The 143274-nt window shown below is 41.0% G+C and overlaps 6 protein-coding genes and 1 pseudogene across 16 annotated transcripts in view; 3 read left to right on the top strand and 4 right to left on the bottom strand.

Moving 5' to 3' along the window:
* The window catches only part of bsnb (bassoon (presynaptic cytomatrix protein) b), an 81346-nt gene extending 65809 nt beyond the window's left edge, over positions 1-15537 (top strand). Inside the window, exons 5-13 of one of the 3 annotated variants that reach the window (XM_035904526.2) lie at positions 1-4002; positions 5998-8080; positions 8450-9288; positions 9600-9711; positions 9799-9945; positions 10106-10161; positions 10408-10519; positions 11112-11313; positions 12216-15537. The exon at positions 1-4002 is cut by the window's left edge and continues 2292 nt beyond it. In XM_035904526.2, coding sequence (XP_035760419.2) covers positions 1-4002; positions 5998-8080; positions 8450-9288; positions 9600-9711; positions 9799-9945; positions 10106-10146 — 7224 coding nt within the window. In that variant the 3' untranslated portion in view covers positions 10147-10161; positions 10408-10519; positions 11112-11313; positions 12216-15537. Of the gene's footprint in view, positions 4003-5994; positions 8081-8449; positions 9289-9599; positions 9712-9798; positions 9946-10105; positions 10162-10407; positions 10520-11111; positions 11314-12215 lie in introns of all 3 variants that reach the window. The other 2 variants (XM_006783328.2, XM_087840793.1) reach the window with 2 other exon arrangements.
* A 9124-nt stretch (positions 15538-24661) lies between these two features.
* Positions 24662-78636, top strand: erc2 (ELKS/RAB6-interacting/CAST family member 2). Of its 6 annotated transcripts, none has more exons than XM_035904528.2 (21): positions 24662-24878; positions 29594-30401; positions 48629-48652; positions 54607-55041; positions 55378-55452; positions 57636-57791; positions 58595-58762; positions 59219-59386; positions 60204-60341; positions 62363-62503; positions 62747-62887; positions 64390-64425; positions 66658-66860; positions 70650-70661; positions 71033-71156; positions 71252-71412; positions 72407-72554; positions 73299-73925; positions 74392-74459; positions 74579-74751; positions 74868-78636. In XM_035904528.2, the coding sequence occupies exons 2-19, from the start codon at positions 29730-29732 to the stop codon at positions 74416-74418; spliced, it is 3456 nt and encodes a 1151-aa protein (XP_035760421.2). In that variant the 5' UTR covers positions 24662-24878; positions 29594-29729; the 3' UTR covers positions 74419-74459; positions 74579-74751; positions 74868-78636. The 6 variants fall into 6 exon arrangements, with proteins under 6 accessions (XP_035760421.2, XP_087696918.1, XP_035760423.2 ...); XM_087840792.1 differs by lacking the exon at positions 70650-70661 and adding an exon at positions 68565-68687; XM_035904530.2 differs by lacking the exon at positions 48629-48652.
* An 89-nt stretch (positions 78637-78725) lies between these two features.
* On the bottom strand, positions 78726-83082 carry creld1a (CRELD disulfide isomerase 1a). Of its 2 annotated transcripts, none has more exons than XM_035904535.2 (6): positions 82773-83082; positions 81641-81856; positions 81458-81541; positions 81201-81296; positions 80513-80653; positions 78726-80404 (listed from the first exon to the last, which is right to left on the bottom strand). In XM_035904535.2, exons 2-6 carry the CDS (start codon positions 81852-81854, stop codon positions 80184-80186), a joined length of 756 nt encoding a protein of 251 aa, XP_035760428.1. In that variant the 5' UTR covers positions 81855-81856; positions 82773-83082; the 3' UTR covers positions 78726-80183. The 2 variants fall into 2 exon arrangements, with proteins under 2 accessions (XP_035760428.1, XP_035760429.1); XM_035904536.2 differs by having other exon boundaries at positions 81641-81812.
* Positions 83083-83498: 416 nt separating this feature from the next.
* LOC102791565 (uncharacterized) lies at positions 83499-92905 on the bottom strand. Its single transcript, XM_006783489.3, has 15 exons — positions 90253-92905; positions 89652-89811; positions 89135-89369; positions 88411-88514; positions 88229-88334; positions 88100-88141; positions 87870-87988; positions 87272-87328; positions 87106-87166; positions 86791-87014; positions 85307-85360; positions 85169-85223; positions 84987-85088; positions 84790-84828; positions 83499-84697 (listed from the first exon to the last, which is right to left on the bottom strand). Exons 2-15 carry the CDS (start codon positions 89757-89759, stop codon positions 84126-84128), a joined length of 1878 nt encoding a protein of 625 aa, XP_006783552.3. The 5' UTR covers positions 89760-89811; positions 90253-92905; the 3' UTR covers positions 83499-84125.
* A 73-nt stretch (positions 92906-92978) lies between these two features.
* Positions 92979-119990, bottom strand: LOC102791845 (inter-alpha-trypsin inhibitor heavy chain H3-like). Its single transcript, XM_087840787.1, has 24 exons — positions 119877-119990; positions 119098-119258; positions 118866-118970; positions 118107-118269; positions 117900-118010; positions 116837-116965; positions 116598-116714; positions 114352-114520; positions 114145-114255; positions 113782-113963; positions 113493-113672; positions 113276-113397; positions 111812-112053; positions 103999-104055; positions 102435-102467; positions 101329-101355; positions 97586-97633; positions 97249-97305; positions 96902-96949; positions 95467-95574; positions 95159-95327; positions 94007-94155; positions 93850-93934; positions 92979-93753 (listed from the first exon to the last, which is right to left on the bottom strand). The coding sequence occupies exons 1-24, from the start codon at positions 119946-119948 to the stop codon at positions 93639-93641; spliced, it is 2760 nt and encodes a 919-aa protein (XP_087696913.1). The 5' UTR covers positions 119949-119990; the 3' UTR covers positions 92979-93638.
* A 2806-nt stretch (positions 119991-122796) lies between these two features.
* Positions 122797-141808, bottom strand: LOC102794098 (inter-alpha-trypsin inhibitor heavy chain H3-like). 3 transcript variants are annotated; one of them, XM_006783336.3, is made up of 20 exons: positions 141665-141808; positions 140255-140415; positions 140019-140123; positions 139601-139763; positions 139383-139493; positions 137428-137556; positions 137203-137319; positions 136921-137089; positions 135453-135563; positions 135117-135298; positions 134833-135012; positions 134620-134741; positions 129847-130142; positions 129170-129205; positions 124748-124807; positions 124568-124675; positions 124322-124490; positions 123623-123771; positions 123357-123441; positions 122797-123240 (listed from the first exon to the last, which is right to left on the bottom strand). In XM_006783336.3, exons 1-20 carry the CDS (start codon positions 141734-141736, stop codon positions 123126-123128), a joined length of 2640 nt encoding a protein of 879 aa, XP_006783399.2. In that variant the 5' UTR covers positions 141737-141808; the 3' UTR covers positions 122797-123125. The 3 variants fall into 3 exon arrangements, with proteins under 3 accessions (XP_006783399.2, XP_087696915.1, XP_087696916.1); XM_087840789.1 differs by lacking the exon at positions 129170-129205; XM_087840790.1 differs by lacking the exons at positions 124748-124807; positions 129170-129205.
* On the top strand, positions 133143-134136 carry LOC148102765 (uncharacterized; annotated as a pseudogene).
* Positions 141809-143274: the final 1466 nt, after the last annotated feature.

Below are 143274 nucleotides of genomic sequence, written 5' to 3'. Positions count from 1 at the left end.
GTTGTAGGTCAGGGTGAAACACTTCCTGGCACTAATATTGTGGATTTGAGGGCCCCAATGAGGCCAGCTCCAATTATAATGACAGACCAGGGAATGGACCTAACATCCCTTGCCTCTGACACGAGACGATACTCTTTAGGAGCAGAGCAGCCGGCTGGTAGACACACAGCAGTGCAACCTCTTATCATGAACCTAAATGCACAAGAGCAACCACACGTATCTGTATCAACGCCAACCACAGTGAGTGTCACAGTCGCAGGTTCAACATTCATATCCCAACCAAAGCAGCCTGTCGTGTATGGAGATCCATTACAAAACCGTGTGGATCTTGGGCAAGGTGTTGGATCAGCTGTCTGTTTAACCCAAAGTAAGCCACCAATCACAGACCCATCTATTCCCAAAATCGATGCCTGTCTGGAGAATCTGGGTATACAACAGCAACAACTGCAGTTACAGCAGCAGAAACTGCTTCAGCAGCAACAGCTTCTGGAACAACAGCTCCAGCAGCACCAGCAGCAATCCTCTTTTGCTCGTTATAATTTGGCTAATCAAGTCCAGCCACTGCTGATAAAAAAAGACCTTGTAGTGAACCAGACAAGCAGTGCCCAGCCTGGAGTGACTGCTAGTGCCATACCTAGAGTCTCCCCACTGGCTCCACCATCAGTTTCTGGGGCTCCTGCTTCTAATATTCCCCACGAATTGTACGGTGGAGTTGCCTTAGAACTAAAAAATAAGCCAACAGTAATGAACCTATCCACAGGTAAGCCCCATGTGATGATGGTGCACCTTGATGAGAGTAATCCATCACAAAGTGGCACAGTGACTCAACTGATAAAGCGAGAGGAACCTCCTCCCCCTCCTCAGGTCTTGGATCTTACTGGACAGATCAAACCAGAAAACCAGGTGGCTTGTTGTGATGTTGTTTACAAATTGCCCTTTGGTGGTTCCTGTTCAGGGTCACTCACTCAGAAGTCTACCACAGTATCCTCAGATAAAAACACGACCACTGAAGGCTCTCAAGCAGCCCATCCTCCCCATTCACCTCACTACAGCATTAGCCAACAACAACAACACCAGCCTCAAGTTACACAAGGAATGACAGACGAACATAAAGCATACCAAACACCCATAGTCCCCTCAGGAAGAATACAGCCATCCATGTCGGATACTAATCTGCCTTCCATGACTGATGCTAGCCACTACCAGAGTAATCTCCAGGGTGGTATGGCAGTAGATCTTAGCAGTATAAATCAGGTTTATGAAGGTGGATACCTTGGCATGGGAGCACAGTATGGTTCCTACACAGACTTGCGTCACCAAGGAGATCTCGGAGGCCCTTCGTTACCCCTTCGCCGATATGGCTCCATGTCAAATATCAGTTCAGACTACGCCTACAGTTCACGTGACCTAACAGTATCACAGGACTCCAATTTGGCTCAGTATAGTGCGACCACTGCCAGGGAGATCAGTCGCATGTGTGCAGCTCTTAACACAGTGGATCAGTATGGGAACCGGTATGGAACTAATGCAGAATTACCATATGGGGCAGGAAGGGGTGGACCTTTAGCAAGGTTAAATCTCCAGCAAAGCTTAGCATCAATAAGAGCAAATTTACTCTATGGTCCAGATGGAAGACCAACAGCAAATGGCCAAACCCTAACAAATCTAATAAATGCTAGACAAGCTAGTATACGCGCCTTGTACCCTGCTGCTTTGAGGGGAAGTGATGGAATGATATATTCTACCATAAATGCTCCCATTGCCTCTACCTTGCCAATTACTACACAGCCTGCCTCTGTCCTGCGCCCCATGCCGAGAGGAATTTACAGACCGTACCCTACAGGTGTAACTGCTGTACCATTGGCTAGTCTTACAAGGTTGCCTCAGTTGACTCCCAGGATGCCTCTGTCCACGCAGGGAGCATATTCATACCCTCCTCCAAACCAATATCAAACGTCTGCCACACCATCAGGAAGTATGCCCGTGGTAAGCAGCTCCCACCAAGAAACTCCAATGTACCTCGGAAAGCCTTTAACAACAGTTGCTCCACAAACAGTTACAACAATTGCACCATCACAAACTGCAGTACAAAGTGTTGTTGCCACTGGGATGTACACAACAGCTGATCATCAAATAGACATCGCTAAGCTCTCAGCACAGAGTATTACAGCTCTCTCTCAAGCTCAAAGCCAGCCTCCAACTGTCCAGCCAGTGCAGGCACAGCAGTTGCCTGCTCAAACTGAGCCTTTATCCCTCACTCAAACCCAAACTCAAGCACAACCTGTCAGTCAGCCTCAACAGTTAGTTTTGCCACAAAGTCACTCGCAAGCACCACCACATGGTTCTGCACAAGCACCAAGCTCCAAACTTTCTCCACCCACAGATGCTCAGAAAGGTAAGGAAGATGAGAGACTGAGTCAGCAACAAGAGCACATGCTGCAGTTAGAACGAGAACGGGTTGAACTAGAGAAATTACGACAGTTACGTCTGCAAGAGGAGCTTGAAAGAGATCGTATGGAGCTTCAGCGTCACAGAGAAAAAGAACAGCTCCTGGTTCAGCGTGAGATCCAAGAGTTGCAGACGATCAAACAGCAAGTCCTACAGCAGCAGCAAGCTGAGCGCGAAACGCAGCTCATTATGCAAAGGGAACAACTAGCTCAACAGAGAATGCAGCTTGAGCAAATTCAGTCATTGCAGCAGCAGCTCCAGCAGCAGTTGGAGGAGCAGAAAAGGCAAAAGACAGCAGCAGTGGAGGCAGCAGCGGCAGCTGCGGCGGCTGAAGCTGCTGCTGCATCTGCTGCAGCTGCAGCAGCAGCAACATCTGCCCAAGGTGCTATACAAGGGGTTGTTGTTGGAGGAGGTCCCCCTCAAGGGTTTATTATTTGTGACCAAAGTGGTAGAGTTATTCAGCAAGATGGACAGAGTGTTCAGTTTTGGCAAGATGGACAGCTGGTCCAAGCCGTGGTGGCAGCTCGACCTATTCATAGTTCAGCCTCTGAAATGTCTTTAAAAAGCAGTGACAAACAGGTTGACTCTAAGATTATGAAAAAGCAGAATTCCATGCCTCGGCTGAGGGATGGCTCAGAGGAGGACTCTGTGAAAAGGATTACAGACAGCTGTGTGCAAACAGATGATGAAGATGGAGAGGAAAGATTCATGAACAGGCGCAGGAGAACTCGGCGAATTGCAGACTGCAGTGTACAGACTGATGAGGAGGATCAGGCAGAATGGGACCAGCAGCCCGTAAGGCGCAGGCGATCACGTGCATCCAAGCACTCTGAATCTAGCGGTGAGGCTAAATCTGAAGGATCATCCAAAGTGGTTTCTGCAAGCATAGCTATTCAGACCACAAATGATTCATCATGCCAAACAGAACCTGACCAACTAGGCAGGGTTTCGCCTGCAATCCACATTACAGTGGCAGAAACCTCAAAGGTTGATCTGTTACATTACATTGCGGCTCCTGAAAGAACGCACAAAGGAGAGAGTCTGGCCTGCCAGACAGAACCAGAGTCTCATTCCCAGGGAGTGGTCGCCCCTCAGCTAAGTGTGCCCACAACTATCAGCCCCTACTCAACAAGTCTGCATATAGTAGGAGCAAACACATCTGACCCAATCTCCCCTAGACTCCAAGGAGTTGTTAAGTTTGAGAGGAGGAAACCAGACCCCTTGGAAATCGGCTATCAGCAGCAACAGAATGAGTCTCATTCTCGCCAGCCCCCCAAATCTCCCCAAGTGCTATACTCCCCTGTATCTCCGCTGTCTCCTCATCGCATGCTAGAGACAACATTTGCCTCACAGGAGAAGCTTAACAAGGCCCACGTAACGCCCCAGCAAAAGGCCTTCACCGCCGAGTCACCCCAACGCCACCAGACTCTACCAAGACCCATAAAAAGTGTGCAGCGTTCGATGTCGGATCCAAAGCCTCTCAGTCCTACATCAGAGGACCCTGTCAAGACCAGGTTCTCCCCATATCACCAACAAGCTGTGTCCAACAGTCAGGTACAAAATCATAACCTTTTGTTTAAACAGAGTTTATCATGCATGTAACATATCAGTGTTTATACACAACAAAGAACTAGTAGAATTCTAAAATTTTAAATGCCTATTTGAAGAGTATAATCACAAGACAAATCTGACTTTAGAAACTAGTTAAACTAATGTGTGGTTATTAGTGTTACACATTCAAAACTAATTTATTCTACAATTACTAGAGCCTATTAGCACAGATACAATCAAATAAAAGGAGCACCTTTTGGGGGCTGTTTGAAGTCACATAGTGCTTTTCTACACTATAAAACTAAAACTTCATTACGTGAATTAAAAAATACACACACAGACACACACATAGCAAGCGCAAACATATGCTGTCAAAGCTGCTTCAATGCACCTTGGAGTTCATTTTCCAAGGTTGAGATTTTATGGTAAGGATGAACACAATTCTTCCAGAATATTTTCCCTTCATTTGGTGTTTAAAAAAGGGAGGTGGAGAGCGATGTACAACAAACTGGTCGAAAATCAACTCTGATTTGAAGACTTTTAAAGCCATAGAATATCATCCACATCATTTTCATACTGGTCAAACCTGTCACATCAGGACAGAAATGCTCCATCAAAGGATAAAGGTGATTATAACAGTTCTTATATTAATTTGCATAACAGAGCCAGTATATCCCCTGACTGCAAGGTCAAAGGTTCAGGCTTTTCCCTTAATATGTATCCAGGATGTCGCAGGATGCTTTGTGTGGACATGGACATGGATAATCACACAGGGTCTGGCATTGACAGAGTACCAGAATGATCTCATAAGAGCAGATGGCAATATCAGAAAAGCTTTTCTGCTACGTCTCCTCCCCTATCTTCTCCATTTACACATTTTTAGTCCGTTTGTCTCTTTCTCTCTCTCTATTTGCCACGTTTTCTATTTTTGGTAAACCCTAAAGTTTTGCCACAGGGAGACACAATGTGAAGTAATCCCACCGCTGCCTTGCTCGCTCCCTAATTGTTAGCAGCTGGTCAAAGTAAATTAATATCGCTCTGCACTTAGACCAAGTCTTTTTCATATTCATACCTCTAATATTTAGTGTTAACATTTAATACTCGATTCTCTTGTGGATACTAAAAAAAACCCCTCCATCATGGATCAACGAAGCACAAATGTTTTGTAAGTAAAAGACTAGCATAGATATCTTTTTAAACTGTGTTTTATTTATGTTTGACTGTTCTTACTTGCATGAGGCGCATAAATAATTATGTCTTGTAAAAGAAGTCCAGCCACAGCAACTATCAAAGCAGTAAAGGGAAAATTAGCATTTTTTGAAAATACATTTGGAGTGAAATCAGGAGACATTTGCTTCATTTTATTCTTCATTTTTTTCTTCTGTTAGCTTGAAAATTATGTCTAACCATCATCTGCTTATTTTTACATATACTAAACTGCTAAAACACAGAATTTGTTCAACATTATATTTCATCAAAAATTTTGTCATTGACCTTTATGGGCCCTAAATTTAGAAAAATTGCTGTTATTTTAAGATAATAGCTTTGTAGACTAATGCTTAGTTCATTACAGTAACAGTGGTTTTAATATTACTGTTTTAATAAACAACATGGTTACATTTGAACATTTTTATGTAGTGTGATATAGTGTGGTGCTCTGTGTTGACTTATAGTTCTAAACATTTTATTTAAAATTGTTAACCTGGCATAACATAAAAAATTTCAATTACAATTTCTGGCTTCAGTGGAACTTTTTAATAAAATTAAACCATATTAATTAAAATACTGATGAATTTCAGGCTCTCATAGTACATAGCTCAATTAACGTCAGGGAGTCTGACAAAACACAGGGCTTAATAGTTCTTTGCTTCGGTGTAGAGATGAAGATGTGTGCAGCTTCTCTATGAGTACTAAGTGTACAGTAATGAGTTTAATTTACATAAACACATTCTGTTTATAGCTCCGTGTTTGCTGATGTGTATCTGCCCCTCCTAGCAGATGGCCTCCCTGCAGCAGCAGCAGAACTCTCTGATGAGGAAAATAAAGAGGACTCTCCCCAGCCCCCCTCCAGAGGAGACTCCACTTCCCATTGTTACTCCAGCACAAATGTACAGCTCTCCTGGCATGCACCAGAGGGTCCTTCCAAGACCCGCCCAGGGTGTCACCAAGGCTGGCCTTCTGAGCGAACTAAAAGCTGTGGAACAAGAGTCATCGAAGCTTCGTAAGCAGCAGGCTGAACTGGAGGAAGAAGAAAAAGAGATTGATGCCAAGCTACGCTATTTGGAGCTAGGCATTACGCAACGAAAGGAGACTATGGTGAAGGAGAGAGAGAGGAGAGAATTGGCCTACCTGCGATGTATGGGTGATGCCCGAGACTACATGTCAGACAGCGAGCTCAATAACCTTAGGATGGCAGCTGCAACTGGAACCTTTGACGCTAATGGTTTGCTGACAAGGCCCAGCACTGCCCCACTGAGTCAGTTTACGAATGATCTCACTGCAACTTCCCAGTATCCCTCAACTTCATCTTATATGTCTTATCCATACCCTCAAACATCTACACAGCAACCAGGCTCCACTTACCAACAGATAGGTTTCCAGCCTCCTCAGTACCCTTCATCCTCTGCACCCCAGCCTGGAACATTCCAGCCACATCCCCCACCAGGCCCTGGATATCAGAACCAGGGAACTTATTCCTCACGCATGTATGGCCAGTCCTCTTATCAGACAGACATTGGCATGCAACAGCATGGTCACCAGGGCTTCCATTCACCTGCTCAACCTATGCCAGGACAGAGCCTTCCTTATCCCACTCACAGTTCCTACCAGCCTGGCCTCTCCTATCAGCCCCAGGCTGAGATTCTCACAGTCCATCAAAGACCAAGGCAAACATCTTTGGCTGACCTTGAACAAAAGCTTCCCACCAATTATGAGGTCATCAGCAACCCTGCAGTATCCGTGGCTACATCAGCTCCAGATAGCAGCTATGGTTCAGCTTATGGCAATGCATATGGACAATACCGCCCACCTGAGCCAGGCCTGACTCATTCTGTGGAGAGCCCCACATCTGCTTACACTACAGATGGTCTCTACACTTCTAACTTAGAGCAGAGTATTCCTAGGAATTATGTCATGATCGATGACATCAGCGAGCTGACAAAAGACAGTGGGCAACCCACAGATGCTCTGGGTCATCCAGTCGGAGGGCGGTATCGCAGTGAGAATGGCCCCGCTCGAGGAAGTGCATATGGCAGGCCAGATGATGAACCCGTAGACGCTTATGGCAAACCTATAAGTTCCACAGGTTACCAGACCACAGTGGACAGTCGCACTGGCACCACAGTGAGTGGAGGCTCTTCCTATTACTATGATGATTATAAACACTCATCACGCAGCAGCTCTAGCAGCCACAAATTAACTTCCAAGAATCTTGCCCCTGCCGTAGTCTCCTCTAAACGTAGTAAACACAGAAAGCAGGGAATGGAGCAGAAAATTTCAAAATTCTCCCCTATTGAAGAAGCACGGGATGTGGAGTCTGACCTTGCCTCTTACACAATGACAACATCAACGGGGGGTTCCTGTACAGTGGTGTCCAGATCCAAGAAGCTTCAGGATGATGCCACCTACGGGATGAAGAAAAGTGCATACGACCAGCAGAAATATTATGGCACCAGTCGTGATGGTCTTGAGGAAGAGGACCGCATGTATAGCTCTGGTAGGTCCAGGTCTACAGGATATGGTATGGACAAGATTTCTTCCAGAGATGCCACAGGGCACCGGAGTAAATCGTATGAAAGAGATGCTATGGAGCGATCTCAAAGAAGCAGCCGCAGTGGAAGGCCTCCTATGCGCCAGAATTCAGAAGAGGAGAGCCCGCTCAGTCCGGTTGGAAAGCATGTCGGCATGGGAAGAAGCTCTGGCATATCAGAAGCCCATGACGTGAGAAACCAGTACGGCTCCAGCCATTCACTTCCAGATGTACAGGACCATCATAAGAAGGACCTGCCCAGGAGTCATGTCTATAAACCAGATGACCCTTATCTTGTAGATGACATGCATTGTGCTGTTTCTGACAGTGAAGGTAACTGGTGCTGAATTATTTGTGCTGTAGTTTGTTCCTCTACCATGTGCTGAAAAGACTGCATGCCAAGTTTGGAGAACATCACCATTTTTATTTATTTATTTTTTTTATTTTATTTTTTTCCTTTGACAAACAATGCCAAAAATGTTTTATATTCATGTTTTGCATGCATAGTTTTTATGTATGAGGTGGGCCGTGAATGCTGCTTCTTTTTTTTCCTTTTGTTTTTTTTTTAAACATCTGCATGGCTCTGGAATATGGAGCATGGCTTTACAGATATTATGCATGTCATCAGTCTGCATGCTACTCCACCCGCCAATGTAATACCACTGACATTGACTGATCATGTCTGTATTGATTTTTGAAAAGCCTATCATTTGGGTCAAGAGGAGACTGACTGGTTTGAGAAACCACGGGAGGCTCGTTCTGATCGCTCAAGACATCATGGAAGTGGGAGTCACTCGTCCACAGGCAGACGTAGTAAACATACTTACCATGATTACGACGAGCCTCCAGAGGAATACGGTCCACAGGATGAGTACAACCAACGCCACTCATCCTCCACACCACGGGACCACCGTCACCACAGCAGCACCCCTGGCAGACACAGCTCTTCCCGCCACTCCACAGAAGACTCCAGGTCCTCTCGGTCTTCCAGGACACACCCCAAAGACCCATCTGGCCGTTCTGATGGCCGGAACTCCTCATCTTTACAAAGAAGGAGCGGTGCAGACTCACGTTCTGCCCAGGGAAGCCCTCGGAACTCAGGAGACTTCTCTCGTGACTCCGGTCATCACCATGGCACTGCAGGAAGGAGTCAGAGGGGACAAGGAGATCGCTCAACGTCCCGGAGACAGGATCCCACTGCAACAGGGCCTAAACCACAGCAACAGCAGACCTCTCAGGGCCATTCTGGACAGCAGCGGTCAGGTGGGCAGGACCAGTCGGGGAGGCATCCAGGCTCTGAGCCACTTGATGGTACCCAACATGCTCAGCAGCAGCACCATCAGCAGAATGCACAGCAGCAGCAGCAGCAACAACAGCAGCAGCAGCAGCAACCGCTGCAGCAAGGCCAGATACAAAGCAGTCAGCCTATACCAACAAGTGCAGGGGCTGGACCAGCACAGCAGCAGCCAAAAGCTGGCCAAGCTCCAGCACAGGGACGGCAGCCTGGAGTAGGGTCGGCAGCAGGGCAACCACCTGCAGCGGTAAGTAGAGCTACACCTGGCCTTGCTTTCCCCATATACAACAACAGACATGTTTTTATGGCGACATATTTTAAGTAGTTGTGTTTTCTAAATAATCCACAGAAGCCTTTCATGATGATATAAATAAGCAGTGAATTGCACTGGTGTGTCCTAATCAGCTTTCAAAAAAGGGTTTCAAATGCCACTAGGGATAAAGCTGTTGTTTGATGCTGTTGCTAAAATGCAAGTGTGAGAACAATATGACTCACTCAGAAATCCACTCAGTAGTTTCAGTTTCCCCGTACTCAGTATTTGTCTTGATTTTTGTTCAGGCAAAAATGGATACCACACCTGCAGCAGCTGCCACAGGAATGAAACCTACAGCAGGAATCCCAATAGCACCTCAGCCTACCAAAATAGCCACGCCACCTCTAACAGGCATTGGTATGTCATAGTATCACTGTCAAGATGTCATAACCACCGCCACAGGCAAAAATATGGCACACAGTACATGATGATTTTGATTTGCAGGCTCCAAGGCTGCCCCCGTTGGGATCGGTAGCAAACCGGGAGGTATAGGCAGCGCTGCAGCAGGCCAGGCACCTGCTGAAGGGGAGAATGTTCTCACCAAAATACTGCAAGGAGGAGCTGCAGAGCAAGCAGGAAAACTGGGAGATGGTACTCTCATTAATACTTTGATTTATTGAAATAGAGTTTCCCTTTAGGTTTAGTTTTGCCATGATATGGTAAAACAGAGAAATTTATTACAGCTAAAACTAAGCTCTTGGATTTTCTTGTTTTTTCATATTTGCCTTCTTCTCTTTTGTCATTCTTCCAGCTTTGTCCGGCCTTGGGAAGAAGTTCACTTCATTCTGGTGAACTGTAGAGAGGAGGGTAATGAAACTGTAGTTCTTAATAAGAGACTTGTTGAAATGATAAAAATATATACATTTTTGTTGTTTTTCAAGCTGTTATGTTAGAAGCACAGATTGCGTTAGAGAAATGATGACGGGCTGACATCTGTCAACAGAAATGATGGAACACTTCCAAATTTTGAATAGTTACTGCTTAGAAAAGGGAAATATGTGTGGTTATTATTTAACATGTTCATTTTGTTTCTACTGTGCTGCTTTTTTCCAGGGTTTGCAGAGTGGAAATAAGTTGGATTGGTAGCTTTGTACTGGAAAAACCTATGAAACTGCTTTAATACATTTCACTTTTTAGAGGACAGGGAGGAATGCTGAATGCATCAGTGAGTATCTCTACTTTTAGGACAAGTTTGAAAGGGATTTAAAGGGTTTAACGCAATGTATTTATTAATTGTCTGCTTGAAAAAGGCTGAATAAGAAAATACTTACACATACACTGGCCTCTGTCTGAATTTTGTTATGTTTAATGTGAGCGTCAACATTTTAACAGTGTATATTTGAAAGGGAATCGTAACAGGTTGACTTTGATTTTTATTTATTTATTTTTTTAGGACAAAGCACCACTAAGCAGTCGAAAACCACGACATAATAGTAACTTATTGAAAGATTTGATAATTTTGTATGTAGTAAATGCAGCAGATGTTATGCTATTGATCATTGGTGGTCTTTTTATGCATTTAGGTTTGTGTTTTGTTTTTTTTGGGGTACACCAACACTCCAAGCTGTGAAAACATAAAATGCTGTCGCACTTTGATTAATGGATTAAGTGTTCTATCAGGGTATATTTACATAGATTAGCATAGTCCATGTCTGCATAATGAGAAGACTCAAGTGAAGTGATGACTCATTAAATGTCTTGATTGTATATTTGAACTGATTCGCGGTACCTCTCCTTTACCCCGAATTGCTAAACAGAGGTGGAATCAAAGGATGCCTTGTCAGCACTCAATTCCCCAGACATGGGCGCATGACTGAAGTGGATTAAATAAGGGCGATCGCTTCGTCAGCACAGTGTTACAAGACCTGAGCAGAGGGCTGAAAGTAAGTGGAGGCTTATACAGAACTATGGTCCCAGAATGATGATTGCGAAGACATCTGAGGCCTCATTAGACCAACGGCAAGTCACTTTCACATGCTGCACATCTGTGTTCTTGTGTGTGAATGTATGCCTGCGTTGCTGGTTTAATTAACTTTTCTTTGCATGTGCATTTTTTTTTTACAGTTTTGTTACTGTCCACTTGAAGTTTGTGTAGCAGAGATGAGAGGCAGAAACCAAGAGCAAGTGAGGTCTGCACTAGAATAGTTTACCTCCTAACTAAACACACCTCCGATAATCTGGGCCAAGCACACTGGGCTATAATTAGCCAGCGAAAGCTAACTGTGGCGTGGCTTTAGTTGCACACACGCAAAGACACACAGAGACAAGAGCACATGTAGGGACACAGATTCATGACTCATTGTAATTCATTACATGGTAGAATGAACAAATTCTGCTCAATGGAGCAGAATTGCAAAAGTGCAAATAAAGCAGATTTCAAAGCTCGCTTTTTTTCTCTTTTGCCTGTGTTAAAACTCACGCAGGGACAAAGTTCAAGTTTATTTGAGTGAAGATCTATCATTTAGCTTTGATTCCGTCTGCAGTCGAGTTTGGATTGATGTCAGCAACCGTGTTGGTCATCTCTGTTGGTTGCCACTCTGAGGAGTCAGAGGGGAAATGTAGAGATAAACCAGACCCAGTGGCTCAGTGAATTACTGCCAGGACCAGCAGGGCTGTGATAGGCTGGAGTGTCATGTGAAGGAGGATGTGGTGGGCAGGCTGCGTCGTGACATGAACAGAAGAAAGAAAGCTTTAATCTCTGTCATTATGTGATTGCTTTTTACAAAAATATGTTCTTTTTTTTAACGTAATTTTTGGTATTTTTCTTTTAACTGTATTGTTTTAATTTAACTAGCATCTGTTGTGCATTAAGATTTCATTTATTTCTGCCAACATTAACATTTCCATTGTCTCTATTTCAGGTGGATAATGGTCAATAATAATGAGGATGAGGCAAACTGGAAAGAGCAAGTCATGCCTCCCACTCTTTTTAAAAAAAAGTCCTCCTGGGATCTGTGTGACAGTAAAAGCCCCACTAACTGAGGCAGGTGGATATCATAGGGGAAAGTCAGCATGCTCATCCTTGCGTGTCCCTCCTTTGAAGCAGCTCAATACGAAAGCCTCACAGCGCCCTCTACAGGGGTTTTAACGTGACACCACTCATGTCTTTCAAGGATACTTGATTCTACTTTGATGCATTCAGAGTATTTTCATGCAAAACATGGTGGAAAATCAAGAAAAAGAAGTCAGATTTCATAGGTTTTACCTTGTACCAAAGAGACCAATCTTAGCCCTAAAAGGCACCACATACCTGGAGCAGAACCTGCATATCACGACGATGACGACCAACCTGATGACGCCACTAAAACTCTTCAAGGCTTGGTTTCTCTGATCTCTACAGTACATTCCAGTATAGGGAAAATGACCCTGTCTTTGAATGTGTTTTTATTTGTCTTTTATTTTGTTGTTGTTTCAGTGTCTACAGAATGCATTGTGTAAACGTGGACATGAGAATGCACGCACAAATGAAAAACTGCAAAAAAGAAAAAAAAAAAGCCCATATCAATACTTTTTCACCACCTCGAAGATGCCGCTAGTCATTAGCTGTAGGTTTTTAGGGAAGGGAAATTACTACCGGTGTGCCCACATGTGTGAGATTCACACGGATGAGAGGACCAAATGAAAGAATGGCCACGGCTCTTTATTAGCCATCACAAAGCCATCGTTGTAGTCAGCCCCAGAGCATTCTGGGACTTTATCCTTTTCATTGATTTGGCTCATCTTTTAGTTTCTTTTCACTCTTTTTTTTGCCTGATATATTCACTGAATGGACGAGCCTTATTCGGTACGTTTTTACTTGTATACCTCATATGTTTGAAAACGTTCATATTGTCATGCATTTGTTTTTACACTGTATACTACTGTATGTATATAAGACAAAACAAGAGATATAATTATGTAAATTTGTCGTTTTGTGTATTTAATGAATCACTTTTCTGTGACTTTTTTTGTTATGTGGTTTACTTTGGTAAAACTTTTTATTTATATTATCTATTTTTCACTTTGTATTTATTTGAATCTCTGTTTTCTCGCATCAAACTAATTTGCTTATTCATTTTTAAAAGCAATAGCATGCAGAAAATGCTATATAGCACATAAATGTAGTTTATAGTAGTGAAGGGTATTATCAGACACTTCTGTCAATAACTAGCCGTAATACAATTTGTCAGAGGGTTTACAATCACAGTACCGTGTACAAACATGCATGGTATATGCAGACGCATAAGAGCATGCAGACAGGTACGAACACACTCTCACTTTCTCTTTCTGTCTTTCTCTCACTCTCTCTTTCTTTCTCTACCAATTTCCTGCAAACACACGCACACACACACACACATACTGCACACGTTACACACTTTGCATCCCTGTTACACTTCAGAGCCAAGGCTAATTGAGTTCTCTCCAAATAGACCTGTTAACCTCCTGCTGATTGATGAGGTTACCAATTCACCAACGAGATGATCTCACTAACAAGCTGGGGCCACTGCCTCTATTTGTGCAAAGACACACACGTACACACATGCGGACACACACACAAACACACACCTACACACACAGACAGATACAGGAGAGGACGAAAGCAATTATCAATTCAAATGTTCTATGCAATGACTCATTTTGAACCTGGAAGTGATTCAGCCTAAAACAGTTTATTATCATCACTGTACTCACAAGAAAACAAGAGAATTATGAACTACGAAAGCAGAAAAAAAAAGTACTGAAAACGTTTTTACTTAGCAACTTGTCTGTATGAATTTGAATATTGAACTAGAGTTCTTCTTGTTTGTTTTTTTGTTTTTGTTTTTGTTTTTTGTGGCATGTTTTGACCCCTCACTCCCCGCATGGGGGACTTGTTGCCAAAGGGTAAACTGTGTTAGACTGTCGGTTTTATGAATGTCCACCATCATGTTGCTTTGAAGCATGGGTTTGCTTGGCTTTGTCTGGCTGTTCGTAAGCCCTCATTCAGTTTTTGTGCGTTTTGGCTGACCTGGGCTCCTCAGTGTTTGGCTTGCAGTGACTGTCTGTGCTGCTATAAAAACCTGTGATACAGATGGTCAGCACTCCTCATTAATATGTGTCAATGTACATATTGGGTGTCAGTATAACCTGTAAGGATGAATGGAATGCTTCTATCAGATATTTCATTGTTGATTAACCCACTCAGCAGCCAAGCCATTGGAAAGGTGCATGATTAGAAACTATATTCTTGGAAGTTGTACCTGAATTTAAAAAAAGGGGAAAAAAAGGTAAGGCATGATTTCTCCGAGGTTTGCCTAACAAACCTTGACGTTCACAGGCCAACGTAGAGAATAACAATGAGTAAAATGTTCAGCCAGTCATTCACAAATCAGGGCATGTCATTTTGAAAGCACAAGCCTGACTGGCAGCACTCGATGCTTGATGAAACACAGGAATATCGAGGTTGCGTGACAGTGCCTCTATCTGAACAACGTTAATACTTGCATAAAAACACGGTGAGGAGCGACGGCGAGGCGCATGATACTAAACAGAACATTATTAACAGAAGGGCAGACGGGCACGTTCTCACATTCTTACTGTAAATATAAAGTCATTCTTCTGTACAGCTTTTGAGTTTCGAGTACGGCTGTCATGTGCATCCCCATGCCGTATTTGCTGCCAACTTTTGTGTATAAAAAGAATATTTATTATCACAATAATGAGGATGATGACGATGAAACTAATGATGACGATGATCATTATTACTGCATAAGCATAGTGTATGTGGCTGACTTGTATTGACTGTTTACAACAGTGAAACAAACCTTGTATTCAGAAACATATCCAGTCTCTGTGGAGTTTCTATACATATTGTATTTGTTAAACGAGGAGAAAAAAAACCCTCCATGGCAATTGCAGAGCAGAATGCCTTTGTCAGACTATCAGGAGGTCTTTAGTTTGGTGGGTGTGATCCGCGAGGTGACGAAGGGAAGCAACGGGGAAAAAAGGAAACTAAAAATTTGGAAAAATGTCATTCACTGTTGTAAGTGCAATGGGCAAAATGTCAGTCGTGTATCCATTGTGAAACCTTGTGTTTTATTCAGTGTATTCCTGTAAGCAGAGTAAAATTTTGGTGCATCATGTCAAGTAATGTGATTAATGAAAATATTGACCCTGCAATTTCCAAATGGAGAAAAGAATAAAAAGAAAAGGAGTATATTGTGATTTCTGTCTGGGGTCTCTGTGTGAGTATGTGCATGTGAGACGCCGATATAGAGTCATAGTTGTAGGCGAGTTGTGCGGTAGGTTTGCTGCCAGCCAGGAGAGGAAAAGATCAAGAATAAGACCCTCGAAGGCAATGATACTGTTCAGATAAGACTAGGCTTTACATGCTGAGGCAGGGATGACTTATCCCGGTGTGGGTGGTAGAGGGGAAGGATCAGCGTGAAGTGGAGCGTTTGCCAATGCATAGGGAGAGATGGAGGTGTGAGTGTGAGTATTCGTGACTGAGCCTGCACATGTGAGCATGTCAGAACAAACCGATTACAGTTCCTATCGTCGCTAACGTGTGCCATTGTCACGTGTCGTCTGTGCGGTTTGAAGGATACAACATGATGAAGATCCTGATTTTTATTCATGATATTCTCATTGAGATTGAAGAATGTACTTTTTAACAACAAATATTCTTGGAAATACTGCTGGATTTAAAATTTGTTAAGAAAACTATGAAAAGGATGGTCTGTGTTTCATATGCGCCAGAATGTACCTGAAACCTGAGAAACCAGGTTGATCTGTGTGTCCTGGCATTTTATCATCCATGTAATAATAATTCACTGTTTATTTCAATTCTGCTTACACGTATAATGTGTCCTCACCTGCAACACTGTTTGACTTACTGGTCGTCCAAATAGGTTTTGGCGTTGCAGTGCATTCAAGTTGCTGAATTGTGCTTGAATTGATGGCAGTGCAGTACAATAGTGTACTACTCTACAATGTGCTGAATTGCCCATCACCTTACTATAAAACACCACCCACTGAACAGCTCGCCATACCACACAGTAAGAAATCAACACCCACATTTCCTAATCTTGACTGCCCTCAACTGGTGTGATAGAGAATTGGAGTCAATGTCATTTTAATTTTTAATGTAAGATGCACACAGTAAAAATAAATAAAATGTGCACTTGTGGATAAGCTCTTTATGATGTTGTTAAAATATTCATTTTAAGTACAGGGCTGTAGAAGGAGCAAGGAGGAACAGGAGAATGAACTCCAATGGACTGTTCGTGTGTACGTTTCTGACCAAACTGTAAGAAAGTTACAGCCTTGAGGCGACTGCTGTAGTGATTTGGTGCTATATAAATAAAATTGAATTGAATTGAATTGAAAGTTCCACATGATTACTGAAAAAAAATCGTGATACCCTTTAGCGAGACCTGTGCTCACAGCCCAGCATCACGCAGCTCGACTGGCATATGCCAGAGTACACCAGAACTGACAGGTCTGCCATTGGCGCCTTGTTCAGATGAGAGCAGGTTCACACTGAGCATGTGTGACAGGCGTTACAGAGTGCGGACATGACGTGGCAAATGTTATGCTGCCTGCAACATCATGTGTGAAGAGAACGGGACACCAGCGGTGCACCTGCCAGCTCTAATGCTCTTGGATGAATACCAATTGAGCTTTACCTTGCCTGGCTGTGAGCACAGGTCCCAGTAAAGGACAGCGAGCCCTCATGGCACCTTCTCTTTCTGACAGTTTGGCCAGAAGGAGAAAATTGATTCACATCAGCTTCTGCTGCCCGGCTGAACAGACTGATATCCCTGAAGTCTAACCAACTTTGTTGATAATCAAGTGTTCACTTTATTTTTTTGAGCAGTATACTTTATAACTTAGAGTTTGGAGAGACAGATAGAAATAATGTATTCGTGCATTCGACGTGTTTAATCATCACACTTCAGGGGTTTTTTTCTGAATAGAAAAGCAAGAGAATAGCTTAAAAAATAATCATATAACCAACTGGAATCCTCTAAATGCAAAACAGGATGAAACCTTAAACTCATCCTTCAGTGCTACGCCCTTGATGCTAATCCTGACTCAGAGGTAGTCAATTATAACTGTGCTGGACTGCATAGTCAAAGACTACACTGGGATGTGAAAGGATTAAACTGAATTTGCACCCAACTTTACAGCCAAAAAGGTCAATGATTTGTTTAATGAGGTCAGTTTCTGTGCTGACCTGCAAATGCAACAATGAAAGATCTTTTGGTCACAAAACACACACACCATCACATTTCCTCCAAAGTTTAAGATATGGGCAGCATGTTAAAGAAGAGGGTATATTCTGGGATATAAAAGACATATTCTTCTTTTATAAATGTGAAGTCCAGCTAGAAACAAAACGGAAGTCTCAGCAGTGAGGGATCTATTGGTCCTGTTAATCAGCGTTACCGAGGACCTTACTGAAGTCTTTGATACTTCGAAGGAAGCAAAGAGTTGACTTCACAGAAGATATGCTCTTTGATACAGATGATGGAGCCATAGGGCCAAAAAGGTTAAAACGAGACTAAAAGAATCACTGTTAGCTGATATCACCCATTAGTGAGAGCGCCGCAAAGCTTTAACTCCTAAATCTTTTTCCTAACAAAGATTTATTGCCAAGTCCAGCAGCCAACTCTACATCACGGGTGTCCAGCCCTTTTTTAACTTTAAGGAGTTCTAATGGGACACATTTAACATCATAACATCATAAATGACACTGCTGGGCTCTATAGTAACTTATGGACATATTTCTTCTCTCTTAGAGGTGGTCTTTGAGGCTTTTTGAGCCAGCTCTATCCAGTGTCTCAGTGCAGAACAGATGAACGACTGTATACATCAGGCTGATTAATTGCCTGTTATTGCTGAACCCAGTTATACTGTAGGTCACTTAACCTGGATGTCCTCATATTAAGGGCATACGTGATAAATGATTAAACTATAATTGGTACGCTCACATTCATTCATTTCCTGAAAGCCATGACGACAGACTTTGGCTCCAAGGATTAAGCAGTTATTAACATCAGCCATGACCTGAGAGAAGCAGTTTATGACTCATCCTCAAGTGATGGAGGTAGAAGCAGAGGGTGACCAGAAGTGAGGGCCACTCATTCTACAATTTAGTCACCGTTACGATCACTCAATGGGCTCAAAGATTACAGGAATCAAGGCTTTAAATCTAAAATGATTCACCGTACTACTCATTTCTGAGAAATCTCCTGTGAGTGCAGCACTCCGTTTCTAAATCTTTTAAACACATAACAAACCAGACGAGTGTACAATGAAAAGTGTACAGAAAAACTAAAAGCGACTTTTACAGTCTGAGGAGATGCTTAACAGGACTTTGATGTGTTTGAAACCATCAAAAAACTGATCCATAACCCTATCAGCCCTAAATATGCCAACATTAATCAGGCTATTGAAATTAAATAAACAGGGTTTCCTCCCTCACCCGTCACAGTCTCAACCTACCCGCTCACAGTCCTATGCATGGCATCATCATTACATAACCTTTAATTAATGAAACAACCGCTCTCTGTGCGCCTTTATTTTTTAAAGACTGATGACTTTGTTTCGCCATTGATTGGCTAAGTTTTATTAATTTTAATTTAAGAACTGTAATTGATGACTTAAAAGTAAACTCAAATGATTATTTTTACGATGCTGTATGCCTTGATGTAAGACAATATGACACTATCAAGAAAAACTAAATATGAGAAAAACATATTGCTTGAATAGCATATGTAAAAAAAAAAAAAGAATTCCAAGGATTCGATTTTGAAATTTTTTAAGAAATTGTTATTATGGTGACATTTTATACAATTATTTATATTCCTATCAGTGCAAATACTGATTTTAAAAACTTTTCAAAAAGGACATTTCTGATATTTTTTATGTCATAGTGCTACTCTGACTGACAGCCGTGTTTCACCGACCCATCAGCGTTCAGCAAAACTCCAGGTTTCTCCAGCAAAGTAAGGATAAAGAAGAGGGAACAAATTCCCACCAATATTCCCTGAAATACATCATATTTGAATGCATTGTTTTGTCTGAGCATCAGCACAAAGTTTCATTAAAGGGTTGTTTTTAGTTTTTATTTAGGATAGTTTATTTTAAAAAACGTAAGCAGTTAAGATAACTCACAATATCAACAGCAATGTTTTGAACAACTAATCAGTTGATTGTTCAGCTGAACACTGGCCCCTTTCTGGATGTGCTTCTGGGTAATAATGAAACTGCTCACACAAACTTTCTAATGTTCGTGAGCACTTGGCTCTCGGGGTCTGGGGTTTTTTGTAGCGTGAGATAAACCAATTTTAATAAAACCAAGATTTAAGTTTTGATTCAGTTGTCTCACTGTTTCCATTGTTTGGATACAGAGTTATCAGAACAAGCCACATAAAACCCCACTGCCTCTAAAAACACAATGCTAGATAAAATAAACAAAAAAAACCCCACAAAGCTTACACATCAATATACCATATGCATTAATGAATGTTGTTTTGTTTCCTCACAGTTGTATTACTGCTTCCTATTTTATTTTTAGCTCTCTTTTCATTTAAGAAACTTTTCCTGTCTGTGTGAATATCTGCTCTTCCCTTATTTGTTTCACCTTCATTTCATTACCCTTGCAGCATGTGCGTTTCCTGTGTGTGTGTCTCACACAGGCGGTTTTCTTTTTCAGTGGTTCACTATTGGCATTTTGTTTTATTTTATTCCTTTCTCATGTTTTTAAAATAAGATTTCTCTTTGTTACAGATTTACAATCCGTAACACATTTCAGAATAATTTTTAATACAGTTGCTGTAATTATTTCACAACTTAGTGGTTTCTTGTAAACTTTCCACATTGTGATGGAGTGATGGAGCTTTTGAGGTACTTTTAGATTTGTGGCACTTGGCATTAGTGTTTGTAATGCAGTGCTGGTTGTATTTTGGGCAGCGTGAGATACTTAAGATATGTAGGAGTGTGTACCAGTACCTGTGCATGCAAATTCTTTGGGATTGTGGCCTTAAACTCACCTAATTGAATTCAAAAGTTAAAAAGAGAGATTGCCTCTAATTGTAATGGGTCTGTGGATGTTACAAACTGCGTTCAGTGTTGTGAGGAGGGCCTGAATGCAGACTCTCGGGCAGGCAAAGGTGATGTTAAAGCAAATCATTTAATAGAGTGTTAACAAGAAAAAATAAGGGAAAGACTGGAAATGATGAGCTACAAAAAAACACACATACAGGGAATGGGAACTGCCAGGAGAACAGACACTCTAACAAAGACTAAGGGGACACATGGCACTGCATACACACAGACAGAGAGAAGGGCAATCAGCGAAGTGGAAACAGATGGAGAGAACGAGGCAACACCTGAACTAAATCACAGAAGATGGAAGAAGGGAAGTAAAACTAAAAGCAAAGCACAAGGAACAATGGACTATCAAAATAAAGCAGGAAGTGAGTCAACTTGGAAAACAGACAAAGGAATAAACTTAATACAGGAGACTTGACAAGAGAGGATGGCACACTGTAGGAGGAATTAAACTCTAAAGGATCGAGAACAGCACTAAATACACTAAAGTGGGGAAATACATGAAACAGTCTAAATTCTAAGTAAGCCAAGAATCACATCAGCTATTTTAAAAAAACAAAACTTTAAAGTCTAAAACACTTAAATACTGAGCAAACTGACAGTGGCACTGATGTCACACATGAGGCAAATAAACCTTACGGCTAGCTCTCACAACACAAAAGGGGTCCTGCTGGTTATGAGATATGATAATGTAAACATCAGAGGAAGATAGAAGAAAAGATTATTCAGTCAACATGCCTAAAGGGTGTTTTACTGCTTCCTCTTTTCCCCTCATTATTGTTTCTGGATACTGGCGTGTGCGCATGAAATAACGAGCTTCAGAAACAGAGAGACCATGTGAGCTGGCGTGTTTGTGTGTTCAGGACACAGAAATGCTGATGCTTCTCCTTTGGGCCCTGTCAAGCACACTTAGCGTCAGTGTTTACAATGTAAAATTGGAGAAAGTCCCTGTAATTCCAGGAGGCCTGAAGGCTGGTGAGAACAGGAGGAAGACAGGAGCCAGGGGGAAATTGTTCGGATTTGGAAAAGCCCTCAGGGCTGTGTGTTCAAACACATGTGAAGGACGCACTCACCTCATGGTAAAATCACAGTGCATGATGTCATGGGTTTAGATTGATTTCCGCTGCAGCGTAGGTTCCTCTGTCAGAGCAGCTCAACAGATTCGTGGTTACCCTCAGGCAAATTTGATTTATAATGCTGGCAGGCTGAATACTGTTTTATAAAAGAGCACACAATGTGTCAGTGCTTTTCCGGCTCTATGATTCTTCCAGTGGTTTGATTTTAAAAAAAAGATTATCTGTCCTAGTTCAGGACTGCTTTCATATTTTAAAGAGACAGTTTTTTGGGTGTGGGGGCATGCCTATTGTGTTTGTGGAGAGTTAGAGAAGATTAATATCACTCTCTTGTCTGTATGGTAAAATGTTACTGCATGAAGTTTTGTTGTTGCTGTAAGATTACCAGTGCATCAGATGAAACAGTTTCTGCCTCTGACTGAATACAGAGGCAGAAACCGCCTAAAGCTTAACCCTCTGGGGTCCAGGGTATAATTGGCCGTTTTTGACTAATTTTGATTTTACCTCTATATTTCACCTTTAAAATATGTTTTTCTTGCCTTGTTTGGTACCATTATTTTCAGCACAACCTCAAATATCAAAAATTTGAGTTATTTTTTTCATTTTAGTATACTATATTAGCACAGTTGAACTAAATTAAGACAAAAAATTCAAAATCAAAGTAGAAAAAAGTTATATTTCTTACTGTAAAACCCACAAACATGTTTATTGAATCATTTTCATAACTTGAAATGCAAATAGAAATTGTACATTTCTAAAAATTATGCACAAGTTTTGCAAACAACAGTTATGTGGTACTATTTACCTAAAAATGCAGCCAAGACCTCAGGCGTTTTTTATATAACCATTTAAATTTACAGAACAATCAGGTCTGCTGCGTCAAATAAGAAGGCACACAAATTATTTGTGCAGGTCCAAAAATGTAGTTTGTGTTCAGTATAAGACAGAGGAGAATACCAAACCCTGCAGGTCTGACAGCAGGAGGTGCATCAGTCCAGTTTTCCATGTGGGAACAGCGTTTACACTGGAATCTGCCTTTGACGGCTTTTTTTGGAAAAAATGTGAAATTCAGCAGTCTAACTGACACACAATACAAAACAATAACTACACAACACACTAACTACAGCCTCCAAACACACTAAACGTCACTAATGTCTCACATATGAAAACTCGCTCTCTCTCTTTCTTTTGCTCGCCAGCTTTCTGTCGCGGGTGTCACTCCTATTTCTGTGACCTCTTCCTAAACAACCAAGTGTCACATGTTGCCATATCATTTTTTTTGATTGGCTGACATAGTAAACTCTAACACCAATAGGGAAGGGGTGTTTTTTCTTTTTCTTTTTTCACTCGCAAGCGGAGAGTGTTTGCTAGCGCTGTCTGTAGAAAACGCCGTTTTTACTGTTCTTCCCGCTGTAAACACCACTGTTTTGTTCAGAAAAAAAGATCGTGTGTAGTTTTTATCATAACTCTGGTTTTACGTGGCCCATCGACACAATTCAAAAACTGGTATGTAGTTTGAAGTCCGCACTTTCGACCCAAGTAGAAATGGAGACTCTGACATGCTGCATCTTGTAGCTGTGTTGTCTTAAATTGGTCATTTGATTTTGACCCGCAGGTGCGTCCAGCGACCCCAGAGGGTTAAAGCTTTCACTACATTAAACAAGACCAATTTCAAGTTGATTAATGAGGCCTTGAGTTGCTGATCAATGCAGTAGATTTTTATGTCTTATGATACAGCAATGGTAGCAGTTTCCTGTTGTTTCTGAGCTTCGTGCAAGGCTAAGCTAATTGCTAAGCTTTACCATATTTTCAAGGGTGGTCTGCATGTTTTCTGGTTTGTTTCCTTTCATCTGACTGATTTACAACTTTTTATTATGGATTTTCTGATTAAGTCCCGTAGCTTATGTAAACCAAACCTAGACTGGCTTTAATCACTCTAACAGACATTAATATGAAATAAAATGCACTTGATCCACTTTATTGCAAGCAGATTGTTTCTTCTGTTTGATGAGAAAGAATGAACTAGATCAGATGTGCAAGAGTGGTCCTGATTCTGTGACCTATCTTTCTACAGGTCACAGAAACATACGGGCTTTGCTGTTGAGTCCTGTTATACATAAGTAACCCTAAAATACTTCAGTAAATGTACTGAGTTACTTTCTACTACTTGATTGTAATTTGTACTTTTATCTAATATTAAATACACAATTTTACTACTTAAAGCAGCAGACTAAGTGCAGGAGCTGACAACTAACCACCACACTTGTATTTGGGGTGTTGTAAAGCATGTAAAGGTGGACTGCCCATGGTGTGCCAAAAATTGATTGACTACCAATAAAAAAAAAGGATTTCTAGTGGGTATTTTTGTGTTTTTTAAAGCAAGATATATTTGTTTGCTTTGGTAAACAGACTGTGACCTGATGACCTGATTCAAGTATCTTTATGACTCTGTTATTGTACTTACATTATAACCAATCCAGCCTTTTTGGGCTGCTTAACATATCTTTATAAATGGACTGTTTCTTATATCGCACTTTTCTACTCCACTTGAGCGCTCCAAGCGCTTTACACAACATGCTTCATTTACCCACTCACAAGCACTATTTTTCTACACTTAAGTGCTGTCTATCTAACAGACACACACATTCATACTCCGATGAATGCATCGGAGAGAAATCTGGGATTCGATATCTTACGCAAGGACACTTAGGCACAGGTGTGTAATTTCCAGGGGGGTCAGGGGGGTTATGACCCCCCCCCCCCCCCCCCCCGAAAAAAACAAACAAACCCCAGACCAAACCAATATAACCCCCCCAATAAAATTATGAATTATTTTCCATGAATAGGCTGTTGATTTTCTTTACTCATTTCAGTTATTACCAGCAAAATAGTTGCATTTTAATCATCTTCGAATTTACCCAGATTTATTTATTTAGACAGAAATCTTGACCCCCAGCCCCAATGTTTAGCTAGTCTGCTCTGAAGGTACAAGGCAGGCATCAAAGTGCTTCCAGGCCCCTGTGCACGCAGGTTTGATGCGCTATTATTGCCACTGGGAGACGTGCAAACAGAATAAAATAAAACAAGATCCAAATATCTTCTACTAATGTGGGTGGCAATCGTCAGTGATTCCCATTCAGCACTAAGATGTGAGATTCAGCGCAGGCCGCTCTCTGCATCCTTCTCTCCCATCCCCTCCCGCCAGCTGCCACTTGCAGTAGTGGTGATGCTGCTCCCTGGCGTGTAGAGGAGGAGAGAGAGCGTGCCCGCTGCCCAATGACAGCGCAGGATGCTGAGAGAGGCTGCTCGGGTGAATGGAGGCGACAAGATGCCGTCTAGAGCGGCGAAGAAGAGGAATTAACATCGATAAAGGTAAAGCCCGTGCGTTTATTTTACCTCACATCAGATCTGTGATTTTCATTACAGAAGAATGAACGCCTGACATGCGCGAAGGTTTTTTTCCCCTGCCTTCTTGAGGGTTTCATGAACGACTTGCCGGGGGAAAAAGGCACAGGCTGTGTGCGTTTAAAAAAAAAGAAGAAGAAGAAAGAAATCCTCCTAATTCCGTGGTGGCTGATTGCATAGCTCACTTGATACGTACGAATTTGCATTTTTAAGCCGTGTTGACGCGATAGAGCAGCGAAGTCTTTCAAAATAAAGGTTTCAATCGCTTTCTCCACGGCGGGTTAGACTAATATTTCATTGGTGTATTCAGATGCACACCACGCTGGAGCTATCGAAAATGTAGGCCCAGTGAGCTGTCAATTGCTCGGTCGTGCCTTCCTGTATTACTGTGCTGCATTAAATGTAGCCCTTATCACCCAGTGTCAATAAGGCGACATAAGGAGAAACACCTCAGCTCCAAATAGTCGTTTATGACTTAATGAAGGCTACCGTGATATCGGGGTGTTTGACATTTCCCTCCCCCCGCCCGTGACATCTTCCATTAGGAGCCTGAAGCATAAGCTGGACCATCCTTAAATACTGGAATTTGGTGGATAAGTGGACATCTACATTTTCTCATCTAATCATCCAAGCGTTAAAGTCCGTGGGAGGCATTCGGGGGCGTCAAGGCTCTGTAGTAGAATACATGATGAGGAGGCTGCATGTGTTGCACTTACTCGCGTAAGGAACCGGTTGGCGTGCTTGGCCGCCTTCACATGAATTACTAACTATTATCGGCCCATATGACAGTCTATTTATAGAAAATGTCCTTCTTTGTCCGCCATTGGCATGCGCTCTGACCTCACATTACCACAGCCGCTCCATATAGTTTAGTAGGCTGGTCGTTTCATCGGTTTTATCAGGGTAAGAACAAAATACCCCCGTGCAGCCTTTCATAAAATGTCACGATTGCCTGATAGGAAACACTCCCCCTGACCCCAGAGGTAGCCAAAACATCCCCTGTGGTGAAATCTTTGTTTCGTACATCTGTACCCTCTCTGCTGTTTCCGCACCATTTCTCTCTGATCGTTTCTTTACTGTGTTATACTGTAATTTGCTCTTAGGTTTGTCACCTCAGCGGCATAATCTATGTTTCAAACCCTCCAAAAACACGCGTGTTTGATATTTACGATCGCAATAATAAGCCCACAACAGAAAGCCTGGATAATAAAGTCTGTAAACAAGTTTGGTGTCATAATGGAAGTAAGCTCTGATTTCCCTTCTGATTTGTCATGGAACCTTTTGTTATCCATATAAGGTAGATGATTGCAGTTGGGCTTGTCATCAGCTGGCATCTCTTGAGGTTCTTCTATATTATCACTGTTTCTGCAAAAATAGATACTCTCTTTTTTCCATTTTTTGACAGTTTTGTCATTCTGGCTTTCTCAGCAGTGTGCTTCGGATGCAGTTGATTCAAGTTTCCTTTAGAAAAGGGTTATAACAACAATAAACGAGCCCCCACAGTCTTTTATAACACAGTATATAAGGTAGAACATAGGACGTTATGGTATTTGTCACAGATACTCAAAGTACCAGTGTACCAACAGAAATCCAAACTATTGCTTGAGTCCAGCTTCTAAAATAAAACAAACAACAATGACTAAATGGACTAAATGGATGATTTAGTGTGAATTTTTTCACTATCTGCAATCTTACACTGCAAGTCCTATGACCAAACCACAATTTATAGAGTTCCATCCAACTATTCCACCAATGCAAGTGCAAGGAGTGAAATACATGACTGTGGCACAATGATGTGCTTGGGATGTGCCATATGGTGGACAGGGAATACTGTGCAATGTAAAAGCCTTATCACTAGCAGCTGATTTCTGTTAGGACAGAGAAAGACACACTTTTGGTCTGTTTACTTTAGCGGTGGCAGTCTATTGTGCTTTCAAAACCTGTGTTTGTATGTTGTTGTTGTTTTTTTAAAAAAACATTTCCCAGCATTGTTCTGCATGTGTGGTTTTCCTGTAATTTCAGAGTTTATATGCCTAACTCGGAGTGGAAGTTGGATAGCCTTAAAAGCTTCAGCGTTGGGCAAGAAGACACATTTTAGGTCAACTTACAGAGGGAGAAACATGCTGGAGTCACTGCCTGAATGGTTTGCTCATCATTTGTTACACAAGTCAAACTAAAACAATAATCCTAATTCTGTAGAGACCCACATTTATATATCCTAACAAACTCTGATTCACTGGATATTTTCTGACACATTAATGCCTCAACTCTGAGCAGTGTCATCTATTAGAAAAAAAAAGAATGATTATGAGGCTCATTAGCAGGACAGTGCTAATTTGTTAAAAGATGCTTCTCTGCAGTCTTTTGCTGGATATGTTGGGTTTTTTTCCCCATAAATTTACCAACCAGACTTCACAGAGCTGCTGTAGCAAGCTGACCGCTGAAGATAACAGCAGCAGGCTTTGTTGTTGCACATGTCAGCATATTTGAAATTTGCATTTAATTTGCTCGTGTCCCTTTGAGCATGTAAAGTTTAAAAAGAGTGGTTTTTTGCAGCTAAAGGATATGGATGAAATATCTGAAGGCATGCTCTGTCCGAGCCTTTAGACAGATTTCATTTGATTTGCTTTTGCCCTTTTTAAATATATACATATATCTGTCCAGCCCCGTTCTGTTTCCAGACACCTGTTACTTAATACAGCTAGCAGAGAAGACACTGTCTCGTTCCACTTCCTCAGCCTGGCTGCAGTGATCGATGCTGGGCAGGCGCTGATTTACAGATGAAGCTTCGGTGAAAGCAGCTGAGGGTCCCCGTCATCCAAAATCGCATTGAATTTCACACACTGCCCAACCTGTCGATATGCTCTACTGTGCCATTAATTGTCATTTTAACTGCCCTTTAAAGTAAAATAAAAGAATGTACATGATAATAAAAATGGAATTATTTGCAGAATATACCCTTAAGTAATTTCTGTGCTGCATATACAATTAAACATTTTTTTAAATTTTTTTTAACCAGACCTTTTTGAAACGTGTTCAACCGTTACGTCAGACGACTGAGGTGTTTTATCTTTGTTAGCCCTGGCATAGTCACCATGGCAACTGGATCTGCGTAACAAGTGTCACCAAAGGAGACACTTTGATGGAAGAGTCTGGTTCTTTTTAACTTACACTGAATGCCTATAAGCTCAGTTAACGTTTGTCTTATATAGGGTTATACAGGGTTATATAGGGTTATATAAGGTATTTGACCCCAAATATAAGCTACGGTGTAATAAGGACATGAGGTTTAAATAAATTATAAGCGCAATACATCTTGTGATATATTTAAACTAAAGATGGCACAAAATGACACATCCATTATTACACCCATTAAAAATTAACTCTCCCACATCATTTTCTCCCATTTAGCCAGTAATGTCTGCTTTATTTTACAGTCTTTTAATTTCTGAAAAAACAAAACAAAAAACAAACTAGGCCCCATACTATGGCATTACTGTTATAGTTAATACGAATCCCTTCACATGTTCAAAAAAATGAAACCCAGTCAAAAATATCCATTTATTTTCTTCATTGCAGTCTGGAGTCTATGCCAGATGACACTGGGCAAAGAGGCGGCGTACACACTGGGTGGACAGGTCACCAGTCTAACACAGGAAAACGCAGAGAGTCAGACAACCATCCACACTTTACTGTTTGCACATAACAACATGCAGTTAAGAGATAATGGCTGCAGCATTGTGCTGATCCCAAAGACACGTTCAATCCCAAACTCTTTACAGTCTTATTGTGAATTTTACTGTGTGAGTTAAATTATCCGTTTATGAGACAATAAAATACTGCAGGGCTTTACTCTGTTCTGTTTGCCATGGAATCCGTTAGCTGTCTTTTTCAATTTCTTTAGATATTGCATTGACTGCACTGTTGGATGCACTGTGATACTCTGTGTTCATGTGCTGTGATGCTCTTCATACTGTTACAAGCATGCTCAGTCATGCTTCTGTGTATGTGGGACATGTTATGGGCTAGCTGCTCATTAAAACCACTTTCCGAACAACACATTTTTCTCCTTGCACGAGGAGCTAATTAGGAATCAACACTGCTAATTGGGTCTGTACTTTATCATTATATCTTAATATAATAAAACAATACAACTAATAGCCCCTATTAGTTTTAATTAAAGCAATATCATTAGAATGTGAAAAAACTTAAAAAAATGACTTTAGATGTTTTAAAGATTTTTCTTTAGTATCTCAGTAAATTTTCCATGGATATCATTGTTCACTCTACTGCACAGTAAGCAAGCATCAGTGAATGGGCATGTGATATATTATTCCTGTGTTTGAATTAGTCCGTTATTTATTTGGGATCATTAATGGGATTTACTGTACATCACTGCTGGACAGTGTATGAATCCAGTGGGATGCTGGGAGATTCCTGTAAGTCACATAAATTGTGACAATTTGCTGCTAATAAAACTAATAAATGATAAAACTAGTTATTTTTCAATCCATAGTAATATTTTTCAGGCCAGGTCTGTTTTGGTATTCTTTTCTGAATGCAGTGTTTTTTTTTGTTTTGTTTTTTTGTAATAGTAAATGCTTTGTTTCGCTGTGCCTTTCATGTGACACGTACAAATAGTGGTTATTTATCTAACAGAAGCTTCTCTCCTGTTTCCTCAGATCTGACTTTGATCTACTCCACCTTTTCAGACATGAAATAAGTCACCCATGTGCAGTTCTAAGAGTCAGAGCAGTCTCATTATAACTCGCCCCTGTTAAGGACCCCTCTGGTGGCTACACCGCCGAATCACAGGACATGTACGGCAGTGCCAGAGCTGTAGGCCATGTAGAGAGCAGCCCCGTACGGTCCCCGCGCCTACCAAGGTCCCCCAGACTGGGCCATCGAAGGGCACACAGTGGGAGCGGGGGCGGTGCGGGGGGCAAGACGCTCTCCATGGAGAACATCCAGTCCCTCAACGCTGCCTATGCTACTTCGGGGCCCATGTACCTGAGTGACCACGAGGGCGTGGGCTCCACTGCCACCTACCCAAAAGGCACTATGACTCTGGGTCGCGCCACCAGTCGGGCCATGTATGGGGGCCGTGTCACAGCCATGGGCAGCAGTCCCAATATTGCTTCTGTGGGGCTGCCTCATGCTGACCTTCTGTCTTACAGTGACCTGGGCTCCCTCTCCATGCTGCACCCCCACCACCACCAGGGGGTGCCCTCTGCTCTGCTGAGGCAGGCAGTGCGGGGCAGTGGTGGGGAGCTGCTGGAGATGCAGGCCCAGCTCAGGGAGATGCAGAGGGAGAATGAGATGCTGCGACGGGAGCTTGACCTGAAGGACAGTAAGTTGGGATCTTCCACCAACAGCATCAAGAGTTTCTGGAGTCCTGAACTGAAGAAGGAGAGGATAATGAGGAAAGAAGAGGCGGCTCGTACGTCAATCCTCAAAGAGCAAATGAGAGTCACTCATGAGGAGAACCAGGTGAGACAAGCCCTCCTAGCTGTCATAATCCACTCATTACTGCAGTGAATTTCAGTTGCTGCTTTTGTCTCTTGCCTTTCTATTTTTTTTCACGTACTGTCCTTCTTGAGCTGTGACTGTGCTTTCACCACGCTCTCCTTCTGCAATAGACCACAGTCATCCTCAGTCCAAGATTTCAGAGAATTATTGCAGTCATGTTTTTCAATACTTGTGGGAACCTTTCTGGAAAGAGTTATTTGTGTGCATAAATATTTAACATGCCGACACTCTCCTCTCCTTGTACTCATCTGCAGAATCAATGTCACCTCAGCCACAGGAAATACAAAACCCTAATCAAGTTTTTTACAATATACTCGAAATTTGAGCTTATTAAGTTAGAAGTGCAGTGACGCTGCCAACAGGTGAACTGAACTTCCTGCACACAGTATAGAAGCAGCACTGCTTAATTTTAGTGTATTTTTTTTGATGGTTCAGCAGATTGGCCCTAGAGGGGGGAGATGTCAAAAGGTTTTCTGCTTGCCTCAGTGTGGGGGTGTAGTCATGGCCCAGTTAAATCACTGCCTGACAAGAGTAGGCACAAGGCCCAGACACAATTGTCAAGGACTCTTAAACACTCTCTATCTGTCTTACTCTCTAACTGTCATTCTCATTTTCCACTGTCTGTCCTTTACTCGCACTGGCTTTGATCATCTCTCGCTGTTTACCTCTGTTCATCTGGCCTTCACTGCATTCACTTTAAGAGAGCTTTCAACCCACTTTTGGAGTTAATGAAGCAAAAGGCTAACCTGCAGCTTTCTTCTTCTTTTCCACTGACCTGTGTGTGCAGCACACAAATATCTACAGAAAACAAGGTGGATAAAAAAAAAAAAACCCAGCTGCGCTCACGTTCATGTTGAGAAAATGCTCATCCTGATTTTAATCATTTTTATGTCAAACCTTGGTGGCAGAAAACAGTTAGCTGACTCATAGTGTGGAGAGAACATTTGAATATAAAGCCCTTGGTTCAGTTGGATATGTCATTGCTGACGATACAGTGCACTAGATTGTGGAGTAGGTCAGCGTATTGCTTGTCTGGCCAGACTGAACCGTACAGTATGTTTTTTCTTTTTGTGGCAGGCTGTGGCATGATGCAGCAAATTGAAGAATACCTCAGTGATGTAAAGGTTAAATATGACCAGCCGGCTGGCGTCTTTGTGCCAGTTTGAGATGTGATTTAAAATAACGAACAGCCAGTGGGGCATTCATTACTCAAAGCAGCAGACGGTGTCTCTCCACCCTTCAAGGTCATAGAAGGATAGTGTTAGCAGGACCGTCACATGACTGTCTGTCGACACATCGGTTTGGATTTATGTATAAGAACAGCCCTTTAAAAAACAAATCGGTTTGGACACACCTGATTTGACTGGAGTTAAAAGGGCCTGCACTTTTTATTCTTGTGGTTACAGCAGTGTCATGAGGCTAAACTGAAAGATGCGTCACAGGCTGGATACCTAAACCTGCTAGCAACCCTCGTAAAGGGTGTGGGGCAGGTGTACATTGATTCTTGTCTTTCTTTATGATTCCTAAAAAAACAAAGGGGCACTTGTTTTGGGTGTGAATGAGCACAGCAACTGACATTGTAAAAAATTGTGTGGTGTTATTCGATTTCATTGATTTGTTTTTTGAATCCACGCCTGAATAAAAATGATATCATCATTTGCAACACATTAATTTGGCAACAGTTGTGTAGATTATGCACAGCCTTTGTATTTGAATAGTAGGCAGACTGTCTGGTTAGATGGTGAAATTATCCACTTTACCTCATTATTACTGATGAGAGTCTGTGTCACGCATCGGGATGAAGTCAAAGATTTAACATCGAAACAAGTTTTGTATGCAAATGTGCCTGTTTAATAGCGGTGTCAGTGACAGGACCAAAGCAGTTCTTTACATTCAGTGTGATTAGGTACTGAGTCCTGTATGCATTTTTAGCCTGACTTCAGACATTGCAGTGGCTGATTGGTCCTGTAGAACATAAAGGCTATACAGTGTTGGCTTTAATAGGTTTTCACTTGCCACAAATATATTTAGCCTTGTCCAGTCCATAGTCATCCCCTGCACTGAGTGATATTTATGTTCCTCCTGGTAGGGCTCAATAATGAAGTATGTCAGCTAATAAAAGGCAGATGTGCCTTGTTACTATAATTGGTCTGTTCTAAGTTGATTTCTGGGCTGCAAGGCGTCCTTACATAAGTGCATACTTGCAATGGAATGCTTTGGTCACACCCACTAGGCTTATTCAGAGGCTGAGTGAGGAGCAAATTGCTTCATTAATAATGGAGTAATTTCAGGCCAATCATTACGTCTGTCTTGCAGAACTCTTTACAGTTGCATCAGGTGCCTTGGGCCTCTATTAGCTTGAGCAAATGCCATGCATTATTTATCGTGCGAAATCTAGAATAAGGGAGGATGTGCTTCTTTTTTTAAGACAAACTTTTTAAAGACATGCTCTCTGGCATTAGAGTTTGCCTTTTGTCTGTTTTGTAAAGCAGAGATTTCACTGTGAGTGAAATACCAAGCGTAGCCTGCAGAGCTTTTATCAAAACGTTCAATGGTCATGACTGGAGGTAATGATTACTGATTAGCCCGGGACTGTTTTGTGCATTTTTAATGTAGTGTGGCTGAGGCCGTTATAAAACTGTTCTTTTTTGACTCCATTTCACCAAATGTTTTGCTGCGCTCAAGCTGGAGAAGAGCTGCTGGAGGCAAATATGTGAGCTAGAGCATACCATATCTGACTGAGTCATGACCACTCCTGCTCAGCCACCCAGTCAGCCTGCATCAATGCTTTTCACAAAAATGGAGGCTGAGCTTCCCAGTCCCTCTGCTCTGTGTCTGTGCATGGGTGCAATGTTTGCTTATTTTATGCTGGAAGATGCCAATCTTTACATGGTGTTAGCACAAGTGTGAACTTGTGAATCTCACCAGAGTGTTGGAGTATATTTTAAATACCTCATGAAAAAGCTTGTATTCCGCATATCTGTGTGTGTAGTGGGTGTGAGTGGACGGATGTGTTTGCATTCTTAATTAGCGGTTACTTCCTTTTGTAGTTGTGCTGGCTTGTAAATGTGTGCACAGAAGTTTAATTGCCAGGGTGTGTTTGTGTGGGGGGATAGTTAATTGTTTGTATGTATGATTCATGGCTCAGGTGAACCCACTATAGAGTACATTAGTGCAGTTTGTTGATTTATCCCATTTCATTAAGTAGCAAACAAGCTTGCAGCTGCCATACACACATGATGAGCAAAAGTACTGATGACACGTTGATTCATGTCACAGTCAGCGTCATGTGAATAGTCACTTTGCTTAAAGTGCCCATGGATCCTTCCCGTGCCTGCCACTCTCCATCAGAGCACATAAGATGGCTGCTGCCTCATCCACACGACAGGAAGGTGTTGAAATGAGGAGGCCGTCTCCCTATTTTATTTTGACAAAATGAGATTAAAATGCAGTTTACATAGGACAAGGCTGCTAAGATTAGGATGAGAGTGAAATGTTACAGTCTCCTTTTCCTACAGAATCGCATCAGTTTAGATTCAGAGGAGAGATTTGAATGCAGAAAAATCATAACAAGTAAAGTAATAAAAATATGCACAAATGTAAGCCAGAAAATAAAAGGTAATCACACAATTAATGACAGTGCAGTTTTGCATTTCTCTAGGAACATACTTGAATCTTGTTATTTCAATACATTACACTGAAGCATGTCAAAATACAGTGGGGGGAAGAATGATCTGATCCCCTGCTGAGTTTGCTCACTTGCAAAGAAATGAACTCTAATCTTCTCTGATTTTTATGGTAGTTTAATTTTAATGGAGAGAGACAGAATATCAACCAGAAATTCAGAAAAAAATTACATCAAAGTTAAATCCTTGTTGGCAACCACAGTTGTAAGACAGCCAAAAGATGTTTCTTGTAGTTGCTCAGCAGGTCTTCACACATCTCTGGTGGGATTTTTTGGCCCACTCTTCTTTACAGACACTCTCTGAATCCTTGAGGTTTCTTGGCAGCTGCTTGGCAACTTAAAGCTTCAAAGTCTGGAGACTAGCTAGGCCACTCCATGACCTTAATGTATTTCTTCTTTAGCCATTTCTTTATTGCCTTGGTCATATGTTTTAGGTCAGGGGTCAGCAACCTTTCTGATGATGAGTGCCATCTAAAATTTCCTCAGAAGTCAATGTGCCATATGATTGCATTAGCAATAAATTTAATAACGCTCTATACTAACAGTTACACACTATATAGAACAACTTTATAGAATTATATTTGTTCGCAGATGTTGGCAGCTATCAGCAAATAGTTATCAGCTATTTTGAAACAAAAAAAATACACTTTTTATCCATAACAAGAACTCCATAACAGCAAATGAACTGTACAACAGAAAATGCAAATGCTATTTATGGTCTCTTCACAACAATGATAAGAAAAATAAACTGGGCCAATTGGCATGTTTGTTAATACAGAGATACGCATGTTAATGTGACCTCTGGTCTCTCACTCAGAGACACAGGTCTCCGAGTGTCCAGCATTCAGATGGCTACCTGAGGACACTCTTCATGTGAGAGAAAATCTGCTCACACAGATATGTAGAGCCAAATACTGTCAATAAGGCCTCTGCAATGTTCTGAAGACAGTTAAACTTGTCAAGCAGTGTGATGTCCAGCAGGTGAAAATGCAAGCTCCATGAACACGCACAGCTATGGATACCAGCTGCGTTTGTATTTCTGCAAACTTTGACCCCCACAGAGTGTGAGTTCTGTCACGAGTCTACCGATGTATCCGTGTATTTCCGCGGTGTTGATGCTGCGCTGAGCGAACAGCTCCTGAAGCGTTTGAAGTGTCGGAATGTTGAAATTTCAACATCGCTTGAAAGAACTTCCAGCTAGCAACGTCCCTTTCACCGGTAGGCTAAGTTATTTTTAGCTTATTAGTTGTATCTGGTAGTTGGGGTTGTTAGCTAAGATACTGTTATAACCTCAGGATAAAAATGCTCGGAAACTCAAGTGCCAGTTTTAGGACGTTTACTGACCACTTTTAGAAACAACCACAGCTAGTCGCACACATACAGGAAACTGTCTCACACATAACATTCCGGCAGGGAGAACCCTGAAAAACCTTTGAAGGTTCCGGGGTGCATCGCCCCCAAACATACATTAACAATAACACTGTCTATAACACTTCCCCCCCCTTAAGCAAAAACCCACAACATAGCAATTATGCATAAGTACAAAAAGAGAGGGAGAATTCAACACCACATTATTTTAACAATTCAGTCTATCAGGGGGCTTGTGCTGCCTCTTTGACCTTCTCAGTCCTGCTGCTGGGTTCTCCAGGCTAGGAGCCTGCTGAGCTCCTGTGGCCAGGTTCGGCTCAGGTGACTCCACCTGCCCTTCTGGTGATACTGAAGGACCAATCCCGATCTCAGGGGCTGCTAACACGACTTCCCCTTCGGGTGAACCACTCTGAGGCCCCACAATGTCCACAGCCCTGTCTTCACCATGTGTGTGCGAACCACTCTGAGCCCTCTTCTCAGCTCCATCCGTGCGGGCTCTCACATGATCCTTGTGCCTGCGAACTTGTCTGCCATCCAACAACTCCACCACAAAAGATACTGGCCCTGAACTGTGGTGAATGACGCCAGGCAGCCACCGTGAGCCACCCGTAAAGTTTTTGATATACACACAGTCTCCCTGCTTGAAAACACAGTCTCTGGCATGTAGATCATGTCTCACCTTCTGCCCACCTTGTGACTGGGTGACTCTGGCTCCCACATCTGGGCGAAGAAGGTCCAGATGAGATCTGGGCTTCCTCCCCATCAGCAACTCCGCTGGGGACAAGCCTGTGGTTGTATGAGGTGTGATGCGATACTGAAACAGGAAACGGCAGAGCCTCTTTTCTATGGAAAGACCTGGCATTTTTTTTAGACCGTCTTTCAGTGTCTCCACGGCGCGCTCCGCTAAGCCATTGGAGGCAGGGTGGTAGGGTGCTGTGCGGATATGTCGGATCCCATTTCTCTCCATAAATTCTTGGAAAACCCCACTTGTGAACGTGGGCCCATTGTCCGTGACCACTGCCTCAGGTAATCCATGTGTTGCAAAGATTCTCCGGAGTGTGTCTGTGACGACTGGGGCTGTGATGGTCGGCATTATGTGGGCATCCAGCCATTTTGAATGCGCATCCACCAACACCAGGAACATGTGGCCCAAAAAGGGGCCGGCAAAATCTAGATGAAGCCTGGACCATGGACGGCCAGGCCACTCCCATGGGTGGAGTGGGGCAGGTGGTGGCATTTTTTGGTTTGACTGACATTGAGAACAGGCTTTTACCTTGTCTTCCAAGGCACTGTCCATTCCCGGCCACCACACGAATGACCTTGCCAGACTTTTCATTCGAGAAATCCCTGGATGAGCCTCATGCAACACTTCAATGATTTGTGACCGACCTGGAGGTGGAACAATGACTCGGGAACCCCACAGGATGCAGCCATCTTGAACACTGAGCTCCTGCTGACGCTTGGCATACGGTTTGAGCTGATCCTGCTCCACTGTTGCTGGCCAGCCCTGCAACAGCCACTGTTTAACCTGAGATAACTCTGGATCCCGTTCAGTCCATGCTTTGATGTTTTTAGCACAGACCGGAGAGTTCGCCAACATGTCCAGCAAAAACACAGTTTCTGGGGGCAAGTTCGACTGGTCGGGGACCTCCGGGAGGGGGAGGCGGCTGAAAGCATCTGCATTCGCATTTTCAGGTCCCGCCTTATAAACAATGTGATACTGGTATGCCGACAGTGTTAATGCCCAGCGCTGAACCCGGGCTGAAGCCATGGGTGGGATGCCTTTTGTTTCACTAAAGAGACTCAGGAGGGGCTTATGGTCTGTAACAACAGTAAATGGGCGGCCATACAGGTACTGATGAAATCGCTTCACAGCAAAAACTATTGCTAAGCCTTCCTTCTCAAGCTGTGAATAGCCCTTTTCTGCTGCTGTGAGCGTGCGTGACGCATATCCGACCGGTTTCTCGTCCCCCTCTTCCATGCGATGGGAAAGAACAGCTCCTATGCCATACGGGGAGGCATCACAGGACAGGACCACCTCCTTCTCTGGATCAAAATGCACCAGGAGCGGTGCCGATTGTAACAGTTCTTTTACCTGTCTGAAGGCCTTCTCCTGTGCTTGGGACCACCTCCACTGACTGTCTTTGTGCAGTAGCCCATACAGGGGAGCAAGCATGCTGGAGAGGTCAGGCAAAAACTTCCCATAATAGTTCACTAAGCCCAAGAATGATCTTAGTTCAGCTACATTCTTTGGACTCGGGGCTTCTTTTACTGCCCTCACTTTCTCTTCCAGTGGGGACAGGCCCTGTGCAGAGATGCGATGACCCAGGTATGTAACGCTAGGGGCTTGGAAAACACACTTACTGCGCTTCAAACGCAACCCAGCTTCTGAGAGCTTCTTCAACACCTGCTCAAGGTTACGCAGATGCTCCTCTTCTGTTTTACCTGTAACTAAAATGTCATCCAAGTAAACAGCAACACCAGGAATGTTTTGCAGAAGATTGTCCATGGTGCGCTGAAAGATAGCCGGACTGGATGCAACGCCAAACACAAGGCGGTTGTACTTGAACAGTCCCTTGTGTGTGTTTATTGTCACATATTTTTTTGATTCCTCATCCAGCAGCAACTGCTGGTAAGCATGACTCATATCCAACTTTGTGAATGTCCGACCACCTGCCAGTGTGGCAAACAGGTCATCCACTCGAGGCAGAGGGTAGGCGTCGAGCTGAGAGGCTTGGTTTACTGTCAGTTTGTAATCACCGCATATACGCACCCCTCCGTCCTCTTTCAACACTGGTACAATCGGGGCTGCCCAGTCCGAGAACTCTATTGGCTCAATGACCCCTATCTGTTGTAGTCTCTCCAACTCTGCTTCCACCTTGGCCTTCATGGCGTATGGTACAGTGCGTGGTTTGAAAAAGCGTGGCCGGGCAAAAGGGTCCACACACAGCTTCACAGTGGTGCCCCGGAGAGTGCCCAATTCATTCTTGAACACATCTGCATACTTTCCCAGTAACTCTGCTATTACCGTTACATACCTGATTTCCCTCCAGTTCAGGCGGATTTTCTGCAGAAGGTCACGACCCAGCAGACTAGGCCCCTCCCCTTTCACCACCAGTAGTGTTGCTGCAGCTTCTTGACCCTGATATGCTGCATGCACCTCTATAGCACCAAGCAGGGGAATGCATTCACCCGTGTACTGTCTAAGGCTTATCTCAGTCGCTTGGAGAGCTGGTGCCCCGCCCGAGTGCCACAAGCTGTGGTAGGTGGCTTGGCTGATCACCGAAGCTGAAGCCCCTGTATCCACCTCCATTTGTAGCTCCTTCCCATTTACCTGGATAGTGGCATAGATGGGCTCCGCACCGCACTTATTAAAGCCAACCAGATTAAACATGTTGAAAACACACTCATCCGCCTCAGGCGCCATGCCCTGCAGGTGATGCGTGTTTAGCTTGTGTTTTGTCTTCCATTCCTTCTTTGATTTCTCCTTAGTGCCCCTGCATTTCTTGGCTAAGTGCCCCTTTTTCTTGCAGTTATGGCAGGTACTGTCTTTGAACACACAGTCCTTGGCAAAGTGTGCTCCCCCACACCGGTAACACTCCAAAAGCTCCCTCGGTTTGCCCCTCACACTCCGAGATACATGATGCACCTCGGTTGAGTGCATATTGTTGTTAGCGTTCCGAATGTCTTTAGTGTTATTAGCTGCCGTTTCTATTGCCTGAGCAATTTCCAAAGCTTTCTTAAAGTCCAGTGTGGGCTCCCCTAACAACCGACGCTGCATGCCATCATCATTTATACCACACACCAACCTGTCGCGGAGCATGTCATCCAGCACGCCTCCAAACTCACAGTGCTCCGATAGCTGTCTCAGCTCGGTCACATACGCAGCCACCGAAACTCCCGGCTTGCGTGAATGAGTGTGGAATTTGAACCGCTGAACAATCACGGAGGGTTTCGGGCAGTGATGATTTTGCACCAACGTCACCAGTTCTTTGAAACTGAAGTCCCCTGGTTTCCGAGGCGTCGTCAGGTTACGTATCAACTTGTAGGTCCTCGCTCCACACGCACTAAGAAGAACTGACCTTTTTTTTCCTTCGTCCGAAATGTCGTTTGCCAAGAAAAAGTGTTCCAGCCTCTCGACATATTCAATCCAGTCGCCGTCTCCCTCGGCGAACTCCGTGAGCGATCCGATCGTAGCCATAGATGCGAAGCGGTAGTCCGACTGCAAAATCCGTAGCAAAAATTCAAAACTGTCCGCGTTCGGCTTTTATCCTCGTCGCCAAAAAGGTGTTATAACCTCAGGATAAAAATGCTCGGAAACTCAAGTGCCAGTTTTAGGACGTTTACTGACCACTTTTAGAAACAACCACAGCTAGTCGCACACATACAGGAAACTGTCTCACACATAACATTCCGGCAGGGAGAACCCTGAAAAACCTTTGAAGGTTCCGGGGTGCAACGCCCCCAAACATACATTAACAATAACACTGTCTATAACAGATACCATCATTAAGAAATGGCACAACTAATGTGTCTATGCGAGCTAATTTGCAATGTGCACCGCTGGCCCGGCCATTTATTTTTTAATGCACCTTCTCAAATTAATTCACTGCGTGTCGTGCCCAGGGCTGGACTGGGACAAAAAAATCGGCCCGGGCATTATGACTAGAGACCGGCCCACCAGGTATTATAGGAAAAGCCATAAAGCCTTTGAATGCAAACAAACACTGTTGTGACAGTGATGTACAGTCTTGTTGGTATATGTATGATTTCTATGCATTTTACATCAGATAAAAACTTTGGTTGTAAGATTAAGATAATTATTTATTAAGAGCGAGACATTTTAAATGGGAATAAGAAAGAATGAATCGCTACCTTATCGTGGTGGAGGGGTTTGTGTGTCCCAGGGATCCCAGGGGCTATGTTGTCTGGGGGCTTTTGCCCCCTGTTGGGTCTCCCATGGCAAATTGGTCCTGGGTGAGGGACCAGACAAGGAGCGATTCAGAAGACCCTTATGAAGAAAACATAGAGGGAACAGTTTACCCTGCCCGGGATAGGGTTACCGGGGCCCCGCCCTGGATCCAGACCCGGGGAGGGTGCCCGAGGGCGAGTGTCTGGTGGCCGGGCCTTAGTCCATTGGGCCCGGCCGGGCACAGCCCGAAAAGGGGACATGGGCCCATCCTCCCGCGGGCCCACCACCCGGACGCGGGTGGTGGGCGGTCGGGTGCATTGTGTGCTGGACGGCGGCCTGGAGCGGAGGCCCTGGTGGACTGATCCCTGGCTGCCAAGTCTGGCAATCAGGACATGGAATGTCACCTCTCTGGTGGGGAAGGAGCCTGAGATTCCTTCATTTAGTCAGTGCTGTTGGAAGTATAATATATAAAACAGAGAATGAGGCCAAACTTTAAAACCTGAACAGTCTCTTAGTGACAAACACTTTTCAACACAAAGTTTTCTCTCTCAGAGAAATATTAATTTGCTATGTACATAAAAACATGTTAGAAATATATCTAATTTTTTGAATATGTAGAGGTTAAATCTCTGCAAATACTGAAACCCAACCGTTTATTTCTCCTCACATACTTTCTTTCTTATCCTCCCTCATTTCTGCTCCTTTCTCCTAAATTACCTCCCATCTTGGAACTGAACTGCAAAAGCCAGTCCAGTGAATCCATTTACATAATTGCACTGTGGGTTAAATCGACTGCATGGCCGTGGGTGAGGTGTTCCAGGCATGTCCCACCAGGAGGAGGCCCCGGGGCAGACCCAGGACACGCTGGAGAGATTATATCTCTCGGCTGGCCTGGGAACGCCTTGGTGTTCCCCCGGATAAGCTGGAGGAGGTGGCTGGGGAGAGGGAGGTCTGGGCCTCTTTGCTTAGGCTGCTGCCCCTGCGACCCGGCCTCGGATAAAGCGGATGAAGATGGATGGATGGAGAACCGCGCATGAGAAAAAAGAACTAATGTACATTTCTTTTAAATGTCAGGGTTTTTTTTACCTCCAATAATCTATGTTACATTAGAGGAAATAAATATTTGATCCCCTGCTGAATTTGTAAGTTTGACACTTACAAAGAAATTAACAGTATCTACTTTTTATGAAGGTTTTATTTTAATGGCATGAGGCAGAATATCAGGGCAGCACAGTGGTGCAGTGGTTAGCGGTGTTCCCACACGTGAATTGCATGAGATCTCTCCAGGTACTCTGGCTTCCTCCCACAGTCCAAAGACTGTTAGTGGGGTTAGGTTAAATGGTGATTCTAAAGTGACCTTCAATGTGAATGTGAAAAAAGTTGCCAGGGTTTTCCCCGCCTTACATAAAAGTTATAAATTCATTTGCATGTCATTGAATTAAATAATTATTTCATCCCCTGAAACCAAGCCTTTGGGAGAATTCTTGCTCCCACAGATTGGGAGCACAATCACAGATACTCCTGCTCTAAACCATCTTTGCATAAGACTAAAGAGTTGCCAAAGGATGTAAGAGACAAGATCGTGGACCTGCACAAAGCTGGAGTGGGCTACAAGACCATCAGCAAGAATTATTGTGAAAAGGGAGAAACTGCTGATATGATTATTCACAAATGGAAGAAATATAAAAGAACTGTCACTCGCCTTCTGTCTGGAGTTTCATGAAAGATCTTGAGCAGTTGGGACCACAGTAATCAAGAACACCATCCGTAACACTCCACAATGTAATAGATCGAACTCTTGCAGCACCTGCAAGGTCCCCCTGCTCAAGAAGGCACAAGTTCTGGGCTGTCTTAAGTTTGCCAGTGAACATCTAAATCAAGGGTCCCCAATCCAAGTCCACGAGGGCCGGTGTCCCTGCAGGTTTTAGATGTGTCCTTGATCCATCACAGTTGATTTAAATGGATAAATTACCTTCTCAACATGTCTTGAAGTTCTCCAGAGGCCTGGTAATGAGCTAATCATGTGATTCAGGTGTGTTGACCCAGGGTGAGATCTATAACCTGCAGGGACACCGGCCTTCGTGGACTGGGTTTGGGGACCCCTGATCTAAATGATTCAGAGAAGCCTTGGGGGGAAAGTGGTAAAATAAAACTAAAATCGAGCTCTACCTGTCATGTTTGGAGGAAGAAAAAATCTGAGTATGACCCCAAAAACATCCCCCCCACAGTCAAGCGTGGAGGTGGAAACATTGTGCTTTGGAGCTGTTCTGGGTTTCTTTTTACCATACAGGACAACGTCACTGCATTGAGGGGTCACTGGATGGGGCCATGTACTGTAAAACCTTGGATGAGAACCTCCATCCATCAGGTCATGGATGGGTCTTCCGGTATGGAAGTGCCCAGGAGGCATCCTTGTCAGATGCCCAAACCACCTCAGCTGGCTCCTTTCGATGTGGAGCAGCAGCGGCTCTACTCTGAGCCCCTCCCGGATCGCCGAACTTCTCACCCTATCTCTAAGGGAGAGACGCCTGACGGTTTGCCAGAATCTCTTCGAGGCAGTCCAAAAGTCTTTTTCCATGGCCTCTCCGAACTCCTCCCACACCCGAGTTTTTGCTTCAGCCACTGCCCGAGCCGCATTCCGCTTGGCCTGTCGATACCTGTCGGCTGCCTCCGAAATCCCACAGGCTAACCAAGCCCGATAGGACTCCTTCTTCAGCCTGGTGGCTCCCTTCACCTCTGGTGTCTACCATTTGGTTCGGGGATTACCACCACGGCAGGCACCAACCACCTTGCGGCCGCAGCTCAATGCAGCAGCTTCGGCAATGGCGACGCTGAACATGGTCCATTCGGACTCAATGTCCCCCGCCTCCCTCGGAATGCTGTTGAAGCTCTGCCGGAGGTGTGCGTTGAAGATCTCGCGGACTGGGGCCTCTGCTAGTCATTCCCAGCACACCCTCACTAAATTAAACACAGCCTTTACGTTTTCAGTAAAAGACAGACTAGCTGATTTTTCATGCAAAATGACCGTGAAATTTTCGACTTCAGTCCATCATTACTGATGGGAGTGTACATCATTATTTTGCATCCGTTTGAAGACGATTAAATAAAGAAGTATCAAATTAGCTTGCTGTTATTCATAGCACATAAGCCTGAGCCTAATGGATACACTAAAGCCCATGAACTCAACGTTACACTACCAACACAGAATTAGTAAAGAAACACACAAACTGTGTCACAGGTTCATTTCTTCTTTTGATGGCTGGTGCATTTAATCCCACAGTTTCTGCTGCCTGCCTCATAAAGTATTCATTTATATTGTTAATTAATTGCAACATTCTACAAAAAATAGACTTTGTGAACATTTAAGAAAACGTAAGCTCATTCCATAATTACAACAAGGACTGAAAATCATGATTAGCAGAGGCGTGCGCTGACAATTAATGAAAGGCAAGCAGTGTTGATGAATCAATCAGTGATTCAACTGGTCAATGCACAAATGGTCCGCACTTACGCACTTCAAGAGTGCAGAAATTATTTTGATGATTTTCTCCTGTGCTGAAAATCTATGTACTGCATCTTGAGAGACAACTGTCATTACCGGCTTCCTGCGCTCTTGAACTGTTGGTAGGTTTGAGAGATCTTCTCTATAGTTCAGTCAGTCCTGTCACCCCCACATTTACTGATACGCCACCATGGATGCATGTGGGGTTAGGGTTATCCATAAAGATAGCAGACTGTGTTGCCCAAAACACACAAAAAACAACAGTGCTCTCTCACCATTGCTGTCAAGATACACACGTATTTCTTACTTTCAGCAGAAAGAGAAAAGATGCGATATACCTGTGGGAGAGTTCTTTTTCACTTCCAGTGATGAATGAAGTAGCCTACAGTAGTTAGTGATGATAAGTGGACAGATATTATCTCAGCAACTAAAAATATGGGGTCATCACATTTGCCTGGCTATATATTTCTCTCTCTCTCTCTCTCTCTCTCTCTCTCTCTCTCTCCATATGTATATATGTGTGTATGTGTGTGTGTGTGTTTGTGTGTGTAAATGGCTGAAAACTCAGTTACAATAGACTTTAACTAAAAAAAATAGATAGCAGCACTCTCATTATGGCTTCTCTCATTTGATGATGATGGATTGGGGTAATCACCACCCCCGTATGTTATCTCAAAGAGAGCAGAAGTAAGTACATAAACCTTTACGTGTGCCCCCATGTGCACTCAAATACATCAGTTTTACAGGCGTTGGTTATGAATCTAATATTTAATACATTAACGGTTAAAGAAGCCAAAAGTTAACATGTGTTGTATTTTATTGCTCAGAGGGTTTAAAAACAAAACATTGGCTGTTTCCAGTGTATATTGGTTTGCTCTGACTTGTTATTAGGTTATAGCTAATAAATAACTTTTATAACCATGTGGATGGCAACTTTGCATTATATTATCCAATAAATACTAGCAAAAATGATGACAATAGTAGTACGAATAAACAGTGTGCTATCAATGAGTTTAGAAACATAAATAAAAAAATATAATCAATAAATTATTTGCTCTTCTTTTGCATATTACATCAACAGTGAACAGATCTGCATCAGAGCACAGTTTAACTGCTAAAATGAATAATTTTATCTTGTGTTTGAACTTCATATCATTCTTCACAGTGGCACTTTGACACTCAGTTAATTAAACAAAGCCTAAGTGTAGAAGATCACTCCTCAGTCTTTGGTTTTTATCAAACTTAATGATGCTGGAGTATTATAGTTGGCTGTTCTTGGCTATGAGGAGAACATCTAATATGTTTAGCCATCACGCCTACAGCTTTAAACATCCATATTGAAAGATATCAAAATGAAATTCCCCTACCAAGGTTTAATCTTTAGTAGTGCTGCATAGAAAAAAATCTTGCTGCACACTTGTGTGCTGCCTTGACTCACAGATTCGTGCCTTTACTCTGCTGCCTAACTTTCCTGTAGCTGCATGCAGATGCACAGTTGCCTCGTGTGGGTGTAATTGTGTATTGTCAGCTGTCACGACATACAATACAAAGATTAGGAATGTAGTGAGGAGTAGGCTGCTCCGAGTCAGCACTTTGAAGCTGTCTGTCAGATGCAAACACCCACATTCTTTAACACATACACAGACAGTATGCCACACATATCGCAGCTTTTTCCTTTGCCACCTGGTAAAACCACCTAAATGCCACCAGCTTTGAATAGAATTCTGAGGGTAGAGTAGCTTTAACAGTTTTTATTACTCATTGCAAGACACATTTTATCCTAGTAAACACCCATCCTTGTGGGCAACTGGTTAGAATAATAAGGCGGGGCAGAGTAGAAGTTTCTGTTGAAGTTTCCTCTGCTTCCAAGATTTATGGAGGCAAAGTATAAGTCTGAAAAGGTCATGCCTTATTGTTAAACCAACAAGTGATAGAGGTGGAGCAGGAATACTAGTTCTTTTAAACAGGGTACAGAGGGAGGTTGGCTGGCTCCTCTGACATCTGCTGTTGAGGAAAAAGGTGCTTGATTGTGGAACACATTTAAAATTTTCCCAACAGCTACAACTATTTGATGCCGCCTGTCAGCCCCTGCTAAAGAGAAGAACTCTTTAAAAAATGTTAAGGATGTTAGAAATCAGCCAGTATTTTCACAGAGATTCCTGAGCCTTTGTTGGATAATTTAGCTATGAAGAAAGAGCATCAAAGACATGTTGTAGGCAGGAGATTTTACACTCTGGGTTCAATCTGTTTAATGTCATGTTTGACTCTTTAAGATGTAGCACGTGCACATTCTTACAGAACAACAGTACTTTGAGATGTCAAAATGACAAAATATAGTTTTAAAGTCTTCATACACCTTCATACACCTCTCATTAGTTATTATTAATGTGTGGTTCTCTTCCACAGTGTGTCTTTGTCCTGTATTCCTCCCCTCACCCCAGCCATTCGCGGCAGACGGCTGCCCCTCCTTGAGCCTGGCTGGAGGTTTCTTCCTGTTTTTCCAAAGCGCTTCCTCATAGGGAGCCATATGATTGTTGGGGGGTTTTCTGTTTTCTTTGTATTATTGTAGGGCCTTTACCTTATAATATAAAGTGCCTTGAGGCAACTTTTATTGTAATTTGGCATTGTATAAATACAACTGAATTGAATACTTACTGTAGTTGTAAGCTGCCTTGTGGTATTGTGCACAATACAGTGCTTACATAATACAGTGCTAAAGAGTAAGCACATACAGTGGTTGCTCTTTGCATGAGTAGGTAGATGGAACTGTAGTAAGTTTCTGTCTACCGATCCTGCCTTATCCTGTGGTAGCTGGGATATGCCTCAGTTTGAGAAACAGGTAAGGAAAATGGATGGATGGATTGCTAGAGTAGAGTTAGGTCTAAAGTTCAGGTTAATGCCATTTTGCAGGCAGATTTTTTAAGAAACTTATTCCACTTAATCTCAGTCTTTTTTCTCTAGATTAACCAATATAGCAAAGTCTTCCTTTTTATAGATATATTCCTTAAAATGGCTGAATCGGACTCCTTGTTTATGGTCTCTCTCAAATGGATTTCCTGTTTCCGCACTACAAGATTTCTGACAGCCAGTTACCCCCGGCTGCACCAGGTGTCAGTCGAAGAGGGAAGCTTAGCATCTCTCTGCGACTCTGGTGAAACCTCTGGAAGCAATTTTTTAGGATATGCGGCGAAACAGAAGCCTACTCGTGAGAGAGAGGGTGACCAAAAAGGGAACATCCGCTGAGTCATTACTGACTCACAGAAACTTCCACAGTTCTGCTGTGATTATTGGAGGAACGGCCATGCAGTCGATTTAACCCACAGTGCAATTATGTAAATGGATTCACTGGACTGGCTTTTGCAGTTCAGTTCCAAGATGGGAGGTAATTTAGGAGAAAGGAGCAGAAATGAGGGAGGATAAGAAAGAAAGTATGTGAGGAGAAATAAACGGTTGGGTTTCAGTATTTGCAGAGATTTAACCTCTACATATTCAAAAAATTAGATATATTTCTAACATGTTTTTATGTACATAGCAAATTAATATTTCTCTGAGAGAGAAAACTTTGTGTTGAAAAGTGTTTGTCACTAAGAGACTGTTCAGGTTTTAAAGTTTGGCCTCATTCTCTGTTTTATATATTATACTTCCAACAGCACTGACTAAATGAAGGGAGTTGTGCTTGGCAGCAGTCCTGCAACAATGCTGACACAAACACCGCCCCCTGATGGCCGGAAGAGTACATGTTTTATATTTACACAGTATCATGTCAGTTCTGTGCTCAGATACTGAGCCAAATGAGAAGATTTTGTGACATTTATGATAATTTTGCATTTATATTAAGAGGTGGCTGTACTACATATATTATAACGTAGTTACACTGTAATTATTATAAATTAAAACTGCAACTAGTGACTCTGTGGTTAATCTGTTCATTACTCTTTCAGTAAGTTCTGATGAAATGGTAAAATAAGCTAACAAAGATCAAAAAAGATATTTGCTGCAAGATTGTAAGAGGAAAAAATTTACTTTTAAAGCTGGTGTAATGTTTTGCGTATTTGCTCTATAGCTGCAGTTTTCTACAATAATGCTTCATCTCATCATTATCATTCTTAATAACATAATTTATACTGCTTTTATTAATTGTACATCTATCTTCTATCTATCATCTGCTGCTAACCAGAATGCTTAACTGTTTTTTTAAAAGCCATTTCCAATCTTTTCTTCATCTCTTTCCAGAAAGGTCATTCTGATAAAGTCATCATTTTTCTGTGGACAGACTTTTGACTTCTTGTAGAGAGAAAAAGCAGAAATAAAAGAAGTAGCTGAGCTCTAGTAAGTCTACAGAAGTGTACAGAATTCCTTCCCTAACTTTTTGATGGTTATGTGTACACCATCTGAGCACTCTGTATAGACAGAGCTATTAATGTGAACACACATATGTGTAAGTGTGGAAGTACAGCTCAGGACTCTGAAGCATCCTTTATCAATTAAATGCTGTCACTATTAAAATGATTAATTTTTTCCATTGCTTTTCCTACTATGACAAGCCAAAATGTCTGTTTTTAAGAAGAATTTGCACTACTGACTGTGGACTGATAAACTGGCAGCTCTCATTTTAATCTCTGACTTATTTATGTTGATCATCCGTCTCTGTTGCATCAAGCTCTGACGCTGTGTTTTCACCATACATTTGTTTTTCTGTTCATTCTGCCCATGCTCTGCAGCTGCTGGATGCCAGGAGAACCAAGGTTTGTCCCTATGTTTGCACCACGTGCTGAGTGCACAACATAGAGTCACCTTCAGTGTGGCGTGTATTTTCAGACACCTGGCAATCCCTTTGCACCATACAGTCCTTTCTCCTATGAATCCTATAACTCCTAGAAGTTAAATATTTTCAGTGTTTCAGGCTCCCTTCTTGTCCTATGAACCCTGGTCTTTATGTTTCCTCATTTTAAGAGTACAAAGCGATTACTCTGTTTAATGTAATAATGTCTTGTGCTCCTTTAGTACAACAAAACCTAAAACCTCAGACTCCCCGTGAAGTCAGTTTGATTTCACATATTTTCCACTCCTTCAGATCCTGACTGAGCTATTTTCTGAACAAAGAGTAATTTGTGCTTCACTCTCTGTCTCTGCTGGAAGAAAATTTCAACAGAAGTCAATTTTTGACAGAAACTGGGCCTTAAAGGTATTCCTCTAGACCCAAAACCAATCAATAAAAAGAATGTGAATGGTGTATAGCTTTGATATCATGTAATACGGACAGACAAATTCACAAACATGCACACCTTTGTTCAACAGATGGCTGATTTGTCCCTACGGGGTATCAATACTGTAACTTCTGTTCATTAATTTTATATTTTAACTAGTTTTCATCCACCCAGCCAGTCTCTACCAGGAAATTTCACACTTAGTTTGCATATGTTTTCATTGTAACAGTATGCCCCCTGTGATATTTTTAACTTTTAGTATTCGTGTCCTGGTGGCAGATGCATAAAGCTGTGTGTATGCAAAAAGGCAAAGGCAGATTTATGAAACCATGCATACAGAGTGTGCTCTTCAAATGCACCTAGACACTTAGATTAAAACAAAAATCTGTATAGTTGATAAATTTTGTATCCCATATGATCCTCATCAGTTTCACCATATCTGCGCTGATTTCCTCTAAAAATGTCCCTCATATGGTCTGAAGATCTAGTACATCTAAGAAAATTTGAGTATTGTGAAAAGTTCATTTTTTTTGTGATTAAATTAAAGAAGGTGAACTTTGACACATTCTACATTCATCATATATAAAGTGAAATATTTCAGGTCTTTATAAAGAAAAATATAGGTTTCATTTTGAGTGAAATACTGTTCACACAGTATAAATAATGTCTATCTCTCAGTCTAGTTCAGTACATGCAAACACAACCCAACTGCTGACTTGACAGTTCTCCAGATAATGATCATTGACATCGTCCACAAGGAAGGTAAACCACAGGAGGGCACGGAAGAAAAGGCTGGCTGTTGCAGAGTGCTGTGCTGAAGCCTATTCGTGGATAGCTGACTTCAAGGGAAAAATGTGGTAGGAATAGTGCACAAACAGCAAGGATGACAGCAGCCTTGAGAGAATCGTGAGAAAAGTTGATTCAAGAACTTGGGAGAACTTCTCGAGGAGTGGACAGATGCAGTGTTACTGGGCTGTTGCACAGACGTGCAAAGTGCTTTTTTTTTTTCAAATGAAACAAAGATCCTGAAATCTGGGGGAAGAGTGGAAAAGGCACAAAATCGAAGGTGTTTGAAGTCCAGTAAGAAGTCCGCACACTCTGTGATGACTCGGGGTGCCAAGTCCTCAGCTGATGTTGTTGGTGTTTTGGTCCACTGTTTTTTATCAAGTCCAAAGTCAACACTGACATCTACCAGGAGATTTTATAACACTTTTATGCTTCCATCTGCAGAAAAGCACCACCTGCTTACAGTGCCAGAACTGCTACCATGACCATGTTATTACTGTAAATGATTAGCCAGCCAACTCTCCTGACCGGAATCCCGCAGAGAATCTAAGATGAAGATGAGAAACACCTGACCCAAAAATACAGTCGAGCTGAAGGCCGCCATCAAAGGGACCGAGCAGTAACACTTCAGCAGTGGAACAACCTTGTCATACTGCTCTGATGCAGTAATCAGTAGTAAAGGATTCCCAAGTACTGAGTATTTATATAAACATATATTCCATTAATTAAATGTTTCTACATTACAAATTGTTTTAATAGTTTACTGGACTTCTGATTTTCATGAGCTTTAAACCATAAAAATCAAATCCATCCAGCCATCCATCCATCTTCTCCTGCTTTATCCGGGGCCGGGTCGCGGGGGGCAGCAGCCTAAGCAGAGAAGCCCAGACCTCCCTCTCCCCAGCCACCTCCTCTAGCTTATCCGGGGGAACACCAAGGCGTTCCCAGGCTAGCCGAGAGATATAATCTCTCCAGTGTGTCCTGGGTCCTCCTGGTGGGACATGCCCGGAACACCTCACCCAGGAGGCGCCCAAGAGGCATCCTTGTCAGATGCCCAAACCACCTCGACTGGCTCCTTTCAATGTGGAGAAGCAGTGGCTCTACTCTGAGCCCCTCCCGGATGGCTGAACTGCTCACCCTATCTCTAAGGGAGAGGCCAGCCACCCTTCGGAAGAAGCTCATTTCCGCCGCTTGTATCCGCAATCTCGTTCTTTCGGTCACTACCCACAGCTCGTGGCCATAGGTGAGGGTAGGGACGTAGATCGACCGGTAAATTGAGAGCTTTGCTTTTACACTCAGCTCCCTCTTCACCACGATGGACCGGTGCAGCGTCCGCATTACTGCAGCCGCAGCACCAATCCGTCTGTCGATCTCCGGCTCCCTTCTCCCATCACTTGTGAACAAGACCCCGAGATACTTGAACTCCTCCACTTGGGGCAGGAACTCATCCCCGACCCGGAGTGGGCACTCCACCCTTTTCCGGCTGAGAACCATGGCCTCAGATTTGGAGGTGCTGATCCTCATTCCCGCTGGTTCACACTCGGCTGCAGACCGTTCCAGTGCGAGCCAGAGGCCCTCAGAGGCCATAAGCAGAGATTCTGAGGCCACCAAAGTGAAAGCCCTCCGCCACTTGGCTGCGCCTAGAAATCCTGTCCATAAAAATTATGAACAGAATCGGTGACAAAGGGCAGCCCTGGCGGAGCCCATCACCCACCGGGAACAAGTCCGACTTATTACCGGCAATGCGAACCAAGCTCTTGCAATGGTTGTATAGGGATCGAATGGCCCGTAGCAATGGGCCAGACACCCCATACTCCCGTAGCACCTCCCACAGGACACCCAGAGGGACACGGTCGAATGCCTTCTCCAAGTCCACAAAACACATGTAGACTGGTTGGGCAAACTCCCATGCACCCTCAAGTATCCTTGAAAAGATAAAGAGCTGGTCCAGTGTTCCGCGACCAGGACGAAAACCGCATTGTTCCTCCTGTATCTGAGGTTCAACTAGCGGACAAACTCTCCTTTCCAGCACCCTGGCATAGACTTTCCCAGGGAGGCTGAGGAGTGTGATCCCCCTGTAGTTGGAACACACCCTCCGGTCCCCCTTCTTAAAAATGGGGACCACCACCCCAGTCTGCCAGTCCAGGCCCCTGATCTCCACCCAACATTGTAGAGGCGTGGCAGCCAGGACAGCCCTACAACGTCCAGAGCCTTCAGGAACTCGGGGCGGACTTCATTCACACAAGGGGCTCTGCCACCAAGGAGTTGTTTAACTGCCTCAGTGACCTCGCCCCCGGAAATTGGCGGGTCATTCCCCTCATCCCCAGACTCTGCTTCCTCCTCAGAAGATGTGTCAGTGGGATTAAGAAGGTCCTCGAAGTATTCCTTCCACCGCCTGACAATTTTCTCAGTTGAAGTCAGCAGCGCTCCACCAGCACTATACACAGTGCAGGTAGAGCACCGCTTTCCCCTCCTGAGATGCCTGACGGTTTGTCAGAATCTCTTCGAGGCAGTCCGAAAGTCTTTTTCGATGGCCTCTCCAAACTCCTCCCACACCCGAGTTTTTGCATCAGCCACTGCCCGAGCCGCATTCCGCTTGGCCTGTCGATACCTGTCGGCTGCCTCCGAAGTCCAACAGGCTAGCCAAGCCCGATAGGACTCCTTCTTCAGCCTCGTGGCTCCCTTCACCTCTGATGTCCACCATTTGGTTCGGGGGTTACCACCACGACAGGCACCAACCACCTTGCGGCCGCAGCTCAATGCAGCAGCTTCGGCAATAGAGATGCTGAACATGGTCCATTCGGACTCAATGTCTCCAGTCTCCCTCGGAATGCTGTTGAAGCTCTGCCGGAGGTGTGCGTTGAAAATCTCACGGACTGGGGCCTCTGCTAGGCATTACCAGAACACACTCACTACACATTTAGGTGCACCAGGTCTGTCCAGCGTCCTCCCCTGCCACCTGATCCAACTCACCACCAGGTGGTGATCAGTTAACAGCTCAGCCCCTCTCTTTACCCGAGTGTCCAAAACATATGGTCGCAGGTCTGGTGATACAATTGCAAAATTGATCATCAACCTGCGGCCTAGAGAGTCCTGGTGCCACGTGCAGTTATGGACACTCTTATGTTTGAACAAAGTGTTTGCTATGGCCAAACTGTGATTTGCACAGAAGTCCAATAACAAAAAACTGCTCGGATTCAGATCAGGGAGGCCATCCCTCCCAATCACGCCCCTCCAGGTATCGCTGTTGTTACCCACGTGAGCATTGAAGTCTCCCAGTAGGACAACAGAGTCTCCAGGTGGAGCACCTTCCAGCACCCCACCCAGGGACTCTAAGAAGGCTGGGTACTCTGAACTGCCACTCAGCGCATAAGCACAGATCACAGTCAGGACCCGTTCCCCGACCCTAAGGCGCAGGGAACAAACCCTCTCATCCACTGGGAAGAATCCCAGCGTACAGGCAGCAAGCCGGGGGATATTAGAATACCCACCCCAGCCCGCCGCCTCTCACCAGGGGCAACTCCAGACTGAGACAGAGTCCAGCCCCTCTCCAGGAGACTGGTTCCAGAGCCCAAGCCATGCATAGAGGTGAGCCCAACTATATCTAGCTGGTACCTCTCAACCACACGCAATAACTCGGGCTCCTTCCCCACCAGAGAGGTGACATTCCTTGTCCCAATTGCCAGTCTTGGTAGCCGGGGATCAGTGCGCCAGGGCCTCCGCTCCTGGCCGCCGCCCGGCACACAATTCACCCGACCCCTACGGCACCTCCTGTGGGTGGTGGGCCTACGGGAGGATGGGCCTATGTCCCCTTTTCGGGCTGTGCCCGACCGGGCCCCATGGACTAAGGCCTGGCCACTAGACACTCGCCCTCAGGCACCCTCCCCGGGCCTGTCTCCAGGGCGGGGCCCCGGTAACCCTATCCCGGGCAGGGTAAACTGTTCCCTCGATGTTTTCCTCATAAAGGTCTTCTGAATCGCTCTTTGTCTGGTCCCTCACTCTGGACCAATTTGCCATGGGAGACCCTACCAGGGGGCAAAAGCCCCCGGACAACATAGCCCCTGGGATCCCTGGGACACACAAACCCCTCCACCACGATAAGGTAGCGATTCACGGAGGGGATAATAATCAAATTTAAAACAAAAAAGGCTTGGAATATTTCACTTTATGTTTGATAAATACAGATGATTATGATCATTTAGATTTAGAATTAAATTAAATTTCAGGGTGTTCAGTTGTTTTTTTAAGTTCATCTACACACTTTCTTCACTTATATGTACCAGTTTACATAAAGTTGAATGTGCATGTTATTGTACATGCACTTGGTCCCTGCTTTCTCAGAGTGAAAGTCTGACCTGTGAGAGCACCAGGGTGTTTCTGTGTATAATAAAGCCCTTTACAGACTAATAAATTAATATTTGGAAGCTGTGAATTATTTTTAAAGATATTTTCTCCAACAACTGTAAATCTATGCAGTCAGGACTTAAATTAGATCCGTGCTTCACACTTTTTCAACAAATAAACCTACAATCTAAAAGCGTGCCAAGGTAAGTCATGTGTTCTCCATGATCAACCTGCTGTGGGATTGTTTGTTCATCCCCATGTGTAGTGTTATTACGTAATGTTGTGTTATGAGCTATACCTAAAAATAATTTCAATAATTGGTGAGCCTCTGTGTGTGTTTGTATATGTGTGTGTGTTTGTAGCATCTTCAGATGACCATCCAAGCTCTGCAGGATGAATTGCGCACACAGCGAGACCTCAACCACCTGCTGCAGCAGGAGAGCGGTAACCGCTCTGGGTCTGAGCATTTCACCACCATTGAGCTGACAGAGGAGAACTTCCGGCGGCTGCAGGCTGAACATGACAGACAGGCCAAGGAGCTCTTCCTGCTGAGAAAGACCCTAGAGGAGATGGAACTGAGGATCGAGACCCAGAAACAAACCCTAGGTGCCAGAGATGAGTCAATTAAGAAGTTGCTTGAGATGCTACAGAGCAAAGGCCTGCCCCCGGGCCCGGGCAGGGCGACCGAGGAGGAGGAGCAAGAACGAGCCCGCCGCATTGCTGAAGCAGAGGCGCAACTGGGACACCTGGAGGTCATTCTGGATCAAAAGGAGAAGGAAAACATCCATTTGCGAGAGGTAGTATATGTCGAGGGTTACGATGATGATGTTAAGTCATTGCATTCACTGCTTTAGAGTAAAAAAAACTGTTCTTTTGTTTTGTTATCACTAGATGGCAGTGCAGCATGTCACAAAATCAATATTCTCTGCTGCTTATCCCTGCATCATAACAATTATGTAATGTATGAAGTAAAAGAACTGAAGAGCTGTTGCATGAAATATTTTGCATGTGTAAGCATAAAGCTTTTATGCATTGTGAGGTGAGCTTTTGAAATTTTAATAATCTAGCTATTCATTGGAGACCACGATCGGTTTTGCTCTACCGCTGCTACAAATTGTTGTCTTTTTTTTAAGGAACTGCACAGAAGAAATCAACTGCATCAGGACCCAAGTAAAACTAAGGCCCTGCAGACCATTATAGAGATGAAAGTAAGACTCCCATACGGCCTGCGCATAAACACATACAGCAGGGCCCATCATCAACTACGCTTCACTGCTTCTTTTTAAAGCCAGATGTTATTTTTGTATTTACCTAACTGACTGACGTTCACAGCTGTAGCATGTTTGCCACTGCATGTCTAAATGGAAACCTGTTCCGCCAAATCTATTGTTGTGATTGTGATTGTCGGCAGCTGAGTCAATCATCAACACACTGACACACTCTAGCAAACACACACACACACACACACACACACACACACACACACACGTACTGCTCACAAAGCAGTTGTGCAAACATAAACAAGAGTCAATATTACTGTTTAACATTTCAGCTGTTGTGGCTCACTTGACAGATGGCCACTACCCCAGACAGTTCCACACCACACCAGTTTCATGACAAGATGTTTTCTATTCTGCATGACAGATTGTTTGCAAACATCCCAGACTCCAGCTCTATCATTTCAGCTTCATTTTTCTGCAGGCGAGTATTGTAACTCCAGAGCATTGTTTTAAAATTTTCATTCAAGGTTTCTGAACTGAGGAAAAACTACTGAGCTGAGCAAAAAAAAAAAAAAAAAAGTATAAAAGGATAGCTAGAATTTTTGGTTTCATGCTGGATGAGGAACCGAGCCTTCAAAGCATCTTGGATTTTAAACAATTCCACAAAACATACCATATGGAGAATCTTTTAGGATGAAGGACCCCACCCTCTTTACACAAGCATGTTGTACAGCAGCTGGATGTGACACTAGCGATATCAGACTCATCCAATGAACCACTGTAGACACCACCAGCCTCACTGCAGAGGCCTGACATCACTTCCTCAAAATAAATCATGACATCATCGCTGAGCTGACACAGCCCCTCTCACTCGGCTGGATCCGTGCCGAGCAGGCCCCAGCCTAGTCATGTGATGTGCAAGCTCTAGGATCCTGTTGATTTTCATACGGCGTGTGGGGAAGTCCCGCCTCCTTTCTCCTCCTGTGCTGTGCAGGAAGACCCTGCATCTCTCCCCTTCTCCTCTCTCCCACTGCTGTGTTGATGCTGATGGAAGCACGAATAATCCTCCCTCCCTCTCTTCCCCTACATCCCTCCCACCCTCTCCTCCTCACTCACCAGAGACAGTGCACGGTATATAGCCTGCCTGCTGCTGCCATGGAAACAGGTGTGGTTGTTTATGACAGTGAGAGGCCAGTATGCAGGGAGATAGAGAGACAGAGAGGCATACAGAGGCAGGGAAAGGGAAATAAAGAGCAAGATTTACTGACCAGGTCGATGTACCAGTGATTACATGTGGATGGAATAAAATCACTCTTCTTTAAAGGTACGATGTCTTGTCTCGATTGCAGCAGTGTTAGTTCATTGATGTTCGTCTCGTAACACAGAGACTGAGGTGAGGTGCAGCAGCAGGGCGAAGTGCATGTACAATGTGCAGTGCTCATACATTGACGTTAACCCCTCAGATCCTTGTCTGGTACTTCATCATTCCTCATCACATTTCCCACCTTCCTCTGCAGCGGGCTATCACTGCCCCTGCTAATGGCCATAAGTTCATAAGTTCAGAGTCACTAAGAGGAAAGAAGGAGGGACACAAAAAAAGAGAGAAAGACAGAGAACAACAAGGTTGCTCCATGCTCTGCTGGAGAGGGAGATAGACCATGGCTAATCTTAAAGACGTTGTATTATTTATTTAAAAAGCCGTGAAGCTAAAGCTGCACTCACAGTCGCAGTCTAGAGACTGGATTCTGCATTGATCTGCAAGCATCTATGGCAAAAGCTTCGGCTTGTTACTTTTCTTCCTTTCCCCCCTGCGCATTTCTCTCCGGTCCTGGTTGATCTCGCTGTACTGGATGTGCGCTCAATATTTCCCAATGGTGATTAATCCTCCGAGCTGCCGCACGGAGCTGAGTAGAACGCTTCTGATTTCACCGACAGATACTGCAGTTGCTCTCAGTCAGACCAAAGAGCTTTTTCCATTCTTGGTGTATCTCACTATATCTTTCAGTTCCTCCCCCCCTTTCAGTCTCTGTGTCTGTATTTCTCTTTAAATCTTTTACCCTCCATTTGTTTCCTGGACTCTTTTCTTTAGCTCAGATTTATTTGCAGCATGCAACTTTTGGACATGCCAGTCCTGGTTTTGAGGTGTGTCTCCTCCGCGTGTTTGTGTGCAGGACACCAAAATTGCCTCTCTGGAACGCAACATTCGGGATCTGGAGGATGAGATTCAAATGCTGAAGGCAAACGGCTTACTGAACACAGAGGACAGAGAAGAGGAAATCAAACAGATGGAGGTCTACAAGAACCACTCTAAGTTTATGAAGACGAAGGTAGAGACTAACTGCACTGTGCATGCAGATCTGATGCTGTTAAAGAATGGCTTAATATAAAATGGCAGGCATGTTCAGGGTACAGAGCTGTGCAGAAGAGAGAGTACTGAAAAATGTTGTGTTACATAAATGAGCTGCTTTAACACATAGTGAGAACAGCAAAGTGCCCTGTCGGCAAAAAATCTGAAAGAGGCTCCGTGCCAAAAGTGGGGAAAATGCAAACTTTGCAAACGCACACTTTAACATTTGAAAACACTTTTCTTCTTTAATTACACATAAAAAGTACATCACTTTATTAATCTGTGGCCACAAGACAAACACAAGTCTAAAATAAGATAAGCCACAATGAAAGCTTTGTTTTTGTTGAACTGACTTCAGCTGCTTGTTTTCCGACCGGTCCGTGATGATAAGTTGTGTTTGCATATCAGAGTTAGAGTCATACACTCAAGAACAGCCACCTACAACCTGTGATAGTGTCAGGGTGTGTGTGTCTATGACTTTCTGGGGCTCATGTACGTGTCTTTGGAGTGTTTACGTTTTCTCTCCCTATTAACCAACCAGCCACAGTTTTGTTCTTCTATTTTTAGACTTCTTTTCATCAATCATGAATAGAAATGATGTATAATATATGATGAATGCAGGGGAGTTAGTCCCAAATGCATATTTAATGAGGGAGAAGCGTGTTGATGAAAATAGTGCGAAAGCTGTGCAGACTAGCTCGCCGTTCCCATTCGTGAGCATGAAATTGTTACACTGCTCACGTAACGGTTGGGTCAAAATGATCTGCTTCCTCTCATGTACAGATTGACCAGTTGAAGCAGGAGTTGTCAAAGAAAGAGTCAGAACTGCTGGCTCTGCAGACGAAGCTAGAGACCCTCAACAACCAGAACTCAGACTGCAAACAGCATATCGAGGTGCTCAAAGAGTCTCTCACTGCCAAGGAGCAACGTGCTGCCATCCTGCAAACGGAGGTAATAAAACAAGCTCAACTTATTTGTACACGTACAATAAATTAACTTAACAATACATTGCTTCACAAACATTCTCAAGCTCCTAGCCAAACTGAGCAAACAATAGGCTCGCCCTGGGCCCGAGGCTTATTACAGCAAATCATATCAGCAGTGTGTTTGCTTTGAAAGCTTTGTAGTAAGTGAAGTGCAACCTAGGTCACTACCAATGAAAAACTGTTGCCCAGTGTACTGTCACAACTCATAGACCAGAAAACATCACAAATCTGCAGTAATAAATAAATAACTGTGGTGAATTATTAGAATACTTCCCTAATAAATGCACCTTTTTTTTGGTTTGTTTTTTTTCACCAGGGTTACTATAAGTAATTAAATCAAAGTGCTTTTAACTATAATGCTACACTTGGGATAATTAGTCCACTTTGTGTGCTTCCTCTGACATGTACTAATATGCTTCAGGTTGACGCTTTACGTCTACGTCTGGAGGAGAAAGAGTCCTTCTTGAACAAGAAAACCAAGCAGCTGCAGGACCTGACGGAGGAGAAGGGTACTCTCGCCGGAGAAATCAGGGACATGAAGGACATGCTTGAGGTCAAAGAAAGGAAGATTAATGTCCTGCAGAAAAAGGTGAGAATGGAAGGAAAGAAGACCTCACCATGTAGAAACATTAAGGGAGGAAATACATTTTAACCACAATTTTGGCTTGCCCACATTACTCTGCTTTTGAGTTATTGTTTATTTTTTTGTCTACAACACACTGTATTGTGGAGGCATGTCTAATTACTCCAGATTTAGTCACAAATTTGAAATGAACAGCGACTGTGTGGGTTGTTTTGTCACATTTTCGTGTCCTGGACTTAACCAGTCGCTCTGTGGAAATATAAAGCTGGGAGGTTGCTCTGTCCATTAAGTGTGAGAGAGTCTCATGCACTCAGGGGAAAATGTCCATAGAAAGACAAGCAAGAAGATATTTCTGCCTCACTGGCTCTCATTTGTGTGTGTGCTATAAATACTCACAGAGTGTTACTCCATATCGCACCCAGACCTGCTCTCCCGTTTTGTTTTTCTTCTCTTGTGTCTGATCACCCCCCCTTCTCATCTTTGCACTTTTATCTGTTTCATCATTTTTATTAATTATGAATCATTGTTTTTTCCTGTCTTATCATAAATAAAATACCTTAATTCAGGTCAGTCCTGCACTACTCAGATAGCAGTTTGGTATATATTCAGGTTTACATTAAGTTCTGCTTTTCAAAACTTAAAGGTCTTATAGTTTTTGATGTATTTCTTCTCACATTGTACACAGTGTTGCTTATGTAGTGTGTTAAGCTTCAAAGACTTAAAAAAATGGCTGCTATACCGACTTTAAATGTTGCGCTGGTTTGGAGATCGTGCTTTATATTGTGTGTTTTGCTCCTTGTTCTTCCTTATTTTTCTGAGTCAGATTGAGAACCTGCAGGAGCAGCTGCGGGACAAAGACAAGCAGCTGGGGAACCTCAAGGACAGGGTCAAGTCTCTGCAGACCGACTCCAGTAACACAGACACTGCCCTGGCCACCCTGGAAGAGGCGCTGTCAGAGAAGGTAGATCACGCCACCCTGATACCACCGAACCCGTAACACTGTCTGAACTGTGACACTTTATCTGTTTGTAGTTACTATCATATTATCAAAAGGATGTATATAGTGGAAGGAATTCCAGGTGACTGTTTCAGACAATCATTCATTCAAAATCCAGAATGTGAATGACCTCTTTTTTTCTTGTATGCTCTCAAGAAGACCACAAGCACCAAACATTAGCATCATTATCGACAAGACAGATGAATTTGAGATTAGCAAACTTTTTTCCTGACGTTTTATATCTCTGTTAGGTCGCAGTAACACGGTTCTAAGCAAACTTGTATTCCCTGACCGACTGGTAAATGGTTGCTGGCTGTCGCTAAGTGACACTGATCACAAAGAGGATGCTGCACCAAAAACCTCCTTGTGGTTGTTTTGGTCACTAGCAGATTGGCACATTGCCAGCGTTTGTATGGGTGGCTCCAACTTGTCTGCAACATTTTCTCTCTGGGCTCTAGTGAAACTTGAACACACTGCAAGGGCCACACAGAGTAGAAAAGGAGCTTGTTCGCCATCAGTTCAATTAAATTCAGTTCAATTAAATTTTATTTATATAGTGCCAATTCAACAACAATCACCTCAAAGTGCTTTATATTGTAAGCTAATATTAGAGAGACCCCCCCCCCCAAAAAAATAAATAAATAAATAAATAAATAAATAAATAAAATAAGACAACTTTGTAAAAGCAAGCGCTTGTCGACAGTGGGACAGAACAAACCCCCAGCAGAACTCAGCTCAGGGCGGGCAGCTATCTGCTGTGACTGTTTGGTGGTGAGGAAAAAGAGAAGAGACACAGATACTGGGATCTGATTATTCAAGAGCTTGTATGCGAGGAAAGGGATTTTAAATCCAATTCTGGATTCAACAGGGAGAAGTTGCACTGTCCCTAACAACCAGTGAATCAGCCTGTTATAGCGACAGCAAGCAACAACTTGCAACCAGTTGGGAAATACACATTTATTTATTTAATTTAGTAAAAGTTACACTCTTTAAAGAGAATAATGTAAGCTTCGGTGTTGTCATAGATACTTGAACTTTAGAGTTGCTCATAAGGGGAATTTGAAGAGACACAAACAGAAATGCTTCCTCTTATTTCCAGACTTTATATTAAGCTTAGTCAGCTGGTAGCTGGTGAAATTCCAACATATGTTAAACCTTTCCTCTAAATGAACCATGTTAGTAAAAATTCTTGTTTTCTGCTTCTTCTTCTTTTTTTTTAAACAACTACAAGTTGCGTCTAGTTGCTGTGGAGTGATTGTACAGATCTTCTGAAATTGTGACGAAATCGGATTTGTACTTGTGCAGAGAGAAGTGTGAATAGTATAAAATATTAAAACATTTATTATTACATTCTGTTATTACATTCCTTGATATCAAAGAGGAGAGATGAAGGCACATGTCGCAGCAGGGCGACTGTGCCCTGCTCTGCACTAAGGCTGTTTGTGAAGCCCATCATGGTGCTTTAAAAAGCTCCATCAGGTTTGACTTTTCTTAATCCTCCTAAAAATAGTGGGACCTCACCAAATATCAGTAGTAACTCTATTACAGTTCATAGATTTATGTATAATTGAGGAAAGAGCTGATGTAATCCTCTAGCTCCATTAGATATCATTATTTCTTTCCTGCACTAGTGTTTTATTCAATTTTTAGGTAACCAGATTTTGATGATTACATCTTTATTTATAAAAACATACAAGGAAAAAATAACAAAGTAGCACTGGGGTAAAATTCCAGGCACGGCATCTAGCTTGATTCAGCATTTTAGCTTAATTTTAGTCTAACTTCTTAATAACTGTATTTTTCATGTGTGATATTAATTTCACATAACTAGAGACATTTGCTTTTTAAAAGGAATAAACTGATACAAATCTCTGATTTGAGCTGGAACAATCTTAAATGAACATCTCAGCAGTTTAATGTTTATATAGACTCTTAACCGTTCAGTCATATGAAGAGTTTTAATTCTTTGTGCTTCTGTGTGTTAGGAGAGGATTATTGAGCGTTTGAAGGACCAAAGGGAGAGAGAAGACAGAGAACGACTGGAAGAAGTGGAATCATATAAGAAAGAGAACAAGGAATTGAAGGAGAAGGTGAACAGCCTGCAGATAGAACTAACAGAAAAGGAGGTCAGTGAGCAAAGAGATTTTCTCTATAAGGCTGTGTACACATGACTGTGTCCTTCTCTTTGCTGCAGAGCATGCACCTTTTTTTATCCACAGCAAATATTGAAACACTATCTTTCATTAGGGCTTTAGGTGCCATTTAAGCAGTTGCCTCAGGTGCTGTAACTTTGCTGCACATGCTGGCACTCTGCTGGCCTGCCTGGTTTGACGCGCTGCTAACTGTCTGTCCTGACTACTCACCTGCAGTCCAGTCTCATCGATCTGAAAGAACACGCATCATCCCTGGCATCCTCTGGCCTCAAGAAGGATTCAAAGCTCAAGTCACTGGAGATTGCAATTGAGCAGAAAAAAGAGGAATGTAGTAAGTTGGAGACACAGTTACAGAAGGTAGGTGTGCATCTCTCACCACCGAATCACCTCGCACACTATAATGCGAAATTTTAATTTAGATTTTAAGGCACGAGCAATTCACAGTTTTTAACCGGCAGGTTGTTTTGAAAGAAGTAATTACAGATTATGGTTCCTACAGCCATCTATATTAAAAGAAGGCTTATCTAATGCACATTTTTACACAGTTACTTTTTGCAGCCAATCCTAATTATTCCGTTTTTTTGGTTTTAAAGATCTGTTGTGCTTCAGTTAGAGGGAAATCAAGCAAAGGTGGAAAAGTCAGAAATCCTGAATTGGGGTCAAACAGTGTAGTAACGCTAGCATTACACCACACAGACTCATACAAGTTTGCATGTGTTGGGAAAACGACACCGCAACAAGTTTCATGTTGGAGCTGCTGCTAAGCTTTTTATTGTACTATTCAATCTCTATATAAAGTTAAGCAATTTCATGTGCTCAGGAAACCTGTGTTTAACAACTCGACAGCAGCCATGTTCTGGACTTTAACACTGGTTAACACTGTTTTGCTATCAGTGCTCCACTGTGAAGAAAGAACTTATAAATGAGCCTAATGCTACTCTTACTGAAGGTCATATATAAATGATGACTTTCCGCTGATGATTTCAGAAATGTCTGAATGAAAGCTGACCATTTTAGCAGTCAGTACGGCAACATTTTCTATGGATGTCTCTTTGTCTGAATTGCAGAGAGCTTCTGTACTCTGAATGAAGACTGTAGCAATGTCCCTCTTTAATTGCACTGAACTGTAGATAAGAAGCCAGAGCTGAGTGTCCACTGCGAAGAAAGGAATGAGCTTATTGTGAATTCAGGGACCACTTCAGTGGAGACTGTTAAGCAGTTACAGACATAAAAAAAGGCTACTTTCCTTTTGTAGAAATGATTGGCCAAATTAACGTGCAATGTATTTTCTCTGTTCATATTTTCCTGCTGGTCTGATCTTGGCCTGTGTCATTGAGGGAAGATTAGGTATGATCACAGATTATTTAGTGAAGAAAGCTCTGTCCCATTTAAAAATTAAAGTAGCAGTATAAAAACAAGAATATTGAGGTCTCACTTCTGAGAACATGTTATCCTTCATTAGGCTGTTTCTTTGGACCTGAACAAGAAATGTGAACAGACCTTATATAAAGCACACTTCATTAGGCTAATGGCTGCCATCGTGCTTTGTCTCCTGTAACAGGCAGCCATGCTTTTTAAGGGTGTTGCAAGTAGCAGGCAGTCATTAAATATCCCTCTTTGCCTTCTTCTTCTCCTTCTTGAGACTATCGCTGTATCATCTCTTCCTCTGTGTTTGTCTCTGTTGTGTTGCCGTTAGCCTAACAACATGTGTACTATGTTACTTATCTGTCAAACATGTATTGTACCATGTCTGATCCTGCTGTTCTCTCTTTGGCTCAAACTCAATCCTGACATTTACTCTCCCGGGACTCCCCCGCCTCCCTCCCGTTCCTTCCTCAAACCCTCTGTTTGCAATGTAGCAAGCTGAGCAGCTATTCAGTCACATGAACACTCCTGTAAGTTCCTCTCCTGAGCTCTCTGAGGCACATATTGAAAGCATGAGGACACTGATAACTTCCTTGAAATATGCTAGATGGTGATCGTGCCAAACCCCAGCACAGGTCCTGCTTTCACCCACCCAGGATGCATGTTGTTCATTGCACTGTACTGATATAATGAGCTGCAGTCAGAGTCCTGTGCACTGTGCTCATCCTGTAACTGTTTGTGATATGTGGTGAAACTGGTGCTGCATATATGTAGAACCGAAGGCTTACTTAGTCTGCTGGAACGTGCTCAATATAGATTCTTCTGCCATTTTATTAAGTATATGTAGCTCAAACTAAAACAACAATCTTGCAATAAATTCTGTCTTTACGAGGGTTAATTTTCTTTTATGCAGCTGTTTATTGCCCTTTGTTTTAATTACATTTTACATGTAAAAGTCTTCCTATGATTTAGTATAGCCTCATTACACTGTGTCATGTAAGGACACACCTGGGATTAATTGCAGGACTGTTAGACTGCATTAGCTTTAACTATGTGTGAAGTTGGGTTTTTTTTGGCTTTGTAGATAGTTTTGCGGTGGTTATACTTAATAAACTGTCATATTTTTCCACAGCACAAAAAAACATTTAAATGTAACAAATTTTACATTTTTGTAAAATTTTGTATCTATAGCTAAATTTAATGGTAATGTTTTTAGTCACTAACGCCTCATCTGGGAAGTTGTGTGGCAACAGGAACCGATACATTCACTGAATTCTACAGGTTACACTGACCACAAATGCAGCACACATGTGTTTTGTCATAGAAGCTCATGTGGGGAATGTGACAAATAAATAACTTTTCATTAGGACTTTCAGAGACTTTATGCAATTGAAGTCACAGGACATGGCATTCAAGTTTCCTCATATTTGGTGCACTTATAACCAGTGAAAAAAATTTAAATAGGCAAACAGAGTGAACAAACCTTTCTTTAATACATATTTGTCATTGAATTATGTCTAAATATTACATTTATAGCACAGCTCAGTGTGTTTTAGCATCTCTGTGAAAATCCTCAAAAATATCAAACTATTTGACAGTGAATTATAATATTAACATCTCCCCAACTTGATCCACTTTCATGTATTTTGTGGATCTTGGCAATTTCAGAGGTTCTTAAACAAATGTTATAGATAAGGAAAACAGAATAAAAACACAGAATGCATTCACATAAATAAAGTACTGTAAAGAACTGTAAAATCCTCAAATCGTCAAGTGCTTCCTTCCTATAGCCTCCTATAAATGCTCTTCTGTAGTGTACTGTTCATTGCAATATTTGCAGGGGCCATATGGAGGGCAATTTGTTGTCCAATAACTGTCTGTTGTAGTTATTTTTCATAAATTTCAACTAGGATTATTGGGTCTTAAATGAAATTATGTATATCTCCTCTAAGCTAAACTCTAGCATCGTTCCTCATGCATAAAATATGACAGTTAGAACAGATTTACTTGGTCGCCCTTGCTTCTCTTTCTTCATTCTTTGGACTGACAATTGCAAAGACTGTGCAGCTTTGTTGGGTTTGCATGACTTGGTCGACCTTTGTGCATGTTGTCAGTATCAGTGTTGCCACGCTTCTCTTTTGTCTCAGTGTGGTGCTGTTAGCGAAGGTATCGGCCGTGGTTGAAGATCACTGCAGTGTTTTGGTGGATGGCTCTGTGTAACTCTGCGATATGTGTTAACATATGTGGCTGTGTATTGTCCAGGGTGCTGTGTACCACTGTAGTGGAGAGATGTCCTTGCTGTCCAAAAACTAGACCTCTGATTTTGATAGCCAGTGAATCAATTTAGTGCTTAACTTATAATGATTTGTTATTATTGTCACAGACATACAAAACTCTCACAGACTATCCTGAAGTCCTGTATTCTACTCCATGTGCATGAAGTGACCGGGAGTCTCAATGGACCATTTAATTGGAGCTAAATAATAGCTTTGTTAAAACTAATGAGCCAGTACCAGTAATGATGCCCTCGTCCACAACATTTGCCTCGGCTTTATTCATTTGAAAGTACAGGGACAGTGCAAGAGACGTAGATAATATAAGTCACTGATGGACTACAGTGTACTCTATGTATCTCTCTTTCATTGACAGTAAAACGTTCTGCGCTTCACACTTTTGTTGATACTGGGTTGTTATTTTTGTTAACTGTGTGTTTTTGGGCGTGTACATGTTTGTATTTGTCTTTTCTTGGCATGTTGATGCAGAAAGCCCATGAAGTGGAGCAGCAGTCGGGCTCCAGAGGGAACCCAGAGTATGTGGACCGGGTGAAACTGCTGGAAAAGGAGGTGAGCTACTACAAGGATGAAGCCAATAAGGCTCAGACAGAGGTGGAGAGACTGCTGGACATCCTGCGAGAGGTGGAAACCGAAAAGAATGATAAGGACAAGAAAATTGCTGAGTTGGAAAGGTAACTAATTCTGACTGCATATTAGCCTGTACTGCTTTAATCCTTCCCTTTTAACTTACACTCTGTTTTCTATGACCATTGTTATATCTATGAAGATAAAATTAGCATACCTGCCTGCAATTTTAGCAAACCTCTTAGGTAATTTAACATGTTTGCCTGAAAATGCCTGATACATCCATTCTTTGTTTATTTTTTAGCTCTCCACTTAGCTTTGGAGCAAAACCGTCAATATATTTATATACAATATAAATATAGGGAATATAAAAACACAAAAACTGGGAGAAAACAAGTAAAGAAAAGGAAAAACAAACTTTTCAATACATACACACGGTGTGTTTATTTCATGTATGATCATAGACTATATATATAAAAGATGGATGTAGCAGGTTTAGGACACTAATAAAGGTGTTTCTTAAATCACCATTCTTTCTGTTGGCCAATTCAAAAAGAAATCCAATTGTAAAGGATTGCATGAGAAAAGGGCCTCATAAAAATGACATTTTCTTTATGAGTTTATTGTCTGTTTTATTAGTTTTAGCTCGTATAAGATACAACATGAGATAGATTTTGTAAATTAGCGTCCCAAATAGAGAACAAGTCAGTCAGGTCTGCTGGAAGTAAAATTATACTTGAAAAGTGAGAGTCCCCCTTTACGTCACTAAAAAAGAAAGAAAGAAAAAAATGGCCAAGGCTAAAATGCTCAAAACGTTGTGTATGATACAAAAAATTTTTATTTTTCTGTGGCTTGTTTCACATCATAACAAGTAACCAGGCATAAAAAGATGGTTTTAAATCTGCTACTCTCTATATCGCAAACAAAACCCCATTTATCTTCAGATAAATTGGGTTATTTTGTAATTTAGGTTACCCAACTCTCTAATGGTATTACCATAAGCAATACAGTGTGCCACTGTTTGTGCTGAGTAGCTCTGAGCAGTCTATTCTTGATCTGGATGGATCTGTTTGTCAGCTTTACAGTTCTCTGTGTTCGGCGTATGCTGGGCAAATGTCCATGTGGCTCTGTGCACATTTTCATAGTGTTTCCATGTTATGTTCAGTTGTGATGTTCTCATACTGCACTGCACTCGATGGTATTGGATAATGCGCTCTGTGCACACAGTTTTGATTTACACGTTTAGGTTTTGTTTATAAATAGCAACAACGCTCCACTAAGTCACTTCTCTTTCGGAAGAGGTCATCTGAGTCCAGTTAATGGAGTGCAGAAATAAAGCAGGTGGCCTCTCTGGTTCTCTCCTGGGAGCAGTACTGCAAGTTTATTTGCACTTTGGTTTGTCTAATGAAGGAGATCATCGTCGTTTACCTGGACAGGATTCAAACGGATGAGACTAACATAGGGATTGGTTGATCTGCATGAGGACCACACAACCCTTCTCCCCTGCCACTGCTTAGTGTTAAAGATACCTATATACTCCCTTCTCAGATCATTATAGGATTAATGTCGTGATACTTTGTTAGTGGTGTTTGATTAATTGCGTCTTCTTGTCCTTTTTTTTGCCATCTTTACCCACTTTTCTCCGTCCCATTTCCCTCTCTCTCTTCTGTACCATACTCACCTGCCCCTCTCTTTACCCCTGGCCATGGATCAACTTTCAACCTACTTCTCTTCTGTTCTGAAATCTGATTCTGATTTTTCAAAATCTTTTCTTCATCTCCCTTGCAAATCTTTCTCTGTTTTGACACCAGCCCCCCTCCCCCCGCCCCCCGCCCCACCCCTCGTCCCGGTGGCAGAGCTCCCCCTGACCCGCTCCCTTCTGTGTCCACTGCTCCCCAGCAGATAGGGGGCATGGTGTGGGATTTCCTGGGAAAGTGAGTGCTCTGCCCTGGCACTTAAGGCTTGGCTGCGTGGTTAAAGTCTCCGGCCGCGACTGCCACAACTGCATCTGGTTTCACCTGTGTGCCTGGGTCTGCCTGCTGTTTGAAGGATTCAAAAATCTTTGTATCAGAGTTACACAGTCTGCTTTTACTCTGTGGTGCCATTATTTTACTCGCGTACATGATACAAAGATCCCTGGATTCATTTTGCTTTTATTTCTTTAGAATGTTTTTGCTTTCTAGTCTGCATCTGTGTCCGTGACTGCTTTTTGATCATTTAAGGAGCTTTTCTATGCATGTGACTGCGTGTGTGTGTGTGTGTGTGTGTGTGTGTGTGTGTGTGTGTGTGTGTGTGTGTGTGTGTGTGCATGTATACACGTGTAAGGGAGAAGGAGTTTGTGTTGCATGTTTATTTTTGGGGCAGCGGTCATCATTAAAACTCATTTATCTGTGCACTGATGATGTAAAGTGGGAAAAAAGTCCACAAATATTTTGCTGTATGAGCAATCACAGCAAATTAAAGAGCCATGTGAAATTTAAACAAATATGAAGTTCAAACCTTAAAGATCAAGGGTTGTACTTCATATAAATGCAAATCATCAGGTCATAATGTTGTTAATATATGTCCAGATAGGCATATATTGCTTGGCATTTATTTGCACCACATGCTACACTCATTTTTTCCTGTTTTGGCGTGTTTCCGTGGTGATGCTTGGTAAAGTCACACAGTAAATTCAGTCACACCGGTGTTGCAGCAAACTGTCAATATAAAAATTGCAGTTTTAAAAGCAAATATTTTGTAATTTGTAACCCTAACTAAAAACGTATTGTATATACTGTAAATGTTTTAATACTAATAATACTGCAAATAATGCACGCATCAGCACCTTTATCTATAGAACTTGGTGTGATTTACCCACTTGTTTTGACTTCTTTACTTTTTTTACATTTTATTTGAACTTGCTATACTTCCTTGTGTTCTTGTGGAAATAGCTTCCTGCTAACACACTTTAAGACACACAAATACACACCCTTTTGTGTCTTTTTGTGGCGTTGGTTGTTTGTAGTAGCTTATTGTATAAGTGTCTGCCCTCAGCTAATGTTTGCTGTTGCCACGAGCACGCTTCCCCTTCTCATTCCAGCCACCCATCTGCTCGCCTCACCGCAAGTCAGCCTCTGTGACCCAGCCACCCTTGCACCCTCATATCCCATTAACACCACCTAACAGACCCTATTTTCCAGTGCCCCCTTCTTCCTGCTTTCCATCCCAACCTGCCCCCACGTGCCCTGCCTAGCTTGCTCTACCAGATACTAAAGGAAAAGATCAGCCCTAGTGGCCTGCATGAATAGAGCTGCTGTGCTCCACGTCTACACGCGCTCAGTGTGGGGTGCTGTAGTAGGTAGGGTCTGGACTGAGCCCTCAGTCCTGAAGTGTGTCAGTTCAGTCGGGTCTTTTCTGTCTGAACAACCCTGCATCCATAACTGATTCTCCCACTAGCTCCCTTCTTGCCCACTTGATCAAACCACCGTTGGCTTCCTCTCCTTTTGCTCGACTCTCAAACCTGTCCTCTCCTCTTATTTTTGCCCGGCTAACTTTTGCCTGACTAAATGCATGTCTGCCACTTCCAGGCTTGGCAGAAGATGCACATGGGCCCTTGTTTTCAGAGAAGGTGCATCCTGCATTAGCTGTGTCAGGCTGCAGAGCAGTGACTGCCACAGGCGTGTTTGTAATTTCCCATGTTGTTTGATGAGCAATGAACACAGCGTGATCTCCTCTGGGTTCACTGTACTTTTTTCTTGTGATTGTTTCTTTATGTTCTGGTTCTAATTTGTCTGTTTTGTTTTTTGTTTGTTTTTTTTACTTTCCTGTGTGTTCTCTTATTTCCTGCTTCCAATGTCTACTTCACTCGTTCCATCAACCCCTTGTCTTCTGCCTTTTCCTTTCCCCATCTGCAGTCTAGCTCCCAGGTAAGTAATGCCCCTGCTCCCATTATATCCCTATTTCTTCCTAACTCCATCCTAACACTGGTGCTTAAACCTGTGATTTATCTCAGCAATGCAATTAACATGAAGCTATCGCTACATCTGTGATGCTCATGTTTTGTTGTTGTCCTGGTGATCTCATGAGCGGTACTATTTTGAAACTGAATACATTCAAAATGCACTTGACATGATCGCCCATTGCTGTACTGGCTTTGCTTGTTGTGTGTTTCACATTTTTGTTGTGGTTTTGGGTATAAAATGCAGCCATTTCATAAGTCTACATATTTTTCATATAACTCTACTGACTTCAAGATTATTTTTTTTAATGGAAATGCACAAATTTTGTGGTTTTGCAGACAAGGGGGTAAAGATCAAGTTAAAAAGGGTTCGAACATCAAATTGGGGCTGCAAGGTGACAAGAAAGGCTTGGGACAGGACCCTCGTAAGGACAGCTCCATAGATGGTGGTCACCACTTGAAGGTGATGTACCCTAATAGAAAAAATATTTACCCCTGATGATACACAGTTTAGTAATTACCTAATGAGATATGTGTCCTTGTTTTTCCAAACGTCAGTTGGAGGAGCTAATGAACACGCTAGAAAGGACGAGGCAAGAGCTGGATGCCACCAAGCAGCGTCTCTCCTCCACACAGCAGTCTTTACAGGAGAGGGACACTCACCTCACCAACATGAGACAAGAACGCAGGAAACAGCTGGAGGAGATCCTTGAAATGAAGTTAGTGTTTTCTGATATTTGCTGTTAGCAAGAATCAGATTGGCGGCTTACATTTTCAACCTCCTTTTTAAAAAAATGTTCTTGTAATGAAGCCTTGGATTAATTTCTTTTCTCAAAATGTAATCCAGCTCATTTTTCCTTCCCCACCGTCTTTATGAGAATACAGCCGACATAGCACTGCTAAATTTAAATTTGATTTCATTATCAGAACAAAAAGTAATCTGAAATCCACCACGGTGGTCACACTGATATTCAAAACAGTAGCCAATCTACCCAAAATGTCTGTGTAGGTTCTCAGTCATCCAGGTCACTGTAATCTAAGTTTCTTGAATAGGTTTCACTTCTCATCCAGGTAGCTTCAGTTCTAAGATCAAATGGTGGAGAGTCCCAGTTTTTTTCAAAGGTACAACTCCCACTAGTTAATACCTGGGGCTCTCCACCATTTGGTCTTAGAACTGAAGAAGCTTCTCTGAAGTGAAACCTCTTCAAGAAACTTAAAATAGTCCAATCATTTTTCTTTCCAAGCTCCTTAAATCTACCCAAAAGTCAATATGTGCTGCACATTCACCCTGAGGCCAGATAATGTCCAGAGAAATTGCAGAAAAAAACCCAAATCTCAGACTCTACAGGCCTTGGTTAGCTTGTTAAATGTTGAAGTTCATGACAGTATGGCTTGTATGAGAGAGCCAGAAGAAAGCTTCTTCTCTCGAAAAAAGAACACGGCATCACACATCGTAAAACTGCATCTTAAGAAAAAACTGTCCTGGACAAATGAGATCAATGTGGCGATGCTTGCTAATAATAATTAGCACAGAGTTTGGTGGGGTGATGATTTTGGCTTGTTTTTCAGTCGCAGGGTCTGGGCACCTTGTAATCACTGAGTCGATCATGAGTAGCTCTGTATATCAAAGTATTCTAGAGTCAAATGTGAGGCCTTCTATCTGATAGCTAAATCTTTCTGGAGATACTACTGTAGTGTTTGTTTTTCTTTCAGACAACAAGCTCTGCTGGCAGCAATTAGTGAGAAAGATGCTAATATTGCACTGCTGGAACTGTCTGCCTCGAATAAAAAGAAGACCCAGGAGGAGGTGCTAGCCCTCAAGAGGGAGCGGGACAAACTGATGCACCAGCTCAAACAACATGTTAGTACTGCAGCATACTTCCAAGGAAATTTCTCTCTGCCAATGCTTGTTGCCAAAATAAAAAATGCAGCTATACAAGTCAGCTAAACAGTTTTCTACAAGGTTATCACTGCATGACCACTTTGCAAGTGCAGAGTCATTTTTCTGCTTTTATTTCTTAAGTCTTTGTTAATTTCAGACTAGTACTAAAATGAAGTGATATGCTTTCATTATCATCTCAATTTGCAAATAATTTGTGGCCGTAAACATCAGAGTTGAATAAGAAGTCTGTGCCTCCAGGACTTCAGTTTTACAGCAGTCTCAAATATTCCGAATTTTTAAGTGTACAGCTCTAGTATGATTTATACACGTAAAATTCTGGAAGAGGCAATCTGGCCACTTTTCTGTCTCTAGTTTTTGTCTTATGTAACCTTGGAAGCACATAAACTGATCCTTGAACAGTGGATGGTCACCTGGAATCGTACTGTAGTTTAACCACAGACGGTATATAAAGAATGGAGGAAGCCATTATGTGTCTAAGAGTTATACATTCTTTCTAACTGCCAGTAGGAGGTGAGACTTGTCGCTCATCTTAATCAGTAGTTTTAAGCCTTATTTAATACAACCTGATTTTTATGTTATGAATTAGGACAGCGACAGTTTCTTTGTTACTGACAAGTTGCCGCCATGTGTTGTAAGTGTGCAGTCTCCTCACTTCTGCCAATTGCAGAGCGTCATGCACTGACCTCTGCCCTCCTCCTACAGACACAAAGCAGAATGAAGCTGATAGCCGACAACTATGAAGACGAGCAATATCATCCACATGCTCCTCACCACCCCCAGTCTCAGCCCCCACATGCTCCACCTCAGCCCCAGGCCCAGTATCCCCACGCTCCCCACCCTCAACAGACTCCATATCCACACGCCCCGCACCCGCAACATCCGCAACACCCACAGCACCCACAGCACCTGCAACACCCACAGCACCCACAGGCATCCCAGCAACACCCACACCCACAGCAGCCACAGATGCAGTACCCTCACCCTCCTCACCAGCAACATCCTCAGCACCCTCAGCCACCTCCCCAGCACCAACAGCACCCACGCCCTCCACAGCCCCAGCACCCTCACCAACAGCACCCCCAACATCCTCAGCAGCACCCACATGGGCATCTGCCTCCACAGCACCCTCACCCTCAGCACCCACACGGACCTCCACAACAGGGGCCACACCCCCAACATCCACACCCTCAGCACCCCCAGCACCCCCAGCACTCTCAGCATCCCCAACACCCTCACCATGCCCAACATCCACGTCACCCGTCGCCCCACCATCGCGGGGGACCAGCCCGAGGACCCCCGCATGCTGGTCATCGCCCTTCCCCAGACCAGGTAAGATCACACATGTTATCTCTGTTATTAAATGCTATTTACAACATGTTTCAAAGGTCAGCACTGAAGTCTTTTTGATATGGAAAAGTAAAAATGGCCTAAAACTCAGTTAATCTAATAACTGTGACCAACAAATGCCACAAGCTACATACTGTACTTGCATGTGACACAGATATCTGTGATAACCTCAGTTAGATGGTTAGAAGTTTGCTTTGACAGACTGTCAAATACACAGTAGCACAATAGTTGGACAATAGATGCAATGTTAAAATTCTGTTGTAGAGAAATAGTTGTGACAGTAAGCGAACAAAGAATTACCCGCTGACATCGCTCCAGTCACCAGATGTTGGTCTTAATAAATAAGACACAGTTTCAGTCCCTCCAGTTCTCAATGCTACTTTGAATAAAAGCAACATAACAGCTTCTGCTGCTTACTTCTCCTCATGCATAACGCTGCCAACGACAGGATGACGAGGAGGGCATTTGGGCATAATCCTTGCTGTGACAACCAAAGCTCTAATGTTGTTTTGAGGGGTGAGAAATATTTAAGACTTTCTTAATTTCACTTCTTTGCCAGCGGAGTCTGGTGTTTTGTAAAACTCTCAGCATGTTTGTCAGATTTAGACTTTGTTTTGTTTTTTTCTCACATTCAGATGATTCAGTCACTACTGGAGGAGCACAGCCATGCCATGATGTTGTAACACTACCCAACTAAATATTTATTACCTCCACTCAATCAGTACCCAGCAACGGGACCTTTTTTTCCCAGGAAGAGGAGGGGGAACTCAGGTGTGCAAGTCATGCATAGAGACTGACAGCTGAGCAGGTATTTCACCCATCTGGACACGCATAGACATGCTGTAGTGAACATTATATTAATTACACTAAAAAAAAATATTTCCAAACTGAAACTTCCACTGTCTCCTTCATGTTCTGTTTAAGGTGATGTGGGAGCTCTTCTTGGTGTGAACAGGACAAGACGCACTCCACTTCACACAACATTAGATAGTCACAACTGAAATGGAAGGAGAGAGAACAATATGGAGAAAGAGATGTTCGGTGTGTGTCTAATTGTTGCGCTGGACATGTGATTAACACGGGAGCACTGTATCAGAGGTTACACCGAGGTCAACTCACCTGTCTGTCACAAGTTCAGGCCAACGGCGCTCTCTTGATCCACCCAGCAGAGATCTCATGACCGTCTGTCAGCCCAGTATTTCTTCCTTCCTCCTTCTTCCTTTGACTGGTTCAAGATCATGGTTGTCTCGCTGACTGTTTCACCTGCCTGACTGACTCCTCTGGCTCTGGTTGGCTCCGCCGCCTGACTCTTGTCATGGTTTTTCAATCCTCACTGCCCTCCTGACTCACCTGGTGACATCTGACCCCTCTGCCTGGCTGTCATGACCTTCGGCGTGTTGTAATCATCAGATTGTGTTGCTGAGCTATATTTTCCCTCCGTGGCACGCAGTGACTTCTTCTTTTCTTTTTCTAACCTTTTTACCTGCCATGCGTTTCTTCAGCATTTCTAAACGTGACGTGGTGTCCCTTTACTAGCATGTTCCACACAATCCAGATTAAGTGATTTTAGGGTTTCTTTTGTCATTTCTTGTTGGTAAAACGAAGAGCTTTGATCTGACTGATGACAGGCTTGAGCCTTGCCTGCAACATCAAGAGGTCTCTGTGGCTGCGCAAGCAGGGCCTTCCAGTTCTCTGGCTAGTTTTAGCCTTAAGGCTGTGGCTGCACTGGATTTTATCTTCATCTTACCTCATTTTAATCAAAAGTAGTCAAAAAAAGAAATAAACTATGCAGATGTAAACATAGAGTGAATGCATTCCCATCCTTACTTAAATCAAGTCAAAATGATTTAATTGTCCAATCACAGCAGCCAAGGGAGTGGTCAGAATATATTGATCAGATTATTTAGATTATTTCTGAGACTATGCACCTATGCACCTCCTCTGTGTTGCAGGAATTTTTACTAATGGTGCTTCTGCTGGTGCTCAAACTAAACGGTGTGAGAAGACCTGGTAAAGAGCATCTTTTAGTCCTTTTACAGTGAAGGGACTTGATCCCACAATGGGCTTCATAAACAACTGTAAAGGAGTTCTTTGTACATATGATTTGACAAAAGGGGTTTGTGATCCACACACAGAGGCTAGGTCCCTCAGCAAATACTGCTACTATAAGCATCATTCTAGTCTATAAAGAGAAGGCAGTGTCCAATAGATGTTTATCCTGCAGGTCTATTGGAGCCACTGACACACCAGTGTCTGACCTAGAGTATGCTCCTGTTCCCCTCTCCCTTGTACTCTTCCAGCAGTAGTCTGTGTGACCTCCCCAAACATAGTGACTTGTTTTCTCCTTCTCAACAAGGTGGCCTGTGCCTCGTAAAAACTGTACACATATGATAGATATGCATATATTATACATATAGAGAGAAATCTATAGAGTGTGTCTATATGTGGTCAGAAAATCATTTCAAACTGACAAGATACTATATAAATATATATATATATATATAATATATATATGTTTCTTTTTTCTTCATGGTTATTTTTCTATCTGGCTGGAGGTCTGAGAAATGTCTTATTTAGAGTGTTGAGCGGTGTGATTTTCCTCTGATTTGTACTGTATATGAAAACCCCCCTCAGCAGCAAAGTTAACATTCCCTGTCTGAAAATACAGGACAGCCCAAATAGAAAAAAATTAAGAGCTTTAGGACAGCTTATGGGAAACAAAGAAGTGTATCCAAATCTATCTAGAAGTTTAGAAAAGGTGACATTATTACATTCCTTTCTTAATGTGAAAAACATCTCAGTTGAAGACCACTTTGCCTGTGGTGACGACTTTGAACAGCGACTTTATTTATTTTTTTAATTTTGCAGCTCGCACAGGTAGCATTGAGATTATGTCTGCTGAACTCAGCAGTCAGAAGCTTGCACTTGTGAGAGGACTATCACAGTTATCACCCAACCGGAGGTTTGAGTGACTCTGTCTGGATGCATTTCCTTCGTGTGTTTGTCGTCGTTGTTGTCTCGTAAGCCGAAGTGATGATGTATGTGACTGTGACAGCTAACCAAGTAGAAAAAAAACCCACACGCGCACACAAATTGTTACAGTATAGTGGAAAAATGAAGTAGACTGTTACAATCCCCAGTTCCTCTCTCTAACCCTCATGGTGCCTGTGTGTCTCCCTTTTATGGCCAAGTGTTGGTTGTTGTATATAAATGTCTTTCCATTCACTCATCACTCCAAGGTGATCTGTGCATCATCTTTTATGTGTCTGCTTCCCACCATTACGGCTCCGATCCACTGACCAAGAACCAACAGACCGTGTGAAACTTTGCTGTTTGTGTTTACAAATGTTAAGATAAATCCTGACTTGGATGTTTCAAAAAAACAAAAGGGAAGACAATGCAAACAGACAGAGGAGCAACAATCCTCTCACTACACCATGAGGGGGATGAAGTATGAATCCTCTATTTTCAGGTCCTTATCTACTGAATACTTGAAGTAGGGAGTTCTCCTACCATGAAATAGTAACATATGATTTACATGGTAGACAACATTTCAATTGTGCCCATGCATGTCGATTTTTACATAATGTGCCAACTGAAAGTGATGATGTAAGGATAATCTCCTGTTCTCTATGCAGAGCGATTTCTCTACTGTTGTGTCAAAAAAGGTTTCGGAGACACCAAGGCTTAGAGGCTGGGACTGGTTTCCTGAGCTTAGACGCAAGAGTAATCTGACATTGCGTGTGGCAGATTTGAGAAGGCAAGGCTTCATCGGTGCCTAGAAACAGCTGTGTAGAAAGACTTGAAAAGTCACCGGTAATTTTCAAAAGCCTTCAGGAAAAAGAAAAAAAAGCCTACCATACATTTTCACTGTATTCTTGTAAACAGGTTGTTTTTGTTTTACTGCATTGTTTTACTGTTTTTCACTGAAAACTTTGGATTAAACAAATCACTGTGACCAATGCCAGAAACGCTTTTGTTTAACGGAACAAATATTATGTTTACTTTTTTATTATTCATTTTTTTGTATTTAAGTTAGCTTTATTTTTTCTATTTTTTCGGTGCACTGAACATGCCAGTTTGAGACTGTACTATTTGTATAGGTAAATGTTTTGAGGTGTACAGTAAAAACCAAGGAGCAAACTAAATGTGTGTCCAGCATGCTGAATGATTATTCGTGTGAACGTGAGCTAATCTCCCATAAAGCATCATTCCTCATACATTAATTGCATCTGCATCGTGCATTGTGACGGTGTGATGTTGTGTTTGAGAGTGATGTGTGTCTCACTTACTGTGTCCCCTTAGTAGACAGCCTGTGCAGTTCTGTGAGAGTGCAGCATGTTCTTGGAGTTGCTGGTGTAAATGCATTCAGAAAAGAGGGATGTGTGCGTGCATAACTGCAATTTATTTGTTTATGAGTGCGTGTATGTTGTTGTGTGAATGCACAAGATAGAACTATTTAAAAAAATCTAAACAAAAACAACAACAACTTTATAAAGAGAAAGTCCCTAAATAAAAAAAAAAGTGAGATTGAGTAAGTTTGGGGAGAAAAAAAAAGCATGGATACTCTGTAATGTTTTGTTTTATAAAAACTATAGGAGGCTGTCCTCAGTGCCCCAGTTTGCTATTGTATGTGCTGTATCAGAATATTACTATTGAGTGTTGGCCAGCTTGTTTATATCCATCAAATAAAGGTGACTTTCTTTCTGTCTGCGTTTGTGATTTTTCAACTAAAATCACTTAAACAGTTGCTACTTTATACATAAACTTTGTCTACCTTCTTTAAGTTAAAACCTGATTTAATGCTCACTGAAGAGGACTGATTCAGAATAACTGTGTGTAAAGTATGTATTTGAGCATTTATACCTTGAAAAATGTGCACATGGAAAGCATTGAACATAACAGCTTTACTACAAATTTCCATACACCAACACAAATCAGGATCCTAATGAGGACACATAATCTTTCCTTTAGTTTGTGCTGACAGCAAAAAGCAAAGATGAAAACCAGCACAGAGACACTTTGACTTCAGAAACATGAACAGGTAGAAATGGAGGCAGCAGCCTAACTGCTCATTGCTGCTTTTGCTACATGTTAAAGTTCAGGGTCTGGCTGCTGAGCTGGGGTCCACATGGACCATCGTCTGTAAACTATAAAGATGGTTATGTTGGAAAATTTTAAATAGATCACCAGTTTGTGAAATACTGAGACCAGGCTGTCTGGCAACAACAACCTTGACATAGTCAAAGTCACTTAAATCATTAGCCAACTATATATTTGCATAAACGGTAGCTGAACAGGTGTACCTAAAAAAAAAAAAAAAAAGGGTGGTGAATGCATCCTCTCATTGTATTTTGGCTGCTCCAAATACAGAGAAAACCCCCCCCAATCTTTGCTCATTTCTAATGCAGTACATACAAATAACAGCAGCATTTTATATGGAAAACTGGCCATGGTCATTACCTTGGACTGCTGCAGGAGCACAACATTAATGTGTTTGTTTAATATAGATAATAATCTAAACACATGACTTTCTTCCTAAGCCTTCTGCTAAGATACCATCTCCCCCCTTTGTTTAGGTCTTTAGTTTGGATTCTTTGGGTCTTACTTGTGTAAAGTGAGACAACATTCATCGTGATATTTAGATGTCTCCAGCTTCATTAATGTCCTTGTGAGAAAGATACTTGAGACCCTGAAAGTCAGTTTTTTCCTGGGTGTCTGTGCCAATAGTTTTAAAGATTTAACAGGTTTTACTTGAATCTCTGCAATCAAACTCACTAAAACTGCAATGTGCACGTAGAATTCAAGCCATCTGTAATTTTATTCTACGAAATAAGACGATGTTAGATACCACCAAATGCACTTCAACTCTTTAGCTGCTTAACTGAATCAACCTTTTGAAATCTCACTGCACAAATGTATTTTCTTTTCCATACTCCATAAGGACCATGATATCACACACTGACTTATGGAAAAACAATTTAAATCCATGAGTCTGAGAAAAATCTGCAATTTTGCAGAAGATAAGGCACACTAAATGTCACCCTCCTGAATTAAACAATTTTATAAGCAGCATAAACTTAAAGTAATAGTTTATATACTTTAACAAACAAGAAATTTTCAAAAGCACATATTATATTCCACACAATACAAAATAATGCAAAACTCATGGCCACTCTATGCAGTAGCACATTGGTTTGTCCATTTCCTGTAAAGTTTTCTTTGCAAAAGTCTGCAACTCTAACGTCCCTTTACAAAGCTGTCTAACAATCGGTCGCCTCGATCAGAAAGCCAGTAACCCGCCATGGCTGCCAATGCTCCCATAAACACAGATGTGTAGACCAAATCTCCCTTTGCTGCAAGTGTTGCCAGAGCACAAAGGACCACCCCAAAAAACATCTGCTTCAGTATCTCCACCTCATCATCCTGGATATCCTCAAATAGACCTTTCTCCTCAAAATCTGCAGGAGAAGGGTGGGAGAAAAGAAGAATTCAGTTTGGTTTCCTTTGAGCAAATTTTCTGTTCATGTATTTGTAAGTGTCCATGGTTAACATTAGGTGGCACTCACGAGGCAACTGCTTTTTCACACAAACACTGTCCATGCGGATGAATCCTTCAGCGCAGTCACAACGGAAAGATCCTTCTGTGTTGGTACAAATCTCATCGAGACCATGGCAGGCAAGCACACGGTCACTGCATTCATCTATATCTGAGCAAAACAATAGCATCAGAATGGTCAGACTTTTTAAGCAGCTAGAGCTTTGGAGCTCTACTTTTCCACCATGTACCTGCATCATTATTTTTCACCTACTTTTTGCTCTGTCTGTCATATAGAGTGAAACTAGCACATATAACTAGCGATGCTTTATTGAGTCATTTGTTTGCTTTTGGTTCACATTTAATCAGCTACTAGTATCTCCTCCTTCATAGCCTGGTTGCACTCAATGGTATTTTGGCCTCAAGTTTTGTTGTTTTGACCTCTAATGGGAACAATTTTCTTGCATATTTTTTCAGTGTACTCTTTTCACTAGAGGCTGACATACAAGCTCTTTCTTCAAACATGCCTGAGCTTGTCTCATTTTTGTGCTCATTATTTTTAAGGCAACAATATTGCAAAAAAAACACTTTTATATTGTGAGAAAGAATCATACCAGGTATTTTATTACAACACGATATGGCACAGGCCAGTTTTACAGTGTTCCAGCATTTTTGGAACTCGTGCATATATCATGCACAAACTATTCTCTTGTATTTACCCAAACACTTGGACCCTGTCAGTCTGTACCCAGAAGCACATTTCCTGCAGCGTGCTGGTCCGCTACCCATGCAGCCCACACAGGCCACGTCGCAGCCTGAGAAAAGAGGGGTCATTTCCTTTTTTTAATCCACTGCCTGCATTGCATTCTTAAGCTGCTGCAAATAATAAGCAAACAAGTGAACAATAGGTCCAATTCTCAATTTTCTGCATGAGTATCCAACATAGTTTCTTTAACACCAACTCTAAGGCACTGACCTCTGCACTCAAAGGATCCTTCTGTATTAAAGCAGTAACTGTTTGGGGGACAGTTACCCAGCTGTGTGCCACACTCATCGATGTCTAAAACACAACATTTAAAAATGTAAAAACATCTTTTTTAAAAATTAAATATATAAGTGATAATGTCTTGACTCCAGAAAGAAGCTCTGTATACAGTACCTACACAGATCTTATTATGGAGTGTCCATCCAGCTCTGCATTCCTCACACTGGTCATTTTCTGGCCCTGAACACAAACTGCAGCTATCTGGACAACTGCTCACCTGAACAGCCAGCAGACTCCATAGACAAACACCCTGAAGCAGGTTTCTGTGGAGACTCTTCATGCCCATCTGGCCAGAAGATGAAACTATGAATTTGCTCCAAAATACCATGTCTTTACGAAATGGTGCTTGTGTTAGTAGAGATAAAGTGAGATTTATCTGTTTACTTCATGACAATATCAGTTATTTTCCACAATTATATTTAATGGTCTCCAACACTGCTTCACAATATTTCACAGATGTTTTGTTTTGACACAGGTTTTATATATTAAAGTTTTACATATAAACAAAGGTTGCTTAAAAATACACAAAAATACTACTACAGTTCTGAATGATATATCAATTAACTGCTATTATCAACAGTTACTGGAACATCACAGACATATCATATCAAATGTATTTGTTGTCTTATATGTTCTCACTGTTTTTTATTTATTGATTGATTTTTTTTTTATTGAACTAAATGCCGAAAAAAGAGGCTTGTGGTAATTTAGAAATGATGTCATCACCTAGTTTGCCCAGTAGAGTGGTTACATTGTTTACATTGTACTCAATATTATCTGCAGCTGTAGCAAAGTATACACCACACTTGAGCAGAAAATATTAAGTTGCTATTTAGAAATTGTTAGCTAGAAAGTTAATAAATTTTGTTTTACTTCCCGAAAAGTCTAAAAATGAAAACCTCCAGTATTGGCTGGGGTAACAGAATACATTGCTTAACACACCCTAATTAGGGTTTTCCATATAAAGGATATTAACTTCTAAAATAGTCTTAGTTAATTTATTTGTTCCACCACTGTTTGGTTCAATATAAAAACGAACATTAACATAAACAAACAAACAAAACCAAAAGAAACCGGACGTACTCGGTTACCGTGCTTCTAAATATAAAGTAGCCTTGATGCCAGTCTCTGGTTCTTTATGTTTCACATTGAAAAAAAAAAACATATCAGCCAACAGAAAATCTGACACTAAAACAGGCAACACGACCAGCAACAAACTGACTCTGAAATGAAGAGTATTCGTTACCTTCGCGCTGCTATAGGGTGAAACGGGCAGAAAACTTTAAAAGAAGTGAATCCAAGACAGACCCGCTTGACACATGACCCGGCTGTTGGCTACATTGTGTTCAGTTGCAGAGATAACCCACACCTCCCGCGCGGGCGGAGCACATTTCCGTCCCAAGGCACCGCTCTTACGGAATGTGGTAATACTTATAACAAGTACTTCAGTAAGTCCTTACACTGGCCCAATAAGAGCCGCTGTCCTTCCAAAGACCAATCACAACTTGATGTGTTTTATACGGAAGCGTAGAGCTGCCACCCAGGCAAAAGAAAAATACAAGTGTATCACGTTATAACGTGAAAAGTTTATTGTTCTAACAAGATACTTTTCCTGTTTGTACAATATACTATCATGTTTGTACAATATACTTTTCACGTTTGAACAACATAATATCACGTTATTACAATATACATAATTATCACGTTCGTACAATATATTTATATTGTACGAACGTGATAATTATATTGTACGAACGTGATAATTATATTGTACGAACGTGATAATTATATTGTACGAACGTGATAATTATGTATATTGTACGAACGTGATATTATGTTGTTCAAACATGAAAGGTATATTGTACAAACATGATAGTATATTGTACAAACAGGAAAAGTATCTTGTTAGAACAATAAACTTTTCACGTTATAACGTGATACACTTGTATTTTTCTTTTGCCTGGGTGGCAGCTCTACGCTTCCGTAGTTTTAGCTCTTAAACCAAACAAAAAAACAAAAAACAGAGGCAAATATAGTTATAGACAGGTGTGGACCCGCTTAGCGTGCACGGTTATTTTTAGTCTGTAGCAGTTACAGTTTTGTAGCTTTGACAATAAGACTATAACCGTTCTTACTTTCAAAAAATCCCCTAAAAGACCAAAATGAACAGTGAACCTTAGATCATCCAGATTTTTTTGCCGTTGTCTTTGTGTACAGAGATAATCATCTCAAGACATGTCAGGACTTAGTTTATACTGTCAGTTTGTATACACTGTCCTGGTACAGCAGCTGCTTCTGCTTAAGCAGATTTTTTTTTTTTTTAAATAAGGCTTGAAGGTATGTGGAAATTTAGAACAACAGATTATTGGTTGTGGTCTCTGTATGGAATTTGTTGACTGTATTTGTATCACTTATCACTGAGTCGGGAGTCTTATTCTTCATTAGCATATCATCTTCATGGCAGCCAACTCTGATGAACATATTCTTCATGTGCACACAAAAGCAATACAGCTTATTAAAGTACATTTGGGTGATTTAAAAGATTTACACGATGATGGCTTCTTGCTGGTCTTGGTCCCTTTTTAGCCATTGGAGTACCTCACCTTCCTCCATATGATCCTCTCTCTGTCTTTGTCACAGTTAGCTCAGCTAGGAGAGACTGAGTCTGAGAGGGAAGACTAAACAGTGGCAGCCCCTGAAGAAGCTCTGGTAAACACCTGTCTCTGGTGTGAGTCTCTCTTGGGTGGGAATCAAATTTCACCAAAACGAAACGTTTACCAGCTCTATCAAGGAGCTTGTCAGCTTGAATGAGGGACAGGGAGGCTGTGAACAAATCAGAATAAGGTGACCACAGCTTTGGTAGATCATTTTCTTTGTTCCCCATGCTTTCGTTGATAATATCTTTGTTCCAGTGCATCCATTCTTCGGTTCTTTCCAAGGCTCTACGTGTCAGAACCAGCAGAACTCGGCCACCTAGGCTGTTAAGCTCCAGCAGCTGTGAATGCAGCCATGGCAGAGGCCCCCAATTACACTGCTCCCTCCTGCTCCACTGGTCGACAGACACACTGAAGCCCTTGTCACTGAGGTTGGACCCGATATGACACACCAACTTAGAAGTGGCATCATCCACGTCTGGGGGGCTCAGCAGGACAACATGACGCATCTTACCAACTTTAGAGAAAAGTAAGTAATGTCAGAATTGTATTGTTGTGGGTGTGTATGTGTATGTGTGTTTTAGTGAAAGTAGAGAAAAAAAACCTCACTTTTTACTATCCCACCATGTTGCCAGCTCCACACCCATCCTATAAAAGTAAGAAAAGTACAGGTAAATTTAAATCACTGGATTTATCACTACATGGGTATTTATCTCTTCACAAATAACTGATTCGCTGCACCGTGAATACGCGATGTTATTGTTAGACTACTAACTCGAAAAAGAAAAGGAAATTTTCAAACTTACCCTTGATAGATTTATGAAAGGACCATAACAACAGCACAGTAATGAAAGCCAGCAGCATAACAGCAGTGGCTAGGAGACTCCAGCGCCACCTGCCAGCTGCAACTAGAAAAAAATAAAATCCCTTTTCAGAAAATAGAAGAATGCTATTCTTTTACAATTTTTAAAATGTGACATGTACCTACCATTGTTATCAAAACAAAATGGACCTAGGTCATGTTCCATTCCCTTTACTCTCATCTGCACAAACAAATAAAAACAAAGGAGTTACTTCTGTGCAGGAATCAGGTATGACTAAGTCTATACATTTTGGAATACTTTACCATCAAACACGGCAAGGGCCGGAGGGGTACATTTTCAAACACAAATGTGTTCACCTGATGAAACAATTGCAAATCCTATTAGTTTATAAAATATAATAAATGTTCAGCTAGACACTGTTTTATTTTATTTTTGTCTAATACAGATACATTGATACTAATATTGGTACTTCACTCATTGCAAATGTCCTTTATTTTCAATTAAGAGCTGGAACAAACTGATATAGTGCATACAATCCCGATCAAAAGTTTAAGACCACTTGGCAAAAATGGCAAAAAAAAAATCTTATTTTGCATGGTTGGATCTTAACAAGGTTCCAAGTAGAGCTTCAATATGCAACAAGAAGAAATGGGAGTGAGACAAAACATTTTTGAGCATGTAGTTTTTTGAAAACAACGCTGAAACTGAAACAGGCTGTTTTACAGCTGATCAAAAGGCCAAATCTGTCAAAAAAATTGATTCATTGTCAAATTCTGTCAGGTAGTCACACTGTCACGATGTTCTGAAGGCAAAAGCAAAAAAATGTTCCCTTTTTGAGTGTCGTCAGGTTGTTGAACTGCATAAGCAAAAAGAGTCTCTTGAAATCCATATACCTGACCGTTTGGACCAAACATGGGACACTGAAAAGTGGAAGAAAGTTTTATTCTCTGATGAGAAAAAATGTAACCTTGATGGTCCTGGTGGTTTCCAACGTTACTGGCATGACAAGCAGATCCCACCTGAGATGTTTTCTACACGCCACAGTGGAAGGGGCGCCATAATTGTCTGAGTTATTTTTTTCCTTCAGTGGAACAATGGAGCTTCAGGAGGTGCAGGGGCGTCAAACGGCCGCTGGCTATGTCCAGTATTTGCAGAAAGCATCCCTCATGATTGAGGGCCCTCGTCTGTGTGGTAACAGTACACAATGCCTGAAGGACAAGGGATTTCTTCCAGGAGAATAACATGACTCTTTTGGACCATCCTGCATGTTCCCCTGTTCTAAATCCAATTGGGAACCTTTGGGGATGGATGGCAAGGGAAGTTTACAAAAATAGACAACAGTTCCAGATAGTAGATGCCCTTCATGCAGCTGTCTTCATCACCTGGAGAAATGTTCCCACTCACCTCATGGAAACACTTGCATCAAGCATGCCACAGTGAATTTTTGAAGTGATCAACAATAACAGTGGAGCTACTCATTACTGAGTTTATGTTTGGAACTTTGATTTTTGTTTAGGGGGGGTTCGAGGTTTTTCGCAGGTGCGGTCCCAAACTTTTGATCAGCTGTAAAACAGCCTGTTTCAGTTTCAGCACTGTTTTCAATAAATTGTGTGCTCCAAAAAATGTTTTGTCTTTCTTCTTGTTGCATGTTGAAGCTCTACATGGAACCTTGTTAAGATCCAACCATGTAAAATATGATTTTTTAGATAGATAGATAGATACATAGTAATAGTGAAGAGGCTGAAAAAGAGGAGTGCATGCCTCACTAGGCTGTATCACTTCTTACCCAGAGGCCCTTGATGTTTTGTTTCCATGCAGTGCCATTTTCCAGCTGTTGGCTGAAGGCACTGCTGCTTCGACTGTGTTTCTTAAGCAGCCACACTTTACCATCCAGCCTGCAAGGTGCAGACACGTTCCAGGATAACATTTCTCCAAAGCTGGTCATTTGTACATGGGGCTTTGACACGGTGATATTTTCCCATATGTTCTTTTGTGATTCATGTAGAGAATCTAGGGGAGACACATAGTGAGTTATGATGTCTGCATTTCAAGGAGGTAATCATCCAAATTAAACAAATAGACATTGCTCAAATTTTCTCACCAGATTTACTGAAGGGGCATTGTAGTGACCGTGTAGACCTTTGTCCATCCTCGTACCACAGCTATAGGACATGTGAATATGTGAATATGATAGTCATATAAGTATGTATGGGACACAAGACTGCTGCTATTAGCCAGGAGAAATCATGTAAAAGAGCTGATGATACCTGGAGACACATGCAGCGGGTTACGGAGTACAGTGGTAGGGTCATCCTGTTCCAACTCTGCAGAGTAACATTTAAAATGGCTTCAGCGAAGAGTAGTACAACTTTAGTACAATTTGCCTAATTGCCCGGCTACTTTTGTGGGCAGAGAAAGACAATATTCATCACATTTATCAGGTTATGTTTATCAGGTAGTTACTTTGCAGTGTTAATGATTACTTATTATTATTTGCAGTGCATTTAATAAAGCAGCGAAAGCATTTCCTCCTCAAATTCTTGAATTATTCCTTAAACTAAATACCTTCTTCACACACACCAAAAGTAATAAAATTAGCTTCACCTACACCAGCCATCGAATATTATGATTGTATACTTATTTGTGTTTATATAGCATCATGAAATACTCCACATGATGAGTAATTTCTCCTCTGATGCTTTCTAATAATTTGAAATAAAGTGAAATTTCAAAGCTACAGTTTTACTTAGAATGGTGTTTTTGCTTATTTTACTAAAAAAAAAAGTCAAACCCTTTCCAACCTTTGTACAGAATATAAATGACAAACTATAAATGTCATTAAATTAAGGCACTGATATCACTAACCTGACACCTTCCCTTCTGCTCGTACTGGATGCACATCGAGGGGGGGATCTTATTCCCGTCTTCAAGCTGCAGCTCCACTTGATTCATCTTTGAGTTTACTGCAAATGTGAATTTGGGCACTGAAAAGAGGAAATCAGTATCAGTTATTATTGTTTTTTTTCTCTCTCCCGCTCTCTTTTTGTTGTTTTTTGCTTTAATGCACAGGGACATTGTTTGATTGTGTGTTTTACCTTGACACTCTGGTAAAGTTTGCTGCAGTTCCTGGGAGCACACTGAGAACAAACAGGTATATATGTCACTGTTGCCAGATGCGTAATAAGCTGTAGCTTTATAGTTCAAGCGTAATTAAAAATACACACCTTCATTAAAAGAAGGAGCAGCAACCCTTTCAGTTATACTTGAGCTACGGACAATCAGGGAGATTTCAAAGGGAAAGCCATCTGACTGAGTAATCACCACTGAGATCTGTAGAAGTCACATACAGATCAGCGTTAACGAGACAAGTATGCTGGCAGTGCAAAGTACATGGGGTTTACAATACCTTTAGCTGGTTTTGTTGAGTAAGAGCTTCATGATTCACTGTAAACACCACCTTCTTGCACTCTGGCATGGACGCTTCTGTGCAATAACATACTGTCAATGACCCTGTGGTAACACAGAAACAAACGAAGGTGTGGATAAGAATGGATTGAAACTGAATTTCAGATATGATCTTTCAAATGAACCAGTGAAAACTTCATTTCCACAATAAGCCAGTAGTTTTATCTGTCAAGACACTTGACTTATTTTGTATTACTAACCATTAATAACTGAAACTAGTGGTTTTCACTTGTGCCACTGTAACTATGACAGCGTTGCAACAAACCTCTGCTTCTTCAGACTGACTTATGAAAAAGCAAATCAGATGTGACTGATTTTTATTGTGAGCTAAATTGTCTTTTTGTTAGCAAAACACATGTTCATTTCACACGAACCATTTCACAAATAAACTCCATGTTTGTTCATTCATTGTTCCAGTAATGATTCCCAACATGCTAGAACACGTTCTTCTACATCTCACTTGGATGGCTTCCAAAACACATCTGCTTGTATATCGCAGCAAGTAACTCTGACTTTCAAGTAAATAAGAGTCATTGTTCACTGTAGTGGGTTTCCTTCAACCAAGACAAAAGTTTAAAAATTGCATCACATAAAAAGGCACGTTACAGTTTCCTTTTGTACTAATACGAGGCTGATGTTTGAACTGATAAGTGGATTTCAAATACCTTGTGAAGTGATCTTGTCTTCTCTGTATTCTTCCATTTCTGAGCCAGAGGAGCCTTGATCCTCTGTGTCTTCATCTGGATCGATGTTAAACTCTATGTCTATCACCAAACATAATGCACATGCTGTCTTGTTCGTACAGCAGAGCTTAAAATCTGGTTTTAGTGTCTGAACATCCACAGTGTTTTTGCTGGGATTAACAGGCATCTCATCTTTCATCTTGCATTTAGAGAGACCCTTTAAGGAGAAAAGAATTTAGAGGAAAAACATTTGACGTGTTACTGAATGAGCCTGGGTGGCAATATTTGCAGTTCTGATGACTATGTTATAAAACATAAAACACTCTGATCATATAACCTTTTGTCTGCTTTTAATTAAATGTTTAAGAACAGACAACTTGATTGATGAAACAGGAAATGAAAATGTTCAGGGACATTATAATAACCTATTAATGAAAACTGTGTTTTATGTACAGGGCATGCCATTGTCGGTGTATTTAAGTATTGTAAATTATAGTACCTTTGAGCAAATGACTTTGTGGCTGTCATGTTCAAAAATCTCCAAGCCATGAACTGGCATGTGTAGACTCAGTAAAATACACCAGAAGGACCATCCAAGAGTCATCATTCTTCTTTAGGTATCTGCAGCAGTCCTACAGCATTCCTCTATGCATATTTCTCTGAGGACAACATTCAAACCTTGTTAAGCGAGTAATTTGGCAGTTTCCTGATCATCAGCTGGGTTAGAGATTGGAAGTTATACACATAGAAACTCTGTTTGTACAAGGAAGGGAGTGAGGCACTGAGATAAACTATAAACCCACATAAATGAATATGTGTTTCACATTTGTTTATGGCCTAGTCAAAAAGAGATAAAAATAAGTAATTTTGTTTAACAGAATAACTTAATCAATACAATTTAGATCTAGCAACTTGACTGGCATTGACAATCTTTGTGTTGTTAACAAATCCATTACAGTGTTCGCTGTTAACTCAATAGTCCTTCTTAAAACACATTCAAACAGTAAACAAGAACACTGTAGTATGACAATAGATAAGACAGGAGTATAATGACATAAAACTACAGCAAAATTAGTAATCTAATAGAGAAATAGTCTTACTTTCTTTAAAACCTCATGTTGTAATCCACTCCAAAGTGTGCATTTCCACTGGGTATTCAGCTCCACACCTTACCAAAGTAGCCCACAAGTGCTTGAGTCATGTGAAAATTGCACCACACCGCACGTCATTGTACTGAATCAAGACAAGTCCCTCCCTCTCTCTCCCTGCCTCTCTCTCTTTCTGTTCCTGTCTATGCGCATAATCCTAAAACTTCCTGCTCCGAATTCTTGATTACAGTGTAACCAACACAAACGACAAAGTTCAAAGTCCACAAGGAGGTTTTTTTCTGGGTTTTTTTGTTTTTTGTTTTTCTTTTAATCAGAACAAGGTTCAACCTTTTATAAGACTAAAGTATTCTTAAACAGTACACAGAGTGGTACTTTAACAGTTAACAGTTCCTATTTGGGGTTTTTTGTTCTGTTTTTTGGACAGCAGCCTTTGTCAAAAATTCCTTGTGTTGCTGCTTTTGGTAAACGGTGCCTAGATAAACAAGTTTAACACCTACTTGCATGTCTTTCATCCACTCTAATGTAGCCTGTTGAGTGAGAATTATTCAAGGAGGAACACAATGGCACACACCTTGCACAGCAGCTAAACTGGTTTGACCACATAATGCTTAACTAAACTCAAAACCGTGTCTGTCTCTTGAGAAGTAAAAAAAAGAATAATATAAAAAAAGAAAACGTATATCAGTGTTTTTGTTTTGTCACTGTGAGACAATGGCACTGAAGTTTTCAAGCCTTTCTGCATTTAACATTTCATTTTTTGTCTGATTTGTTTTTCAATGCACTGCAATAAACAGAAATTTCCAGTTTAAGATAACATCTTCTCTTTGTTTAAGAACCAGTTAATAAAGAGTGAGTGAACAGTGAGGCATATCACTACCCGCATAACCGAACTCTGCTTGTCCCTGTCCATGCAAGGTTGAACACTTTAAAACTTGTGCTGTGTTTATGTTTTTCAGTTTCTGCTATTACCATTTAAAAAACAGATAGCCCTGCTTATCTTATTTCTTTTCACTTAAATATGGAGTTAGCTTTTATTCATAATGCTTCAAAATTATTGCATTTAAACAGGTTGCCAATGTGAAGTATTTGTTACTTTAGCGCAGTATAAGAAGTGTTCACATTACTTTCACTTTTGGTTTGTATCATGAAGAGACAGGTGCATGCAGAGCTACAAGCTGGTTTTTTTTGCATTCTTTACATTGAAAGGACTAAGATGTTTGGTAGAAAGCACTAAGACAGTAAGAAGTATATAAATAATACCTTTTTTTACTGTCAATTCTGTGCAAAGGAGTAATGTTGGAAGGTAAAGTGGCACCACACATTTTCTACTGAGTAATTACCATTATTGCAAATCTTGATATATATATATTTTTCAAGACATTAAATATGAGTTTATACGAGTCATTCATATAAACCTTTTTTTCTGTTAATGTTGGTAACAGGTAGAAAAGTATGAAGGAGCATTAGTAATATATTAGTAATATATATTATTGATCATTTTGAGAATACATTTGGAATTTCTTCCACAGTTTTCCGTCTGACTTTCTATGCCATCTTTTTAATGTCCTTAAAGTCCTCTCCACACTCTGTTTATGTGCTAAGAAATAATCTCCTTCTTACTAAAACTGATTCTGAAGTATGATCTCATTAACTCAACTACACTACTACAGTCTTGGACACATCACCCAGTTTGGATAGGTGTGAATAAGTGACCAACGAACTAAATAAGGCCACACATTCTAAGGAGGAGAGGCCAGGGCAGTCCCCCCTATAAAAACATGGAGGCTCCAGTCAACATAACATAACAACACAAATAAAATAGCCTCTACACATTAAACTGAATATTTATGCTCACAGTATTCAAGTTAAAGTTGACAGATTATGTGAGTTAGGCTGTATGTTATATAACATATATGTCATGGTTCTTTATTGTGAACCAAAGTCTAACTTTTTGTTACACTTTGGTTCCACTCCACTGATTAAAATAGCTGCCTTTCGGCACCAGTTGTGGCAGAGATGCATGCTGGGAATTTTTTTAAATCTGAACTTGTTCTCAGTCATTTGTGCAAAATGTCCTTTAACCTGTTGTCATCAAATATGGAGGAGCTAAGATAAGGCATATTAGAATATGTTGAAAGTAAGAAGATGAAAGACTACTCCTTCCCATTTAGTACTTTAGTTTTCTTTATATGCAGTTTTATTTTAAACTGTAAATCTGAGCATTATATATATGTTTTGGGAAACTATAAACAATGACCAAAAGGTAATAATAACAGTAAAAATTCTAACAATTTCTTTAGTAGTTGCAGTATTAGAAGTACTCATCATTTAAACCTGTGTTTAATTTTCCTAAGACTTCTAAACTGGTCCATTGTTTGAGTTAGGTGCCTCCTTATGCAGGAATAGGTCAGTGTTAAGTGGCTATATAAAATATAACAAAAAAAGCATTTCTTTGCAAATAGTCAAGTAATACTGGACATAAATGAGCGAAAAGGGAGCCAATGTCCAAAGGAAAACTTTGAAACTTCAAAAAACCCAGTGAACTGTTGCTATTAATGTTGAAAATTTACAAGAAAGTCTAGCTCTCTCCTTGAAAAGAAAATACAAAGAAACAAGGGTTTGTGTGTTTTGAAACAATGTGTTTTGAATTTCTTGTACATCAACCTCCACAGCAGGAGGGGCTTACAGCTGTTGTACAGAAGAGCTCGCAAACAAGGTTAGGGAATAGTTTGGATTCTTTATTCATTCGCTTGATATCCATTCCATAAACTGTTCTGAGGAAGTCATGAAATTATGCAAGAAAAATAACAGCATTATATTTGTCAGAGATCCTTAAATCAAGTCAGCCTCATTACATGTCATTTGCAGTTTGAGGCAAAAGACAAAACAGAAGAAATGTTTTCTCTCTAAATGTTGGGGTACTTAACCAGAATGCAGAAATATTTGAAATTGTTATTTATAAGCAAACTTTCTATAATCCAACTCTCTTCCAGATCAGCCAGCAAAGCTGATTAACATTTAGCTATAACAATATAATTACTGTAATTTAAACTTATAAAATTTACATTTTTCAATTAATTAAAAAAAATAAAGGTGTAGAAGTATGCCTATTATTGTCATCTCAACTGCATTTGTGTCATTTTGGACGCTATGTTAATGCCAGATGGTGGTAATCATAAATCCTTATTTATTTATTTATTTGTTTGTTTGTTTGTTATTTTTAATTGGTAATGCTGTCTGACACTAGATCCAGCACAATCACAGTTATATTTCTACATGTTGGAAACAGATGGAAAGAAAGTTTCCACAATATATGTTTTTGCCTTGTTTTCCTTTTAAATGAAAGATTTTTTCAAATAAATCAACATATTTGCCAGTTAAAGCTGTGTAATGACAAACTGGGACAGTGGTCTCTGCAGGGCAGAGTCCGCAGACATGAGCCAACAGTTCATTGTGACAGGAGAAGCAAAGCTGTAGTCAACAACCATCTCCCTACAAAAGAAAGAATAAATAGATAATATATCTTTGTAGTAATGGCTGAATAAAGTAAAACAAAAACATAAGTACAAAAAAGAAAAGAATATATACCCAGTAACGTCTGCCTCCTGGTTTTTAATCTTTAGTTTTCTGACAGGAGCTTGCTGTACCTCCTCATAAACTGCAGCCTCTACAGCTGGAAAGAGAGAGTAAGCAACATTGAAAACCAATGCAGCAAGGACACACACACACACAGCTTTTCACTCACCTAAAAGTCCTTCAGCATTGTTGTCCGAGGGATGCTGTCTTAAAGCTGGCCAAAGGAATTTTGGACCTTTGTTCTCATGAACTATGATGACCATTCGCATGTCTCCAGTGGCAACGTCTATTTCGTTGTTGCGCACAATCACTGTCACACTGGAAAAACATGGAGTTACTCAACTTTTTTTTAAAGCTGTATAAAAGTTCAAGGCACCTGCACAGATCATGCTACTTGGATGAATTTAGCCTGCTCTGATTAAATAGCAGTGCAGTGCATAAAGTACAGGGACTTTAATGTAAGCATCTTTTGTAAAAATGAATTTATGACAGTGAATTCATGACAAACTCTACTTCATGTCTGCCCCTGCCATTTTCATTCTGTACTTCAGTTCATGGCCTGAACAAATAATTATTTGCATCCATCAATGTATTTTCTTCCACTTATCCATGATAGGAGCTGGAGCCTATTCCTGAGAGTTGGGGTACACCCAGGATAGGTCCTCAGTCTGACACAGTGCTGGCTGGTTTCTAATAAGTAAACCTAAGTCTGTAAATAAATATAAGTGTATGGCTTGCAGTCTACCGCAGCATAAAAAGTGAAGATCTGTATGCACTCGTCTGCTTGTATTCTTGTGCATTTGGGCTTTACTCACATGCACTCATGTGAGAAACAATCATGTTCCTGCTTTCGCTTTCCTTTTCTGAGCCAGCTAATCTCTGTTCTGTGTGTTTTAAATCTCAAAGCCTCTTATCATTTTGCCTTTCGGACTCCTTCATGTGACCCACCTCCTCCAATTGCTTTACCTCATCCACCATTCGCATGTACCCTCCTAACATTGACTCTGATCTGTTACACTATGTCTAATCACCAAATAGCTTATAATTCATACTCTTTACTTATAAATCTTACCGGTGCTTTCAAATGATCTCCCTGAAATCTGAAAATCTCTACTGAAATCATATCCCATCTGCTCAATAATCAACACAAAATAAAAAACAAAATTTTTAGGGGTTTCAGCCTCAGATATGTCAGCTAACTTGGACAGGTGCTGAGAGAGACAGTCTTCTCATGTAAATCTTGGTAACACAGGTGAATAAGGTCACGCATCTGTGCTTAAAGCTGAGAGCATGAGTCTCGACCATGATAATACAACATCACCTTCCAGCTGTAATGCGATCCTGTCCAGTGTAATTTGTTACTGTCTGTCCATCTCGTACAGTGACCCGGTTGGTGTCGATCTCAACATGTTGGCTGTCATTGATGTGTATGAAAATTCTGCTGAAGCCTCCATTTGTAACTGAATCAAGCTCACCATTTACAGACAGTTCTAGAAGAAAAGAGAAATGCTGATCTTATACCACAAACTGGAGTTTTCATATGAAAATAACAATGAGAAAGAAGAGTAACAATTTTTATTACACTGAAAAGAAAAAAATATTAGGATGGAAAAAGCTAACACTACTGACCCCTGCTGGGAGAGTGAAGAAGTTTAAGGCGGACAGGTCCACTGACATCAAAGCATAGTGGAACAGTCTGATTCTCAGCTTTTAGCAAAAACCTGTGGAGTACAGGAACTAGAGATACAGAGGCACACAGTATTAGAACATTTTTAGTGAAATTAAATATTCACCGCAGGTTTTTTACCCAAAATGTGCTTTATAACCCCTGAGCCAAGAATCCAAAAAATACACATTTGTTCATACATACTATGCAGAGCCTGATTTAAATAACATTTTATTCTTACAATTTTGTTTGCTTTTCTTTTTGTTTTATGGTTAATGAAGAGATTTGAAAAACAGCCCATGTTTGGAGTTTCCTTCCAGAAAAAAACTATGTAATTTGCTGCATATCTGAGTACATCATGGGTTGTTTGGAACTTGGAATACAAAAAAAGCAAACAAACAAAAGAAACCAAACCAAAACAATTACTATTATTTTTCTGTCAACCTAAATGACATCAAGGCAATACAATACCATCAGTGGCTTCCAGAGTAGTAGTTTCACGTGAAAGACGAACAACAGCAGGTTGGACATCAGGGAGAACAACCGTAAATTAATTTAATTACATACACTAATATTTTAAGTCTTTATGTTTCATATTGAGTTTATAAACACATCCTGATACTAACCACTGCTTTAAATAAATAAATAAAGACACGTATATAACTCAGTGTCAGTCTGTAAACATAGTTTGTACATAAATTAAAATTGTTGCACTTCAACTTGTTAGAAATGCTGTTGACAAACATTATCAAAGACAGCTCCTACACTGGTTTTGACCTGTTCAACCCGCTTCACTCAGGGAAACACTACAGATGCAGCGTAAATAGTTTCTTCCCAAAAGCCATAACCACGCTGAACTCACACATGCACTGACAATACAATACCACCTAATCCAAGGACTACCCTCTACACCCAGACTACACAACTACCATCACTACTGTGTAATATTTAATTAACGTGCAATAACCCACACAGTAAATATATAACCCTATTTGTTTTTTTTCCCCATTATATATTTATACATTTGATGTTTTTTGAATACTGTTCATATGTATATAGTGCTGCGAAACTGTGCCCCCCCCCCTTCTTTTCCCACATATCTGCACTGAGATGGAGATGCTCTGTATCTCATTGTGCATGTGTACAGTGACAATAAAAAGTATTGTATTGTATTCTATTCTATTACCCCACAAATGCAAAACCTGATAGTACATATAAATTCATATAAAAGCTTTGAATGCTTCACTAGGAGAACAGATGTTAGGAAACCCAGTAAAATTACGCATTAAAACTGTGCACACAGGTTTTTTGGGTAATTACCAATACTGTTAATCTAAAGCAGCAGTTACATAAACCTTGCATTGGGTGACGGTCTAATAAATTTGTTAAGCACTTTACCTGGTGCAAGGTCTCCTCTCTCTCCTCTGGGGGTATGCTGTTGCAAGACTAAAAATAAACAGTAACATTTAAGAAGGAAATATCTGTTTTTATGAAATACTATTTTTTGTATGTTTTTGTAAAAGAGTACATTTGAAAATTCAGGGATAATATTAATGATTATATTTTAGCATTAACAATATGGTTTTGATTAAATAGCTTGTGGATTAATTATTCCAACCCCCCCCCCCCAAAAAAGAAAATAAATAAAAATAAAAAAAGTTGGTAGTTACCAATACTGTTAATCTAAAGCAGCAGTAACATAAACCTTGCATTGGGTGATCTAATAAATTTGTTAAGCACTTCACCTGGTCCAGGACGTCCTCTCTCTCCTCTCTCTCCTCTGGGGGTGTGCTGTTGCATGACTAAAAATAAACAGTAACATATAAGAAGGAAATATCTGCTTTTATTATATACTTTTGTATTTTTTGTAAGAGTACATTTGAAAATTCAGGGATAATATTAATGATTATATTTTAGCATTGACAATATGATTTTAATTAAATAGCTTGCACATACTGGTGGATTAATTATCCCAATAAACATAGATTTGTTTTGGTAGTTACCAATACTGTTAATTTTATGGTAGCAATTACATGAACCTTGCATCAGGTGATGGTCTATTACATTTGTTAAGCACTGTACCTCGACCAGAGAGTCCTTTTTCCCTTCTGTGGGGGACCATTTGCACGACTAGAAATAAAGAGTAACATTTAAGAATTTAATATCTGTTATTTCCTTTAAAAAATTGTTTTAGAGTACTGTACAGTTGCCAATCTACCCAATATGTCTGTGTAGGCTTTCAGTCATCCAGGTCATGCTGATCTAAAGAAATTGGAAGGAAAAGTGACTGGACTTCTTTAAGTTTCTTGAAGACATTTCATCTGAGTAGCTTCTTCAGTTCTAAAATCAAATGGTGGAGAGTCCCAGGTATTTCAAGGTTCAAGGTTTCAAGGTTCTTTATTTGTCACATGCATAGTTATACAAGTATAACACACAGTGAAATGTAACCTGACACGCTTCTCGACTTGTGGTAAAAAAAAGGGGGGAGGGGGGCATTATATATATAATATATACATTAGGTGAATGTGCAGTAGTAGCATGTATGCAGCAAGCAGGTGAATTCTGTACATTACGTGAATTAAATAAGAATAGACTATCTGACTTCTACCGGATTGCAGAAGTTGGAACAGTTTGTTGCCAGGATGGGACGGGCCCTTCAGTATCTGCGCTGCTCTAGTCCGGCATCTCCTGGTTGCATTTAAACCCTAGTGGAGGTCCCTTAAGAGGACTATTAATCATGTGACTCATCACATGAGCCAAAGTGTGAAAAAGGCATGGGTCATTATCACAAGAGGTTTTTGGGTTAAACCACTGTGGGACCTTGCTTCACCTGATGCTAGATGTAAGTGGGGGGTGAGCTGGGAAAGGATCTCAAAGCTGGTTTGTAGGTGGCAGACAGTTGGTGTTGTAAGCAACCCCCTCTGTTCAAAGATGGTCATTCACAGTAGACATAAATAGCTTCTCTTACTCCTTTTTCAGATTATCTATCTTCTGTTTCCAAAATGTGAACATTGCCATCCTTGACAGAGTGACCTTTGACCTTTAGATCCAGTTGCACAGCCGAGTCTTGTCCTGTCAAGATGGCTCTTCTATGTCATGTGTTTATAGTATGGCTGTTTGGATTCTGTGATGTAGAGGTGGGGCTGGGTCTGAAGTGGACTGGGATGTCATGCTTGGTGAAAATTCTCATTTGGTTCTAGAACTGAAGACGTTTCTCAGATGAGAGGTGAAACATCTTCAAGAAACTTAAAGAAGTCCATTAACTTAGATTCCAAGCTCCTTAGACTACCATGACCTGGATGACTGAGAACCTACCCCATTAGCCTTTTGCAGGTAGTTGTAAAAATTTACCATAGTCTCCGATAGTATTACAGGTACATTATCCCATTAATAAACTGAAAAAAAAAACAAAAAACATTCTGAAAGGTCTTCAATTTAGAAGTATCCTTAGAGGTTCTAAGCCTGATCAGAAATGGCCCCAGTAGAAGGGTGGCTGTTTTATGAAAGGGAAACAGAGAGGCAGACAACCATTCACACTGACATTCACACCTATGGACAGTTTAAAATAATCAGTTAATCCAACCCTGCCAATTGAATGTCCTTGGACTGTGGGAGGAACCTGGAGAGGACTAGGGCTGCCACAAACGATTATTTTGATAGTTGACTAGTCACCGATTATTTTTGCGATTAGTCGACTAATCAGATCATGCATCCATTGGACATAAAACGCACAGCTTATTGCACCAGCAGCATCTGCTCTTATATAACTATCATTAGCTTACAGCTTTAAGTGTTTAAGGTATGTGCTAACTAAAAATAAAGACAAGATGATAGTTTATTAAATTTTAATGAAATTTGCAGATTGTTTCGGTGAAGTTTAATAAACTTCTTGCTATCTTGCATCTCACACTTCTGATAATCAGCTGTCTTCTTGACGTTTATTCAGCTGTGTAAAAACTATAACTTTAATCTCAGCCAAACCGATTTACTCAGGAACAAATAAAATACTAAAAAAAAAGGCCAAACAATAACATTTTTAAGTTATCTAAGTGACCTATATATATTTAACCTGAGTAGCGAAAGACAGCGGTGGGTTTGAAAACGATTTGCCGGGAGTCCGGTGTTCTCACCGGCTCTAGTGAGCCTTGCCCCCAGCTAGGAAAACGTTGCAGCGCTTTTGAAAAAATGTGGTGTCTTGATAAACTGAGCAGATATTTGAGGTTTATATAGTTACATTCTCGCCTGAAAATATGTTAAACATTTATTTTGTGACCCAGAGAGAATAATAAGAGTAATAATAAAACTAACTAGCTGCCGCCATTGTTGTAAACTGAGCTGGCCTGCGCTATAAATTCTGGGACACAGCTTCTTCTTCTTCGGAGTTTAACGGCAGCTGGCATCCTTGTACATGCAGTGCTGCCATCTTCTGTTTCAGTCCGTTATTACACTCTTAAATCCTACTACTGTGTCTTTTAGGATCTTACGAAAGCTTCAAACGACGCGTCGACTATTAAATCAGTCGTCGACGATTTTGATAGTCAACGTAATCGTGACTAGTCGACTAATCGTGGCAGCCCTAGAGAGAACCCACACAAACATGAGAAGAACACACACACGCGCGCGTGCGCGCACACACACACACACACACACACACATATATATATATATATATATATATATATATATATATAGAGAGAGAGAGAGAGAGAGAGATAGATAGATAGATAGATAGATAGATAGATAGATAGATAGACCAATTTTAAACCATAACAATTTTGGGAAAATCAGATGTGGTTGAGCAGAAAAAAAAAAAAAAATCTGATAATGTAAGATGGAATGAGTCTAAAAAATGAACATGCTTTTATATAGAACTTGCTGACAACATTAGTACAGCACTCTATATTAGTCATGTTTTCTCACATTATCTAGTTTATTAGTTAGTATGCATTTATTTATTGTGTATTTATAATGAATAAGTCAGTACAAACTTTAGTAGTAATTATACCTTAATAGAGCACCTGCATTATGTGCCACAACATACCTCAATGTTGCAAATCATGAATGCTTATGACTCATAAAGCAACAAAAATAATGAACAAATTGATTAATTAAAATTAAGAAACATATTCATTTATATTTATATATAAATAAACCCAAAGCAATCCTGACTAAAATAAAGTTAAAAATGAGGACAGGAAACCATCTTGAATCTACAAGAAAAAGTCTTGTAGATTCAAGATGGTTTCTTGTAAAAACACAATAAAAATAGAATATTATATGAATTGATATGGGGTTTTTTATGTAATATGTTTCTCATTAAGAGACTGTTTCTGTGTTAGGCCTTTTTGTGTTCCCATTTTATTTTTGTAGTCTTTTGTCTATTAGTCTTTTGGTCTTTTAGTCTTTTGTCTATTATGCTTTGTATTCAGCTTTACTTCCCTTGTCTTATCCCTGATTAAGTTTAGCTGTGTTAGCCTTGTGTTTCCATTCTACAATGATTGCTCTCAGTGGCTGGGATAATGTTTGTTTATTGTTGCGCTGTACTGCTGTCTTTAGTGTTTATTCTGCCAATTTGTTCCCAGATCCTTCCTTGTGTTTTCCCCATTATTTCTAGTGCTCTATACTGGACTGCCATTTATATAGAGCTTACTGACAACAGTCTATGTTACTCATGTTTTCTGCCTGTAACTAGTTTAATAGTTAGTACAAGTTTAATTATATTGTATTTTTTGTATTTATATAGTTAAGATAGTTAATTTATGTAGTACAAACTTAAGCAGTAGTTACATCATAATAGAAAAGCTGCAATATTTGTCACATCATACCTTGACGGCCAAGATTTTTTACTTTTCCTGAAATAACAAAAACAAAAACAAATTGATAACATGAAATTAAGAAACATGTTCATTTATTACTTGCCAAAATAAAGTAATAAACAAGGTCCCTTTTTCTTGTCAATTCATACACGTTTTTCATTCAATTCAGTGCAATTCAAATTTATGTATTGACGTTGAATACATTTAAACAACACGAATTACATACACCAATATTTTAAATCCTTATGTTGCATATTGATTTAATAAACACACCCTGAAACTAACCCATGCTTTAAATAAATAAAGACACGTATTATATTGAATCTCAAAAATCAGTGTCAGGTTTGTAGTGATGGGAAGTTCAGCTTTTCAGAGAGCTGGCTCTTGTGACACGGCTCCCAAACGGGTCTTAATTTATTATTATCTATAGCCTCAAATTTTAGCCTTACTTGGCAAAGATGGATGCTTTGTGTGTTTATAAACCCTTTTGCATTCATTGTTTTTATGAGAAGCCTTATAATTGCCTAATTTTGTTGTTCTGTTGCAAAGGTAAAGCAGGTATTCTTACGTTTGTTTAATATTTTCATGAAAATTTTCCTTTTAATTTAACACAAAAACAAAACACTGCAAAAAAAAATTTTCACATAACAGAAACAGAACCAAACTCAGTAGCCGAACAGTATTTCATCAGTGCAGGTTGACATTGCAGTGTCTCCTCTTAGTTAGTTAGTCATCTGCTTCTTCTTTAAAGTGCAGCCAGTTGCTGCTTTATTTATGTGTGTCAATCATATTTATGTGTTTTCGCACTCTGCTCCTCGACGCTGTCTACCATCTCACTCACTGACTGAGGGGTAGGGACGTGCGGAACGATCCAGAAAATTCAATACTTTTATGTTTGAATTTTTACGTTTTACACTCTGTAATATAATATCTTAAAAATGAAAGTTTAAGCAAAAAAGTCAGTAATTTCCAGTTAAAATGTTAATGAAAAGCTCTATGGCTGTGAATCCTTCACCAGAAGAATAGATGTTAGGAAACCCAGTAAACTACGCATTAACAACCTTAAGCAGCAATTACATAATATTAAAGCAGCTGCAGTATGTGTCACATCATACCTTGTATGCCACGAGTACGTGTGTTTGAGATTCCTGAAACAACAAAAACACAAATTGATAACATGAAATTAAGAAACATGTTTATTTCAATTTATATATAATACTTAACTAATGACCGAATGACCCAAAATAAAACAAGGTCCCTTTTTCTTGTTCCCACATAGCAAGGAGGTCTGGCCCGGATCTGGTATCAAGCCGGCACTGCTGGCCGACCTCTGGCATGATAGGACGTATGTCATCCAGACATGGGCCAGGCCTGGCAGAGATGGCACTGTCTATGTGATGGCATGCCATCAATTGTGGTTTGGGTTCCGTGGCCCAGGCTCATAGAAAACAGGTCTTCCCTGGATCCGGCATCAAGCTGGCACTTCTGACTGACCGGTGTCATGGTAGGGTGTTTGTCAACCAGATGTGGGCGACCTCTGGCAATGATGGCACTATTTATGTTCCTATTTTCCTATTTTAGTTAGAAGACCCAAATGCCATGTTGCAGCCAAATGCCATGTTGTAGCCAATGTTTCAAGTGCAGGTTTGACAGGTTTGTGAGGAAGTACTCAGTTTAGAGAAAGTGTGTGATTGGGTGAATGTGGCCTGTTGTATGGAGCATTTTGAGTAATCCGGGAAACTAGAAAAGTGCTATATAAGAGTCAGTCCATTCACTTTCTGAACAGAGTTTTGTCATGTTACTTTTGCACTGTTTTGCATGTTCCAGGACGTTATTACATGGCTTGATTAAGGTACACATTAGGCCGACATCTGGGGCCAGACCTGAAACTGTTCTGTGCCAGCACAGGACCAGCAGTGTGTCTACAACTGGCCCATGGCTGCACACAACTTACACATGGCCCACATCCCGCAAAGAACGACAGCCCTTTGGTGGCACAGACCAGGTTTGCCAGAGGTTGTCCACACATGGGCCAGCACAGGACCACCAGTGTGTCTGCAACTGGCCTTGTGCTGGCCTATGTCTGGGCCACCTCTGGCAAACCAGATCTGGGCCACCAAAGGGCCGTCATCCTTTGTGGTATGTGGGCCATGTGTAAGCACATTTTGTGGGCCAGATCTGGGCCATACCAATTTTGCTATGTGGGTTGATTCAAACATGTTTTTTTTAGTAAAAATGTGTTAATTCAATTCATTGCAATGCAATTTTATGTATATAGTGCTAAATTACAACAACAGTTGCTTCACAGCACTGTATATTGTTAGATTATTCACACAGTTTTTGTCTTTTATTATTCTTTTATTTTATTTTATTTTTTTTTAATCATTAGAACAACTGAATTAGAAGGTAGTTCAGTTTCTTGAACTTTGAACTTATAGAGACTAGAGTTTGAGAAATCTGTTAAAAGCTAGTTTAAAAAAAAGACTGAATTAACTGAACTTCTTAGAGAAGTCATAAATTTCAAAAACTAAACTTATTTTTCTGTTCAGGAATGTGAGTTAATTATGTTACCTTGGCATTAAAAAAATGTTTTGGTAGTTACAATTCTGTTCATTTAGAGCAGCCGTTACATAAACCTTGCATTGGGTGATGGTCTAATAAATTTGTTTAGTACTGTACCTGACGAACTGTATCCTCCATAGCCTCCAGTGGATTGTTTGTCCATCACATCTGTGACTAGAAACAAACAGTAACATTTAGGAATTAAATATCTGTTATTTTCTTTAAAAAATGTTTTAGGGTACGGTACAGTTGCCAATCTATCTCTGTGTAGGTTCTCAGTCATCCAAATCATGATAATCTAAGGAGACTGGAAGGAAAAGTTACTGGACTTCTTTAAGTTTCTTGAAGACATTTCATCTGAGTAACGTCTTCAGTTCTAAAATCAAATGGTGGATAGTCCCAGATAGTTAAACCCTATCGAGGTCGCATAAGAGGACTATGTATCATGTGACTCATCACACGAGTCAAAGTGTGAAAAAGGCATGGGTCATTATCACTAGAGGTTTGGGGTGAAACCATTGTGGCATCTAACCTCACCTGACGCAAGATGTAAGTGAGGGTTGAGTTGCCTGGAAAGGGATCTCAAAACTGGATTGTCGTAAGCAACCCCTTCTGTTCAAAGATAGTTGTTGACAGTGAATATAAATGGCCGCTTTCATTCCTCTTTCATATTATCTATTGTCTTCTCCTTCCAAAATGTGAACATTGGTATCCTCGACAGAGTGACCTTTGACCTATAGATCCAGATGTACAGCCAAGTCTTGTCCTGTCAAGGTGGTTCTTCTGTGTTGTGCATTTTTTAGAGTGGGAGTTGGGATTCTCCAATGTTGAGGTCAGTGTTTGTGTTTTACCCATTATTCCTAGTGCTCTAGACTGGATAACCATTTATATAGAGCTTACTTACAACAGTCTATAGCTGTGTCCCAAAACGTCGGCTGCATCCTCCGGAGGCCGCATTTGAAGGCCGATTACGTCACAGCCAGGCGACGAAGGCTGTCCCAATTTGTCAACTCCTTCAAATGCGGCCAACAAATGCGTCCTTCATTTCCCCGAATTTGAAGGATGGGTCGGGTGTGTCCTTCGTGGCCCACCATATCCCAGAATTCATAGCGCGGCCCAGCCAAATTTCAGCTGCCAACACTGGCGGTCGCTACTGAGTTATAAAATTAGTCTTATTAATCTTTCTGGGTCACAAAATAAACTTTTAACATATTTTCAGGCGAGAAAGTAGCTGTGTAAACATCAAATATCTGCTCGGTTTATCAAGACATCACATATTTGCAAAAGTGTGCCGACGTTTTTGGAGACGTCTGTTACCCACCCGCTCGATAGCAAGCCGGGGGGGTTCAATGGTCACTCCAGCCGGCGAGAGCAGCGGACTCCCGGCTTCATCGTTTTCAGACCCCCGCTCTTTCGCTACTCAGGTTAAACATGATATATAAGTCACTCTGATGACTTAAAAATTTAATTTTTTACCCTTTTTCTGTGTTTTATTTGTTCCGTAGTAAATCTGTTTGGCTGAGATCAAAGTTATTAGATTAAATAAAACTTTATTAATCCATCGGGTGGGTTCCTCCGGAATTTTCACACAGCTGAATAAACGTCAAACAGAAAACTGATTAAACAGAAGTGTGAGACGGTCGAGTATTTACGCCAGTGTCCTGTTATATTTTAGATAGCAAGGAGCAGACGGACGAGTTTATTAAACTCCACCAACACAGCGGTGATGCAAATCTGAAGGCTAGACCGTCCCATTTCACAGCCTCGCACTTCCGGCCTTCTCGGTCTTCGAAGGACCCGGCCCACGTAGACCGCGAAGGCCGGGTCCCCCGAAGGATGCAGCCGACACTTTGGGACACAGCTTATGTTAGTCATGTGTTGTGGGGCGTGGTCTGCGGTGCTGGACGCACCTGCACAGCATCCACAATCACACCTGCTGTATTAAAACACAGTGAATCGGGGTTTGGGGATGAGTTGTAAGCAGTGTTGGGGAGTAACGGAATACATGAACCGCCGTTACATATTTAAAATACAAAATATGAGTAACTGTATTCCGTTACAGTTACCGTTTAAAAAGGTGGTATTTAGAATACAGTTACTTTGTTGAAATAAATGGATTACACGGCAGTACTTTCCTGATTCATATTGTCACGGGTCAGGATTGTTTGGGTTTGTTTGACAGCTATGTTCTGTTGTTCCAGGCAGCAGCGTTATGGTTGCCATGGTTACAGGGTGACGCTCTCTCTCTGCATGTTTCCTGGGTGAGAGAGCGCCTTTTTGTTGTTGTTGTGCTAAGCTAATAGGCAGAATGCTACAGGTATAGCTCTAAAGAATGTAGCATCATAGGCAGTGTAGTCCGTGCTGCAGGGAGAATGGACTGCCATACCCGTTATGTGTCTGTGAGCGAGGGAGGGAGAAAAAGGAAAAGTATGAGCTGTCATCGAGCAGAAACGGGAGCTGGAAGCATGTAAATATAATAATAACCACTGCAGCCAAGAAGAGTGCCTGACGAGCCCAGTTGTAAGTAAGCTATTAAGACTCGACAGTACACCGTGTTCGTGTTTTCCTCCAAAAACAATAAGTTCCGTTGGAGCAGCCTTTCAACGCCTCTCTCTGTCTCTCGCAAGCAAAGTTGACCCAGACAACAAAGTAAAGCTATTTTTCGGCTACAAGCCCGACACAGAACCCACCGTATTAGTCAAAGGTCCCTTTACTACGGTTCGGAGCCGTGGACCTTCAGTAACAGTAATAAATCTCAGTAATAGTACATTCATGTAGTTGTAAACAGCATGATAATATATTAAGTAATCCAAAGTATTCAAAATATGTTACTCTCATTGAGTAACGTAATGGAATACGTTACAGAATACATTTTGGGGCATGTATTCTGTATTCTGTAATGGAATACATTTTAAAAGTAACCTTGCCAACACTGGTTGTAAGCTGTGTTGAATGTGGTGTGATGTGCAATATAGATGGCTCTGAACGACAATCTGTGGACCCGCTGTATCACACTGTTAGGGTGCCTGGGTCGTTGAACCAGTGTTTTGTGTTTTTGGTTCCTTGATTTTGTTTATTTCATTATATTATGGGTTATAGGTTTATTCTTAGTTTAGGTTTTCTGTGTGGGTTTTGTTAGAGTTTTAGTGTTCTGGTTTTCTGTCTGTTATCCATAGTTGCTGTCTTCCCGGGTCAAGTCTGCATCTCTGTGTTATGTTTCCTGTTTTACTTTGAAAGTCTGTGTCTCATGTTAATGTCTCTGGTTTTGCTGCCTTTGTCTTGTTAGGCCTGATTTGCCCCAGCTGTGTTCCCCTCCTGTTTCCCATTCCCTGATTGCTATCTCTGTGTATTTAAGCCCTGTGTTTCTCTGGTCGTGTCCAAATTCATGGGCTGCATCCTCCTGAGGCCGCATTTGTAGACCGATTACGTCACAGCGACGTGCCGAAGGCTGTCCAATAGTGATGGGTCGTTCGCGAACAAAATGGCTCTTAGAGCCGGCTCTTTGAAGTGAACGACGCGACCCGGCTCCTTATTGGGAGCCGTGAGGGTTTTTTTTTTTTCTTTCTCTCACCCTCCCTCTCACCCTTTTTTCCACTAAACGCCGCACGTGCGGCCTGTACTTTGCGCTGGGCAGAGGGGGTTGGGGCGTTAGTTACACTCGCAGTAGCACAGGAACAGAGCCAGGGAGAAAGAGAGCGAGGGACAACAACGTCACATTAGAAAGGTATAGTAATCCTCCACTATTTTCAGTTGCAGATGATAAAGGATTCAGAAATCATGCAGGCCCATATGACAGAGAATGTTTTCTTTTTGTTTTAAAATTTTAATTTATATCTAATTGTGTTGTGGTTTGCAGTGTTTTGTGTTGTTTCACGTAAAATTTGTCTAAAAGGAAAAAGCTGAAAATTTAAATAGTTAAGAGTTTAAAATGTAAATAGTTGTTTTTTGTATTATATGATTTATTTATTACATTTTATGTGGAGTGAATAAATAAAGTATATTTACGGTGGCCCTTAGAGACAAAGCACGTACAAACTCCAAAACACGCACAAACTCCTGAGCATGTACCAACTCCAAAATGCGTAAAAACTCCAAAATGCATAAAAACTCCAAAACGCGTAAAAACTCAGAAGCACGTACAAACTCAGAATCAAGTACAAAAGACAACAGAAGTACTCCAGGATGCTAGGGCGCAGTGTTGAGCTTTTGTTACCTAGTGGCTACGCAAGCCAGGAAGTATCAACAACCGGATTTGGTGTGTGGTAGTAACAGGTAAATGAACTTTTTTTTTTTAATTATTTGAATAAATATGAGTGCTTGTCTATAAATACACAAACAATACACACATGCTTTCAATTGTGTAATTTAAGTGATCTGGGTAGCTCTGTTTTGGAAGTTCAGTTAACGCTAGAAATGTGTTTTGGAGTTTGTATATGCTTTAGAGTTTGTATGTGCTTTGTCTCTAGGGGCCATATATAAACATTAGGGGTGCAACGGTACTCGTATCGATATTGAACCGTTCGATACAGTGCTTTCGGTTCGGTACGCATATGTATCGAACAATACAAAATTTTTAATTTATTTTATCAACTTTCCTTCTGACGGTGCTGTCTGTGTTGAGCGCTCAGTGGATCTGCGCTCGACAGTGCAGCCTAGGCGGAGTAGTCGAACGCAGATTCACTGAGCGCAGGACAAGCTAGCAGACAGAAGCTAAGCTCGTTGCAACACGGCAAATTGAACCTCCCCCACCCTCATTCAGATCTGGCGTCTGGAACTATTTTGGTTTTCATGTGACATATGACCCTGAAGGTAAGCGCGTCATGGACTAAAGTAAAACAGTATGTCAGATGTGCCAGGCAATGCTCAATTACATGAGTGGGAACTAGTGTGTTAGCGCAGTTAGCTCGTTAATCTGAAACCTAATTTCAGATTAACGCTGACAGCACTAGTGGGAACACAACGAATATGACTGCACATTTACTCCGACATCATCCTCGTGCAAAGACAAGTGGAAGCAGACAAAAACAACAAGCACGCATGCTACAAACTTTACCCGAGTCATTTAGACAGCCGTTAGCACATGATTCTCCTTATGGGGACCTGATATGTTTAATATGCTGCTGAGAATATAGCCCAGAAGAAGCGATTTTTCCAGTCGGGCTGCCCTGCTCTGCTCGTCGGCCTATCGTAGGAAGGAAAAATATATGTCAATGCTTTTGCATTCTTTGGGAAATGTAGCTGGGTAATTATGTCATTGGCATCGGTGAGCCACTGTCAATATGTGACATATTGAAATCGCGTTTGAATTTGCGCTTGTTTTTTGCTTTCACTTTGCAATCGTGCGAACTGTGTATAGAGAGCGACAGCACTGATTGGTGAGTGATGATAATTTGCGGACCAATTCCTCTGACATCGTCTTATCAATCGTTAGCTTACTATGCAAACATGACAAGTGAAATCTCAGCAGCTTAAACATGTGAGAGGTTGATCGCGCAGAGAATCGCTGAGCGTTATGTGAGTGCGTGTGTAAAAGCAGCAGGATATATATTTTAGTTCTGCTGAGCCAAATAAGACAGGTCAGGGTGAAGAAGTGACAGCCAAAGAAAAGCTTACCACAAAACGGAAAAGTTATGACAAATCAGACTATAAGGCAAAAAGAAAGTGCAGCTTTATGGTTTCATGGACAAAAGAATTTCTGTGGCTGCAATATGACGAGCTAAATAACCAGGGCTGCACATAAGTGGTCCGCAGGTGCGCATTCACTGTCAAAATAAAAAACGCGCACAAGATAAGAAGTTGCAACGCGTGTTTGCGTACATAAGATTTTCAGGAGGAGGACAGACATTTGTTTAGAACTCTTAAAAATGTCGAAGAAGCTCCTTTAAGCAATTACTGTGATGTACCTCCACCTCCAAAGAAATGTCAGAAGGAGTCCGAACCACAAAAGAAGCGCGTATTCTCGGAAAAGTGGTTGCAGGAGGTGAGCTGGCTTCAAACAAATGATGAACGCACAGAGATGTGGTGCAGAATGTGCCGTGAAAATTTAATAAATGGCAAATTAATAAAAAGGCATGAACATTTTTTTGTGTATCGAAAAAATATCGAACCGTGACACCAAAGTATCGAACCGAACCGAACCGTGAATTTTGTGTATCGTTGCACCCCTAATAAACATATATAATTAAAACCACTTTTTTTACATTAGTAATTTCTTTTCTGCATAATTTTATATTATTGTTAATGATTAAATAATTAAAGTTACAAAACAACCTGAAGAGCCGGTTCGGAGCCGAAAGAGCCGGCTCTTTTTAGTGAGCCGAGCCGAAAGAGCCGGATCTCTAAAAAGAGCCGGAAATCCTATCACTACTGTCCAAATTCGTAGACTCCTCCAAATGCAGCCGACAAATGCGTCCTCCTTTTCCCCGAATTTGAAGGATGGGTCGGGTGTGTCCTTCGTGGCCTACCATATCCCAGAATTCATAGCGCGGCCCAGCCAAACTCCCGTTTCCAACAATGGCGGCAGCTACTAAGTTTTAAAATTACTCATACCAATCTTTCTGGGTCATAAAATATTTCAGGCGAGAAAGTAGCTGCGTAAACATCAAATATCTGCTCAGTTTATCAAGATATCGCATATTTGCAAAAGTGCGTTGACGTTTTCGGAGACGTCTGCTACCCACCAGCTCGATAGCTAGCCGGGAGCTCAGGGGTCACGGATGCGGCCGAGAATGGCACAACTCCCAGCACATCATTTTCAGATCACCGCGGACTTTCGCTACTCGGGTTAAACGTAATATATAAGTCACTTAGACAACCTAAAAATGTTATTGTTGGGCTTTTTTCTGTGTTTTGTTTGTTCGTGAGTAAATCGGTTTGGCTGAGATTAAAGTTATTAGATTAGATAAAATAAAACTTTATTAATCCCCTGGGTGGGTTCCTCCTTGGTTTTCACACAGCTGACTAAACGTCAAATAGAAAACTGATTAAACAGAAGTGTGAGACGGTCGAGAATTTACACCAGTGTCCTGTTATATTTTAGATAGCAAGGAGCAGACGGCCGGGTTTATTAAACTCCACCGAGACAGATCCCAGCCATTTACTTCCGGCCTACCTGACCTTCTGAGGACCCGGCCCGCGAAGGCTGGGTCCTCAGGAGGATGCAGCCCATGAATTTGGACACGACCTCTTTGTCTGTGTCGTGATCTACCCTCATCTTGCTGTGTGTTCTGTTTGCGTAAGCTTATTTTGTATTCTCAGTTTTGTTATCCTTTTAAGTTCAGCATTAAAGCTGTTTTTTGTAGTTTACATTTGTCTCCGGAGTCTGCACTTTGGGTCCTTTCCTGCCTGCACACAGCCGTTTCATAACACACACCATATCATGTTTTCTAATAGTACCTTGTTTATTAGTTAGTATAGGTTTACTTATATAGTGTATTTATAGTTATTAAGTTAGTACAACCTTAAGCAGTAATTACATCATATTAAAGCAGCTGCAGTATGTGTGGCCCGGATGCACTGTCTGCATTGGCTGTCTCTCACCCCTTTTCAACCCTCTTTCAGTAAATATTCTCAGTTGTGGTTATTATGTGTGAGTTTTGATGTTTGAAGTTTAGAACTTTTAGTTTCTTTTCTTAATTTTTGTAATCATAGTGATGCCTCTGTTCCCGGTCTGCACTGGTTAGTATCTATCAATAGTGGTCCAAGGAAGAAACAGTGGTGAACCAGCGATGGGGCCATGGGCGGCCTAGGATCACTGAGAAATGTGGGGGACAAAGACTGGCATGTGTGGTTCGATTTAACAGATGAGCTACTGTGGTTCAAAGTTCATGCTAGTTCTGATAGAAAGGTATTACAATACTCAGTGGATGGCAGTTTGATGCGCATTGGGTTTTTGACAATTGACACTTGACAATGACGTTAGTCTACTCACCAGGTGAACGGCCACCCGGGCGACTACTAGAAAGCAAATGTAGTCTTGAAGGTAATAGAACTAGAGGGGGCTGCTGTCTCTGTGGTGTTTCACCTTCCTTTGGTTTATGAAGCACATCTGTGTTCTCTCCTGGAGGCTTTGTGACCACCATAGATGTGAGAGGAGTCACAAAACTGTATTTCAGTGACAGCTCCAAAGCCTCCTTCTTTACTTTCTCTTTCTCCGGTCCCGATAACTGAAGCCTGTGCCACAAAATATTAAATAAATATGAACATTAAGAAAGAATTAAATGTGCACTTGATAACTTCTGCATGTCTTTGGCCCATCTCGAGTGTTTTTAAAGTATAGGTGGAATTTTTAGAAAATGGAAAGATTAGATTAGATTTTGTGATTCTAATCATAAAAATGGATAAAACAATAATTTGTGTGTAATATTATCACACAAATGGTGACAACAGTGAGTTCATGTGCCACACTTCTTTTTAAAGCTGGTCCTCATTTCCAGATCAACGGAAAAATTTACTGATACATTCAATAGAATGTAAAATATGGGTTTTTAGGTCATCGGCTGCCTGCTAATATGAAACAAATTTTCAAGACAGGTTAGCCTCAAACAGAGCTATGCAATTTGAAATGTGTTTTGTTTCTGTAATGAAACAGAAACATTTCAGTCATGACTTGTTTACTGAACTGTGTTTATGGTAGTTTTCATGATAGATTTCTAACTTGCTTATACAGTTGTGACTCAGTTATTTATGGTGGCAGGTGCTATCAGTGTTATGAAATAGAAACACAACTCGAGAAGCAGGTTAGGAATCTTTTACCATTAGCTACTTTCAGCCACTCCCTTATTCACAAGCTGGTCCACATTTTATGATCGGGCAGGTTTTTATCCTCATCATCATCACCATCATCTTTATTTATAAAGCACTTTAAAAACAACCACAGGTGACACAAAGTGCTGACATTAGAACTAAATAATACAATTAGATGAGGTATAAATAAAACCCAAATAAAAGAAGGAAAAAAGTAAAATAAATAATTAGTTAGTTAGTTAATAAATGGTTTAATTCAAAGAGAAAGTCTCACTATGGTCAAAAGCCAGCTTTTTATGCCAAATGCCCTTCCTGCCACAACCCCAAGGGATTTGTGACTCCTCTCAGAATCACACCTGGGGTCTTTGCTCCTTAGAAACATGTATAAAGCTTGTCAAAATAAAGAAATTACTGTAAATATGTTACCTCAGGGAAATTATTAAATAACTTTGGCCTTTTCTAAAAGTCCAACTTTATTGTACATTTGACCATTAACCCTGGAGAACCCATGGGGTCAGAGCCGACCCCATTGGTTTACTAGGGAAACCATGGGGTCAAATTTGACCCCATGGGTTCTCCAGGGTTAAATAGTTTAAGGGAAACTGTTAGGGACAGTCAAATGAGGAAAAATGATATATATCATACTCACTCTTTGTCTAGTAGCTGTTTAACTGTGAGGTACGCCCAAACCCTCTGGATACGGTCATCAGACACTGTTCCAGTGGATTCCACGGTTTCATTTGGATTAGAGAATATTATTCTTCTATTACTCTGTAACAATTCAAATGCAATGTAATGTCAGTATAGATATAGGGAAAACAGTTTAAGAAAATGACAACTGATGAGTCCTGTGAATCTATCTTTACCGAAATGGCCACAACTTGAGGGGTGAAGGTTTCAATATTGTTATCTGTGATCTCACCGGCCACCACAATCTCAGAACCATTATAATACTGGCTGAACTTAGTCTGGGTTAGATTGGTCCCACCCACATAGATCATTGTCACATCTGTTAATAGAGGTGTGGCCACCTCTTCATAGAAACCCTGTTGATATACAATGTAGACATTATACAAACTATTCTTGTTTTTTCTTTCAATCCTCTGCGATTTTTAAATCACATCATAAGAGTATTTACTGTATAAGGAAAATTACCTTCAGCTGTAAATCAGCATCAGAGTCTTCATATATCCGCCGTGCCACACCATTATTTTGCAGCGACATTTTCTCAAGGAACTTAAAATCAACATCAAAACCAAAACCAAGACAGTACAGTGGGAATTTGCCTGCAATAGCCTGTCTTACATTTGACTGAATATTCTCCAGGTTTGTCACCCCTGAAAAGATACAAGATATACCCAGATAGAGTCAGAAATAACAGTCTCAATAATGCTAAAAAAAAAAAAACTTGATAAAAAAGCTTAAAACGTATAACTAAATTAAATACAGTGTTTAATCTAATCCCCTATTTCTTGAAGTATTCTTGCACATTTATGTAAATGTGTGCTTTATTATAACCTGAGGTTGGGTCTCCATCTGTAAGAAGTATCAGAATAGATGCTGAACCTTCTCTGCTATGATCATTCAGCATACGTGCTCCTTGCAACACTGCTTCATTTATATCTGTGGCTGAAATTCAACAACAAACAAAAAAAGTTTCAGTCCAGACATTTTTCTGTCAAGTGTTCTTATTCCAAAATATATATGTTTACTGCAACTTCTCACATCCTGTAGCTTGTATATTGCTTGCAAAGTTTTTGGCACTTTCCACGTTTTTGCTGTTGGCCTGAACGAGTTCTCGCTTCCAGTGCAAAATGTTGCCATCAAAAGTGATCAGACCAAAGTGATCATCTTCTGCCAGATCATTCAAAATGTGGATTAATGCGGTCCTAGTCTGGGCAAAAACATGTTACATTTTTAAAGTGATTTAAACATATTGCATGTTTTAGAATTATAGAGTGAAAAACCACCACAAAAGTGTTGATAAAAGTGTTTTCCCTTTTCCTGATTTCATATTTTTTCCATATTTGTCACAGTTGCATGTTAAAGATCATTCATTTAATTTTAACATTAGGCATAGATGACCCAAGTAAATGCAAAATGCCGTTTTTAAATGATCATGATTTAAAAAATAAATAAATAAATAACCACATGTATCTGTTTCCATGTGTAAAAGTAATTGCCACCCTCCTAATTAAATGTTCATGAATTAACTAAGCTTAACCAAGCAAAGGTGATTTCCACACCCAGGCCTGGTTACTTCCTGACATATTGAATCAAGAAGCCACTTAAACAGAATATGTCTGACAAAGTGAAGCGAGCTAACAAATATCAACAAACAACACATCAAGCCCTAAACTAATTAATCTTGAGAACACCTGAGAAACAAAGTTACTGAGATATATAAGTCTGTAAAAGATTTTCTGTTTGTGCGTTGAAGCTCAAGCATACTAAAATTATGCCGCACGGCAGTGATCCAAAACACACAAGGAAGTCCACCTCTGAATTACTGAAAACAGAAATAAATGAGTAAAATAAATAAACAATTCATGTCAGGACTTAAATCCCTTTAGATGATTTGGCATGGCCTTAAACTGACCGTTGTAAACCCTCAAGTGTGGCTGAAAGAATTCTGCAAAGAAGAATGGTCCACAGCAATGTTAAAGACTCAGTGCAAGTTATCTCAAAGACTTGATCATACTTCTTTTTAGCCAAACTACATTGGCTCCCTGTTAAATATCGTATAGATTTTAACATTCTTTTGTTCACTTTTAATATTATGAATAATTTAGCGCCCAGCTATCTTTCTGATCTACTCCACTCATACAATCCCAACAGAGCACTTAGATCGTCCAACCACAGGCTCCTAGTACAACCTAGGACTCGAATGAAGTCGAGAGGTGACCGGGCCTTTGCATCCGTGGCACCTAGACTCTGGAATAACCTTCCTGTTCATATTCGTACTGCCGAGTCTATCCAGTCTTTTAAATCACGTCTTAAAACTTATTTTTTTACTTTGGCTTTTGATTCTGTCTAGCTGGCTGGTCTAGCTTGTTGTGTTGTTACCTATTGTTTGTTGTCCTCTTTTATTGTTTGTTTTAACTGTCTCATGCTTTTACTGACTGTGAAGCACTATGGCCAACACTGTTGTTTTAATATGTGCTATATAAATAAATTTTGATTTAATTTGATTTGATTCTTGCTGCCAAGGCCAATTATTAGTTTTAGAGTGCAATTATTTTTTTCACATAGAGCCGGTTTCATATGCTGTGTGCGGCAGGCAGGATTGGAGGACCCAAAATGCATTCTCGACAAAACTAAACTCAAACCCCAATTTAATTGCTGGAATCCAAGATAACAAAACAAACTGGAAAAAACATGAACTAAGCAGGCAGGCCGAACACACGGCAAGAAAGGAGGGAGAATGTGACGCTGAACAGAGGGAAACACAGACACTAAATACAAGAGAGAAAAAGGGCAAAGAGGAAACACCTGAGAAACACAGCTGGCAACTAATGAAGCAGACAAGACGGGAGAGAAGCAAAACAGAACATGACACACAACAACAGGAGACTATCAAAGTAAAACAGGAAGTACAGGGAAAACACACACACACACACACACACACACACACACACAGATGTCCAAAACCAGAAATACTAAGTAAACTCAGGAGCATAAGCATACTAAACTAAGAAATAAACGATTCAGAGAAGATTGAACCTCAACCTCAAAACAGTAAAAACAAACCACTGGGTCTACGACACAGGTACCCTAACAGGTACCCTTTCCACTTTTGGAAAATGTTTTTTCCAAAATAAATAAACTCATCATCATTTAAAAACAGCATTTCGTATTTACTTGGGTTGTCAGTATCTAATACTAAAATCAAATAAATCTAAAGCATGTTGGTGTGATAAAGATGCAAAAATCAGGGAGGAGGGCAAATATAGACCCTTCAAAGAATTTACCTGGAGTATTTTTCTGCCACGCATTGAGCCACTCTGATCAATAACAAAGACGACATTTTTTGGCACTCGAGGAAGATCAGATGGAGCAAAGTGATGAACAAAGTATCCATCAGATTTCTAAGGAGCAGTGAGAAGAAGGTTCTTTGTTCAAAAGATAATTTAAGGAGCAGAAAGATATAATATTAATTCAGCATTTCTTTTTCTCTTTGTGTGTACATTGATAATTGACCAGGTTTTACCTTGATGTGTCCTAGTCCATTGTCCCTGTTGACATCATAAACAATAACTAGATCTCCATTCATACCCTGATCGCTACAGCTGTCACACATCTTCTGTTGGTCAACTGTTGGATAGAAATACACCCACGCCTGGAAACAGAATGAATTTAATTCTTTAGACTCATGAGAGACAGAGAGGTCAGTGATTTTAATTTCTGTTTACTTGATAAAAAAAACTGTGTCCTTTTCTTCCAAACCTTTGATTGCATTAATCTGAGACATGAGAATGTACAAGCTCAATTTCAAAATATTCTGCACAATGTGTAAGATCTTAATATAAACAAAACTTTCAAACAACTTACACTCCATATTAAAGAATAAAAGTCAGCAGCTTAAAATTCAGTTTTCTAACAAGTCTAATTACACTAAAAAATATTTGCAATAGGTCTAACTGGGCATAAAAAGAGAAGTGGGGAATTTGAGCAGTAAAGATGCTCTCACCACTTTCTCAAAGACTGTCTAGGAAACTAGACAGTTATAATATGATATATTAAAAGATTCAGAATATAGAGACATATGTTTTTACTCAAGGACCAAATGTTTGAATCAATATTTTATCATTGTCCATTCAGTTGGCACCACATCTAAAATAGACGAGACTTTTTAGTAGCAATCCCTGCATGAGCTCAGGAACACTTGAGAAAACCATTGTCAGCTAATATGGTTTGTTGTTGTATACACAAATTTAAAACAAAGAAAAAGAAAAATCAACAAGATTGTAAAACACTTATTTCTTATTTAATTTCTTATTTGAATTTCTTATTTCGTATTGAATGCGGACTGACGTGATAAGAAACACAACTGTCATGTACACATGACATGGATAACTTGTGTATTTGTACATTTCTGTGTAGCTTCCACCATTTAATCCTTGCCTCTTCCTTCCCTCGCTTCCTCTTCCTGATTTTCAAAGGCATCCTACAACCTACCATCCTATCCTGATAGTATCTATTTTATTGTCTGTTGTGGCAGGACGTAGGTTCACTTAATGCTTTACAAAACTGAGAATTCCAATATACGGTACCTCTTTATCTGTGTGTGTTTTAGTGATGGCATTAGCGAGGGCTTTGGTGCTCAGGCCTCCTTTCACATCGATGAAACTGATGCCAGCTTCCTCTTGAATGTGCACATCCACCTGGTATTAAGTACAGTAAATATAAGATCTAGTCATGGCTTACCTCAGCATTGTTTTCCTAAACAATCACTGAACAGATAGCAATAAGACAGTCACCTTGAAGTCACTGACAGGCTGCATGGGTCGAGCATGAATTTGCAGCTCGTACTTGCCACGTGTTCGTTTCATTAATTCCTCATATGTGAGTTCAAATGTGACCTTTTTGTGAGCAGCCACAGTTACAGAGGTCTTAAATTCCTCCAGAGTCCTCCCTACAGAACTAAAGCAGAAACAATAATCATTTCCTTAAATAGAATGTCACAGCAGGTTATTGCTAAAATGAGAACATTAAAAAAAACAGAACAAAAAAACCCCAAAACCTTCTGGGGGTAGTCCTCTACCACCTAGTCTTACCTCTCCCAGCCCTCCCTCTTCCCTACTCATACAACATCATAGTCATACAACATGTCCTTCACATACATAGGATCTTGAAGGGAGGGGGTCATGGATCGCATAGGTTACAAAGAGTGAAGCCATTCATGTGGCTTTGCCGGCTGTTCTGCGCAATGAGTCCTCTGGTCATGAGTGTAATTAGCTACACCAATGTTTATTAACACTATAGTTTTCACATGGTCATATTCATCCAGTACACTCACACTCCACAACACACCAACCCAACTCAACACTGAGTGGAAAGAGGGGACATCTCCCCACACCCTTGTTTCAAACACCCTGCCTGTGATGGTGGTATCCAGGAGGTTTGTGGTGCACTTTGCCTTTGTCCCAGTTGGTCCTGTAGGACTTTCACCCTTTGGTCCATGGTTCCCCCTAAAAAACTTGTTCTGAGAATTGTTTTTTATGACTGAACTCAAATACCTGACAAGTCCAGCACTTTCACCACGGGACACAGCTTCAGAGTACTGTTGCTGAGCTTGCTCCTTAGCTTTCACAACACCATCATAAACTTGGCCATCGATAAACCTGGAGGACCAAGAGAAGCCCTGGTGTAAATACACACTATTGAGTATCCTGTAATTTGTTTTTCACTGTAGAATTCTTTATTTGCAAAAGTCTCTGGATGGTTACAAATTATTTTAACTTCACACACATTCGAAATTTACTGATGAAGGCATTCTTGGGAATCCGAACATGGAATTCAATTTCCTTTGACTCGTTCATACGATTGGCCACACGGCTTGTGATGACAGTGGTGGCATAACGACTGGTCACTGTGGAGTTGATGTGAAAGCTGTAGATGTCCCAGTCATCCTGAGCAAACACAGGAGGCACATTTTTAAAAAACTGGCTTGGGTGATCTTATTGGTTGACCAAAGGTCAGATGTATTTGAAAAACAATGTGTTGGTGGATGACATCAGTGAAATCTAATTGGTTTAGCTGCAGTAACACCCCATTCTTTTTATTTTTCCTCTAGTTTCTACTATTACATTCTTTCCCTAATGAGTTGATTTCCCAGACCGACTGGGAAACAGAAGTTACCAAAGTCAGAATAATATTACAATATTTAAGTTAAAAAAAAAGAATAGACAATAAATATTTACTTAATGGGACTTGGCATTTTTAACCTTAACTTAGAACTTACCAGTACCGTTATCAATACCAAGCTTTAACTATTAAAATTTGCTCAAATTTCCTTTTGACTTCGACCCAGAGCAAGAATAAAGTAAATATGCAAACAGAGATTGACCAAAATTCCTTCAATTCACAAGACATTATGCGATCTTACTGTATATTAGCTAGCTAAAGACTTTAACCTTTTATTTTTGCCTCCTCAACATCCGTAATGCAAACACGCACACACACACATTTTTTTAGATTTTTGATCCTTGAAGTGGTTCTGTGGCCCTTTTTAAGTATTATGATCTTACCTTGTTTGGCAGTGTGGAGGCCAAAGACAGCAGCAGTCCAAAGAGAGTGATTTGCACCACACTTCTCTCCATTATGCCTCCTACCAGAGTGCAACCAAGGCAGCTGAAACTGCCTTTTAAACTCAAACAAGGACAGCACTGCTGTGTAAATATTTTTAATATTTAAAGAGCAAACTCTACTTTCTGTCCTCTTTTGCCAGCAATAACAAACACCCCCACACACAAAACACTCCTCCAACAAAGTGATTTTCCTGCAGTTTTGTGAGCTTTAATGTTGACAAATCGGTGCACTTTACCAGGACTTTGTTACCACAACAATCTTTTCATTTGTGGTAAGCCAGTGTTCTGATAAAGATACATGAAGACAATCTGACTTTTAATTATTGGTGAAACTGAAAGAATGCATTAAATTACATTTTCGATAAGACAAATCAGTGTTGTGCAACATAAAAATCAGTCAGTGGTCTCTGAAGGGCAGATTCAGCAGACATAAGCAAGCAGGTCATTGTGAGAGGAGAGACAAGGGTATAGTCAACAGTGTTGTCACTGCAAAAGAGACACCAAAATAGTTAATACATCTTTGTGTTTAGGAGTAATCTTAGAAATCGAAGATTTTTCATGTAAAACAAATGGGGGCCTAGCAAAAAAAGTTTGGGAACCACTGCGTTAGATTACTAATTACTGAAAAAAGTAATGGCTTTCCCATCACTGGATATGGGGTTGTGACGTTCGGTGAGCCCCTGCCATTTTCATTCCTAAATAAATAGATTATTTTAACTCCTTACAAATAATCACAGTGCACCTCATCTGAACCTTTTCCTAGGTTTATACCTAGTTGAGAATTGATACTTAGTAACATCTCAATAACATCTCATTTACATTAAATTGTAAAGATAAAACCCCAGATAAGGTAGATCAAATTAGTGCTCTGCGGATGGATGTTCCAGAATAATTTTTTGTCTAGTTTCAGACATGTCAGCTAAGTTGGTGCTGACAGTAGACTATTGATCTTGGCATGTAACTCTTAGTGACAGAACATTATAAGGTCACACATCTGTACTTATGCTAAGAGCATGAGTCTTGGTCATTATATTGCAAAATTACCTTCCTGCTGTGGTAATTAGTGATGGTAAATTCGATTCTTTTTACTGAATTGAGTTTGAATGAGTCACTCATCAAAATGAATCGGCTTTTTTGAGTCCTTTGAATCACTGAGTCAGTTGCCCACAGAGTGCAAAAAAATGTACATGTTCAATCAAACTTAAGGTCAGGAATAAGGTTATGGTTAGGGCTAGGGATAAGGTTAGGTTTAGGGCTGGAATACAGGGCTAGAACGTCTATTACGAGTGTCATTGCACTGGATTTCAGCCATAACCCGCCGCGTACCATAAGAACGCCGAAGGTCTCCTTTCGCGTTCCTCAGGAACGCTGCGGGACGTGACAAAACGTCGGCATGTTACGCCTTGGGAGTGAGAACGGGCTGTGGTGGCATAACAACTGGTCACTGTGGAGTTTATGTGAAAACTGTAGATGTCCCAGTCATCCTGAGCAAACACAAGAGTCACATTTTTTTTTTAAATGGCTTGGCTGATCTTATTGGTTGACCAAAGGTCAGATGTACTTGAAAAAGAATTTGTTGGTGGATGACATCAGTGAACTCTAATTGGTTTAACTGCAGCAACACCCCATTCTTTTTATTTTTCATCTAGTTTTAACAACACACAAACAAATAATGTAGCACACCATTACATTATCCCTAAAGAGCTGGTTTCTCAGACCGACTGTCACGGACCCGGCTCTGGGGACTCGGGGTCTGTGGGCAGTGGGGACTATGTCTGTTGTTATTATTATTATTGTCATTATTATTATCATTTGGTGTGTCGTCTGCACTGCCTCCCTCATCCGTATGTAGGCAGGTGTGTGTGTGTGTGTGTGTGTGTTGCTGTTTTCTGTGGCCATGTTACAAGCACCTTCAGGCCTGAGGGGCGTGGCCTGGCTTGAGGTCTGGCCACACCTAAAGTCCTTGCCACACACCTGCTCCTCATCTGGGCTCGTCGGGGGAGCTATTTAGAAGAGCGATGGAGCTTCCACCAATGCTGGATTATTGCATTTGACTTCACGTCAGTCTTCTAGCATAGTCAAAAAGTGTGAGTGTATGCCTGCTGGGATAAAGTATGTAACGGCTGCCTCTATTGTTTTCCCACAGGAGGAATGTGGGACGAGAAGGAGCAGTGAGCACGGGGAGTGCAGGGACACTGGAGCAGAGAGCACTACACTGGGACTTTTCTGGGAAGAAGACACAACACGGGAGTCTGGGAAACTGGGGGATTTATTGTTGCTTACTTCACCACTCTGTAAATAAACACTGTTGCACTGAAGAGTCCGGCGTTTGGGTCCTGTTTCCCCACCTCCCCACGGTCTGCCAGCCAGACCGTGACACCGACTGGGAAACAGAAGTTTCAGAGAAAGTCAGAATAATATTACAATATTAAAGGTTAAAAAAAGAATAGACAAGGAAAATTTACTTAATGGGACTTGGCATTTTTAACCTTAACTTAGAACTTACAAATACCATTATCAAATACCAAGCTTTTACTGTTAAAGTTTGCTCAAATTTCCTTTTGACTTTGACCCAGAGCAAGAATAAAGTAAATATGCAAACAGACATTGAATTCCTTCAATGCACATGACATTATGTGATCTTACTGTATATTAGCTAGCTAAAGACTTTACCTTTACTTTAGATTTTGGATCCTTGAAGTGGTTCTGTGGCCCTTTTTAAGTATTATGATCTTACCTTGTTTGGCAGTGTGGAGGCCAAAGACAGCAGCAGTCCAAAGAGAGTGATTTGCACCACACTTCTCTCCATTATGCCTCCTACCAGAGTGCAACCAAGGCAGCTGAAACTGCCTTTTGAACTCAAACAAGGACAGCACTGCTGTGTAAATATTTTTTTTATTATTATTATTTAAAGAGCAAACTCTACATTCTGTCCTCTTTTGCCAGCAATAACAAACACCCCCACACACAAAACACTCCTTCGACACAAAATTTTTCCTGCAGTTTTGTGAGCTTTAATGTTGACATTGCAGGTCAAACCTGTGTATTTACCAGGACTTTGTTACCACAACAATCTTTTCATTTGTGATAAGCCACAGTGTTCTGATAAAGATACATGAAGACAATTTGACTTTTTAATTATTGGTAAAACTAATAGAATGCATGAAATTATATTTTCCATCATACAAATCAAAGTTGTGCAACATAAAAATCGGTCAGTGGTCTCTGCAGGGCAGATTCAGCAGACATAAGCCAGCAGGTCATTGTGAGAGGAGAGACAAAGCTATAGTCAACAATGCTGTCACTGCAAAAGAGACCAAAAAAGTTAATATATCTTTGTGTTTAGGACTAATTATGGAAATCTTAAACAAATTAGCTTTTTATATGGTGAAAATGAAGACATAAATATGAAATATTTACCTTGTAACATCTATCTCCTGGTTTTTAATTGTTAGCTTTGTGACAGGAACTTGATGTCCTTCCTCGTAAACTACTGGCTCTAGAACTGGAAAAAGAGAGTGAAAGATCAAAACATGAACTGACCAGTAAGGTGGTACTTTTAGAGAAAACACTATAACCGGGTGAAAACTTTGATTATATCCTTAACCTGATATGAGCAATGCAGCATGTATTTCCCAAGTAATGCATACAGCATTGAGGTAAAAAATATCAGCCTTTTCACTCACCTAAAAGTCCTTGCGTGTTGTTGGCCGAGGGATGCTGTCTTAAAACTGGCCAAAGGAATTTCTGACCATTTTCCTCATGAACTAAGATGACCAGGCGCATATCTCCAGCTCCAATGTCTATTTCCTTGTTGCGCACAATCACTGTTACACTGGGGGGAAAAAACTGACTCAATGGCAACTTTTCAAAGATAGAACCAGACCATCAGACTGCAACTCTATTGAACAAATATTGATTTTTTTTTCCCATCCTGGAAGATGCAACAAATCGAAGGAGAACGTGAGAAAGACGTGTCTATCACTGAAAATATTTTAGTCCACTTTTGTGAATGTAAAATGCATTTTTGATGTATTTTGTGTAATCACATGAAAAAAGCTATTCACATATTTATAGCACCATGTTTATATAAAATGTTCCTTATTAAATGCCTTTGATGTGGGGTTGTGACATTTGGTGAGCTCCTGCCATTTTAATTCCTAATTGAATAGATTATTCTTTTTCCTTCCAAATAATCAAAGTGCTCCTCATCTGAACCTTTTCCTAGGGTCATACCTAGTTGAGAATTGACACTTAATAACATCTTAATAACATCTCATTTATATGTAAGTGTAAAGATAAAATAGATCAAGTTAGTTCTCTGCAGAAGGATATTCCAGAACAATTTATAATCTAGTTTCATACAGACAATACTGCACAATTACCTTCCTGCGGTGGTAATATTCTGCCCAGTGTGATGTGTCACTGTCTGTCCATCTCGTACAGCGACCTCTTTGGTGTCAATCTCAATATGCTGGTCACTTTTGAAATGTATTACAATTCTGTTGAAGCCTCCGTTTGTAACTGAATCAAGCTCACCATTCACAAAAAGCTCTGGAACAAAAGAGCAAAGAAACTAAAAATCAACCTACAAACAAAATGGTCACTAACTAAAAGCTAACAATACAGACCTCCACTGGGATGATGAAGAAGTTTAAGGAGGACAGCTCCTCTCACATCAAAGCACACTGGAATAGTTTGTTTCTCAGCTTTCAACAAAAACCTGTGGAGAAGAGGAGCTAGAAACACACAGAGTTAGTATATGAAAAATATTTCACATATTTTATCGACTTCAATGTGCAATAGAATACCATCAGTTGTTTTCACAGGAACAGATGCTGTAGGTAGGAAGAATACAGTATCCTCATAATCTGTAAATACATTTGCATAATGGTAGTTACTTCAATCCTCGCCACTCCATCTCAGGCTTATTAATTGTCTATAAAATTTTTAATTGTACTCTTCTGAGCACAATTACCCTCATTTGGAGACTTCTCACATGAAAACCACAAACATATATGTGTCAAAATAGTAATAATAATGTGTCACAAATAATAATAATAATAATAATAATAATAATAATGATGATGATGATGTATCCCAATAATATAATAAAGCTGTATAACTAAATATAATAATATAATATAACTAAATCTGTTCTTACTCCAGGTTGTACAAGGCTTGAGTGTCTCCCCACACTGAGTCTCCCTGCGCAAAAAACGTCCCTCTTAAGTCCTGCTGCATTGACAAAGCAATATATAAACGCTCATAAAATGAAATGACTCACACCATCTCTCCATTATCATCACAACATAATGTTATTACTTTCAGTCAGTTTACCACAATACCACTGAACTGAAGTCTTGCGGGTCATAATGCACCCACATTATAGCTGTCACGTTACTGGGTCGTATACCCAGTATTTGTGTTTCAGCTTCTGGAATTATATTCTTTGATTATTGCTGTTCATGTTTTTGGGTTTCTTTAGTTCTTAGTGATCTTAATCTCTATATCTTAGTGTTTATCTCAGCATGTGTTTAGTCTCTGTTCTCATGTTTTCCCTGTGCTTTTTCCCTGTGTCTCACATCTAGTGCTTTTGTATTTCCTCTGTTCCAGAGTCTGTCATGTTTCATCACATAGTCTGCGTCTACGTGATGTCATGCTTCCTGTTTTATTTTGATAGTCTTTGTCTAATGTCGGTGTATTTTGCAAGCATTAGGCTTGCAAGATAATTCCTTTTGAGCTGACAATCCCGTGGGAGGCAGGCTTTGAGGGTGCCGAAGAGAAGAACCTATTTGAGTACTCTGACCTGGCGGCTAAGTATAGGGAAGCTGGCTGTAATGCCTTAGTATGCCCAGTGGAAGTGGGGTGTCGGGGCTTACGAGGTGGCTCAGGCAGTAATGACTTGCTGTCAGATCTAACGGCGCCCTGACCGGTCGACCTGCCAGTGTGTACATTTATGTGCGTGTGTATGTGTGTCTCTCCTATCGCCCTGTCTTCCCCTCCGGCTCCGTTGTCATGTGTTAGGAGGTAACCTAGCAACAGGCTACCTCCGACCCGGAAGTGCTGTCGCCCGGAGCTGCCGCACCTGCAATTAGTGATGGGATTTCCGGCTCTTTTTAGAGATCCGGCTCTTTCAGTTCGGCTCACTAAAAAGAGCCGGCTCTTTCGGCTCCGAACCGGCTCTTCAGGTTGTTTTGTTGCTTTAATTAATTTATTATTAACAATAATATTAAATTATGCACAAAAGGAATTACTAACGTAAAAAAAGTGGTTTTATTTATATATGTTTATATATAAATATATGCGGTGGCCCCTAGAGACAAAACACGTACAAACTCCAAAACACATTTCTAGCATGAACTGAACTTCCAAAGCAGAGCTACTAGATCACTTAAATTACACAATTGAAAGCATGTTTGTGTATTTATACACAGGCACTCATATATATTCAAATAATTTAAAAACAATGTTCATTTACCTGTTACTACCACACACCAAATCCGGTCGTTGGTACTTGCTGGCTTGTGTAGCCACTAGGTAACAAAAGCTCAACACTGCGCCTGCATTCTGGAGCACTTCTCTTGACTTTTGTACGTGTTTTGAGTTTTTATGTGCTTCTGAGTTTTTACGTGCTTCGGAGTTTGTACGTGTTTTTACATGTTTTGGAGTTTTTACGTGCTTCGGAGTTTGTACGTGTTTTTACATGTTTTGGAGTTTTTACGTGTTTTGGAGTTTGTACGTGTTTTTACGTGTTTTGGAGTTTTTACAAAAATCAACTATTCACATTTCAACTTTTAACTATTTAAATTTTCAGCTTTTTCCTTTTACAAATTTAAAGTGAAACAACACAAAACACTGCAAACCACAACACAATTAAATATAAATTAAAATATGAAAACAAAAATAACATGCATATTCTCTGTCATATGGGCCCGCATGAATAAACTTTCTGAATCCTTTATCATCTGCAACTGAAAATAGTTGTGGATGATTACTATACCTTTCTAATGTGACGTTGTTGTCCCTGGCTTTCTTTCTCTCCCTCTGGCTCTGTTCCTGTGCTACTGAGTGCAACTACCGCCCCTCCCCCCTCTGCCCAGCGTAAAGAACAAGGCTCGCGTGCAGAGTGAAGCAGAAAAAAAAGTGCGAGAGAGAGGCTGAGAGAAAGAAAAAAAAAAAAAAAACCACGTGACGGCTCGCGATAAGGAGCCGGCTCGCGTCGTTCACGTCATAGAGTCGGCTCTAAGAGCCATTTCGTTCGCGAACGACCCATCACTACCTGCAATCAATCCACCAGCTAGTGATGTGTGATACCACTGATTTTCTTTCCGATCCGATACCAAGTAATATTCAGGGTGGTATCGACGATACTGATCCGATACGTGAGAGACGTCTATCTCGCCCTAGCAGCACCTGTCCATGTCCTCCTCTTCAGTTCGCCTCAACATACGCTTGTCATATTCTGTGATATGATTTACTCTTAGGTGTTTGACAAGGTTAGTGGTGTTGCCACAACCATACATGCCAACCCTCTCGATTTTTCCGGGAGAATCCCGAATTTCAGTGCCCCTCCCGAAAATCTCCTAACTTTATTAATCCCTCGGGAGGGTTCCTCCGGAGTTTTCACACAGCTGAATAAACGTCAAACAGAAAACTGATTAAACAGAAGTGTGAGACGGTCGAGAGTTCACGTCAGTGCCCGGTTATATTTTAGATAGCAAGGAGCAGATGGCAGAGTTTCACTCCACCGAGGGAGCTCGTGCCGTACTACCCGGCTTTCTTTAGACCGCGAAGGCCGAGTCCTCAGGTGGAAGCAGCCTCTTAATTTGGACACCCCCGACCAATAATAACGGTGACATTTAACATATTTTATCTGATAAATAAACCCTGTAAAATGTATTTATCCCCCCCCAACTGCCCTTTTGAATGTGTCCCTAGTATGGCCACAACACCTCACTCTTGGAGCACTTTTTTGCCACATGTATCGCAAACCACGTCTCGGATGTTTGTGGAGGTAAAATACGTCCGCACATGACTCCAATTACGCTCAGCCATTGTTGCGAGTGCGCACGCCAAGGGGCTGCGAGACATTTATACAGCCTTATTTCGCACATGACTATGAAAGGCGGAAGAGGAAGTAGTTCCTTTGAATGTAGACAATCCGAATGTTATAGTTTCTTTCCACTTTGTTCCTGTTAATGATAAACTACAAATTTACTCTAAATTACTAAAATATCGATATTTTAATGTGAGAATCGATTCTAGAACATAAACAATTGGTATCAGAGGAATCAATATTTCAGGATCGATCCGCACATCACTACCACCAGCTGCTGCCAATCAACTACCATCTTCAGCAGGGCTACTTAATGGTGTGGCTGAGCGACAGACAGCGCTGGAGTATTGCAATAAGCCTGGTAGTGTTTTCGAGCCGCTAGTGTTATTGAAGTACTGTCTGATCTACCTACTCATTTTGCTGTCGTGTGTGTATTTACCCAGGGATTGACGGAGGATTGATGGACACAAAGGAAGCACTTGGAGGAGAGACGGGCACTCACTACAACGCACGAGCTTACATGGAAGGAAGGACGCACTATCACTATTGTTGCACATTTGAACTGTTGTCACCTTGCTGCACTGTAAATAAATGCACTGTCTTTATTTCTGAACTCCGCGCCTGAGTCCACTCTTTAACAACCGTGACACTTGCAGGTTTTACACCATCATGTGTAGTGATCTATATATGTGATGCAGGACTAACAAAGAGAGGCAATTTGCATTCAAATTTACACCTACCATGGGCAATTTAGAACCACCATATAACCCCAGCAATTGCTTCTCTTTGGACTATGGGAAGACGTCCGAGTAACCAGAGAGAAACCATGTAAACATGGGGCGAACATGCAAAATCGGTGTCTTTACCAATTAGACTGGTAACCACTGCCAGTCTGTTTGTGAGTAATTCATTTAGTCTGAGTGTAACTGTTTGAAGACAATCTGCCTCCTACTAACGAACCTGTTAAGCTGCCTTGTGATTGAAATTAGTGATCAAAAGATCGTGTTGCACAGTTAAGGTGTTCCACTTATAACCTCTAAGTTACTAGTTGGTCACCACAACTGCTTATTGTATGTATGAGTCAATTGTTAAAGTGTTATTTTCTGTCTAACAGAAATCAGTTTCACTACATTAACTGTTTGACATGTTTTACCTATATCAAAATGAACTATACCTGCTTCTAAATCGAACAAGTCACTGTCCCTGGATACTGAAGAGAAAAAGAAAGGGGAAAAAAAAGAAAAAAGACAGTCATTAATTCCTAAACAATCAAAGTAGTTATTGTGTTAAATCTCTTGAATTGAAGCTGAACCTCTGCACTTCAGCCATTATCCACTGTGGTAGGGTGTAGTACATTTTTTTAAAGGATCAATGGTTAAGGAAGATGGTGGAAGAAGATGGATGGATAGATGGCTCACTAATAAACACCTATGAACTTAACTGTATCAGTTGTGTCAGTTGTGTCAGTTGTGTCAGCGGCTAAGATGAACATGCGTATGGCTCAATACATGAGTGGAGCCTAGAAATGCAGAAGAACAGCGACTGATAGAGGCAGCCACATAAGACTGAAAGACCAGACGAAACAGCAAAAATCACTGTTAAGTACAGGATTAAAAACTACAATACAGTTCTGCATTTGCCTGTGAACCCCCTCAGCTAGATCATTAACAAGATTGGCTACAGATAGCAACAACAAAATGGAGCAATTGTAAGCCACCTCCTCTACATACAAACAAATAAATGAATTAATCAATTTAAATTATGTTAATACACTGTTAATGTTTTTAGGAATGGTGAAAGACTATTTAAATATCTAAATTAGGTGATAGTCAAATGTACTGTGTTACTCACCAGACAAGTCAGGGGGGAAACTTCCATAACGAACGTTTTTTCTGTACTGCAGACCAGGAAAAATACCACGACCCCTTCCACTAGCACCAGTAGGTTGTCTTAAAATGGGATGGCCTCTAGAGAGCGGCCTTGTTTGTGATGTTTCGCCTTCCTTTGGCTTATGAAGCAGATCAGTGGTCTCTCCCAGGGGTTTTGTGACCACCATGGATGTGAGAGGGGTCACAAAACTGTACTTCAGTGACAGCTCCAAAGCCTCCTTCTTCACTTTCTCTTTCTCGGGTCCAGATAACTGAAGTCTGTGCCACAATGTATCAAATAAATATGATGGTTGACTTAGAAGTGGAATATGATTAAGTCATTTGTTTTTAAATTAATTCATATAATTTGAAAATATTCCCAGCTAGTCTCTAATCTTTTAAAGGCACTGCTGTATGGGATGCATCTTTAGAAACCTGAAAGATAATGCTAATTAAAAACATAGGTAAAACAGATCAAATAATACACTATCTCGTGCAAGATAAACTGGAGAACTGATATCAGAAGAGTTGTGTCACCAATGGGTTCAGTGATTGTTTTGAACTCATTGGTTTTGTTTTGGCTTTAATTATAGATTGTTAACTTTTTACAAAGTTAACACTCAGCTGGGTTAGGGTTAGTCTTAGGCTTTCCTAGGCTAGACCCCCAATGCTAACCAAGCCTACTGCAGATATGAGTGAGAGAGATAAATATAAAGCCATACTGGTTTGGACGTCGCCCAGATTAACATGGTCCATGTCAGGTGTTGATGAACTAGGGCACCCTGATGAAAAGTGTGCTACTGGAACAAGACGGCATCAGTGGGCAAGAGATTAAAATATGGCGCTGTTGGAATGCTACTACGCAAGTAACCCCAGTGGAAGGAGTTACATGAATAGGATGAGGGACCTATGGAATCTTCAATACCCAGCGTCCACTTTGATGGCGAAACAACTAGAAGCTCAGCGTTCCAACATTTGAAAGAAGGGATTGATCTCATGGCTAGAGATTGATGAGGTGCAAAACACATGCTACTGCAAGGGGAAGGCAAGATGACAGTTCGGGGGGGAGATATCTTCACCCCCAATGTTCTCGCTAAGCTGCGCGTGTGCGCAATTGCGCACTGCTGGCACGGTCTCTACACACAGAAAATCTGTGTTGCGCACAAAAAAATCTAACCTGAATTTAAATTCAATTAATACTTTAACAATTCTGTTTTGCAGTGTTAGTCAGTAAGTGACTAGCTGCTCCCGTATGGGATTAGAACGATACCACCTTATCCCATAGTCCAGCCAATGATGCAATTCACATTCGTATATATGCAGCTTATCAACGTCGTTAACAGGCTGTGACAGCATCCTTATGTGCTGACACCGGTGTTTTAACCAGCAAAGCGGCTGGCTGATGAGGAGTGAAGCCATGTTAATGACAACGTGTACAACCATTGGAGATGTGAGCAGGACAGATGGAACAATTGACGGAAAAAGTGTGGACTTTATACCAGTTTTTAAATTGCGTTGATAGGCCACGTAAAACCAGAGTTATGATAAAAATACATGCAATGTTTGGTTTTCTTCCTGAATTCTATTGTTGTTTATATTTACTATGGGAAGAAATGGTAAAAACGGCGTTTTATAAGGAAAATGTTCGAAAGCACTCTCTGCCTGTGAGCAAAAACAAAACCAAAAAAAACCCCCACCCTTTCCTATTGGTCGAAAAATGTACCATGTCGACCAATCAAAAAAATGATATGGCAACATGGCATTTAGTTGTTTAGGGAGGGGGGAAGTTTTTGAGTGACGGTGGTGGTTCGAGATATGAGAGATTTGCCACGTTTAGCGCAAATCTTGTGTAGTTAGTGTGTAGTGTAGTCAATAGCTTTGTTGTGTGTGTCAGAACAATGAGGCGACTGCTGAATGTTACAGGTGTGTTACAGGAGTGATACATCTCCTGTTGTCAGGCATGCAGGTATCAGACTGTTGTTCTCCTTTATCTCATAGTCATTATTTAAAAACACACCTTGGCTGCATTTTTAGGTAAACAGCTACAAAAAACTTTGTTGTTTGCATAACTCAGTTACTTTTTTGAAGAAGTAACTATATAATTATTTGCCCAACATTGGTCATTATATACTATATTTTGCAGACAGAGAGTTACAGGACTCTCTCCCAGACCACAGACTCATACTCATAATACAAGTCAGAGCTTTATTTTTTAGCCAACTTTTGAATCTGCCAAAAGGTGCAATGAAGATGGTGCCTAGGAAGTACAGCAAGCTGTCCATACCTGAGGTCTTGGAGACTGCCAATGCCAACTTTTGTCCATCTGCTTGAAGAGATACACCAGAGAGATAGAAGGCAGGAGAATAAACCAGCTGTTCTCGACAGAACCAGCCATGGTGTACTCTCAGTGGCAGGGGAACAATATGAGAACAGCACCACCAAGGCTGGAGACGGTGCAATACTGGAATACTGCAATCTAATATAAAAGAATGCAACCTGTAACAGGAATGCTCACTGGCTAGTGGACCTAAGAGCAAAAACAGCAACCTCCCTCAACAGGGACCAGTAACGATTACAGTAGTAGACATCCAAGAAAGGGTCTTCAGTATGAAGAATTGGACAGCACCAGGGCCTGAAATTGTTCACGTCTACTGACTGAAGAAGGTGACTGCACTCTAGAAGCATCTGGCAGCACAAATGAACCAGCTGCGAGTCAATGAGACACACCCAGAATGGCTAACTGAAGGCCGGACAGTCCTGATGCCCAAGGACCACCCAAAAGGGCTGGTCCCATCCAACTACTGACCAATAAACTGCCTCAGTACCAAATGGAAGCTCCTGTCAGGCATCATAGCAGCTAAGATGACTAGGCACATGACTCATGAGTGGGGCACAGAAAGGAATTGGCAAGAATACCAGAGTCGCAAAAAACCACCTACTGGTAGACTGAGCAGGCAGTTGAGATTACAAGACTAGGGTGACCAACCTGTGCACTGGCTGGATTGATTACATGAAGGCCTGTGACTCAATGCCCCACGCCTGGATCCTGGAATGCCTAGAACTATACAAGATCAACAGGACCCTAAGAGCCTTCATCAGTTACTGTGGCGTACATCACTAGAGGCCAACTTCAAGCCCATAGCGCAGTGCAGGATCTACCAAGGAGATGCTCTGTCCGCACTGCTGTTCTGGATAGGCCTGAAACCCCTCAGTGAAATCATCAGCAACCCTGGGTACAGATATGGAATATGGAATGGAGCAATCAGCCACCTCCTGTATATGGATGAGATCAAGATGAATGCCAAGAGTGGAAGTGACATCGATTCACTAATCCACACCACCAGGATATAAAGCAATGATATCAGAATGGAGAAGTGTACTCCGATCATAACAAAGAGAGGAAAAGTAGTCAGATCTGATGGGATCAAACTACCAGAATGCAATCTTGCAGACATAGAGGACAGCTACAAGTACCTGGGGATCCCACAGGCAAATGGGAACCATGAAGAGGGCACTACGCAAGCTGCAACCACCAAGTACCTGCCAAAGGTTAGGCAAGTCCTGGGGAGTCAGCTGAATGGTAAGAACAAGATCCGGGCTATCAACACCTATGCTCGGCCCATGATTAGGTACCCTGCTGGGATAATAAGCTGGCCAAAGAAGGAGATAGAAGCCACTGACCTCACAATGAGGAAGCTCCTTACCATACATGGATTGTTTCACCCCAAGTCTAGCAGTGTCAGCACCACAATCCAGGATGAGACATCAAACCTCCACAAATACATCAGGTATATGGCCCCAACCGAACACGTGATCAGTGATTACCTCAGGCAGCAGAAACCCAAGAAAGAGGAGGAAGAGGACGAACCATCATGGAAAGAGGTGGAACGTGCACGGTATGTACCACCAGCAAATAGAGGAGGTGGCTGATAACCAAAAATCCTACCAGTGGCTGGACAAAACTGGACTGAAAGACAGCACAGAGGCACTAATCATGGCAGCACAGGAATAAGCTCTGAGCACAGGATCCATTGAGGTTGGGGTCGATTACACCAGGCAAGACCTCAGGTGCAGGATATGTAAAAATGCCCCTGAGACAATCTAGCACATAACAGCAGGGTGTAAGATACTAGCAGGCAGGCCATATATGGAACTCCATAACCAAGTGGCTGGCATAGTGTACATCTGTGCCAAATATGGCCTAGAGGTCCTGAGGTCAAAATGGGAGAGGCACCCAAGGATGGTGGAGAATGACTGAGCTAATATCTTGTAGGACAAAATAGTGATGGCTAACCAAACGGACGGTGGTGGTAGACATAGTGGTGGTTCTTCAAACAGAACAAGACAGTCGTAATGACAGATATAGCGGTTCTGAATGACAGCAGCATCAGGAAGAATAAACATGAGAAGCTTGAGAAATACCAAGGGCTTAGAGAAGATTTTGAGAAGATGTGGAGGGTGAAAGTAACAGTATTCCCAGTGGTAATTGGAGTACTAGGTGTGGCTCATAAGCTAGGCGAGTGGCTCCATCAGATCCAGGAACAACATTGGAGGTCTCTGTCCAGAAGAGCGCACTTTTTTATTAACATTTAAAGATGTTATCTTAAGCTCAGTGAAATTCTGCAGGTTTTTTTCCTCAATGTGTTCAATTTGCTGTGCATTCAACAATTAATTAATTTCATTTATGCTGCCACATTTTTGAAAGCTGAAGTTTTGATCACATGAGGAAAGATGACATATACAGTATTATACTCACTCTTTGTCTAGAAGCTGTTTAACTGTGAGGTACGCCCAAACCCTCTGGATATGGTCATCAGATACTGTTCCAGTGGATTCCACAGTTTCATTTGGATTTGAGAATATTATTCTTCTATTACTCTGTAACAATTTAAATGCAGTGTAATTCCTGTTGACCTACAAAACGGTTTAAGAAGAGTATGCCTGCTGAGTCTTGTGGATTGATTCTTACTGAAATGGCCACAACTTGAGGAGTGAAGGTTTCAATGTTATTATCTGTGATCTGTCCGGCCACCACAATCTCAGAACCATTATAATACTGACTGAAGTTAGTCTGGGTTAGATTGATCCCACCCACATAGATCATTGTCACATCTGTCAGTAGAGGTGTGGCCACCTCTTCATAGAAACCCTGTTGACATACAGTGTGGAAGTCATACAAATCATGCTCATATTTTTTCTTTCAATTCTCAGGAGTTTCAAATCACAATAAAAGAGTATATATAATTGAAATACCTTCAGCTGTAAATCAGCATCAGAGTCTTCATAAATCCGTCGTGCCACACCATTATTTTGCAACGACATTTTCTCCAGGAAATTTAGATTAACATCAAAACCAAAACCGAGACAGTACAGTGGGAATTTGCCTGCAATTGCCTGTTTTGCATTTGACTGGATTTTCTCCAGATTTGTCACCCCTGAAAAGACACAAGACATACCCAGTTCAGCTCAGAAACAATGTAGTCTCATAATTTATAATAAACCAGGACTGTTAATCACAGTAAGCTCACTAACACCTCAATTTCATGAAATATTTGTGTACATTTGTTTACAGATGTGTTTTATCATAACCTGAGGTTGGGTCTCCATCTGTGAGAAGTATAAGGATAGATGCTGAACCTTCTCTGTTATGTGCATTCAGCATACGTGCTCCTTGCAGCACTGCTTCATTTATGTCTGTGGCTGAAATCCAACATCAACAAAAAAAGTTTCAGTACACTGTTCATTGGCCAAATGTTCATATTTCAATAGGGGTGGCCAGTATAAACGGTATATGTTAAAAACTATATGAATTTGGCCAACGGTAGAGATTTTGACTATTTTGCTCTACCGCGATAGCACATGTTGATGGTGTCATCAAGCTGCGCCTGTTTTGGTCAAAAGCATCACAGCAGCTGTAAACAATATTATCTGCAAATTATGCCGGGCAACAGTAATAGCGAAGAGATGAAGCATGTTTTGCAAAATGAGGAAAGCCAAAAACTGTGTTTCCTCCAGTTCCGTACCATTTATTTATTAATGTTAAATTCTCTCGCAGCTGCTCTATTCCCATGTTGTTGCAGTATATTAATCACTAGCCTCGTATTGGGGCTGGATTATCTCAGTTGTTCTCCTGACTGAAGTTTGAAGTTACAGCATCCTGCTATGCGATTGCATTTGTCCCTAACCATCAGGAACCCTCCCGTTAACTTTTATCGAGTGGAAAAAAGTTAGTGTTCATGTTCCAGCTTCACTGTGTTTATGTTATGCTAACAAAGCTGTGTCGCTAGCGATCACGTACCACATCATTATATACCAGCTAGTCCAACTTCAGCAACCCTACAAAGTCACTGCTGTTTAGTTTTGTGTTTTCCTTTATGTTGGAAGTGATAGCAGAGCTGTACGTTTTAATTTTTTCAGAAATCTCTCAGTCAGAACATGCTATATCATGTTTAGGTGGAAACTAGTAAGATAATTACTTGCTAACTTCTAACTCCATTAAACTGAATAGATTCTGTTTTCATGGATGCCTAGATGTTAAACTTAAGTGTTACACCTGGTAAAGCAGCAACGCTGATGATTTTATTAAAAATGAAAGAATTTTTTAACTCCCAGTGATGCCGCAGTGTTTGTTTGACTTTGGGACCTGAAGTGAACAGTTTTTGACCCAGATTACTCCGTGAGGCTCCAGACTACAGTAGCTGTAATGCTCCAACAATCCATCAAGCAGTGCGGCTTCATAGTTTACCAAAGTCGTACTAAAACATTTTTTGGCAGATTTTTGAGCATCATGTACCACATAAAATTGGTTTGAGGTCAGCAAGCACAACCAGAATTCATATATAAGGCGCACCGGATTATAAGGCACACTGCCAATTTGTGAGAAAATTAAAGGATTTTAAGTGCGCCTTATAGTACGGAAAATACGGTATACAGAAGAAAAGAATATATAGCGATATATATTGTTACTGCACATGCTTCAAATTATACGGCAATATGGATTTTGTGCCATATGGCCCAGCCCTATATTCCAAAATATGTATTCAGTGTAAGATCTCACATCCTCTCTCTTGAATATTGCGTGCAAAGTTTTTCGCACTTTCCAGGTTTTTGCTGTTGGCCTGAACGAGTTCCCGCTTCCAGTAAGAAATCCTGTCATCAAAAGTGATCAGACCAAAGTAATCATCTTCTGCCAGATCATTCAGAATGTGGACTAATGCAATTCTAGTCTGGGTAAGAAAACATAATTTACACACATTTTTGTTAGTTAAAATTTACAAAAAAAGAAAAAAAAAAGTATAAAGCAATATAATATATGCAAGAGACCCTTCAAATACTTTACCTGCTCAATTTTTCTGCCATGCATTGAGCCACTTTGATCAATAACAAAGACGACATTTTTTGGTATCCGAGGAAGATCAGATGGTGCAAAATGATGAACAAAGTACCTGTCAGATTTCTAAGGTGGAGTTGGTTAAAAAAAAAAAACTTGATTGGTTATAGGATTATTCAAGAAGCTTTATAGCCCAAATCATATGGTTTGTGTTGCTAAAAGACCAGGGTTTACCTTGATGTGTCCCAGTCCATTATCCCTGTTAACATCATAAACAATAACCAGATCTCCATTCATACCCTGATCTCCACAGCTGTCACACATTTTCTGTTGGTCGACTGTTGGATAGAAATATACCCACGCCTGGAAACAGAGTGAATCACAGAGTTTAGAAACTTCAAAGAGAGCGATGTCAGTGATTTTATTTTCTGCTTTCCGTTTTCGTCTGCTATTTTGTTTGGTGAAAATTTTTAATGAAACATTGCCAGAATTATGGTGCGTACACACCGAACGCAATAGAAGCAACCAAAGAGTGAAGTTTAAATGTAAAATCAATGGAGGAGCGCAATGAAGCGCGACTGCGGGTTCCGTGAAAAATCAGAAGCAGATTTCCGTTGCAAAAATGCTTTCGAACAATTAGCGCGACTGATGCGTTTGAAGCGCAAAGTAAAATATGCGCTGCATTTTATGTTGTGCATTTTGGTCATTCGTGCTTATCGCATCTGCCGCTCAAGTTGGAAAAATCTGAACTACAGCGTCAAGTCGCGCCACAACAACCAATCAGGTGACGAGTGTCAGTGATGCTGTGACTGAGTGAATGGTGTCAAAGCATCAACAGGACATGGATACTGATAAACACCGTGGCTAATCACCCCGAGCTGCATGACACCAGCTGTTTTATATACAGAGACAGGAATAAAAAATAATTAAACATTAGAAAGAGGTTAAACTATTTAGACAGGAAAGCTCTTAAGAGGTTTGTGGGTAACTCTTAAAAGAGCCGTTGTGGCTGCAAAGGCCCCGCTCTCTCTGTCGAGAAGTGAGCCATAAACAGCTTCCTCACCTGGACACCCAGGCCTGATGGATTCACCACAGCACGTCCCACGCCGCTCACATATTATAAACTTTTACTAACCGCAGAGAGATGGACTGGCGCTCTGCAGGTGGGATTGAGCGCCTGTAGTTGGTGTCTAGGCAGAATGCTTGGACCGACGCAGGACAGCAGCTCCTCAAACTGAGTGAGGGACAGACGTTGGTACCGCTGAAAGCGGCCGTCATCCAGATGCAGCTCCTGGAGCAACTGGTGAAAATCACCGAACTGCTCACGCTTGTGGAGGACCTGACGGACCCAGGTACGGTGAGGACGTCCTTTACGCCGCTGCTCTGCTCTCCACAGAAGATAGGGAAGGGAGACTCTCTCTTCAAACGCTAGATCAACAGCTGCCATCTTGCAAACATACCGTCTGACACTTCCTCGCACATTTCCATTTCACGCACGTGAAAATTGCATATTTTAAAGCGCGACTTTGGACGCGCTTCGAGGTACGAATGTGCAAGGACCAGCTAGGGGCATGTGACGCTTTTTGGTTGCTTCTATCGCATTCAGTGTGAATGCACCATTACTAATTTATCGCAAATAAACACCACATGACTTTACATACAAAGAGTGTTGGAGAAGCCTAACCTACAGATATGTATTCAAGTACCAAAACTTTAAACCAGAGGTCACTAACAGGTAGACCATGGTCCAGGTTTTGAAAACACACTAGACAATTGAATGTGTGTCAATACCACTCAGCCAATCAACTCTGTGTATAACAGGTGGTAAACAGCGGACTGTACGGTGACAACAGCTTTTGGGCAATTACAAACTGCCTGAAACAGCATTAAGAACTGACCTTTTCACTTTCTGAATACAAATGGCTCCTGAGACAACTTTTTCAGGTAAGTAGTTGAAAGTAGCCTTATGTATATTGACCATGTTTGGCTCCACACAAAAAGCAAGGCAGTTTTGTCCAAAGTGAACATAATCAAACTAATCATCAATGAGCACATCCACATGTGTATGAGAATTTTCAGCAATCATATGCTCAGTTCTATGTTGTGTGACCAAACTTATTTCAAACTGTGTGTTGTGAGAACACTCATGTTTTTTTTTTTACAATTTTAGAACTGAAAAATTTCTGTACCTGTTTATCTGCATGTGTTTTGGTGATGGCATTAGCGAGGGCTTTGGTGCTTAGGCCTCCTTTCACATCGATGAAACTGATGCCAGCTTCCTCGTGAATGTACACATCCACCTGGTATCAAGTAAAATAGAACAAATCAAAAGATCTCATCATGTGCGCTGTTATTTCAGCATTGTTTTCCAAAAAAAATAATGAACAGATACCAACAAGACAATCACCTTGAAGTCACTGACAGGCTGTGTGGGTCGAGCATGAATTTGCAGCTCGTACTTGCCATGAGTGCGTTTCATCAGTTCCTCATATGTGAGTTCAAAAGTGACCTTTTTGTGAGCAGCCACAGTTACAGAGGTCTTAAATTCCTCCAGTGTCCTCCCTACAGAACTATAGCAGAAACAATAATCATTTCACTAAATTACATTTTATAGGAGGTTATTGCTAAAATGAGAACATGAGTTTTGAGTAAATTAACTAAAGAGATATTTTGCCACTGAGAAAATATTTGTTTAAATAATTTTAAACAAACAAAGATGCAGAAGAATAGAGTTTGCAAGAAAATATGAGACAGAGAAACAAAACAACTTGTTTTGTGTGACAGATTTTTATATGTGAAATTATAAATGAATGAATTTAATATACCTGACAAGTCCAGCACTTTCACCACGGGACACAGCTTCAGAGTACTGCTGCTGAGCTTGCTCCTTAGCTTTCACAACACCATCATAAACCTGGCCATCGATAAACCTGAAGAGGACCAAGAAAAGCCCTGGTGTAAATGCACACACTACTGAGTAACCTGTTATTTGTTTTTTATTGTAGAATTCTTTATTTGCAAAAGTCTCTGAATGGTTACACATTATTTTAACTTCACACACATTCGAAATTTACTGATGAAGGCATTCTTGGGGATCCGAACATGAAATTCAATTTCCTTTGACTCGTCCATACGATTGGCCACACGGCTTGTGATGACAGTGGTGGCATAACGACTGGTCACTGTGGAGTTGATGTGAAAGCTGTAGATGTCCCAGTCATCCTGAGCAAACACAGGAGGCACATTTTTAAAAAACTGGCTTGGGTGATCTTATTGGTTGGCCAAAGGTCAGATGTATTTGAAAAACAATGTGTTGGTGGATGACATCAGTGAAATCTAATTGGTTTAGCTGCAGTAACACCCCATTCTTTTTATTTTTCCTCTAGTTTTAACTATTACTATGGCCCTGATGTCATTGACTGATTTCACTGGTTCATTGCCAGGTGTTTTGAGTTTTTTGGACTTTGAGGTTTTCTTTTTTTGAATTATCTGTTTAATCCTTGGTATGTTTAATGTTTACATTCACTTTTTACATTCTTTTGTGTGTGTCTCCTATATGACATACTTAACTGACATTTTTTATTGTAACAACCAATGATTTATACAGGAAAATAATGACTATTAACAAGGTTGCCCAAACTTTTGCATCCCACTGTATGTATATATGTATATATATGCATTTATTTATTTATTTTCAGCTTCCTTTTTCACTTTATGCTTTAGTGTTGTATTTTTGCAATAACCTAAATAAACAGCTCACTTTTAGTTCCCCCCTGGCCTAGGCAACTCCCTGGAATTGCCATGACCCCCCTGTCTTGGCCCATGGCTGGGCGAAGATGAAAACTGTTTTTGGACCCCATTGTTTTCCTTTTGTTCCATTCATCTTATTAGCCTCTGTATGTCTGCCTTTTTCCTCACACTCCTCGCACTCAGGGCATGACAGTTTTTCACATGAGAAGGGGGGTTAATCTCCTAGACTCTGACTGTGTAAACAGAATTTTCCAAAGTCCAACAAACATTACAGTGTTACATGTTTTTTTTTTGTTTTTTTTAAATGGATGAGAATAATTAACTTAATGGAACAGATCCAATTTTGCCTTAACCTAACACTAAACAAAACAATTATAACCCCAATCTGTATGTTAGTTTCATTTCTAATTTGAAGTGTGACTGCTAGTATTAATGTGTAAACTCTTCACAACATTTCTAATACAAGACCATACGCATGCACTCACATGTGACACATATGAAAAGCAAGCACAGACGACACAGAATCAAGAGAATCTTCAAGAGCTCGGTGTTCAATTAACAAAAAGATGTTAAGAAACACACAGAGACAAAATGAGAGTCATCTCAGATATCTTTGAGAGATCTGTTAAACTGAAACATCAGTGGCATTGGTAAGATGAAAACAGAAAGATTCTGTTCTCTTGAAGTGGTGCTGTATCCCTTTTATGTATTATAACCTTACCTTGTTTGGCAGTGTAAAGGCCAAAGCCAGCAGCAGCCCAAAGAGAGCGATTTGCACCACAGTTCTCTCCATGATGCCTCCCACAAGAGTGCAAACACCACAGCTGGAACTGTCTTATGAGCTCGAAACACGGACAGCATTACTGTGTATGTGTGTGGGGGTTTCAAGGGCAAATGGCTTCTTTCCTCTTCCACTGACACAAAACAAAGCTTTACTGGTAATGCTGAGAGTGAAATCTGTATGCTTTACCAGGACTATTACTACAGTTTTTTCAGTGATGCATAATTGATACAGTGTGACATGCAAAACAGTTTTTCCAGATTTAAAGTGAGAGAAACACGAGGCGATTGTTCAAACAGAGGGTCCTCTCTGTGGAGGCTGTGATTTTAATACATGGTTTAAACAGTATTCCAAGAATCATTGACAGAAAATATTTATAGAACACAGTTACAAAAACAATTGTTTTCTTTCTATTTTCCTGAACTATATGACAAAGTTCAAATGAAGGATGTTTGTTTCTCATTTTTCTGATTGTCGTTCTGCTGCTGAATATATTTACATTATATTGAAAATCTTAATTATTGTGAAATAAGAGTCTTCTACAATCAAGAATCAACCCTACATCTCTTAAAAGGGAGTTTTTCCTTCCCACTGTCGCCAAAGTGCTTGCTTATAGGGGGTCATATGATTGTTGGGTTTTTCTCTGTATGTATTATTGTAGGGTCTATCTTACAATATAAAGTGCCCTGACGCGACTGTTGTTGTGATTTGGCACTATATAAATAAAATTGAATTGAACTTAATCTTTATTATTAATTTATTTTCTTTTACGTTTAAGTTATTATAATCAGAACAGGCAGGACTCTGGGATAGGAAAGAGAAATACAAAGACAAGAGAGGTTAGGAAGAAGCTGTTAAAGAGACAACGCGGTCTCGCTCTCCAATTCTTTTTGTCTTGTTAGAGATCACGCAGAGATGTTTCCAAGTTTTACAATATCTTTTTATTACCCATTTCCCTTACAGATGCACCTGAATATCAGCACACTGCATCCTATGCAGTCCTATGCTAAAGGCTGATCTGAAGAATTCCACACAACAGTTACAGGCTACGTCCACACTAGCCCGGATAGATTTGAAAACTGCTTTTTCGTCTGAAAACGCTCCGCGTCAACACTAGCATTTTCAGTCGTTTTCACAGAGTTGTGCGTCCACATTGAAACAGCCGAAAACGCTTACGTTCCAGCTGCGCATGCGTAAAGTGCAAGAAGATTTGGCCTGCCTCATTTCTGTCAGCCATTTACTTATTTTTCTCTGAAACATTGTGGCAACAGGTCGAGGAAAAGCACAGAGTTTTTTAAATGGACTAACAATAAGGTGGAGTTGTTGTTGCGAGTAACACAGAAGTACAAAGTTGCAAAAGCCAGTGAGAATTAAATAATTTGAAGAAAATGTATCTGGAGCATGTACAAACTGATATTAATCTTTAATAGGGCTGTCAAAATTGAGAGCAAACAAAACAGCTGCTGTGTAATGCCCTCTGCTACCTTTGTTTAATTAGGCACATGACTGCATCACATGACTAAAATGCGTCATTGTTTTAGAAAGTCTCC

The sequence above is a fragment of the Neolamprologus brichardi genome, chromosome 5 (assembly GCF_056152115.1).
Source record: "Neolamprologus brichardi isolate AB-2024 chromosome 5, ASM5615211v1, whole genome shotgun sequence".
NCBI lineage: Eukaryota > Metazoa > Chordata > Actinopteri > Cichliformes > Cichlidae > Neolamprologus > Neolamprologus brichardi.
This window is presented reverse-complemented; position numbering and strand designations above follow the sequence as displayed.

Excerpts from the sequence above, each read along its gene's own strand:
- erc2 (XM_087840792.1), top strand. The coding sequence starts at position 29,730 with ATGTACGGCAGTGCCAGAGCTGTAGGCCATGTAGAGAGCAGCCCCGTA. Across the intron at positions 48,653-54,606 it reads TGGATGCCAGGAGAACCAAG|CATCTTCAGATGACCATCCA; the intron begins GTTTGTCCCTAT and ends GTGTGTTTGTAG. Across the intron at positions 57,792-58,594 it reads CTAAGTTTATGAAGACGAAG|ATTGACCAGTTGAAGCAGGA; the intron begins GTAGAGACTAAC and ends TCTCATGTACAG.
- creld1a (XM_035904535.2), bottom strand. The coding sequence starts at position 81,854 with ATGGTATTTTGGAGCAAATTCATAGTTTCATCTTCTGGCCAGATGGGC. Across the intron at positions 81,542-81,640 it reads CCATAATAAGATCTGTGTAG|ACATCGATGAGTGTGGCACA; the intron begins GTACTGTATACA and ends GTTGTGTTTTAG. Across the intron at positions 81,297-81,457 it reads AGGATCCTTTGAGTGCAGAG|GCTGCGACGTGGCCTGTGTG; the intron begins GTCAGTGCCTTA and ends CTCTTTTCTCAG.
- LOC102791565 (XM_006783489.3), bottom strand. The coding sequence starts at position 89,759 with ATGATGACTCTTGGATGGTCCTTCTGGTGTATTTTACTGAGTCTACAC. Across the intron at positions 87,015-87,105 it reads ATGCCCCTTCAGTAAATCTG|ATTCTCTACATGAATCACAA; the intron begins GTGAGAAAATTT and ends TGTCTCCCCTAG. Across the intron at positions 84,829-84,986 it reads CTTTCATAAATCTATCAAGG|GATGGGTGTGGAGCTGGCAA; the intron begins GTAAGTTTGAAA and ends TTACTTTTATAG.
- LOC102791845 (XM_087840787.1), bottom strand. The coding sequence starts at position 119,948 with ATGGAGAGAAGTGTGGTGCAAATCACTCTCTTTGGACTGCTGCTGTCT. Across the intron at positions 116,715-116,836 it reads ATGGACTAGGACACATCAAG|AAATCTGATGGATACTTTGT; the intron begins GTAAAACCTGGT and ends ACTGCTCCTTAG. Across the intron at positions 102,468-103,998 it reads TGGAGGATACAGTTCGTCAG|GAATCTCAAACACACGTACT; the intron begins GTACAGTACTAA and ends TTGTTGTTTCAG.
- LOC102794098 (XM_006783336.3), bottom strand. The coding sequence starts at position 141,736 with ATGGAGAGAACTGTGGTGCAAATCGCTCTCTTTGGGCTGCTGCTGGCT. Across the intron at positions 140,124-140,254 it reads TTCATCAGTAAATTTCGAAT|GTTTATCGATGGCCAGGTTT; the intron begins GTGTGTGAAGTT and ends GGTCCTCTTCAG. Across the intron at positions 123,241-123,356 it reads CAGGAGATAGATGTTACAAG|TGACAGCATTGTTGACTATA; the intron begins GTAAATATTTCA and ends TCTCTTTTGCAG.